The sequence below is a fragment of the Pelobates fuscus genome, chromosome 2, assembly GCF_036172605.1.
Source record: "Pelobates fuscus isolate aPelFus1 chromosome 2, aPelFus1.pri, whole genome shotgun sequence".
Classification (NCBI taxonomy): Eukaryota; Metazoa; Chordata; class Amphibia; order Anura; family Pelobatidae; genus Pelobates; species Pelobates fuscus.
In genome coordinates this window covers 136,820,577-136,964,755 of record NC_086318.1, presented here as the reverse complement: position 1 = coordinate 136,964,755, position 144,179 = coordinate 136,820,577, and the positions used below count along the sequence as shown (strand labels likewise).

At 42.3% G+C, this 144,179-nt stretch overlaps 2 protein-coding genes across 19 annotated transcripts in view; both read left to right on the top strand.

Annotated features, from left to right (window-relative positions):
- The window catches only part of DLG1 (discs large MAGUK scaffold protein 1), a 231,411-nt gene extending 200,742 nt beyond the window's left edge, over positions 1-30,669 (top strand). For 4 of the 18 annotated variants that reach the window (XM_063442744.1, XM_063442738.1, XM_063442750.1 and 1 more), the window contains 9 exons: positions 300-399; positions 6,660-6,701; positions 7,394-7,429; positions 10,895-10,945; positions 11,331-11,432; positions 12,243-12,415; positions 12,497-12,606; positions 24,646-24,737; positions 28,964-30,669. In XM_063442744.1, the coding sequence (XP_063298814.1) occupies positions 300-399; positions 6,660-6,701; positions 7,394-7,429; positions 10,895-10,945; positions 11,331-11,432; positions 12,243-12,415; positions 12,497-12,606; positions 24,646-24,737; positions 28,964-29,070 (813 nt within the window). In that variant the 3' untranslated portion in view covers positions 29,071-30,669. Of the gene's footprint in view, positions 1-299; positions 400-996; positions 1,031-6,659; positions 6,702-7,393; positions 7,430-10,894; positions 10,946-11,330; positions 11,433-12,242; positions 12,416-12,496; positions 12,607-24,645; positions 24,738-28,963 lie in introns of all 18 variants that reach the window. The other 14 variants (XM_063442748.1, XM_063442741.1, XM_063442752.1 and 11 more) reach the window with 6 other exon arrangements.
- A 25,901-nt stretch (positions 30,670-56,570) lies between these two features.
- On the top strand, positions 56,571-136,979 carry MELTF (melanotransferrin). Its single transcript, XM_063442730.1, has 16 exons — positions 56,571-56,645; positions 98,604-98,758; positions 100,345-100,444; positions 100,829-101,011; positions 103,620-103,773; positions 104,798-104,865; positions 109,983-110,170; positions 112,759-112,936; positions 113,672-113,823; positions 113,927-114,023; positions 117,849-118,043; positions 118,656-118,791; positions 119,849-119,916; positions 121,924-122,111; positions 132,230-132,419; positions 136,531-136,979. Exons 1-16 carry the CDS (start codon positions 56,600-56,602, stop codon positions 136,596-136,598), a joined length of 2,166 nt encoding a protein of 721 aa, XP_063298800.1. The 5' UTR covers positions 56,571-56,599; the 3' UTR covers positions 136,599-136,979.
- The last annotated feature ends 7,200 nt before the right edge of the window (positions 136,980-144,179 follow it).

The following is a 144,179-nucleotide window of genomic DNA, read 5'->3' as shown; positions in this document are numbered from 1 at the left end:
AGTCTTGAGTTTTTAGTTTGTATATCTGACAAATGCTAGATATGTTATGAGAAAGAATAAAGTTGATTTAGAATGTGAACCTATCGGGAGCTTGTCATAATTTTAGTCATGCATTAGATTTTAAAGACGTGTTAATGGAACCAGCATTACAGATTGTTCACGTTAATGTTTCTTCAGTAGGATATAAACTGCATGGTGTGGAATAATTTTGCTCAGCAAACACACATCTGCTAGCCTGGGGCTTATGTATACACAGGCATTAGACTTCCTTTGTTTTGCCCCTTCCTTTTCTTCTTCAGCAGTCATTCAATGACAAGCGTAAAAAGAACCTCTTTTCCCGAAAATTCCCATTCTACAAGAACAAGGACCAGAGTGAAATGGAAACCAGTGATATTGACCGTAAGTATGTAGGCAAGATCTTGAAAGGCCTGCTGGATTTCAGTAAGGATTTCAGTAAGGTGTTACAATGGAGGTATTTTCAATATTAAGGAGCAGGTAAAGAAAAGAGCTTTAAGATTAATACAACTGAGTACTATTACCAGTGTTTTACAGTGCATCCTTGATCACGGAGCATGATGCTTAAGAATAATGGTGCAGGTATATAGTTTTCTAAAGGTTGTGAGGGTTTAATTTTTCTGTTAAGGATGTACTGCAATGTACACGGTAATAAGCTACTATTTGTATCTAATCTTTCTATTCTACACAGATTTTGTCACATTACACAGGCCATTCCATGAGTGTGTTGGTACTGAACAGATGAATAACATTAAAAAGATGTCAGTTTGATTAAACATTACTTACAGGTCAGCAGAACCCCGTATTGAAACCTTGATTGCACAGTTTAATTGATTGGATTGGTGTGTACCCATGGTAACATTGACCTGTTCCTTCACTTGGAAATGCCTCTTCCCGTAGCTCCGTTTCTGTATATGTTACTGACAACTGTTTTTTTTCTGTGATTATCTTTCTATTTGTGCTTGCTCTCTGGGACCACAGGAGATCCCTGACGACATGGGATCAAAAAGTCTGAGTAAGTGACCCAAAACAACAACAATTTAATCACCTCCAGCTATAGAAAATGTTTCCTTAATTGTCAGTAGTTTGATTGACTGTTTTACTAGGGCTGTAAGCCATAAATAGCATTACGTTTAAAAAAAAAAAAAAAAATCAGGAACACAAACTAAATATATTATTGTATGGGTTCTGGTGTCCATAGCATATCCTTGTACGTGTACAGCACCTGTTTTCAGCGTCTCCACGCTCAATGCATCTCTGTAAGGAGATACTGATTGGCACAGCATGGTGTTTTGCCGCACATGTGCAATAGCCTTCTAATGATTTCCTTTAGGAAAGCATTGGATTTACTGAGATCATCAAGATTGGTGATTGGTGAGAGTCCAGCTAGAGCTCTTGGGTCTACATCAGTTAAAGGGACACAGTAGGCACCCAGACAATTTCAGCTAACTGAAGTGGTTTGGGCACATTGTCCGTTTTGCACTTAGTGCTGCAATGTTAAACATTGCAGTCCCAGAGAAACTGCAATGTTTACATTGCAGCACTAAGTCTGGGACAGTCAGGGGAACTTCTTGGATCGAAATGGATCTTTGGTGCGGTATCTGATGCTGGACACCCTCACGCTCTGCATAAGGACATCCAGTGTCAGATTTTTCCCCCACAGAAAAGCATTGATTCAATGCTTTCCTATGGGGAGGTCTAATGCGCATGTGCATTAGTGCCCGCTCGTCGCGGGATGTCAGAAGGGGAAGAGATTCAACTGAGGGACATCGGACAGGGGGAGCGATAGGCACCAGAGTATCCCTTTTTAATGCAATACCTATGTAAAATTATTTGTCAGTGTTCTCCTTAAATTGAGGAGGTATAAGTCTTTATTTTGTTTTCTTGAATGGTGGAAGCCCCATGAGTCATAGCATAAAGTCCCTTCCAACAAGAGGAGGGGACAACAACGAGAACATAAAGTTTCAGCACACTCCTCCCTCCCAAGCCCCTCTGTTCTATTTTTGTCTTCCATGAAGAAAGAATTATTTGGAGCTTTGATTGAAGCAAGATATTTATTATATACTTTTGCTGTTAACCTGCATACTGATATTCTGGTACAGGCTTCTTCTTATAACTTGGCAGTTTGTAATACCCTCCTGCAAGTTCCTTTGGTTGAGCACAGTGGTGTAATAACCTCACCAAGAGTTCGCTGATGCTTTGCACACAAGGTTTGTTCCTGGGGTCAGTTCTAAACTCCCTGTCAATTAAGCTATTTATTCTGTGCGTTCAGCTGGAGAAGCTTCTCTCTGCATACTCATGGCTTCAGACACTGCCTACACCTTTGGCGGGAGACTGCATGGAGCTTCTAAGCCTCATGGTTGTTTCCTCAGGTGAGCTTCTATTTGCAAGGTTCTATTTGTGTCCCTTTTAGGGGTCTTTTTTTCAGCTCATGGGATAGTATCGGTTGTAAGTAATTAAGATTCCCTCAATTGAATAAATTCAGTAAATTTCCAACCCTTCGGTGACCCAGAGGAGTTTCTTCAGGAACACCATGTGGTCTGTTGTTATGGCAGATGCCAGCCTGAACAGTTTGGAGTTGTGTAGGCACAGGACGCGCAAGGCTTTCATGGAATATTCTCGAATTATTGACATTTACATAGTGCCAATTTATTATGCAGCACTTTACAGTATTATAAAGGGGAACATTTTACAATAAATGAGACTATTACAAAATGTTACAGGAACAGTCGGTTGATGAGGACCCTGCTTGCAAGAGATTACAATCTAGAGAATTAAGAACAATTTACCTGACTCTCCTGCATTGGCTGGAACTCTGTCAGGAGCCAGATGGACAATATTACAGCAAATGTCAACCACCAAGAAGGGATATAGAGTGCTGCTGCCATGTGGGAGGTCTATAAGATTACTCAAGTTTGAGCAATCTTGGAATATGATGCTGTTGGCAATTCACATTCCCTGTGAAGACTGATAAGTGAACTACCTCAGTCACCTGGCCTTACATCTGGGGTAGTGGTGGAGTATCCATCCAGATATACTCTCCCAGCTTCAACACAAGGTTCTCGCCACAATAGCCAATAAAATACAACAGACAAGTTGTGCCTAATAAGACTTATTAGGCTCAACCTGTCTATTGTATTTTAGTTGATATCCGTTAAGAGGGGCCCTATGTCTCAGTGTTTGTTGCCTGGGCAAAGGCTGATTCCTTGTGCTGATCAACTTTGTAGACCTGTTTTGGTTAAATGCTGTGCTCCCAGTGTATTTCATCAGGAGCAGGGACCCGAATGGGGCCCTTGTAGATGCTGATGGTCCATTGGAACTCCTGTTAGATCTTGTTACCTCCAATCCCTTTGTTAGCTTGTTTGCTAGCCAGGATAACTCAGGCATCTGCCCCAGTGGCTCCTGCTTGATTGTGCAGGTCCTGGTATGGCAAAGAAAGGTAAGTCAGGGAGAGTTTACCAGGTTGCTGAGATAAATTGGCGGCAAACCCCTATAAATTAACACATTTGCAAAGAAAAACACTAGAGTAAAGGGGAAATAAACCTACAGACCAGAACAGCCTCTTAGTATTACTTTACTTAGAAAATCTCATAAAAGAATAACACTCAAAGATGAAATATAAAAGCAACCACTAGTTAAATATAGGTATCAGATTGTCGGCTGTGGATAAAAATAAATAAAAAAATAGAGCAAATTGGTGCTATTTACAGGATATCACAGAGGTAAACAAAGCAATTTGTAAAGCTCACTGGTAATTACAGCATCCCCACAATGCAGAACTTTGAATGTAAAAAGAAGCAATATAACTTAGCTTAGTGCTATGAAAGTGGGTACAGTTACTGAGTAGAAAAGATCTCACTAAAAGTACTTAGCTAGCTAAAAGGTTTGTAACTCCTAAACAAGCAACTTAGGTGAGCAATTAAGGTTCTGGTATGCACCTCTGGTAGAGATGTTTATGAATAAGCAGTGTATGTTGCCTCTGGGGCAGAATATTCTTCTCCAAGGTTCTTATCATGCAAACTATCAGACTCATGGAACTTAACATGACCATTTTCGGCCATGGTTCAGACTTGCATTATTATGAAGTGCTTTAGAAGTAAGGACTAAGATTTTGAATGAAATCTTAGATCGTGGGGGAAGCCAGTGTAAAGACTGACAAAAGATGTGTGAGGTTAATGGGATACATTGCATCAGAACCAATATGTTAAGCTCCTCGTGGTTCTGGTGCTTAAAGGATCACTATAGGGTCAGGAACACAAACATGTATTCCTGACCCTATAGTGTTAACACCACCATCTAGCCCCCCTGGGCCCCTCATGCCTCCATTAATATAGTAAAAATCTTACTGTATTCAAGCCAGAAGCTGTAGATCTGCATGCTGTTTGCCTAAAATAAAACAAGCAGTCTTCTGACATCAGAACTGGTAGCCTGATCCAATCACAGTGCTTCCCCATTGGATTGACTGAGACTGACAAAGAGGCAGATCAGGGGCAGAGTCAGCACAATTTGAACACTGCCCTGGCCAATCAGCATCTCCTCATAGAGATGGATGGAATCAGTCAATCTCTATGAGGAAAGTTCAGTGTCTTCATGCAGAGGGAGGAGATACTGAATGTTTGGATGCATTTTAGGCAGCCATAACCCAGGAAGGATCTCTATCCGCTATCTGAGGAGTGGCCAGTGAAGTTATTACTAGGCTGTAATGTAAACACTGCATTTTCTCTGAAAATACAGTGTTTACAGCAAAAAAAAAAAGCTTGAAGGCAATGATTCTACTCCCCAGAACAAATTCAATTAGCTGTAGTTGTTCTGGTGACTATAGTGTCCCTTTAAGAGACTGTTCCTGCAGCCTCAGCAATACAAACCCTGCACCTCTAGTGGCTGTCATTCAACCTGCCAATCTCTGCAAGATGGCAGTTTGTCTTCACTTCACACTCTGTATGAAGACACTGAATTCTCTATATCATGATTTATTGAGTCAGTGCAATTCTAAAGAGATGCCGGTTGGCACTGTGAATGTTAATGTACAGTAGCTCTCCAAAATTTCCCTCAGGGAAAGCACGTTTGGTAGAACTAATCTGTGTTGATGATCTGAGGCAGGGGATGAATAGCGGCCGCTGCAGGACTGGTGTGCCATGGGTGGAGTCCGAACAAATAAATAGCTGGTAAAATACTGTTACGTTTTTTAAATACATGATGATATTCCTAACACTAGTATTCCTTTAAATACAGTAAGTAAGCAGACAGTTCATGGTTTTTGCCACAAACTACCTACATTCACACATTTGATTGCTTAAAGTGTTCTAGAAAAAAAGGCAAACAAAAACTATGCAGTTTGAATTGGATATTATATCCATTTTGCTGGTTCCATATGTGCATATACTTGTGGGAAAACAGGGAGAAATGCTTCCATTTGAAACACATACAACCAGTACTCTTTCTATGATATTAATAGGCAGTGAAGGGGTATTGGGGTATACATTACTTATTGTATAAAGAATGCTCTGCTGTCCCTTATCCACACTGCACTAGTTTGTCTTGTGCTCAAGGAGAGTCATTTAGTGTCTGCTCTGTTTAAATCATATTATTGTAATATACAAGTGAACTACATTGCACAAAACAATGATCATATTGTGATCTGATGAAGCTGGGCCATGTTTTCTTATGTAACAAGTAATCACTCAGACCCCAATAAAAATTTAAAGCAGCTCTGTCAAAAAAAATATATGGTTTGCTTACTCTGGTAGTTTAATGAATAGACGCCCTCTCTTGCCACTGTTTATATTTGTCTTTTCTTCCTTGTACTGGAATTCAATACCTGGGTGCAGTCATCTTGTCTGCTGTATGCCATTCTCTGGGATTGATTTTACTGATGAACTTGAGCAGTGAAAAAAAAAAAAGAAAAGGATTAGAACATAGCAAGTTATATAGAAGTAGTTTAGATGAAGTTCATTATTGGAGACAGAGCTACTTTGTTTTGGCAGGAGTGTCCGGGCACTTTCTTATCTTCAAGGTTAAACCATGGTTTAGAACCAAAGTTTGGGCTCCCAGCCCCTCCGCTTCTGTTCTCCTCTGCAATGTAGTATGAAGAAGGGTTTTGCTGGGTGTCAGCGGTTTCTCTCAGCCTAACAGTGGGCACCCATTGAAAAACAGTACGTACTATTTTTCTCATTGGGCACCCATTAGTAGAATGAGCGCTTCATCTGAAGCTTTTAGTCTGTGAGCAGCTGCCCAGCTAACACTGCCTCGTATTGCATGGTAGAAGGGTAGCCAGGATTCAAAAGTGGCAGGTGCCGTACTCCAACAACATGTTTCAACCATTGCCAAGTTTGCCCCTCAAGGTAAAAATTCATGTAGACACTTAATAGAGTTTAATATTGGACACTCGTGTCAACAGTCCATTCAGTGGCTAAAACAAACTAATTGCTGTTTAATTCCATTCATTACCCACTAGATTAAATAAACCTGCTAGAAATCCATTTCAATACCACACCTGCTTCTTTTAAATCCTCATCCATCTATTTATTTTGCACCATGAACTGTTAACAATGTAATATCTTTTTGTTGCAATAATGTCTCATTATTTTTATTTTGTGTTCATGTAATGTTTTCCCCTCATATTTTTTCCATATGTTGCATTTCAGAACATGTAACTTCTAATGCCAGCGATAGTGAAAGTAGTTACCGTAAGTGTTTTTAAGTTTCTTGTTTATCAAAGCATTAGTTTTTCTTTGAGATTCCATTGTAATTCCTGTAATGCTGTGCTTCTTTCCTAACACGGTCACTTGCAACTTGTGCCATTAAAAGCAGTATTAGACAAAACATCTTGTTATTACTCCCTTTTTGCTGAACTCTCCCCCTCTGCTTCACTATACATCTCCCACACACCATGTATTGAAATAAAAAAAAAAAAGCAGATGATAAATTTAAACCTGGTGCCCTAGGCATGTTTCATGAGATAAATTGGTGATCTTGCTGTATTTTGATCCATGTAATGTTGTAGGTATTTAATCTCAAACTGCAGCATTCTGCAAATGAAAGGATATTGTAAATTCAAAGTTAACACCATCACAAATTCACTTTTTATTTTGCACACAATTGTTTAAAATAAGTACTATCTCCCTTTTCCTTGGATATTTGTGTATTTGTTTATTGTGCCATGTGCAAAGTTCTGTAGTGCCTCCAATTTAAAGGTGTTAAAATGCCCTGTAACATAAACCCATCACAACTATCAAGTATGGCAAGTAAAGATAAATTAAAACAACCTAACATGTGGAAATGTGTATCCTTTTGGATTTTTGTGTGTTTGAAAAGGTTTTACATATTGAAATAGTCCCGTTTTTTCAATGTCTTTTTTTTTTCTCTGCTAACATGAAAGTAATCTTGATTACGGATGAGTATGGATGTTCTCAAGGTCTATTAAAAAAAACTTTGTTTTTTTATTTTAATGGCAGTGTTTTTAACCTCACTTATTCAAAAGAATATGCTTGCACTGGGAATTTGTTATATTCAGTGACATAATTTGTCACAAAATTATTAGCAAAAAAAAAAAAAATCTCTATCAATGGAATTATTTCCTGTATTTAAGTGGTAAGCATAGTTTCCAATCTAACTTGCACCAAACTGCAAAGTATTCTTTTCAGTGGGGTTATTTGCATGTTTACAAATTCATTGTAACAATACTCAGTTGCATGTTTTGTTCTCGTTGTTTCAGTGTCTAAATTTGAGTTTACATACCAAGCAGGAAGCTCCACTAATGCACTTGAAGGTTTCCAAATCATTAACCTGGTCTTTGATGTCATTTGTCACAGCACAACCATCTAATAATTATACAGGCTTAAATGATCAAAAAAGTTGAAATATGTTATAGCATGTTCTTTTTGCCACATATAGGTAAAAAGAACAGTTAGTTACCTAACGTATAAGATCAGAGTCCGTTAAAAATAAATAAATAAAAATAGGTGGTTGTGGCTGCCATTTTTGCCTTGTGAATTATTTTGTTTCTTTCTATGTAATTATTTATCCCGTATTGTAGATTTCAGTTCTTTTATATGTAATAGGAAATTAAGTTTCCTTTCCAATATGCTTGATGAAGCTGCATCAGCAATTGAACTAAAACCCATGATAAAAATTCAGTTTAAGCAGAGTAATCAACCGTCAAAGTTTGGCAGGTCCCTAGCATATAACTTACTGTGATGTGTAAAACAGCAGTCTTTATTGTAAAATACCTGAACTGCTTTATAGTCCCTGATTGAGCAGAACATTTTAATGCTATCCATGGGATACAAAAAACTATTTCATGTCCTTCCTTTCTCCACTTATTAAAACTTCTCATAGTAGGGATGCACCGAAAATTCAGGATGCCCTTGGCCAAAAAAACGAAACCGAAAATGACTTTTTTTCCCCCCAAATGAGTTGTAAAAAAATTTTTTCCCCTATCATTTTATTAATTTTAGACTTTTAATGAATTTAATTAATCTAATATAAAAAAACTTCCCTTCTCTTTTAGTGGTCCCCACCCTCTTAATGTTCCTCTCTCCCCCTCTAGTGTTCCCTTCTCCCCAGTCCCATAGTGTTCTTTCCCCCCTCCTCAGTCCCATAGTGTTCTTTCCCCTCTCCTCCCCTGTCCCATAGTGTTCTCCCCCCTCACCTGTCCCATAGTGTTCTCCCCCCCTTCACCTGTCCCATAGTGTTCTCCCCCCCTTCACCTGCCCCATAGTGTTCTCCCCCCTTCACCTGCCCCATAGTGTTCTCCCCCCTCACCTGCCCCATAGTGTTCTTCCCCCCTCCTCCCCTGTCCCGTAGTGTTCTTCCCCCTCCTCCCCTGTCCCGTAGTGTTCTTCCCCCCTCCTCCCCTGACCCGTAGTGTTCTTCCCCCCTCCTCCCCTGTCCCGTAGTGTTCTTCCTCCCCTGTCCCGTAGTGTTTTTCCCCCCTCCTCCCCGTCCCGTAGTGTTTTTCCCCCCTCCTCCCCTGTCCCGTAGTGTTCTTCCCCCCTCCTCCCCTGTCCCGTAGTGTTCTTCCCCCCCCTCCTCCCCTGTCCCGTAGTGTTCTTCCCCCCTCCTCCCCTGTCCCGTAGTGTTCTTCCCCCCTCCTCCCCTGTCCCGTAGTGTTCTTCCCCCCTCCTCCCCTGTCCCGTAGTGTTCTTCCCCCCTCCTCCCCTGTCCCGTAGTGTTCTTCCCCCCTCCTCCCCTGTCCCGTAGTGTTCTTCCCCCCTCCTCCCCTGTCCCGTAGTGTTCTTCCCCCCTCCTCCCCTGTCCCGTAGTGTTCTTCCCCCCTCCTCCCCTGTCCCGTAGTGTTCTTCCCCCCTCCTCCCCTGTCCCGTAGTGTTCTTCCCCCCCTCCTCCCCTGTCCCGTAGTGTTCTTCCCCCCCCTCCTCCCCTGTCCCATAGTGTTCTTCCCCCCCCTCCTCCCCTGTCCCATAGTGTTCTTCCCCCCCCTCCTCCCCTGTCCCATAGTGTTCTTCCCCCCTCCTCCTTCCCATAGTGTTCTTCCTCCTCCCCCTGTTCTATAGTGTTCTTCCCCCCTTCTCCCCCTGTTCTATAGTGTTCTCCCCCCCCCCCTCCCCTGTTCCATAGTTTTCTTTCCCCCTCTCCCCTGTCCCATAGTGTTCTCCCCCCGTCCCATAGTGTTCTTCCCCATAGGGTCCCATAGTGTTCTTCCCTGTCCCATAGTGTTCTTCCCCACCCTCCCCTGTCCCATAGTGTTCTCCCCCCCTCCCCTGTTCTATAGTGTTCTCCCCCCCTCCCCTGTTCAATAGTGCTCTTCCCCCCTCCTCCCCTGTCCCATAGTGTTCTTCCTCCCTCCTCCCCTGTCCCATAGTGTTCTTCCCCCCCCTCCCCTGTCCCATAGTGTTCTCCCCCCCTCCCCTGTCCCATAGTGTTCTTCCCCACCCTCCCCTGTCCCATAGTGTTCTTCCCCACCCTCCCCTGTCCCATAGTGTTCTTCCCCACCCTCCCCTGTCCCATAGTGTTCTTCCCCACCCTCCCCTGTCCCATAGTGTTCTTCCCACCCTCCCCTGTCCCATAGTGTTCTTCCCACCCTCCCCTGTCCCATAGTGTTCTCCCCCATCCCAACTGCAGTACTCTTGACTTTTCATGTTATCATTACCAAATGTGTTAAAAGTTTAGAGGTTTACTTCTAGGATTTCCCAGTCTTGATACAAATATAAAAACAAACCTATAGAGATACTGCTAACCTTCAAAGGTAGGGATTGAATAGCAGGTTTAACACCCTAACAAATGTTTACAAGTGTAGAGATAAGTAAATTGCCATATCATTTGGCTAATTGTTTAATGTTGTTCTGCTTATATCTAGTTACAAAGTAAATAAAACAAAATACAGCATATTGAGTAGCCAGTTAAACTTCCACTGGGGAAAAAAAAATTGCTGTGTTTTTAGTATACATTTTTTTTTTAAAAATGTGAACAGTACTCCTCTGCTATGACTTTCACATGGATTTTTTTTTTTTGTATAACCAATGCACACAGTGTTCAGTTTTAATTTCATGCATTCCACTTTTTTAAAATGTATTTATTTCAAAGAAGAAATCTGACTAACATAATTTAAGTATTTATAGTAAAATAAATAAATATATATATATATATTATATATATATTATATATATATTATATATATATTATATATATATTATAAATATATTATATATATATTATAAATATATTATATATATATTATAATATATTTGCACTGAATGCCTGATGGATAGTTGTAGTGTTCATGCTCTGAGTATGCATTGTGTAATCATTTCACTAGATGTTGTTCATTTGTGCAATTGCTTGAAAATATGCATGCCCTATGTACCAATAAGTGTGTTTAGAATGATTTAATTCTCATGTTTAATTTTTTTATTATCATCAGGAGGACAAGAAGAGTATGTTTTATCTTATGAACCAGTTAATCAACAAGAAGGTTTGTGAATCTAGCATACAAATATCTACATTATGGTATTCGGCAAGTGTATATATCACAGATCTATTGCCATTGCATTAGTTTGTAACAAGTTATGGTATGTTTACTACATTTTGATGAGACAAATTAATTATTCTGATTTCTTTCAAAAAGAATTTGAAGGGTTAAAAATGAATGGGCTACCTAGAAATCAAACACTTTCTTTGATGTCCATAGAATCTGTGTTTCTTTTTAAAACGAAGTTTTCCACAGTAATGGGCGATTTGGTGAAAATTGATTTTTCCTTTTTTTTTTTTTTTTTTTTTTTTTCTTTCATAAATACGCACTTTTACATTATACAAGTGTTAATGCATTTGTATAATTTTTTTCTCAATTTTTATTATAGTAAACTACTCCAGGCCGGTAATTATTTTAGGGCCCATGAAAGACCGGATAAATGATGACCTGATCTCAGAATTTCCAGAAAAGTTTGGCTCTTGTGTTCCACGTGAGTAAAAGGCACTTTTTGCCTCCCTGTTTTATGTGAATCTATAAGCAAAATGAACAGTGAAGTCTTACTGATCATTACTTTTGACATGGAAAGTGTCCATGTTCTAGTACTTTAAAATCCACCTGTAATATTTGTTGATATATTTGCATTGTTCTTAGTGTTTCACACAGATTGAATTAAACGTGTAGCTCACTTGGTTTTCTATTGTGGTTGGCATTTTCCCATTCCTGAAACTGTAACTAGTACCCGTGCAAGGAGATCCTTTCTCCCCCCACCCCGGACCTAAAGTAGGTCTAAGTGAATACAGTCAAACAGAGCTGTTTAGGTTTAGGAGAAGTAGTCGGAACATTATGTTGTACTGGCATTATGACAACCTCCGCAAAGAAAAATTGCCATATCTCCAGCTGGAATTGTTATAGCTAGGCTAGATGACATTAGTCTGAAATGAACATTGTGTTAAACTAATTTTATATGAAGGGATTTTCAGGTGGTTCTCACTTTAAATTTTAACATGGTATATAAATATTCAAACCATTACTAAAGAAAATCACGTTATATAATATTAGTCCATTTGTAAATGAATGTTAGATCACCATAATTTGTATGAGCAGTTCGATGCTCTGTAGTTTTTCAGTGGTTTGTGATTTTCTTTCAAAAACATATTAATGGAGTTTAATTTGAAAAATACATTGGATGGCAAACTTGTGACTCTTAGCGTATGTTCAGCTCTGTGTATGACATCCGCAGAGTACCATTACACTAATGAATAAGTATATTTATCACTTGTAAACTTAACTTGTTTGGCAGATACTACACGACCAAAAAGAGACTATGAAGTAGACAGGAGAGATTATCACTTTGTGACTTCTCGTGAGCAAATGGAAAAAGATATTCAAGATCACAAGTTTATTGAAGCTGGCCAGTACAATAACCATCTCTATGGAACTAGTGTACAGTCCGTACGGGAGGTGGCTGAGAGGGTATGAATTTACCTCTCCTTGGTGGTAAACTTATCTTTAAGTTTTTATTTATTTTTTAACTTTATCATCTCCTTTCTATAGGGGAAACATTGCATTCTTGATGTCTCTGGCAATGCAATCAAAAGACTACAGATAGCCCAGCTCTACCCAATCGCCATCTTCATCAAGCCTAAGTCAGTGGAAAATATAATGTAAGTATTAACCTTAAAAAAAAAAAAAAAAAAAGTAATCAAGCAGTTGGCATTGAAATCGAAAGTACACCCCAAAAAAAAAACTACAGTGCAGTATTGATATTGCAAAAATGTAGGGGTGTCTCAAGTGGTGACCATCAACAGGCATGATTGTCATGAGCTTATCGGCCCCTGGCTCATGTCGCGTGGCCTAAAAGGGAATACCTTATACCAGGCATAGGCAACCTTCGGCACTCCAGATGTTTTGGACTACACCTTCCATGTTGCTTTGCTAGCATTTTGTGTGTGAGAGCATTATGGGGGATGTAGTCCACAACATCTGGAGTGCCGAAGGTTGCCTATTCCTGCCTTATACTTATCATGTGGCTCGGCTGAAATCCTCTTAGGTATTTTTTGTCCATGTAGAATCTTAGACACTGCCTGCTTTTATGTATTTAAAATATGTGACTTCACATCCGCCCTTAAAGTGATCACGTCATCTATGCATATTCAATCACTTAGAATCGGGGAGATGATTTGCACAGATCAGAAAGTGTGTTAGCCAATATAATGTTTATTTTGATCCTTGTTCATTACCCTATTGTGGTTTCTGGCTTAATACACGTTAGTGCTTATAGTAAGTCTCTTGATGTTTTGATATTGACCCGGCTTGTATTTGTTCATGTATTTCTGGTGTCCTCATCCGGCTTGTTATTCTCTTTATCTGTAATTATATTTTACAAACCTTGGCTATTCCTAACTCTGTCTTTATTAACATTAAGTCCGGCCACTCTAAGGCCCAGTAATACATCTATCTAGTACCTCTGTTTGTGGGATTCTCCATTCCTGTAAGTTGGGGTACTACCCTATGATATTGCTCACATTTTAAAATCAATCTTCAATTATTTTCTACTGTAGTATAACAGGGTTTCTTGAAATTTAATAACCAACAGAACACCTGTAATGTTCTATGCATGTATTCTAGTGAGAGCTCTGTTTATTTTGTCATTTCACCCATTTCTCATCAGCTGAAAAGTGCAGTTACCATATTTGTTTAGATCTACTACGTGTGCTAGATAGTTACTGTTATATGTCTTTGTTTTATTACTTTGCGCATGCTATGGTTAACAACGTAAAAGTTAAAGAAACACACGGGGACCATGACAACTTGAAGTTGTTATGATGCCTGGAGGTCCATGGTGCTGACTCAACTTTAAGGGTTAAACTTTTCACAAATACTTTATTCCAGTGCCATATCTTTCTGCCCCCTGACCTTCCATTTGGTGAAATGCTTCAAATTGGAAGATTATGACTGCAGCAGTCAAGTTCCCAAACTGGTCCTTTATTTTTAACACTAAAAAATATTGGTTATTTTCATTATAAAAACTGGCTAATCACTGGTTAAATATAATATATGTGATCTTTGCTAGATTTTATTATGAGGAAATTATTGGTAAGTTTTGCTGTATATAATTTATGTGTGTGTGTGTGTGTGTGTATTGAACGCCCTTGATGTAACAAGTCTCGCAAATCTTTGTATCTCCAGTTTACTGCACTGCTTGTTTGTTCTGACTTGTATGCCTCTGCGCAGGCACCCTTATGTTACTTTTACCGATTCATAAAATGCCTGCCCACGCTTTATTGCGACTCTAATAAACATATTCAAAACAAAAGTCCTTAGAGTGCGGTCATTTCTATAGAATATGAATATTTCCTGGCCATATCCATGGCAGCACAACATTGGGTAGCTCCTCCCTATCCCCATTGGACAGGAATAATAATTAAGCCGTATAAGTACCACCTCCTACCCCTCCTTCCCCAGTCTTTTTTTCCTGTCCTATCCCTAGGACATGTTGGTCTTTAGGACTGTAAATTTTTATTTTATGGCTTACCTGAGGATTAGTTCCTCCAGCCCCTGGGGAGTTCACCCTCTCTCCCCCGGGAAGTCTCCAGTATACGGCCCTGCGCAAAGGTGTCCCCCTGGAGAAAACCCCTTTAGTGACCGGGGATTTTTCCTTTCTATTATCTTGCAATGACCCCAGGGGTAGCAAGTAAAGGACCATTGACATTGCTAATCAAACTGGTTATATGATTGGAATCTTCCCACCAGAAACAAGGTAAGAGGCTGATGTGGATTCAAACTTACCGCCAGGATCATTTAGCCGGTAAGTTGTCTGCTTCTCCCATACTAGGGAGCTTTTCTGGTGCGAACGCGAACAAGCGCATTCGCGCACTAAAACCATTTTAAGCCGTTCACGCATTTTTTCGGTTATTTGCGCATGCGCGGTGACGTCAGACGCACTTTTAAAGCACCAAACCTCATTTAGTGCAAAATATGTATACAGATTAACAGGGCGCCACAGTCACTAAAGAGGTATATGTGGGGGAAAAGAACCATATAATGAATATACTGGTTAAAATAGTAATTTATTGATACAGAAGTAGATAAAAAATATATATATTAATAGCACAATAACAAGTGCTCAAATTATATAAGACAGGAACCCATAGGTATAGCAGCTCACTAATACATAATGCTGAACTGGGCAAATAAGGTGCAGATAGTAAAAGTGCAAAGTGCAGTGCAAGTATAAGGTACAAAATACTAGTACCAAAAATGCACCAAGTCCATAATGTACAGCCCAAGAAAAAAAGGAAAATAATCAGCATATATAAACAATAAAACCGCTGATACCACGATGCAGGGTCCCAAAGGGTCGTCAATGTTTCAATGCTCAACGCGTTTCGTCGTCAGACTTCCTCAGGAGCTTGAATTTTCAACCTACAGGAGAAGCATTCTTGTACCATAAAGCTTCTACGGGACTGTCGGTTCTTCACCTTTTCCAGGTTCCTTTCTTTTTTGGGACAAAAAGTGAGTTTATTCCTTATTGGTTTTTTTTCTTATCCTTTCTCTTCTTGGTTTAAGTTTATCTTTTCCATCAATTATTTCCAGATGGATTCTCGTTCAAGATCCAGGGAATCGGATTCATCTCACCACAATCTAAGCCATCTTTTCATAAATAAAAAAAAAAAAAGAGTGGGATTGTACTCAAAAGCACGTTTTGTGTATTGTAGTGCTAAAAGTACAAAGACTTCAGGATCGTCCAAAGGGAAGTCGCCCAAAAGGACGCTATGCATATCCTGTGACAACAGAGCCATAGAAGGGAAACGTCTCTGTTCAGATTGTCTCTCCGCAAGCTGCAGGACCTTCTCATCCAACACCGGCCATTATGCAACTTATAAAGCATGCAGCTGCCCAGGGCATTAGGGAGGTTGGAAAGACCCACAAGCGACCTAGATATTCTGAGCCCTCAGATTTTTCTCCAGGAAACTCAGAAGATGAGTTTATGGATTCAGATTCACTGAGAGACCTAGCTTTTTCCTCAGAGGAGGATGCTATGCCAGATCCTGACTTCCTGGTACCAGCGGAAGTGGATCATTTAATTGTCCGGGTTAGAGAAACCCTCACTTTAAAGGAACCCTCGGAAGAGGAACCCTCTACATCTAATCACTATTTCTCTGATCTTTGGAGAAAAAGAGCGGCTTTCCTGGTGCATGGCACAATCAGTGATCTTATTAACCCCTTAAGGACACATGACATGTGTGACATGTCATGATTCCCTTTTATTCCAGAAGTTTGGTCCTTAAGGGGTTAAGGAAGAATGGTCCAGATCTGATAGATCATCTGCCAAAGGGAAATTCTCCAGGTTATATCAGTTTGATCTCAAAGATGCAGAAGCATGGGATCTTGCACCCAAGGTTGATGCTGCAGTTGTCAGATTAGCCAAACACACCTGTGGACGATGCAGGTTCCTTCAGGAATCCAATGGATCATATGTTCCATACCATTCCACGGGAATATGTTGTTTGGTAAGAACTTAGACGAATGCATAAAGAGGACGGCTGAAGGTAAAAAGGCCTTTCTACCACATGAGAGGAAATATAAAGGATCCTTTCGTGCCCGAAAAGAGTACCATTCCTTTCGAGATAGTAGATCATACAAGCCTGGTAGAGAATATTCCAGATTTCAACCTGGGAGTAGAGGAGGCAAGTCACGAGGTGCTTCTTCCTCCAAAAACCCTAGGAATTTCTGACTATATAATTCCCAAATCCGATGGGGTCGGGGCTTGTCTTCTTCAATATTTACCCGTATGGGACGAATCCACAAGCGACAGTTGGGTGCTGGATATTATTCGGAGAGGATACCTTCTAGAATTCTTCAAGCATCCTCCCAACAGGTCCTTTCATCTCACAAGGTGGCCAGGGGACAAAGAGAAGCGCATGGCCCTATTAAACTTCATTCTATCCTTGCAGGCGCAGAAGGTCATCATAAAAGTGCCAGCAGATGAAAGAACTCTGGTTTTACTCTCACTTTTTCTTAACAAAGAAATCCTCAGGAGGATGGAGACCCATTCTGGATCTGCACAGATTAAACAAGCATCTACACATTTGCAGATTCAAGATGGAATCCCTGCAGTCTATAATAAAAGTAGTGTCACCCAACCAATGGATGTTGTCTATAGATCTGTTAGACGCCTACTTTCACATACCCATTGCCCAATTCCATCAAAGGTTCCTGAGGTTTGCTGTGGAAGAAGGTCATTTCCAGTTCAGAGCCCTCCCGTTTGGTCTAAGCACAGCCCCGAGGACGTTCATGAAAGTATTGGTAGTTCTGATTGCAGAACTGAGAAAACAGAATATCGCTATTGTGGCGAAACCGACCTCGCCACGTGTCCTTGGAGGGGGCTGATTGCCCGCCTCTTGCCTTTGGACTATGGACCAGACTTTATGGGAATGTGATACCCCAGATAGCCATACCATGGAGCCTATCCATATAATGAAAGACTATGGGAAAGACTTTAGCTCCATGGCAATTGTACTGTGTGAGTAGGATCTGCGCGCTATTCGGTAGTTTTGTGCGTGCAGATCCCAGCTATCTGGGGATAGGTGAAATGTCTGTGTGTTATGTGTAAATGTGACTTTATGTATTTTAAAGTGTTTTATGTCGTTTTGCAACCATGTGGTTAATGGAGTCTGCCTTTAGTCCTGGGTAATTGGATTACTTCTCCAATTAACTCCAGGGCAGAAGGGAGGAAACCAGGGTGCATTGTGGGGATGTTTTTCTGCCAGCCAGAAAGGAACAAAAGATACTTTTAGTAACTTTTGAACCCCTGGTTGGATTCATGCCATTTTTTAATATGTTGTTCCCCTGAATGGATTGATTGTGGATATGTATTTTTATGTGAATGTGATGTATGGTTTTAAAATTATGAAAGTTGTGTAAAAGTATATTTTACACTGTATGCATAATGGGATTATGTGTCACACTAAGGGGAGGGGATGTGTGGGAGGTAACATCTATGTCATTGGTTCTTTTATGCCTCCCCCTGGGTGTGAGTTGGAAATAAAAGCCAGGCTGGATGAGCCAGTCCAGAGTTCCTGTTTTACCCTCAAAGTGATGTGTCGTCTCATTATTGGGGGGAAGGATTTATTGCATGCTGTTCCAGTTGACTGCTAGGAGTACAAGTCTATTCGTATGGTTCCTATTCAATGGTCTACAGCATTCATATGCTTGGGAGAATTTAAAAGGTTTCTCGGATTCGGTGATTGTGGTGTCTGCCAGAGTGCTTGGAGTCCTCAGGAAGCACTAGGAGCATCCTTTAACGGAGGTACCAAGTTGGGGTGCCAGGTGATCCGTTACAGCTATCTACCATTATTTGGACGACATCCTGATCCTAGAAAACAACGACGATTCACTGACATCCCAAGCTATTACCAGCATTCAGTTTCTGCAAGCCCATGGCTGGAAGATCAACACCAAGAAGAGCCACCTCCACCCAACTCAATCTATGATTTATTTAGGTGCTCACTTCGACACTCTGATGGGTACTGTCCAACTTTCATTGGCAAGAATATTGAAACTCAGGAAACAATTAAGAAAGATGTTGAAGTCCAGTATTGCTCCTGCAAAGGCGGTAATGAGCCTCCTCGGATCTATGTCCTCCACAATAGGACTGACCAGATGGGCACAGTGGAGGATGTGACCATTTCAAGCCAATTTCCTGATGCAATTCTCCTCCAAGAATCTGCTCCAACCCATCAAGTTATCCCTGGCTGTACGCAATTCTCTGATCTGGTGGCTGAACAAAGAACACCTATCCAGGGGTTTTCCGCTAGGAGACATCACATGGATAGCAGTGACAACAGATGCCAGCCAATGGGGATGGGGCGCCCATTGTCTCCACGACTTTGCACAGGAAGAATGGAGTTTCATGGTAAACAATGTGCATTCCAATCTGCTAGAACTTCTGTCAGTCCTCAAAGCATTGAAACACTTTTCGGTACATCTCAAGGGTCAATGGGTAAAGCTAAGAACAGACAACACCACCGTGGTATCCTATGTCAATCACCAAGGAGGTACCAGGAGCGGCAAGATGATGGAGACTATGAAACAACTGATGTGGTGGGTTCAGAGGAACCTGGCAGGCCTTACAACCATCCATCTACCAGGGAAATGGAATCAACTAGCAGATTTCCTCAGCAGATCCAGGATAGATCCAGGGGAATGGTGCCTATCGGACAGAGTATTCCGCACGATTGTAGACAAGTGGGCCCACAAGTGGACCTACTAGCTACTCGGGTCAACAGGAAAGTGGAGAACTTCTTCACGAAAGAAGACCATCTGGCACTGTGAAGAGACGCTTTATCAAGTCCCTGGAGATTCGAAATAGGGTATGCGTTTCCCCCTTTTTCACTGATCTTCCCAATCCTGAGGAGGATGAGAACAGAGCAGGTATCTCTCATCCTGATAGCGCCTTATTGGACTCGAAGACCTTGGTTTCCTCTGCTTCAAAGTCTTTCGGTGGAACCTCCTCTCCCACTCCCAGAGCTCCGGAACTACTGTTCCAGGGTCCAGTGTTGCATCCAAATCCTGTTTCACTCAATCTCATGGCATGGAGACTGAAAGGAACAGGCTTGTGAACAAAGGATTCTCCCAGGCCGTAATAGACACTATGCTGAAGGCACGTAAGCATTCCCTTTCAGCCACCTATTATAGAGTGTGGGAAGTTTTTTCCGCCTGGGCTCTTCCTAAAAACATTGATCATATATATATATGGAGAGGACTACCGCTTGGCGCACTTCTCAAGGTCTCTTGGTCCTTCATAGCGGTTGTAAAAAAGGTTCACAAGCCCCTAAATCTACCATTAGCAGGTGGATAGTGGCAGCTATTATACTGGCTTATCAATCTTCTGGATATCCGGTCCCTGTGGGTCTTAAAGCCCATTCCACTAGGGCCCTCTCATCTTCCTGGGCAGCCGCAGTCTCTCCTGAACTCATTTGTAAGGCGGCCACATGGTCTTCCACCAATACTTTCATTATGAGCTACCAAATTGATGTCAGAGCTGGTCTATCAGATCAATTTGCTAAATCAGTTCTATCTGTATCCGATGCATGATTTCTTTGTTTGTCAATTGTTAATGGTGTGAATACATTTTGCATTCAAAATTTTCGAGTCTGTGTCTTCTTCCCTCCCTGGTTTATTGCTTGGGTATTACCCAATGTGGTGCTGCCATGGATATGGCCAGGAAAATGGAAAATGTATTCATACTTACCGTAATTTTCTTTTCCATGTCATATGCCATGGCAGCACAAGGGTCCCACCCGGGGCTATTGCTGAAAATCCTGACTGGGGTAGGAGGTGGTACTTATACGGCTTAATTATTATTCCTGTCCAATGGGGATAGGGAGGAGCTACCCAATGTTGTGCTGCCATGGCATATGACCAGGTAAAGAAACTTACGGTAAGTATGAATACATTTTCCATTATATGTTTGCTATAATATCTCTTATAACAAAACACTTCTACCTGTATGCATTGATCAACATATTTATTTCTCCCAAACTCTATTCTTTCACATCTGAACTGTTCTAAAGATGACAATTTTGGCCAGAATCCACTAGGTTTGTTTGTTTCTAGATTTGTTTTTAAACCCCTTAATGATGAATGACAGACCAGGTTCGTCATGCTGGGGAAGCACTTAACGTCGGATGACGGACCCATTTGCTAAAGTTAACCCGTGATCGCGTAGTTAACGCTCCTCCGGTTTTCCTCGGTATTTGAGGCAGACGGGGAGCACCCAATTGCGCTGTCCCTGCAGCTGTGATCGCTCTGACAGGGTGTTAGAGCAAGCACATGTGCTGCGGGGACTTCTGATCCGCCTCCCTGCTCTTCCGCGTTTAGTGTGAAGTGCAGGGAGATGGATCACTGCTGATCTTCTCCCTGTGTTAAAAAAAAATAAAAAAAATAGTTTCAAATCCCATCCCCTTTAACCCATTTTAAATAAAAAAAAAATAACCCCTTCCCTGCCAATTGATCAGCGACTACATTTTACTGTGATCTTATTTATTTATTTTAGTTAGTGCTCCTTACTGCTAGTTAGGGGTTAAAGTTTATAAAAATGTTAAATGTGTAAAAAAAAAAAACATTTTAAAATGCTCATTACCACTACACCTGGAACAAACTTATCCCACGCTAAGGTTCAAAATATGCCTTTTGAATTACCCAGGGGTGTATTTAATAAATAATATGTGTTTGTGGGGAAGTTTGAATAACCAACCAGCTAAACTACTCCAAAATGGAACATGGACACAGCGTAAAACTTCAAAGTTAGAAAAAAACTGAATGGCTGCGTCTCAAATGTGCCCCTTCAACATCCACATATACCTGGCAGAGGTATATACGGGGGTATATACAGACGACATAGCTGAGCAACATATGTAGTATTATACAGTCATAGCCCACATAAGGTGTGCAAACTCACTTTGTGGGTGCAAAAGGCAGAAAAAAAAACGCTTATTACCACAACATTTGGTACAAGTTAGCTGAAAAATTATCCCACACTAAGGTTCAAAATATCCCTTTTGAAATACCCTGGGATGTCTTCTTTAAGAAATGGTATGCTTTTATGGTGTAGCTGGAATATGTAGCCTGCTCAAGTGCATTCAAAGTGGGACACGAATGCATAAAAACCCTCTATGAAAATTCACACTTAAAAACCTGAAAGTCTTTTACAGCACTGTAACTTTACAAAATAGTGTCTAGGTCATACATTGGGTATATTGTTTTACTCAGAAGATGTAACTTAGCATAATTTGGGGGGTTTTATGACAGTGGTATATATCAAGTGTAAGAAATACACATTAGTGTAACATATATGTAAAAATTAAAAAAAAAAAAAAATTTCCCCTCACCACAAACAGTGACATAAATTGGTGACAAGTTAAGGCACAATATACACCATATAAGATACCCTGGAGTGTCTGCTTTATCAAATAAAAGCCCTATGTGGTTTTTTTTTTTTTGAATATACACACTGCTATAATACCTTAAAATGAGACATAGGCCCATCAAATCCATCTACGAAACATTCTAACTATAGAAACTGAAATAGCCTTGTCTCTTATATGGCATTGTAGCTTTATAGAAAAGTGCCAAAAGCATACAATCAGGGTATCGTTATACTCAGCAGATGTAGCCGTACACAATATGGGTTTCTGCGCAGGAATAGCACACACCAGCTTTAACAAAATACACATTACAAAAAAAGTTGTGTATATGCCAAAATAAAGAAAAAACACAATAATACTCAAAAATTCTGCATAGATTGGTGACGAAAAAGTGCCAAACTAACCTTAGGTAAATAGCCCGTGATGTCTGCTTTATATAAATGTATACTTTTGTGTGGAAATTTTTTTTTTTTTCTGTGATGGCTACTAAACCTACAAGACAGACATACCAACTTCTAACATTTTTGAAAATTGAAATTTTATTTTATTTCTTGTATTTTGTGACCTGTAACTTTCAAAATAAGCTGAAATCCTATACATATGATGTACGCTATAAATAAAGACACACAAATTAATTTATTTTAAATTGATTTTTCTAAGCTGGGCATATGCACACACTATTATTGCCAAAACTGTGAAAACATTTATTTTTTTGCTTTTTGCATTTTTTTTGCATTTTTTTATAATTAATGAGAATGTATCTATGTATATGTGACATCAAATTAAAGCCCTGTTTGCCCTCTAAAAAAAGTATATAATATGTGTTGGTGCAATAAATGACAGAGATGCAAATTGCGTTTGAACACAAACAGCAAAAAATGCAAAAATGGCTTGTGTCCTTAAGGGTAAGGCAAGCTTCTGAAGCCGTGACCGTAAGGAGTTATAGGGACTCTATAGGCACCCAGACCACTTCATCTCATTGTCCTGCAATGTTTACATTACACTACTAAGACTGCAGCACACAGAGATCTGTGCTGGGTAGCTCACAAAGCCCATTACTGACCATGCTGGCGGGGGGCAAGCAGGGTATTTTAAGACACTGGGGGTCTACCACAGCAGTTAAAGGGATTTAAAAAGCCATGATCACTGCTCATAGCTCTCCTGTCAGTCTGGGGCCACTAGTATAGACAGTCACATTGTCCTTAAGTGGTTAATATCAGCTATTCAATTTCTTCTACAATGATCAGCCACAACATTAAAACCACTAACAGGTGAAGTGAATATTAATATTGATTGTATCGTTACAATGGCACCTGTCAAGGGATGGGATGTATTGGGCAGCAAGTGAACATGAATTTCATGTGCTGGAAACCGAAAAAATGGGCAAGCAAAAAGGATCTGAGTGACTTTGATGACCAAATAGTGATGGCTAGACAACTGCGTCAGAGCATCTCCAACTGCAATTCTTGTGGTTGTTCAAGGTTTCAGTGTTTAGTACCTACCAAAAGTGGTGCAAAGAAGGACAGCCACTGAACAGGCGTCAGGGCAACGTGCATCCAAGGCTCATCGATGTATGTGGGGAGCGAAGGTTAGCCCGTCTGGTCCAATCAAACTGAAACCTACTTGAGCTTAAGTTGCTGTAAAACTTAGTGCTTGCCATGATGGTAAGATGTCAGAACACAGAGTGCATTACAATTTGCTACACATGAGACCGCTTAGTCGCACACCAGTCAGAGTGCCCATGATGACTGCTGTCCACTGCTTAAAGCGCCTTCAATGGGGAAGTGGGCATCGGAACTAGAAAATGGAGCTATGGAAGAAGGTTGCCTGGTCTAATGAATCACATTTTCTTTTAGATCAGGTGGATGGCCTTGTGCATGTGCTTCATTTACCTGGGGAAGAGATAGCGGCAGAGGCAGTGTTGGGCCCTGGCATTCATGTGCATTTATTTTGGCATGTACCAACAACCTAGAGATTGTTGAGGTCCACATACAACCCTTCATGGCAATGGTGTTACCTGATGGCAGTGGCCTCTTTCAGTGGGTATAATGCACCTTCCTACACTGCAAAAATTGTTCAGGAATGGTTTGAGGAACATGACAAAAAGTTCAAGTTGTTGCCTTGGCCTCCAAATTCCCCAGATCTCAATCAGATTAAGCATCTGTGGGATGTGCTGAAACAAAAAGTCCAATCCATGGAAGCCCCACCTCGCAACTTGCAGGACATAAAGGATCTGCTGTTAATGTCTTGGTGCCAGATACCACAGGACACGTTCAGAATGCATGCCGCAACGCAGCAGAGCTGTTTTGGCAGCACGGAAGGGACCTACATGATATTAGGCAGGTCGTTTTAATGTTGTGACTGATCACTGTATATATCAACAATTGTTTTCTGACATAAATGTCTTTTTGACACAAATGCACAAATCCGTATAGAATTTTTTTAAGTTTGATTCTTTTTACCTACTATTTTATTTTTGTCACAAATGACTGGCCAGAGACGTTGTGCCTTGATAGGATAAAGTAATATTTTGGCAAATATGGGTGGGAAAGTGCAAGTTTTCATACTGTAAAATTTTGTTTTGGCTCCCTAATAAAAAAAAGTGTATTGTGAACAAGAAACAGTTGAGTAAACATGGCAAATAGAAACTATATTCAGTCCATAAAAGTATGTGTATTTAAACAGCAACTTTTAAAATATTGCATTCATGGTATACTTGTTCCAAAATTCTGTTTTGGTGTAAATAAACTGAATTTTCTTGAACCAAAATAGGGAAATGAATAAACGGCTAACTGAGGAACAAGCCCGCAAAACATTTGAGAGAGCCATGAAACTAGAACAAGAATTCACCGAACATTTTACAGGTCTGTATTTTTTATGTTAATTAAATAAATTCAAAAGAAAAAACGATTATAAATAGGATGGCGCAAATGGGAGAAGGATCTTAGTACATGCAGCAACCAACAAAAACAAATACTGGTAAAACGATTTGAACTTAAAATAACTTACAGTAGTGATGGTGCGCAACAACAAAAATCATATTCACTATGGACCTCTTACAGAGAGTAAAAGTAACCCTGTGTACATGAAATGAGGTGTATACAGAGTGGAAATATTATAAGTAATTGAAACACAAACAGTGGTTGTGGTAAAACAAAGCACAATCTGTAGGTATACTTGCAAACATGGAAATCACTCTGACACCTATTAAGGAGACAAAAACAGAAAGAGATCCTAGTGCAGCATAGTAATTCACTTATAGATATATAAAATAAAGCAAACGGAGGTGCCCTTAGGGTATTACACTTACAAGATTGGAGTGGTAAAAGCACCACTTGTTGCTATAGAACTCAGGGAGGATCAGCCCCTAGAGTGCGTGGGATCCGTGGAAAAGAAGCTTGCAATCCGGATCTCAGGTAAGTATACTTTATTAATAGCAATTTAAAAACACCAAAACTTGTTGTGGAGGTAGTTGGTCCGCTCACCAGCCTCAGGAAACCGCAAAGAAAGTTCCATAGACTCATGCAATTTAAAAAATCTTCCGGCTGCTGACCTGGCGGCTGTTGCCGACGGTCTCCAAATCACTTCCTGGTTATGGGTCTGTAATGCATTTCGCCCCACCCACAGGGCTTTGTCAAACGGCTGATGCTTCCTCACACTGTCCTGTGTCTTATATACACCAGTCCATGTTACCAACCATTTTGCTGTTTTTAAATTGCTATTAATAAAGTATACTTACCTGAGATCCGGATTGCAAGCTTCTTTTCCACGGATCCCACGCACTCTAGGGGCTGATCCTCCCTGAGTGCTGTAGCAACGAGTGGTGCTTTTACCACTCCAATCTTGTGAGTGTAATAACTTAAGGGCACCTCTGTTTGCTTTATTTTATAAATCTATAAGTGAATTACTATGCTGCACTAGGAGCTCTCTTTCTGTTTTTGTCTCCTTAATAGGTGTCAGAGTGATTTCCATGTTTGCAAGTATACCTACAGATTGTGCTTTGTTTTACCACAACCACTGTTTGTGTTTCAATTACTTATAATATTTCCACTCTGTATACACCTCATTTCATGTACACAGGGTTACTTTCACTCTCTATAAGAGGTGAATACGATTTTTGTTGTTGTGAACCATCACTACTGTAAGCTTAATTAATAAATTCAGACATCTGAATAGATGCAAAAAAATAAAATCTAGTGCACACCGTGTAGTTATAAGAGCATATAAAAAATGTACTCCCTTTTTTGAGAGCAAAAAAAGTTTTGCTCAATCCAAAACGCTTGGGCGGTATATTCCACACCAAGGAAAATGATGTATTATTGTCAGGAAAATCAGAAATGTCCAGGAGTGTAATATAGATTACACTTTGTTATTACTCACATAAAAGCAAATATGGGAACAAGTATGCGAAGCACAACTCCTAATGGGTAGGCTTGTTAAGGTTGAAAAAGCCTACCCATTAGGTGGAATGTGTTGTGCTTTGCATACTTTATCATTATCATATATGTTGACAGACTTGCAGATACGTGCAAGATATAGTGAGAGGTAAAGTTGCTGCCAAACATCCTCAATCATCTCCAGCTCAGAACCTGCCAACCTGCAGAGAATCCTGCACTGCTTCCCTGCTGTGTTATTGCTCACCCTTACCCTATAGAATATACAATCTCCTGTAAAAATGAAATAACAGATCCGAATTTCCTAACGGAGTTTGTACCGGTTACCTTTAATCCTAGAGTTCCATTTACACATTTTTGGTGACCCTGGCATTGCTAATCTATGAGGAGAACTATTTGTACTGGCTAGAGACTGTTGTGCACATGGCAGCAGCATCTGCACGCCTCTCCCTGTTTTTGTCTCTTTCTTCCACCAGAACCCATCTGTCTTTCTTCCCTCAGAGCCTCTGTCTCCCTCTCCCCCCACCAGTGCTCCTCTGTCTCTTTTTCCCACCAAAGCTTATCTGTCAATCCCCCTGTCTCTTCCCCACAAGCCCCTCTCTCTTTCTCCCCCCCAAGCCCCTCTGTCTCTTTCTCCCCCCCAAGCCCCTCTGTCTCTTTCTTCCCCCCCAAGCCCCTCTGTCTCTTTCTTCCCCCCCCAAGCCCCTCTGTCTCTTTCTTCCCCCCCAAGCCCCTCTGTCTCTTTCTTCCCCCCCCCAAGCCCCTCTGTCTCTTTCTTCCCCCCCCAAGCCCCTCTCTCTTTCTTCCCCCCCAAGCCCCTCTCTCTTTCTTCCCCCCACGCCCCTCTCTCTTTCTTCCCCCCACGCCCCTCTCTCTTTCTTCCCCCCACGCCCCTCTCTCTTTCTTCCCCCCACGCCCCTCTCTCTTTCTTCCCCCCACGCCCCTCTCTCTTTCTTCCCCCCACGCCCCTCTCTCTTTCTTCCCCCCACGCCCCTCTCTCTTTCTTCCCCCCACGCCCCTCTCTCTTTCTTCCCCCCACGCCCCTCTCTCTTTCTTCCCCCCACGCCCCTCTCTCTTTCTTCCCCCCACGCCCCTCTCTCTTTCTATCTTACCCCCCCAAGCCCCTCTGTCTCTATCTTACCCCCCAAGCCCCTCTGTCTCTCTTACCCCCCAAGCCCCTCTGTCTCTATCTTACTCCCCCAAGCCCCTCTGTCTCTATCTCCCCCCCCCATCTTCCCCCAAGCCCCTCTGCTCCTCTCTCTTTTTTCCACCAGAGCTTCTCTCTCTCCCCCTCCAATCCCCCTGTCTCTTCCCCCCCAAGCCCATCTGTCTCTTTCTTCCCCCCAAGATCCTGTTTCTTTCTCCCCCCCCAAGCCCCTCTGTTTCTTTCTTCCCCCACAAGCCCCTCTGTTTTTCCCCCAAGCCCATCTGTTTCTTCCCCCCGACCCTTTCTCATTCTTCCCCCCAGACCCTTTCTCATTCTTCCCCCCCAAGACCCTCTCTCATTCTTCCCCCCAGACCCTCTCTCATTCTTCCCCCCCCCCAGACCCTCTCTCATTCTTCCCCCCCAGACCCTCTCTCATTCTTCCCCCCCAGACCCTCTCTCATTCTTCCCCCCCAGACCCTCTCATTCTTCCCCCCCAGACCCTCTCTCATTCTTCCCCCCCAGACCCTCTCTCATTCTTCCCCAGACCCTCTCTCATTCTTCCCCCCCAGACCCTCTCTCATTCTTCCCCCCAGACCCTCTCTCATTCTTCCCCCAGACCCTCTCTCATTCTTCCCCCCAGACCCTCTCTCATTCTTCCCCCCCAGACCCTCTCTCATTCTTCCCCCCCAGACCCTCTCTCATTCTTCCCCCCAGACCCTCTCTCATTCTTCCCCCCCAGACCCTCTCTCATTCTTCCCCCCCAGACCCTCTCTCATTCTTCCCCCCCAGACCCTCTCTCATTCTTCCCCCCCAGACCCTCTCTCATTCTTCCCCCCCAGACCCTCTCTCATTCTTCCCCCCCAGACCCTCTCTCATTCTTCCCCCCCAGACCCTCTCTCATTCTTCCCCCCCAGACCCTCTCTCATTCTTCCCCCCCAGACCCTCTCTCATTCTTCCCCCCCAGACCCTCTCTCATTCTTCCCCCCCAGACCCTCTCTCATTCTTCCCCCCCAGACCCTCTCTCATTCTTCCCCCCCAGACCCTCTCTCATTCTTCCCCCCCAGACCCTCTCTCATTCTTCCCCCCAGACCCTCTCTCATTCTTCCCCCCCAGACCCTCTCTCATTCTTCCCCCCCAGACCCTCTCATATTCTTCCCCCCCAGACCCTCTCTCATTCTTCCCCCCCAGACCCTCTCTCATTCTTCCCCCCCAGACCCTCTCTCATTCTTCCCCCCAGACCCTCTCTCATTCTTCCCCCCAGACCCTCTCTCATTCTTCCCCCCAGACCCTCTCTCATTCTTCCCCCCCAGACCCTCTCTCTTTCTGTCTCTTCCCCCCCCCCCCAGAGCCCCTCTGCCTCTTTCTTCCCCCCCCCCCAGAGCCCCTCTGCCTCTTTCTTCCCCCCCCCCCCAGAGCCCCTCTGCCTCTTTCTTCCCCCCCCCTCAGAGCCCCTCTGCCTCTCCCCCCCCCCCCCTGCTGCACTTGCTTCATTTAGTATGTATGGATTCAAATTAAGGCCACACAAGTCATGCTTTTCATTTATTTTCAGCAATTGTACAAGGAGACACATTAGAAGAAATCTACAATCAAGTCAAACAGATTATAGAAGAACAGTCCAGCACATACATCTGGGTTCAGGCAAAAGAGAAGTTATGAAACATGAATCTAGCTCCATATAGAATCCCCACCACTGCCCATTGCATATGATATCCTCTCCCATAGGAGCAGGCCTTTTTTAAGGATCTGCACGCTCCACTTATTTGCTGCCGTTCCTTCCACCTTTTACATTGTCACTTTTTTACCTAGATAATTTTTAACAATGTCATGTTTTGAGTTAATATTATTATTTGTAAAGAAGGTGGAATGGCCGGACCTGTTATTAAAAGGTTTAGGGAAATAAGTGGTTAAAAATTCCTTAATGTTTAAGGGAAAGTGACATGTTTTCAACAAAAAAAGCTTTATAGACAATTTAAAATAAAAATAAAACAAGTGGTCTTAACTTACAATATTGTGAGCAATTTTGCACAATTCGCTTTTAATAGCATGGTTTGGCCTATGCATTTCGTTCTCAGCAAACGGTTATTACACAAAATGGTTCTCTTTAGGCAGTTAATCTCTTTACTTTCCAAATTCCATTTTAAAATAAATTCCTGGGTGTGGATTTAATGTGTGCCATCCCTTGGCACGGCAAACTGCTTTTCCAGGAACACAAGGGTTATTTTTGTTTTTCTTCATTGAAGGTTATATTTTTATTACTTTGTTTTTAAATCAAACAGTCCTGTTAGGAATAATGTTTTAACGTTGATAGTCATTTTCATATAACACTATTTACAGTGTCTGACAATGTTTTTGATACTGATTTTACTTTCTGAAACAAGAGAAAAACTTCAGGTAATTAACACAGCCTCGTTAAGGTCCAGCGATGTATATAGCACTACAAGGAGACATGATGTCTCCATCGCATTTGCAGATTGGATTCTTAGACTGTAAGTGTATACTTAGAAGACAGATTTTAAGATTTTACCCACAGTAACTGCCTATTTTGTTATAATAAAATATATATATTAAACTTTCTTTAATCTCTAACTATGGGAGTACTTTTCTTTACATATTGATATTGCACACGCGCATATATAAATATAAAATTCTATATATTTTTTGTTCTTCTACCACCTCCAATATTTTTTCCTTTTTTTGTTTTTTTGGAAGAGATATTGATGTACATTGCATCTTCCTTCCATATGAAATATGAACAAGACACCAGTGGCTGCGTTAATTGATGTTGGGTCAAAGAAAGATTAGCTGCTTAATTAAGTCTAGGCGTGTTCTCCTCTCTTCTGAAGAGTCCTTGGTGTTTTCTTTTTATGTACTGTGCATGTTTACCCTGCGTGAGATTTCAACTAATATGGTCTTGAGTTACAATGTACATTTTCACTTCAAGCTGCATGTATCATATCCATAGCAACCCTTATTTGGGTACACACTATTGTCCAATATTACCCCAACTCTTTGGGTGGCAGAGTTGTGTGCGGCGCCTTTTTCCATTCAAAGAGTTATGTGGGGGTCTCAAAACTAAGACATTGTTTGGTTCTGTCCCATTGCTTGTTTTTTGGAATTGTTTATACAAAAAAATATATATATGCTACTCATTAAAATTCTCTACCAAATAAGCATTAGTTTGTAATGAACAAAGCAGCATTATTCATTCCATTGTCAGAAAGAGGAGAACAGCTAATAAACTTTTATTGAACAATATACTTGTGTGTATGTGTCATAATTTAGCCTTTACATGAATTGCAAGAAATTAAGGTAGTGTTTTTTTTGGGGGGGTGGGGGGGTGGGGGAGGTTGTTTTAAATGTTTTATTTTTTTATTAATGCAGATGATTTACAGTGCAAACTAATGTGATGGGTGATAAAAGAAGAAATATGTTTATGACTGAAAAAATGCTTCTGGTTAGAGTAAAATAAAAAAGGAAAAAATAGTTTGAGGTAAAGTTTGCATTTCAAAAAAAAAAAAAAAACACAATTTAGACATTGATGGCCACTTATTTATATTAGCCAACACATTCCTGTTGTCAATGCCCAGAATAAAGACAAACTGGCAATTAGCCACGCTGCTCCCACATTCTGAAACTCTTTTTAACTTGCTCAATCAGAGGGGCACCACCTTTCCAGATTTAAAAAAGGAAAAAAAACTGAAGATCCACATCTTTTCTCAGGCATTCAGTCAGCTTATCTGACTATCAGAAACTCTTAACTTTTTTTCTGTTTTATATATTTGTAAAGTGCTTTGAGTCTCACAGGAAGAAAAGAGCTATAAAAATTTGCTAATTATTAGTTGTATTTGAATATTGTATCCTCTGTCCACTTCTTCCTATGTTTTTATTCACTGCAGTGGTGTGGTTGTACATGACATCATTACATACAGCTGTACTATAGTTGGAGCCTGTATCTAACATTTGCACAAACTGCTTCAAAGCAAATTCATCTCTCAGAAATTGTCAATGAGAAAGCTGACAATTGAACTACAAATAGTTTATGCTCCTGTTATGTAGGCATTCCCTTGGAATGCTATGGAGGCACCATGATTGTCAAAGTTTTCAGAAACTCCAAAATAATCGAAGAGCTCATTTTAGAAGCTCTATTCCCATTCCTCAAATCCCCAAGAAAGAAAGAAAGCAGGAAAGTTCAAAGATCATATTTATTCTTTTGTTTTTAATGTATATTTTTTTTTTTGTACATTACATGCAGTGCATTAGCATCAACTCGAGTGTGGAGTGTGCCTTTAATGTATTTATCCTTAAAGGACCACTCTAGTGCCAGGAAAACACTAGTTTTCCTGGCACTAGAGTGCCCTGAGGGTGCCCCCACCCTCAGGGACCCACTCCCGCCGGGCTCTGGGGTGAGGAAGGGGTTAAACTTACCTCTTTCTCCAGCGCCGGGCGGGGAGCTTTCCTCCTTCTTCCTTGTGACGTCATCGGCTGCATGCGCGGCAGGAGCCGCGCTCGCATTCAGCCGGTCGCATAGGAAAGCATTTACAATGCTTTCCTATGGACGCTTGCGTGCTCTCACTGTGATTTTCACAGTGAGAAGCACGCAAGCGCCTCTAGCGGCTGTCAGTGAGACAGCCACTAGAGGTTTAGGAGGCTGGATTAACCCTCAGTATAAACATAGCAGTTTCTCTGAAACTGCTATGTTTATAAAAAAAAGGGTTAATCCTAGAGGGACCTGGCACCCAGACCACTTCATTAAGCTGAAGTGGTCTGGGTGCCTAGAGTGGTCCTTTAATACCTTTGTATGATGCATGCTATGGTGGTTTTCAGTGCAACACCATTCCAGTATCATAAGATGATTATTAGAATCCTATGAGGGGCATTGAGATACACAAGAGAGAGTTTAGCTGGTACATATTCACATTAGCAGGAAACATTCACAGAAATTGGTGGTAAAATGCTTACACCAAAGGAGCCAATAACCTTGGTTGTCTACATTTAAAAAATTTATAATTTTATGATGGTTATTTCAGATGGTGGATTGCCAAACTGCCTCTACTGAGCTCACTAAAAACGTAAGGTGTCAATCTCCTTTGTGAAAACTAAAATGGGTTCATTCCGAATAACATTTGCAAACTGGTTTTACTAGACAGAAATATTTTTTTCCTGCATATCATACATAAAAGTATGTGAGTCTCTGCAGGAAAGTGAAAACTTTACTAGGTCAGATGCTTCCTTTGATGTATGAAAACTAGAAAAAGTGTTGGTTTTTGTTGTTTTGGAATATGCTTTTCGATGCGATTGGGCCTTTAAGCCCAGAAGTTTTGCAACCAGTCTATCTATAGTTCTGTAACAATATTGTGAATTGTTACGAAAAATATTTCAAAAGTAAAGATTATTTAAATATATATATATATATATATATATATTAAATAGTCAATATTTTATTTTGTATGATGTAGCATTAAGATGACCCTTTATTGGAATTAAAGGACCTAGCCCAAGCCATGAAAAACCGTCTATTATGCCTCCTCTTCCAAACTCAACAGTAGGCACTACTCGTTTCAGCAGGTAGTGCTCCTACGGCATCCACCAAACCCACATTATTTCATTAAATTGAATCCGTGGACATGTGTAGTGATGAATTACCATTCGATATCTGGCAAAGTCCAGTGGCCGCATGTTTTACACCACTCCAGACAAGCTAACACTTGGCATTGCACATGTTGAAGAAGGAAGAGGTTCTTTTTTAACTGTCAAAAGTAAAGACACATCAATGGGACCTGATGGAATACACAGTTATTAAAAGAGCTTAGTGGTGTACTAGCAAAACCATTAACAGATTTATTTAACCAATCATTGTTAACAGGAGTAGTCCCAGAAGATTGGAAGTTAGCGAATGTTGTGCCCATTCACAAGAAAGTTAGTAGGGAGGAGTCGGGCAACTATAGGCCAGTAAGCCTTACTTCAGTAGTGGGGAAAGTAATGGAAACCGTGTTAAAGGATAGGATTGTTGAACATCTAAAAACACATGGATTTCAAGATCAGAGACAACATGGGTTTACTTCAGGGAGATCATGCCAAACTAATCTTATTGATTTTTTTGGTTGGGTAACTAAAATAATAGATCAGGAGGGGGCGGAGCTTAGCCACGGAACCAAGCGGTCGCACACGCGGGGAGCTCCGGCCAAAACGAGACAAAAATGACAGGAAAATAAAACTAAAAGAGCCCACATACCTCTGAAACCCTGCAGGCAGACCGGGAGAGCAAAGCAGACACCCGCCTGATGCCCTTTACATTCCAGCAGACGAGTCGGAAAGTCCGCCACAAAGCCAAGACCTACCCAGATTATAGGGCCCTTGAAACGGCACTATACAGCGCAGCACTCTCCATAATCTCACAGCCAGCAGAGAATAAACATACCGATCCGGACACCATGGGAAGAAAATCCCAGTGGACGGCAGCAGGTGCGTGCAAAAACACCCATGACATTAGCGCCATGCTCCAGTGCCCGGCGGGCCCAAAGATGGTGGCCACGCCTGACCCAGAGACTAACTCCACATGCTCGGATCATGCTGAGGGGGATACACTGGACCAGCGGCCACCCCATGACACACAAGCTGACCCAGATGCGCTAACTCCAGCCACCAAACTGGACATTAAACTCTTACTGGAACTAAAACGAATGGCCGCGGCAGACATGGCCATAATAAAAACAGAGGTTCAAGCGGTTACGGACCGCGTGAAAGCCTCAGAGGAAGATGTAAACGACATACAACAAGAAATAAAAGGCCTTAAAGACACAGTATCACAATTAAAATCCTCTCACTCAACTCTGCTCAGCAAAGTAGAGGCAACAGAAGAGAGGAGCCGCAAATGCAATGTAAAAATCAGGGGAATCCCCGACGACGTCAGCCAGTCAGTTGCCGCATTACCTCAGGCGACTGGTAGCCACCATATTGCCACATGCATCCGCAAATCACCACAGACACCCCCCCAAGCAACCAGGGATATAATCGTTAGGTGCCACACACAGGCGGACAGAAACGCCATATTTGCATCGCTAAAGGGCAAGACGCCACTGGACTTTGAATCTGCAAGTCTTGCCTTTTACCAAGACTTAACACGATCCACACTTCAATGGAGATGAAACCTACGCCCAGTGACCCGTCGCCTTTAAGACGCCAAGGTAATCTACTGTTGGACAACACCCAAAACCTTGTCTGTGGGTCACAATGGCACTACTCTGCATCTCACCTCCACCCAGGAGGCGGACTCTTTCCTCAAGGCGTTGAAGCTCCCACAGAGACCAGAGCCAACTGACAAGCCCACCAGCTCCCACACATGGGACCCCACCAGAACTGTCCCCTTTGTACCGAGGAGAAGGGGAATTAATTGATTGCCGCTCAGCCAGCTGACAAAAAATTGCCAGAGTTAATGTTTTTCTTCTACTAGTTCTACGATTACTTGTATACCAAGGGGTTAACACCAATTAGGGTACCTAGCAGGGCACACACCCATATAACACTTCCTAAAGTTACAGGGCCAACTCGCAGGCGACGACCCACATACCAATAACACAATTACCGGACACCGCAACACCCACAAAAGCAACCATCAAGCTGGAGCCTGCTCATATACCAATAGTATCTCTCCACCCCCCCCCCCCTTGAGGTTAGGGGTCAAAGACCACACACACATCGTACAATTATCCACGAGGCACACAGGACAACTTAATGATCGAGAGACCCAAGTCCACGCACAATACACCCAGCCACAATGCCCTGGATGAGGGATACATTGGCGAGTAGTGTGGTACGAACCTGTGTCGCCAGAGCATCCACTAGGACCCACTCACACAAAATAAGCGACCATAGTACACCAATCAGAGTTGAACATGCTAAGATACACCAAGATAACTACACATAACTTATCATCTTAGGGGGACCTATGGCGACACAATGATAGATCAAGCAGGATTGTTGTAACGTGTAAAATTCACCCTATAAAAACCTGTACACTTAGTTACAGGTCACGCAGCACTACAGGCTACACGTACCATTAATATTCATTTACTATTTTTGCAACTTGCTTTTTCAATACCATGCTATAAACTTAAATGTAGATAACGTAGTCATATAGCTATCCAGTCTAGCACGTTTATTGCAAACTGTTGAGGTCTCGTAACCGGTCTTTATTCAGGGTCTGAACAAAAATGTTACTGTTTAAACTGCCAAACTTTGCAATAAAAATCTTGGTACTACTTATTGTCTTATATAAACGGAATCTATGCTGTTTTTTGAACCTAAACAACGTAAGCCTATACTGTCTATTTCCTTACCAAAAATGTGCAAGATCTACTGTTTACCCTTATGTTTTAACTGTGTATACTGCGCTAGATGAATGCCTTTGGAGTACCTCTTAAGCATTTGTTACAATCGTACGCACTACAAAAATAAAGAATTTAAAAAAATAATAATGATAATAGATCAGGGTAGTGCAGTAGACATTGCTTACCTAGATTTCAGTAAGGCTTTTGACACTGTTGCACATGGAAGGCTTATCAATAAACTGCAATCTTTAAGTTTGGATTCCAATATTGTTTAATGGGTTAATGACCGGCAACAGAGGGTTGTAGTAAGTGGAGTATATTCGAAGCTTGGGCTTGTCACCAGTGGGGTACCTCAGGGATCTGTACTTGGACCCATTCTCTTTAATGTTTTTATTAGTGATATTGCAGAAGGTCTTGATGGTTAGGAATGCCTTTTTGCTGATGATACTAAGATATGTAACAGGGTTGATGTTCCAGGAGGGATAAGCCAAATGGCAAATGATTTAGGTAAACTAGAAAAATGGTCAGAGTTGTGGCAACTGACATTTAATGGGGATAAGTGCAAGATAATGCATCTTGGATGTAAAAACCCAAGGGCAGAGTACAGAATATTTGATAGAGTCTTAACCTCAACATCTGAGGAAAGGGATTTAGGGGTGATTATTTCTGATGACTTAAACGTAGGCAGACAATGTAATAGAGCAGCAGGAAATGCTAGCAGAATGCTTGGATGTATAGGGAGAGGTATTAGCAGTAGAGGGAAGTGCTCATGCCATTGTACAGAACACTGGTGAGACCGTATCTCCAGAAATATATTGATAGGCATAAGGCATAAGGCTATCCTAACTATAGGATAAGGCCAGGGGCTAATGAAAGTATTTTTTTTAAAATTGGCCAGACTAGATGGGCCGAATGGTTCTTATCTGCCGTCACATTCTATGTTTCTATGTTGATGTGAAGCTTATGTACAGATGCTCGACCATGAAATTCCTTTTCATAAAGCTCACAACTCAATTGTTGTATTGATGTTGCTTCCAGAGGCGGATTGGAACTCTGTGCTGAGAGATGCTACCAACAGATAGGGAACTTTTACAACTAATTTAGAGGTGTGCGCATGCATTTGTCAATATAGTGTACTTTAAGTCTAGTACAAAATGCAATGCTGTATGTATACGAAAGAAATATGTGTGTGTGTGTGTGTATATATATATATATGTATATTTTCTTTATTTTTACTCACACATACAGTTTAAGAAAATTATTATTATTGTCAAAATGTACAGACTTTCATCTGCAATGACAAATCAAATAAAAGCAGGTGAAATAGCTCAACACAATGATTCAGGTGGTTTCCCCAAATTCAACTAAAACATACAACTTGTAATGACTTCTCCTGTCTCAAAATAATGGATCTTATTTATTTTATTAAAAAATTAACCTTTATTAGATCTTCGAACATCAAAGAGGCTGAATGTCCAGGTTTCCTCAACAACCCACAAGACCGAATTATTTTGAAAAGCCTGCTCACACTCCTGGATGAGCATGAAGAAGGAGAAAGGGAATGTAGATGCCTTAGAGGTAATTAACGCCAATATTCCTACTGGTTTATTTAGGTTCTCAAACATTTTTTTTTATTCTCAGGTCCTCTACTTCCACCTTCACAGGCAGAAGCCATCATTGAAGGTGTATATTTCATTTTAACACATTATTTTAGCTTTGACAAAGTATTTTATCTTCACACAAAGGGGATAGCTATGGGGGCGAGTATGCTAACCTTTTTATGGGTTTCTGGAAACAATCATTTATTTTAGATAACCCTGAGTGAATGGAGCATTTTTTTTTTTTTTATCGTCGCTTTATAGACGACATCCTAATTTTATGTAATGGTGATTTGCATGAGATTGACGATTTTTAACATTTCTTAATTCCAATTACTGGGGTCTCTCATTCACTTCCAATAAACAGAAATCACAGATTGAGTTTTTAGACCTTTTACTCTGGGGAGAAGATAACAAAGTCTATACCAGAACATACCACAAAAAATTATATGTCAACGGCTTTCTGCATGCCTCTAGTGGACATCACCCCACATGGATAGCCTATGTACTTCTGGGGAAATTTACAAGACTCCGTCGTAATTACTCCAAATTGGAACATTACGAAGAAGAGGCCCTAGAATGATGTCAACTTTTTTTAGATAAAGACTATCCCCCTATAATAAGGCAAGAAATACAGAGAGAACTCACCTACTCAATCAAAGAAGCCCAGAGGAACTAATACCATTACCTAGCCCCAATTTTCCTCTTCTGACACACATAAGAGGAAAAGAATCCTTAATGTAGCAGAGACTAAATGGATATTCAAATTTAAATACACTTAGACCGTACGGTTTAAATGAGGAGATTGAGCATATCACCTAATCTTAGAAATTTGAATATTAATTGATAATTATTCTTAATGTAATTTATCAGTCTGCACTATCTATATAGAATAACTCCCTAGCACTATATTATTTATTTTCCACACATTGTTAGTTATGCCAACCTACAGTTGGTATGCTTATATTTATATATTCTGGTCATATATATATATATATATATAACAGTGGATTCTTGCTTGATTTATATTCTCTACATTGAATGCTCTATGGAGATAGCCTTACAGATTTTCTAATTTTATACTTAAGGTTTATGGCAGATGAAATATTCTATCTTCATTCTACATACTGATTTTGACATAACATATATGTTTAAGATTTTGAACTGTTTAAAGTTTTTATTTGGGAACATTTACTTATTTAGGTGTATTATTCATTATATAGTTCCAACCAGAATCTGTTTAGCTCCATTTCTGGTTTTATGGAAATCTTACTCAACCACTTTTTTCCCCTCTCTTTTTGGAGGTATTTAAGACATGTAGCACTGAATAGGGATATCAGTCTTGATAAAGTCTTCAATAGACTTAACGCGTAGACTTTTTTAGTCCCTATTATCATCTTTTATATTGTGACTACTGCTCCTTTAAGGCGGCCGCTGCCTTTTTCGAAGACAGCTGTTTGTGCTTTATCACAGCTGTTTGTGCTACCCCGTCCTGGTCCAAAGAAGAAGCACAGTGAGTGCCTCCGAGAGTGGACCGGTCATCACCTTGTGTACATCATGTGCCACATCACAGGCAAGGACCGAGGGGTTGAGCTCCCTGTATGTCAGATTTATTTGACATATCTGGACATATTTACGGACAGAGGTTGGGGCATCACTCTGGACTTGTGGGAGGCCCCCCACGGATAAGTACTCTGTTTGCTGCTACAATATCTATTACCTATATTTGCTAGTTTATTTTACTTTATTATTATCATATTTTTAGACTGTGGTATAGCTCTCATTTTTTGTCGGCTTCTGCACACTGTTTATCTCCCCGTTTAGGTGAGATTCCCCTTCTTGCTACTATTCCTTGTGAAGGATTTTTGTTATAGTGTTTTGATACTTTTTGATACATACTTAGAGCTCATCAAGTTACAGTTGTTTATTCTGCGGCATTGTAACCAGGGATGTCTCTGAGTTTTTTTATTATGAGTTTTATTCATCTTTTTGAGCCCTCATCCATCTGAGTGATCCTTTTAGAGCTGAATTAGTCTTTTATACATGTGTTTCTTGTATACACATATTATTCCGACTTTGACAAACTTTTTAGGATCGCTCACACCCTTATATATTTACAATAGCATAACCTTCAGGTAGTGTAACCACTGTTCCTTTAACACATTAACTTGCGAACTATGCTTCCAATGGTGTCTCTAGGAACATTCAGTTTCTTCTTTATCTTTTTGTACCCTGTTCTTTGTGTTTGAACCTGATCTCTTCTCTTTACTTTGTGGGCTATTCTTTTGACTTAGCCACTTTTCTAACATGCAATCTAACGTGAAACTCAACAAATCCCTAGCCAGTTCAGATATTTCAAGTGTTCCAGTTCAAGCACACCTGGTACATAAATTGTACAGTTTAACAATAAATCTGATTTTCATTGGGCGCTGAATAAGTTTGATTACAACTGTGTGTGTGTTTCTCTCTCTCTCTCTCTCTCTCTCTCTCTCTATCTATATATATATATATATATATATATATAAAATCAGGACAGTATTGTATTTGTGTAGAAATTGTTGTAGACAAAAGTTAAATATTGCTTAATGAAAAATGTAAATTTTATTCTTTATTTATGTGAGCAAGTTAAAAAACTGATGTTATACATTATAGGCATAAGCAAAAAGCATTAATTATGCAATACATATAAATTGCTTTATAACATTTTAAAAATTGGATTTCCCGCAATTTTTTTCTAGTATAAATTAAAAATACCTGATTTCAAATAGAGAGAAGAGACAAAGTATCAAACAAACAAGCAAAACAACACATAAAAATCGAAATCAAAATGTAATAATATTCACGCCTGTTCGTGTGATTCCCGTAAAAATACAGTTTTCTTATCTATTCTTGTTGGTAATAAACTCTCGCCATGGATCCCAAACTTTAATAAAGGCTGGGATTGGGGTGGCGTGTCCTGGATCTGATTGAGAGCAGTCACATGTGCTGCTACCTTCGCACTAAATAGACCCTTATTTTGAGCAAAAAGACAGTTTACACAAACGTCTGCTACCAGCTTTGATATTTCTCACCAGAAAGGGGAAAAAAATGCTGAAAAAGCAGAGAAAGCCAACTTCTTTGGTATCAAATCAGAACTATCCAAAGTGTCCCTGCTCCAGGATTATAGCCAAGATGGCACTGAGATTGACTCGGACCAGGCCCGAGAACCTCCGTCGCCGAGACACTACTCACCCGAGAGCTTCTGCAAACCATGTTCGATTAAATGCCTAGCAAGCTCCAGGGGACACTAAAAAAGTCCCTCTGCGACCTACGGAACGACATTCAAGAGCTGGGCATGCATACCGCAGCGATGGAAACCAAAATGGCGGACCACGCAGAGGCCCACAACGGCCTACACGTCATAGTGGAGGAACTCAAGGCCAAGGTGGAGGGATACGAGACCAAGTTAGCCGTCATGAAGGACCGCACTCTCCAGAGCAATCTCCGTATATGAGGTGTCCCTGAGGTGGTTAACACACCAGACCTCCAGGCTTATGTTACTACCCTACTCCACACGTTAGCCCCAGATCTTCCTGTGATGATGCTGATATTGGATTGGTCGCCAAGCCCCAATTCTTGCTGCAAGAGATGTACTCCTTAAGATGCACTACTTCCATGCCAAAGAGCTAGCAGAACGAAGAAAGACCTACCAACTATGTACCAGAGCATCAAGATCTTTGCCGATATTTCAGCAACTACCCTCCTCAAGAGAAAGTTATTTGCAACCATTACAGAAGTTTTACGTGAGCATCATATATTGCATAGATGGGGATACCCCACGAAGCTCATTGTCCAATGCAATGGCAAGACAACAGTGATCAACACAGAAGCAGAAGGCCTACGCACCGTTTGAAGCTGGGGTTTGATGATCCCTGAATCACGAAAAGATTGCAACTCTACCGCATGCTTAAATGTGGAATGGAGAAGACAGAAGCACTGAAGACTATAGTGGATGACCTGGTTACCTCCAAAATTGTGACTTTCACTACCGCAAGTAAAAGCTGCCCTTAGCGCTTTTACCAATCCCTTCACTCGCCCACACATAAGGATCCCATAGTATAGTACTATTAGCCCGGGTAGTTTCCAGGAGATCTGTTTGTTTCCCCCTTAAGATGTTACTGCTGTTCGGAGGTCGCAGAGCATCTCCCATATTATTGTGGAAAAGAACCCACAGCCTGGCATACTTCTAACTTAAACATAGCAATGTGACCCAGATGCTTTACAATAGATAGCACGGCTGCCTTGATGCCTTCACGATGTAGGCAACAGTCAGGCCCGTACCAGTACAGCTATACCATTTTCCACCCAGCTAGGTAGTGCGTCTTACTCTAATACTCCCAGATTCATCAGGAGGGACCTTGACGTTTTATAATATATTACTACCTAGAGTTTTAGGACATAATTACTGTATATAAACAAAACAAACAAAATATTTTTTATTTACACCGTATCATTCACAGGTAAAATAGTTATACGACCAATGTAATCCAAAAGGGTCGATTTACCGGTAGCTCACACAGGACAGGAACTACTTGCTTCACCCCCCAATAGTACCTTAGTTTGCTACCCAGCCAATTGATGGCTTCCATTGTTTTGTTACCGGTTTTGTTATTTTGTTCTGTTTTATATGCCTACAAATGTTTATGTATTAATGCACACAGACTTTCCCACACCAAAAACTGTAGGGGACAGTTTATCCTTTACTAGTGTTGAATTTTTGGATCTTCCACCTATACAACCGACTCAAACACTCTCCACACACACTTAGGGGATTGGGGACTGGCCCACAGGGAGGGGTCGCTTGGTTTGGAACTGCTGGGGACAGTGACAACTCCATTGAATACTACATCTCAATTGATACCTCAACAGCCTGTACCCTTTAACCCCCCCATGAAAATATATAGCCACAACGTGCGAGGATTAAACATCCCGGTACAAAGGCATCACTTGGGAAGAGACCTCAAAACACATGCAGCCGACATGGTCTGCCTGCATGAGACACATTTTAAAACCAATGCGCATCCACAAATCCATATACCCACACCTATTTCACTCCACCTAACAACCAAATCCAAAGGAGTCTTGATATTAAATGGTCGACATATAGCATTTAAAATGAATTGCACAAGAAACAGATAAAGCTGGTAGGTTTATAACACTAATACGAACATTTAACAATATTACTTACACCATAGTGAATATCTATGCACCAAACGCAGAACAAAGAAACTTCATTCACAAAATCTTGCAGAAACTCAATGTCATCCAAAAGGGCATCCTGATGATCTTTGGGGATTGCAATCACACCCTAGACCCTCTTCTTGACACCACCCTCCCACTTAACAGCCCGAGACTTCGACCATTGGGTAGATAGTGCAATGCTCTTTTAAAACTTCTCTCCACACTCCATCTATATGACATTTGGTGAACAATTCATGCAGAGGTCAGAGACTACACATACTTATTCCCATGTCCACAACACAGACTCAATCATTGATCACTTTCTGATGACATGCACTGACCTCAACCAAGTAAGTAAATGCAAGATATATAATATGGGCATAACACGCCCCAACTACCCTTACGCTAAAGGACCTGTATGATTTTAAAAATCGCAGCCCATGGAAACTCAATTAATCACTTTTACATGACCTCAAATTCACAGAATCATTGGCCACTGACATCTCCACATACTTTACCACTAACACAGCACATACCCTACCCAGTCACAAAGCTGTAATCAGAGGCATACTCATTAGATGTGCCGCATTGCTGCACAAAAAAAAACCTAGAGGCTCAAACACTTCTTTGGCAAAATAAGCTATACAACCTCAGCATGCAACAACAACTCACTCCAACACCAGATCTGCAGACACTAATTAAACAACTTAAACAACAGATCCAACAACAGGCACTCACCAAATGGGCCAATACCTTAGGAAAATGAAAGCCACACACTACTCCCAAGGTAATAAGGCTGGAAAACTTCTTGATAGCAGACTGAAAAAGAAACAGGCTAATCAAAAGATCCAATACTTAATAACTAAAGATGGACACAAACTCATGTCACCAACAAATATCAGCAATGAGTTCTCTCAATACTACTCAGGACTCTATAACCTAAAATTTGACAGGACCACACACCAACCTACATGGGAGGCCATAACTCAATACCTCACCAAATTCCAATTAGCGCAATTGACCACACAACAACAATTTCACCTTTCAGTCCCGATAATGATAGACAAAGTTCAACGCACTATAGGCACTTTACCCACTGGCAAATCACCAGGTCCAGATGGGTTTGCAAACTTTTAATATAAAAAATTCTAAAAGGTACTAGCCCTGCACTTAACTGAACTATTTAATGAAGCCGTAACTACAAAGATGATGCCACCAGAGATCTTACTTGCCCACATAGTAACATTACCCAAACCCAGCAAATCACCTACCTCTCCCCAAAATTGTAGGCCCATATCTCTACTAAATTCAGACACGAAACTGTTTGCCAAAATTTTTGCACTTAGACTTGGAGAGATATTACCCAGCTTAATTCACAAGAGGAACACAAGGTTCCGATAACATGCACAAGGTACTAGACATCTTACACAGTATTCAAAAACATAACACCAAGAGACTCTTTCTCTTGCTAGATGTGGAGAAAGCCTTTGACCGGCTGAACTGGGCATTCCTAGATGAAGGGCTCCACAAATTCTGTATTCCATAGACATTCCTTTCAGTGGTCAAGGCATTATATACACAGCACGCTGCCTGGGTACTGAATGCTTCCTTTCTGACCAATTTATGATAACAAATGGGACACTTTCCACTTTCCCCACTGTTATATGTCCTCGCACTGGAGCCTCTGGCGTTTATGATTCGAACGCACTCCTCAATACACGGGATAAAGATAGGACCTAAGGAATACAAAGCTAAATTTTTCACAAACGACATTCTACTCACACTGACACAACCCTCCCGAATCTACTGAACCAGATCATTGAATATGGCCAACAATCATATTACAAACTCAACATATCTAAAACGCAGGCCGTGTGCATAGGCATAGATAAACACACCCTAGATACCCTCAAAGCTAATTTTCCCTTTGATTGGAGGGAAGAGTTTATCACGTTCCTGGGAATCAATATAACCAAAACAGCACACAACCTCCTCAAACAGAACTATGACAAATTAATACAGGACTTTACACACACTTTCCAACTCTGGGAGGGGGAATTTCTATAGTGACATGGCCGACAAGCAGCCTTCAAAATGACATTGCTACTCTAATATCACTTTTTATTATGAACACTACAAATCCCACTCCTAAACCATTTCCTAAACAACCTTCAAAAATATTTAAATTTTATCTGTGCCGGAAAAAAGCCCAGAGTGGCCACCAGAATCCTTAAAAAACCAATTCCTCTAGGAGGTTTGAATCTCCCTGATATTAGGCTAAACTACAAAGTGGCCATATTATCATCTATAATACCGGCACACTCTACTATTGAAATGCAGCAATGGGTAGAGTTGGAATCACACTGGTCTTGCAAGCTTCGGCTACTATATATATTCTGGACTCCTGAAAAGCTCCTGACCTTCATGGCCAGATATGTTAGACAGCACTAAACTACTTCTCCATATTTGGGATAGGACCCGCACAATACCAATTACCACACAGAGCCATCTTCTCCTACTTACAACTTAAATCCCACTTACAATCAATGACACTCACACTAGCTTCTCCATCTTAACTAAATTTATTTATTTTATTTATTATTGCCATTTATATAGCGCCAACAGATTCCGTAGCGCTTTACAATATTATGAGAGGGGGATTTAACTATAAATAGGACAATTACAAATAAACTTACAGGAACAATAGGTTGAAGAGGACCCTGCTCAAACGAGCTTACATTCTATAGGATTTGAATCTCTTTGCCTTGATCTGAAACACTGAAAGAAAATACTGTTGATCATGTACCACATACTCCTTACACACAATATGAGGCAAGAGGAAACATTCATGTTAGCATGGCACAAAGAACTCAACAAAACCTTCACGTCAGAACAATGGCAAGAGGCATACACTGCACTGTGGGGATATTTATGGGGTGAAAATATAAAATAATATTTTCATTAAAATTATGAAAAATTAGTTTAATAATTTTTATTAGATCAAAATTTATATTGAGAACTACCCACTATTTAATTCTCTTAGATCATAGAGAAAGCCATCAGAGGATTTTACTTCACACAGCAATAACAATTTCATTATAAAAATATAATTTATTGTGACAATAATAAAAAAATAATAATATGTAACATGCGTGATAATAATCTGTGAATATTTAGTATAACATAGGTGTACAAAATGACAATGGTTTAAACACAATATAGTGGCTACAGCAACCAACTGTCAAGACTTAACAAAGTGTATGATAGTTTAACATTCTTCACAGGCACAGAAAGCAGAACTTCACTTAGAAACTAACTTCACACAGAACACAGAACTCACAGCGCAGCGAGAAGCAATAAACCTTGGCTAACAGTTAGATCAACTGATTACCTCTTTTACTGCTGGCTACAATCCTCCTAGGCATATTATATCATATTCTGTTGCAATTTTTCAAGTAAAGCAATGTTCATACCAGATCATAAACCATTCCTGGAACCATCCAATAAGAATAATCTACCAGATTTTACATTAGCCGAATTTTAACTTCCCTAAATAAGATTCTCTATCTTATTTTAGAGCAATCCAATACATCTGGATAAATGTGGCATGCTAACATCTGTTGGTAAATATTACCGTTGATATATTGTTAATTTTATTCCACCTGCAGGAATGGAATTTTTATAACCATATATTCTTTAGTTAAAGGGACACTATAGTCATCTGAACAACTTTAGCTTAATGAAGCAGTTTTGGTGTATAGAACATGCCCCTGCAGCCTCACTGCTCAATCCTCTGCCATTTAGGAGTTAAATCCCTTAGTTTATGAACCCTAGTCACACCTCCCTGCATGTGACTTGCACAGCCTTCCATAAATACTTCCTGTAAAGAGAGCCCTATTTAGGCATTATTTATTGCAAGTTCTGTTTAATTAAGATTTTATTATCCCCTGCTATGTTAATAGCTTGCTAGACCCTGCAAGAGCCCCCTGTATGTGATTAAAGTTCAATTTAGAGATTGAGATACAATTATTTAAGGTAAATTACATCTGTTTGAAAGTGAAACCAGTTTTTTATTTCATGCAGGCTCTGTCAATCATAATCAGGGGAGGTGTGGCTAAGGCTGCATAAACAGAAACAAAGTGATTTATCTCCTAAATGACGGTGAATTGAGCAGTGAAATTGCAGGGGAATGATCTATACACTAAAACTGCTTTATTTAGCTAAAGTAATTTAGGTGACTATAGTGTTCCTTTAAGTAAGATTTCTAATTCGGCTAAGTACACTAGTATAAAGATAAGCAAATACTAAAAATAGGAATACAAAAATTTTTTTGTACCAGCGCTATAATATTGGATATAGGTTCTTAGTATCACAATGTGAGAGAAATATTAAATAAAAGCTGCTAGATCACCTGTTCTTATCTTATAGTATGGAAGTATCAAAGAAAATCTAACGGTGAAGCGCTTAGTGTCAATATAGTGCAAGTTCTATCTATTAGGCTTGTGCAGTGAACTCAGCAATAAACATGCATATATACCTTTTATAGGTGTCTTATAGTAGAATCTAGGTAAAATGTATCGTACCTTTAAAACATAAAATGGAAACACATCATAGTATAGACTGTATAAAAAATGAAATATCAAAGATAAAGACAAGTCACCACCGGGAGCTCCTGTACCGCGGACTGGAAAGGAGCTTGGCCACGCTACAGGGAAGGGGAAGTGAGAAGAACACGGGAGGGGGAAGAACACAGGGGGAGAAGAAGAGGAGAACACAGGGAGGGGGGGGAAATCACAGGGGGAGAAGAAAAGGAGAACACAGGGAGGGTGGGGAGAAGAAGAGGAGAACACACAGGGAGGGGGGAGAAGAAGAAGAGGAGGATAACATGGGGGGAGAAGAAGAGAACACAGGGAGGGGTGTGGTGAAGAAGAAGATTAGAACACAGGGGGAGGAGAAGAGAACATGGGGAGGGGAGGAGAAGAGAAGAACAAAAGGAGGGGAGGGGAAGAAGAGAAGAACACGGGGGGAGAAGAAGAGGAGGAGAACACGGGGGGAGAAGAAGAGGAGGAGAACACGGGGGAGTAGAGGAGGAGAACACGGGGGAGTAGAAGAGGAGAACACGGGGGAGGAGAAGAGGAGAACATAGGTGGGGAAGAGGAGGAGAACACAGGGGGGGAGAAGAGGAGAACACAGGAAGGGGAGGGAAAAGAGGAGGAGAACACAGGAAGGGGAGGGAAAAGAGGAGGAGAACACAAGGAGGGGGGCGAAGAGGAGAACACAGGGGGGTTGAGGAGAACATGGGGGAGGGAGAGACAACTAAAGGAGGGAGGGGGTGGTGGAGAGACCACTAGGGGAGGAGGGTGAGAAGAGACCACTAAGGGAGGGAGGGGGGTGGGAGACCACTAATGGAAAGGGGGGGCAGAGGAACGCAGAGACCACTAAGGGGGAGAGGAGAGACCACTAATGGAAAGTCGGGGAGAAAAGGAGACCACTAAGGGAGGTGGGGGTGGGGGAGAGTAGAGTAGAGACCACTAAGGGACAGGGGAGGAGAGACCACTAAGGGGAAGGGGAGATCTCGAAGGGACAGAAGGGAGAGCTCTATAGGACACACACACACACCATCCCTATACATACTCAATGCACCCCTTACTGACACACACACACACTGCATCCCTTACATACACAGAAAAACACCTTACATCCCTTATGCATACAAACACAGATTCACACAATGCATCCCTTACACACAACCAGAAATACACAATACATCCCTTGTACACAAACACACACTGCTTTCTATCCCTTACACAAAAAGACACTGCTTCCACTACACACACACACTGCATCACGTACACAAACTGGTATGCCTATACACTACATTCCATAAGCACACACATTAGATCCTTTCCAATAACATATAACACATTCCCTAAACACTCCACTCTCTGTGAGCGAACTCATGGGTGGAACATGTAGGTGGACTTATCTGTGGGCCGCATGGGCATACTCACCGTCAGGCCATGGGGCCCAGACCTTGAGCTGTGTAAGGGGCCCCAAAAAATGGAGCTGCTTCCCGTTCTCCCAGAACATTGAATTTTGTGCCCACAGTTACAAACAGCCTCCAGAGATCCTGTTCTACACCAGACCAGTGGAGCCAAACTGCAGCCAGAGCCCATCACCATCCTCATCTGGTTGTAAGTAGGCAATCTATTATATTATTAGTGACACTAATCTCTAATTTACCTCATATTAAATGGACACTATAGTCCCCTGAACCACTGCAGCTTAATTAAGTGGTTCTGGTGTCTATAGCCTGTTTCTGCAGGCTTTTTAATGTAAACACACATTATGTGCAGCACTGGCGTTAGTTCATATGGCAGATCATATGGGTGGGGCATTGTGATGTCACTGGGGGGGGGGGGGGGAAGCTGCAAATCTTTATTTTGCCTAAGGCAGCAAAAATCCTTGCACCAGCCCTGAGCCTACCTATAGTCAAACGCAAACTGCTATTCCAGATTAAAATTACGGCCAATATACTGATAGCTAGGTGATGGAAAACACTCATGGTACCCTCAAGAGACGAATTGATACAACAAATATCCACTAACTGGACGTAGGAAATGATGGGCAATACACAAATCATATGCACAAAAACTACCAAAATAGCAGGGGACATTTGGAGACACAAATGGGCAACGTAAGGGACCATCAACCATGTTAAAAATGGAATGCAGGTCTCAACCCTAAACCTACACCCTATAGCTTCATCAAAATAAAGGCCAGCCCACCACTCGCCACACCGCAATATACCCCGCTTCTGCACAAAATTCCTAACCAATAGTGATAGATCCATTCTTCTCAGAGACACAATGTACACAATGTCACCCCCTACCAGTGAACCAAGGCAGACACCTGACTACTTATACATATGTTGAACAGTGTCCGTTCACTGCTGCGCAAAACCTCTCCCTGGGGATCTATGGGGGGCCAGACGTTTGTCCCACCACTCCTTGCCTCTCACATCACTTCTCAATTATATAGATACTTTTACCATTTTTGAGCAAAATGCTCAGCACATTGACTAATGTAATGCAGTGGCGTACTAAGGGGGGTGGGGGGCGGCCTGCCCCGGGTGCCACTGACTAGGGGGGTGCCATGACTTTCAGTGTCATGTGTCACCCCCCATCATTACGCTGCGCACAGCCGCAGCATCTGTGGCCAGCCCGGCGGGACTTATTTCTTCTATGAGGAGGAGGAGGAGGAGTGTCGCGAAACGTGATGATGACGTACGCAGCGCCATCAGTCCGTCTTCACGGATCTTCAGCGGAAGGATCCATTTCCGGGCGCTGAGGCACCCAGTGGTCGGACTCGGAGGCAAGGAAGGCATCATCAAATTGAAGGGGTGTGGATTAATTAAAGAGGGGGTGTGGATTAATTAAAGAGGGGGTGTGGATTAATTAAAGAGGGGGTGGAATAATTAATGGGGGTGTGGATTACTTAAGGTGGGTGGATTAATTAAAGAGGGGGGTGGATTAATTAATGGGGGTGTGGATTAATTAAGGGGGGTGGATTAATTAAAGGGGTGTTGATTAAAGGGGGTGTGGATTAATTAAAGGGGGTTGCAGCGCGGGAGAGGTTTATTTAGGGGGGTAGGTTTAATTAAAGGGGGGGTGCAGGTTTTTTTTAATTAAGGGGGTTGCAGTATTTTATTTATTAAGAGAGGATGTGCACTGCAGATTTTTGTTTTTTATTAAGGGGGTGTGCACTGTGCAGGGTTTTTATTAAGGGGGTGTGCATGTTTTTTGTTAGGGGGGTTGTGCACGTTTTTGTTTTTTATTAAGGGGGTGTGCAGGGTTTTTATTTTAATTAAGGGGTGTGCAGGGTTTTTTCTATTAAGGGGGTTGAGCATGTTTTTTTTATTAAAGGGCAGGTTTTGTTTTTTTTAATTAAGGGGTGTGTGCAGGGTTTTTATGTGTAGGGAGTGTATGAAATGTATGTGATCAAGGTGCAGGGTTTTTATATAAAGGGCGAAGGGCAGGGGTTTTCTAGAAGGGGCAAGACCAGGGGCTTTGTAGAAAGGGGCAGGGGAGGAGTTTTCTAGAAGTTTCTCACCAGCCCCTTTCTACAAAAGCACTGGTCTTCCCCCTTCTACAAAACTGGCGCATTTATACAAAACCCCTGCCCTGGCCCCCTTCTACAAAACCTCTGCCCTAGCCACTACATCTTTTGAATCCAAATCCCTTTCCTATGCTATTTCTAAGGATCAGCTCAATGAAGTGGTCTGGGTGCCAGGTCCCTCTAGTTTTAACCCTGCAGCTGAAAACATATTTTTCACTGAGGGTTAATCCAGCCTCTAGTGGCTGTCTCACTGACAGCCGCTAGAGGCGTTTCCGCAATTCTCACTGTAAAACTCACCGTGAGAAGACGCTGGACGTCTATTGGAAAGCATTGAGTAAAGCTTTCCTATGGGCAGTTTGAATGCGCACGCGGCTCTTGCCACATATGCGCATTCGGATCTGACGTCGGCAGTGGGAGGAGAGGTCACCAGCACCGAGGGAGCCAGACGCTGGAGAAAGGTAAGTGGCTGAATGGGTTTCACTTACCTTAATCCAGCGCCGGGCTCCCTCGGCGCTGGTGACCTCTCCTCCCCCGCCGACGTCAGCTCCCGAGTGGAGCCGAATGCACATGTGCCGCAAGAGCTGCGAGCACATTCAAACAGTCAATAGGAAAGCAAAAAATTGTGGGTGTTTTCTTACACTTTTATTATGGGGGGGAGGGGGGTGCCACACTCAGGGTTCGCCCCGGGTGCCAAATGCTCTAGGTACGCCCCTGATGTAATGTAATGTTAGGCTATGCCAACACGGGAGAATACGTTTCCATTTACAGTGGTGGACGCCACCGCACAACTCTCTCCCCTCTTGAGATAAATGTATATAGACTGCTCTGGCAGTCCTGGGCCCCACTTTCCCTCTCTGCACACCTAGATAAGGAATATCGCTATCTATGTGTGCAGCAGCGGGCCCCCAGCTCCCTGTTACCGCAGAGGGGGCCCAGGCAGCACACAGCTTCTCCTCTTCTCTTCTCTCTTCTAATAACTCTCGCGAGATCCGGTTACCATGGCAACGCTCCGCGGGTCTCGCGAGAGTTATTAGAAGAGAGAAGAGAGGAGAAGCTTGTGCTGCCTGGGCCCCCTCTGCGGTAACAGGGAGCCAGGGGCCCCCATGCCACCGGACCACCAGGGATGGAATCTCCCCCCTCCCTGGACACAGGTAAGCAGGGAGGGGGGAATAACATTTAATTTAATTTAATAAAAAATTTAAAAATTTATGGGAAAATGCCCCTCCCCCCCCCAGATTGCACATTTACACACACACAGTGCATACACTAACACAACACACACACTGCATACACGAACACCACACACACACTGCATACACTAATACAACACATACTCTGCATACACTAACACCCCACACACACTGCATACACTAATACAACACACACTCTGCATACACTAACACCACACACACTGCATACACTAACACAACACACACACTGCATACACTAACACAACACACACACTGCATACACTAACACACCACACACACACTGCATATACTAACACCACACACACACTGCATATACTAACACCACACACACACTGCATACACTAACACAACACACACTGCATACACTAACACTACACACACTCTGCATACACTAACACCACACACACACTGCATACACTAACACAACACACACTCGGCATACACTAACACAACACACACACTGCATACACTAACACAACACACTGCATATACTAACACAACACATACTCTGCATACACTAACACAACACACGCATTGCATACACTAACACAACACACACTGCATACACTGACACAACACACACTCTGCATACACTAACACAACACACACACTGCATACACTGACACAACACACACTCTGCATACACTAACACAACTCACACGCTACATACACTAACACAACACACACTCTGCATACACTAACACAACACACACACTGCATACACTGACACAACACACACTCTGCATACACTAACACAACACACACACTGCATACACTAACACAACACACACACTGCATACACTGACACAACACACACACTGCATACACTGACACAACACACATTCTGCATACACTAACACAACACACACTCTGCATACACTAACACAACACACACACACTACATACACTAATACAACACACACTCTGCATACACTAATACAACACACACTCTGCATACACTAACACACACACTGCATACACTAATACACTAATACAATACACACACTGCATACACTAATACAACATACACTCTGCATACACTACACACTAACACACTCACTGCATTCGCTACACATTAACACACTCTGCATTCGCTACACTAACACACACTCTGCATCCGCTACACACTTACACACTCTCTGCATTCACTACACTAACACACTCTGCATCTGCTACACACTAACACACACTCTGCATTCACTACAAATTTACACACACTCTGCATTCACTGCACTAACACACACACTACATTCATTACACTGACACACTCTGCATTCACTACACACTAACACACACTCTGCATTCATTACAAACTAACACACTCTGCATTCACTAAACTATGCACACACTCTGGATTCACTATACTGACACACACTCTGCATTCACTACACTAACATACACTCTGCATTAACTGTACACACAGCATCCACTACACAAACATCCTGTATTCACAGTACACACACTACATCCACCACAAATTGAAACACTCTGCATTCACTATACACAGACACTGCGTCTAATACACACACTACATCCACTACAGACACGACATCCACTAAACACATTTCATCTAGTACATAAAAACACTACATCCACTACACAAACACACACTACATCACTGTACACACACTACATCCTTTACTCAAACACAATCTGCGTTCACTATACACACTGCATCCGCTACACAAACACACACTCTGCACAAAGAGTATCTAATACACACAAACACTATATCCATTACACACATTCTAATTCACTTCCACTATACACACCACATTCAGTCCTGCATCATTGTCTAGGTAGGGCGTGGGTGGGCCCGAGAGGGAGGAACGGAGGGGGAGGGGGGGGGGGGGAGGAACCAGACCTTGTGCTTTGTCAGGGGCCCCAAAATTTCTGATGGCAGCCCTGTAGGGCTTACATGTTTATGACGGTACTACTTGTTAATGAACGATATGTTAGAATACAAACTGCATGCCGTAATTTTGCAGGCTACCTAAGTATGAGGCGTGTATCCAAATATGATGAATGTGACAAAGGATGTTAAAGGACCACTATCGTGCCAGGAAAACAAACTCATTTTCCTGGCACTATAGTATTAATAGGTCCCCCCCTCCCGCCGGGCTGAAGGGAGAGGAAGGGGTTAAACGCTTACCTTTCTCCAGCGCTGGGCTCCCTCAGTGTTGGGGACTCTCCTCCTCCTTTGGACGTCATTGGCTGAATGCGCATGCGCGTCAAGAGCCACTCGCGCATTCAGCCAGTCTCATAGGAAAGCATTCTCAATGCTTTCCTATGGACACTGGAGTCTTCTCACTGTGAAAATCACAGTGAGAAGCGCAGAAGTGCCTCTAGCGGCTGTCAATGGATTAACCCATATGTAAACATAGCAGTTTCTATGAAACTGCTATGTTTACAGCTGGCAGGGTTAACCCTAGATGGACCTGGCACCCACACCACTTCATTGAGCTGAAGTGGTCCGGATGCCTATAGTGGTCCTTTAACCATGCAACACATGTTTTAAGTTTTATGTCCTATGTTCTCCCCACTCCCTTTCTTTTTTCTGCACCCCATATATCGTATGATCAAAAAAAAAAAAAAATGTCGAATAAAAAAATAAAGGATGGGATTGAATGTCTGATTTTTGAAGTCAGTTTATCTATGAGTAAATTATCTTTAATTTTTGAAATGACTTTACTTATTGGGGGAATATCAGTTTTCAACTATCCAGCTGCAATAACTCTACGAGCTGCTAATGTTATAGAGTGCAATAGGTTCTGTGAATGTTTGGGCATCCCCTCTATAGGTATAGAGATTAAGAATATTCAAGGCGAGAATTCAATTAATCTTTGAAGGATGGCCTATGCTTAATGATCAGCTAAAGTGGTACTGTCATGGCCGCATCCTTTGTTTGTTTTTTTAACCCCCCTCCCAAGTCCACTACATCTAATTGCCCCGCTAGGCATCCCCAAATGCCCCTAAGCCCCCCATATTAACTATTTTTTATCTTTATTTTGTGCCCGGACCTAGGTCCTGGGCGTCACCAACTTTGTGTGGGCAGATGAAGACCCTGTGGGACAAGTCATCTGCCCACACTAGATAGCGCTGTAAAATTCCTACGCATGCCCAGTTAAACACTTAGGTATTCGCTATTGTCCGAAATTCGGACGGGAATTTCGTCAATTTATTCATCAGAAAGACGAATGAATGAATAGAAATTTCAGATGAACAAATGTCTGTGTTTATTTGTTCATTTGGTTTATTACAAGGAGGGAGCTACTGGCTCGCAGCTCCCTCCTTGTAATATGTAAAGATAGAAGCGGCAGGGAGCTGTGCTCCCTGCCACTTCCTAAGTCCCCTATGTCCTCCCTCACTCGATGGGGGTCAATATTGAAATCTACCGAATGCCCCTACTCTCTATACCACAAGTAGGGGCATGTCTCCTAAATAGTGAGCTGCTGCTCACTGTTGTAAAAAAAAAAAAAAAAAAAGAGTTGCACCTGTTCTCTAATAAATGGCCCCATGAAAGCGGCATCTATTAACTAGGGGGTGGGACATAGTGTCCTCCCTGAACACCCACTTGTGTCCTGCGAGTGGGGGCTATTCAACTAAATTGTGGTCATAGGGTCCCCGTTGGCCCCCACCTATGAGCGGTGGGTGAGGTCCCTTAAAGATAATGGGTTGGAGAACTTTTCGCCCCCCCCCCCCCCCCCCCCGATAATTGGGGTGGAGGATACTATGTCCCCCCGCTAGTTAATAGATGCCACACATTATTGCATATACTTTGTTCCCTTTTAAATTATAATTTGCTTGTGATGCAAGTTTCAAGTAAAGATACACACAATATCTTTCACACTAGCATAGAGAAAGTTTTACATTTGAAAGAGTGAATTTTATTCCTTTAAAAGTTGATTTATATTCTGTGTTAAGCCCTACCTTTAGCAGTGCTAGTGCTTGGTAGGCCTGCAATTTTCTGATACATAGACCTTTGTGCCCTAGTATCAGTGTTTCAGTGCCCTAATTATCAGTAATTACAGCCTTTAGAATACACAAGTTTTTGGCAACTTTAAGTAAACGGGTACACTGAGTTTCTTTGTATACATCTCCTCTACAATTACTTTGTAATATAAAGTTGCCCAGCTGTGCTACCACATAGAAACCTGTTCTCTAAAAACTAATATCACTTTATGTTTTCTGCCCCCCCCCCCCCCCCTGTATATCTATGATAACTAGCAATTTAACATTGCTTAAATTTGGATAGGAAAACAAATGTGGGCCCTAAGTGACCACAAAACATAATACCTCATGCCTAAACATAGTAATTCACTGTGTTTTTCACCATACAATTGGTATTTTTGTTGTCTGCTTTATTTTAATTGTTCTTATGATGTAGTAATGTTGATTTCACTTATTGTATATACAAAATGAATTGGAATACCCTTTACGCACCTTTTGGGTGAGATATTTTTTCAATCTCGGTTTTTAGTAAAATGTAGCTTATCATGTTCTTTTCTTAAGGTATACTATATTTGTACACATTTTTGTCCGATTGCTAGTTCTTAGTTGTTCCTCAAGCCGAGTGCTCCTTCATGGAAAACCTGACCAGCAGAGAGCAGAAGTAAACAGGGAACACCTTTTATAAGACGTACCGTTCAAAGTTTAACAGTCTTTCATTTGAAGAAGTTGGGAGAGGAGGCAGCAGGCAACTCCAGCTGACATGATCTGGTGGACAAGTTTGGTTTTTATTTTCTATTTTCAAACCAGTAAGTGTTTACACTTCTTATATGAATTTTATTTTTCACCCCCTCTTTAAAGCAAAGTATGATTCATGTCCACAAGACTTGTTTTATTCCTCTCCGACAATTGTAATCTGTATTTTCCTGAACACATCATTACCCCATGTATTCATGCTCACAGAGTTATTTTTAGTAGAACTTCCCAGGCTTAACGTTGTATTCTTTAATAGTTCTTGTAATTATATTGCAGTGCCAAAAGTGTTTATAATTTAATTTGATGTAATTTTCCCCAGATTTTTACAATACTTTTTAACATGTGTGGTAGCATCAAATGCAACTGATTTAGTAAATGAAATTCTAGATTTACTTATCATAAAATGTAATTGTCAGGAATTCAAAGTGAATTTTAAAATTTAGTTTTAGCTGAACTGAAATAACAGTGTTGATTTGGAGATGTATTCCAAATTAAAATTTTGGCTCAAAATAGTAAAATTCACCAATGTCAATTCCTAACAAGTCCCATTTTAGTTGATACCTCATACTTATTGTTTGACGTAAGAATATTTTATTATGGCAAATCTGGCCTTGACGATCGTTTGATTTCATGAACAGAAACATCAAAAAAGTAACATATTCAATTTACAATCCTTGTAGTCTATGATATTGCACAGGACTTTTTATTTTTAAAATGTCGCCTTTTCTGGATTTTGATGTAGAGCCCATCTAATATCATATTGTAGCAAGGTGAGGTGTAACTGGTCTGACAGTTTGTTCGCTCTTTGTGCAGGTGTACAACTTGGAATTGCCTCACAATTGTCAAACTCTCAGTAATGGTTATTGATTTAAAAAAGACAGCAGATTACATGTTATCTTAAAAGCCCATAAGAATCTGAGAATTCCTGAGATCCTTTTTTTTTTCTTTTTTTTTTATAGGTTTGTTTTTTTGTTTGTGCACAGTTTTTAGATATTTAGCATGAAACAAAAGCATGAAATTATAAAGATGCAGGTCATACATATCCGGAATAGTGCAACATTTTTAAAAACAAAATCTTCATGAGACCATGGACAATAGTGTGAAATAAAACAGAGACACTTAAACTGTTATAAGCAAGACAATTGAGCTGCCAGTTGTCCCTAGATGTAAAAACAGATATATGCTCCAGATGTTAATACATCTAAAGTCTGGTAAACAAGATACAAAGCAGCATATATTATTAAGAGAACATGCTGAAATCAAGCATAAGAGTAAGATGCATTAAGTGCAAATAAAATATGAGTATGGAGCCTAGAAAACCTGTAAAAGGCGCAAGCCTCGTATAAGAATACCCCAAGAGGGAGGTTAGAATAAAAAGTTATGCATCTCGGATGGAAGCCCCTAACCAAGGGGGCAGCAGGGGGGAAAGAAAAAAGTATGCCCATTCATTGGAATCCAGACATTTGCTGTCTGTAAATACATACACATAATTAGGGCAGGTATGCCTTGAAATAGTGCTAGGTAAAGCTCATCCTGAGCATTAGCGAAGTAATATGCAAAAACATAAAGCAAAACAGATACAAATAACGAAAATTAACTTAATTAAAATGACTGAACTGAAACACATTCAACGTTAATATTTAGACTATTTGAAGGTTTTGAATAGGGTGTATCAGAGGTACCTTCACCTTCAGTCACGGAACTGTAGGGTGCGAACATAATGCCCTCAGGACAAAAGGGGTGACCATGGGGAGGTCTCAAGATTCCTCCGGGGAACTTTTATTTTGGGTCGCGTTTGGGATAGACAGGTTTCCTAGAAAGGTCGAAGCCTACCACAATGAGGTTAGAACGTGAGAAGTCCCAATGTGGGCTACCACCAATGAGCCGTTCACTCGCCACCTGTAGGCCATTCCTGCAGACCGTAATTGGGCAGTGGCAGCCTGAGCTACTTTTATCTTTCCTCTATGCAGGGAAGAGGTTCTTTAAATTGCCTGATGTATCCAATTAAAAGAGCATTTCATATCTGGTAAATAAATATATAGAAGCGCTTAAATATCTTTTGATGTAAAATATAAATCAATAAAATTATATTAGCTGCTCTTCACTACTAAGTGTTTCCCTAACACCAAATTAGCAATATAAAATACAATGGAGTGTAGCGCTAAAAACCACACCACAACATGAAAATAGACCACAATCCTAATCAGAACCGATGATCTCAGCCAAAGAGTCAAGACGGGGTTGGAGTCAAACGTCACCATAGCTAATCAGCATCTCCTTATAGTGATGCATTGAATCAATGCATCTCTATGAGGAAAGTTCAGTGTCTCCATGCAGGAAGCACCTCTAGTAGCCAGCTGAGGAGAGCTTTGTTTACATGAACTTGTTTTAGTTGCTGCAGCACCTTGTCTTGAGTCATACAATCACAATTTTTCTGAAAGATATTTTGCAGCAATCATTTCCCACTATATAGTATATAGTGAGGAAAAATGGTTATTTGAAATTTCCGCCTTTTCCTGGTCTTCATTATGTAGCACACCCATCTCTATGTCCAGATAATTGAAATCTCCAATAATGAATGTATTACCAGATGTGCAGCTTTCCCAAATTGCTCAAACAGCTGTTCTTCCTAATTAATATTAACATTAGGTGGTCTATAATATGTCGGAATTATTAATTGATGTTTCTTTTTTACCCCAATCGGATTTCTAACCATAAAGATTCCACATTTTCTTTATCACATTCCACTTCCTTATTATTTGGCTTTAAGTCATGCTAGACATACAAGCATAACCCACCACCTTTCTTGGTTTTTTTCTATGCTTCCTAAATAATGTGTAAGCATTTAGGATAACTTTCCAGTCATGTGTCTCATCCCACCGTGTTTGTTATGTCTATTATATCATATTGCTTAGTGTAAGCTATTGCCTCTAGTTCCCCCATGTTGTTATTTAAGCTCCTTGCATTAGTAAGCATACATATAATATTATCATGTGTCACGTGTATTTTATGTGACTTTTTATTACTATTACATACCAACTCTGTTCTGATCTTGCCCCCCATCTCTAACCGCTCTTTTGCTGCGCTCCCCCTTTCTGTCCTATCTCCATTTTGTAGATTTCTGTATCCCTCTCTCCCTCCACTAGTTTAAAGTCATCTCCAACCTTAGAGCTATCCTGTCCTCCAGCGCAGCAGACCCCTTTCTGTTTAGGTGTAATCCCTCACAGCTATAAAGAATGTACACAGGCGCAAAATTGGCCCAGTGATCTAAAAAGCCAAAACTCTCTTTTGTACACCAAGACGTTAGCCACGCATTAACCTCCCTAATCTCCCGTTGCCTTTCTACTGTGGCACACCGCTCAGGTAATATTTCTGAAAATAGCACCTTGGAGGTCCTTTTCTTTAGTTTACTTCCTAATTCACATTCTTTAGGACCTTCCATTTTCCACTGACTTTGTAATAGGTGTCAATATAGATCATGATACTTAGGTCCATTACCAGCCCAATAATCCATCCAGTATGTGACAGATGTCTCTGTGTGCCACATCGTAGTCCTCTCACATTTTATCTAGTGTTGCAGAGATTAAATGTATAATATATATGACAATCACTCACGTGCAGTGAGTGTGTTCTTGGATCTCCAGCAGCTACTTAAGTGCTCGATACAAAATGAATCATCAGGGTTCAATTACTAAACCAGTATACAGTCCAATGAGCTGCTGATTGTTAGTTATGTTCCTCCTGGGCCTTATGTGTCTTCAGATTCACTGAAGCCTAAATGGCCCCATAGCAAATGACTACAAGGCCATCAATTTTAATTTGGCCGTTTTGCAGGCTAAATAATTAGGAGAAAGGAGAATCTAATATTTATTTACGGTTGTGGCCTGGGGATAGGGGGGCATGCTATAAATGTTTATTGGGGGTGACAATGGCATGTCCCCCCCCCCCCCTTTTATTATTAATGTTATGCCGTCCAGGGTTATTTTAGCCTTAAGTTTGCACTTCTGCTCTCTGTTAACTACAATTCTCAAAAGAAATGATGTCTAAGGCATTCTACAAATTCAACACTGCCGGTAGGGGAGGGTACATTCTGTTTAAAATCATATTCACTGTTGATCCTTCTTTTCATCAGTTTTTTTGTTTTGGAAATTTTGTTAATTTTATTTATTGATATTTTAAAACAAAGTGGCTCAATAAATGTACCATTCTGGATCTATAGATTGTTTTAAATGCCCTACACTGTTATTTAGAAATTATTTAGGGGACAAACTGAATTTTTAAAATGAGTTTTGTTCCAGTCAGAAGTTTTATGGTTTGGCACTAAAATGTTGTCTACTGGTACTGTCTTACCGCAGTGATGAGTAATGAGATACTAATGCTAGGCATTAAGCTAACCATAATGCAAAGGATTATAGCTGAAAATTCTATAAGACAACATCTCTCTGTCTGAAAACCCATATCTACACTGCTGGAAGTTTTAGGCTGCAATGTTATTTTTCTTTGCATAAATAATTAATTTGACTTACAACATTGTCAATAGCACATTAACTCCTTAAGGCTGTCAGGGAGTTCCATGCTGTCCTAAAGATAATGTAATTTAATGCCGTTAGGACGGCATGGAATGTACTCACAATAGGGAGAGTCAGGTATAAATCGATACCTGGGGCTCCTATCTGTCAGATGGAACCATATTTAGTGTCCCCTGACTGACAGATGAGCAGTAGGCGGCTCTCAAACTGAGTGCCGCATACAGCCCTTTAGATCGTTCAGCCACAGTAATAAGCAGCTTGCACCTAGACTGAAGGAGAACCCCAGGGCCTGAAAAGTCCTTGATAGACTCCCTGCTTGCCTGCCTGCCAACAGTGATCAGTGCTGGACTGTTTTAGCTGCCCAACACCAATCACGTAGGGTTGACATAGACTGTGAGAGGGCGACTTGATTTTCTATGCAGCATTAATATTTTCCATTAATTATTTCTGTATCTGTCTGCTGTTTTTGTTATTTTATTTGACTTGTTTTCTTTGATGTATTGTATGTGCCATTAGTCCCTTACATTAGTAGTTTTTTTGTCTTGTCTAAATGAACAAGTGAATGCACTCTTCAAAATTGTTGCCCACAATCAGGGTTATTGACTAGAGCAGGGGTTCTCAACCCAGTCCTCAGGACCCCCTACCAGTCCAGGATTTGGGAATTACCTAGGTGTGTCTAAGGTGTTTAGAAAAAGGGGAAAAAAACACCTTAGACTCTAAGGTGTTTTTTTTTCCCTTTTCTAAACACCTTAGACACACCCAGGTAATCCCTAAACCCTGGACTGGTAGGGGGTCCTTGAGGACAAGGTTGAGAACCCCTGGACTAGAGTGAGAATTTCAAATTTATTGGAAGCATAGTTACAACGTAGTCTAGGTTGGAAAAGGTCCATCAAGTTTAACTTTGAATCCAATTATTTATGTTGATCCAAAAGAAGGCAAACAAAAAACAACAATTGTAGCCATTTCCAATTAGGCAACAAAAAGGAAAAATTATTGACTACATTATGGCAATCCTATTTCTCTTTGGATCAGCAACTAGTTCACATACATATCAATTATATCCTTGAATATTCTGTTCATGCAAAAGGCATTCAGGCCTTTTTTTTCTTTTCTTTAAATGTTAAAAAAAATCTAAAAAATCTATTAACACAGCCTCTTTAGCTAGAGCATTCCGCATCTTTATTGTTCTTACAGTAGAGAACCCTTTCCTCTGCTGTAAGCAAAACAACTTTCTTACAATCTCAATTGGTGACCCTTTTGTCTGCTGTATATTCCTGCTAATGAACAGGTTAGCACATAGTGGTTTGTACTGACCCTATATCTAGTTGTCTAGTGCAACCATCTCCTTTTTCTAAAGATATTTTTCTCCCATTCTTCATAACTAATGTTTTCCATTCCCCTTATTAGTTTTGTAGCTCGCCTCTGCACTTCTGCAAGAAGAATTTCTGCAATATCTTTCTTTAAAACTGTTGCCCAAAATTGCTCTGTATATTCAAGGTGGGGATGAACAATTCATTTATAAAGAGGAAAAATTACATTTTGATCATGTGAATCAATACCCCTGCTTATGCATGAAAGCACAGTACTAGCTTTTGCAATAGCAGACTGGCATTGCGCATTAAGTAGTTTATCTGTAATTCCCAGGTCCTTCTCATTTAATGTTATTCCTAATTCAACCACATTTAGTGACTTGTGGGTTCCGTTTTCCAAAATACATGCCTTTGCATTTATCTGTATTAAATTTCATCTGCTGCTTGCCTGCCAAGTCCCCTAATTTATCCAAACCCCTCTATAGAGAAATTATATCATGTTCAGACTGTATTATTTTACCTAGTTTTGTGTCCTCTGCAAACACAGACACATGACTTCCAATGCTGAGTTTGGAACGTTTCTTACAATTTAGCTACTTTGACCTTAAATTTTAATTTAACTTTGAATCCCCGTAATAATAAATTTAGCCAATAACCCTGACAGTATAAAAAAAGTTTACAATGTTAATACATTTTTTGTAAACTGCTATAAATCATCATAGTGGCATCATTATAATTGGTTTTGTTGATTATTACAGAGACACATTTTTTTTTTTAAATGATTAGCATTTGGAATTGACAATAAGGCCCCTAATTTAAAGAGTTAGATACTGAAGTTTGCCTCAAAATTGTCATTTTTTTTCCTTACTTTTATTTCTTTACAATTAACATCAAATATGCATTGGTTACCAGCCTCAGAAGCTCATGAGATAAAATTCCTTATTACTGTGTATCTAACAGGACAAATTTAAAGGGTGAGTGATGCAATACTTGTCAAAGTAGTGCAATCTTGTTTTGGTTCATTTATAGAGATATGTGTTCTGTTTCATAGAGGACAGGCACATTTGGGTGGAACTGTGAATTTCATCTGGGAAAAAAAAATGGCTTTCCTCCATCTCTATTATCAAGCTGTTTGAGAAAAGTTGCCCTTGCATCTGATAAGCTATACCAGTGATAACAAACCTTAAAGGAGCGCTATAGCGTCAGGAATACAAACATGTATTAAATGGAATAACTCATTAAGTCTCCGGCCCCCTCTCTGTTGAGATTAAAGGTAATTTTTCCCACGTCACTGATTTTTTTTAAATCTGTTTGTTTTGGCCTTAAATTCTGCAATTCCAAACAAATCATTGTTTAGTGAGGGAGCCTGCAGGAGGTTTATTCAAGGAACATGTCACTGTATTGAATTGAAAACGGAGTTAGAGAATTTAATCTACAATAACCAAGCTGTGAGTAGAGTTAGGGGATTTTTATAAAGCAGTCATTTTGGCCTGGATATTCAATAAAAAAAAAATTCAATGCACCATAATTCCCAGTTTAGTAAAAAAAATCTCTGTTATGTCTGTAGTGTAGAGCTAGGAAGCCTGCTGTATCTATTCCAATAATTTTGGGAATATCTGTATACCAGAGCAAATAATTACAGTAAAAAAAGAACCTGTATTAGTCTTCTGACAATTTTATTTGTTTTGCCAGCAGCCTTTATATTGAAATTATAGCTTTTAATAGTCTGTAACGTTTATTTATGAATTGTTGTTCAATACTTGCAATATGATTGCCACGTGGTAATTAATTTCATAGTTATCATGTCTGTATTTGCATGTATTTGTCGTTTGTCTCATGAAATGTTCAACATGCTTTTGAATGATTGAAGAGCCCTGTTTCCTATCAACATCAGGGTCTTGTGAGTGCCTGGACTGAGTTTGGTACATCGTGTGTGCGTTGTGTTTGTGATGACGTGATGGTTTATGCTGTAATTTTTCTTCCACCATTTCATACCAACCAATGAAATAGGAGTTTTCTGTTTAAGGATCACTGTTCTTGCACTGTTTGCTACAAGATGTCTTTATACCCGCAAACATAATAAACAGTCGACTCCTCCCGTAGCTATAAAACAAGCTCTGTTGCAGTAAGGCTCTTTGCCAATGGTGGTAGAAATACTACCTTTATAGCAGTGTTAGAAGTCCACGTCAAGTTCACAGCATTAAATCTGATGTCTGTTTGGAAAAATTTTTGCTATCTGGAAAAAATTAGCAATTTTAAATTGTAAGCCTTTCAGTGCCTTGGGTGATCATCTCATTGCAACGCACTTAAAGGTTCAGAATTATTTTATTTATTTAACTATGGAATGGAAGTATTTTTACACACTTTCCAGTTTGAAGCAAGTTATGTAACAATGTTGATTAAGAGAGAGTAGTAATTATTTAAAGGAACACTATAGTGTCAGAAATTAAAATGTGATTAAAAGGCTGGTTTATCTTAACCCATGAACGTCTTTTTTCTGACCAGGCCCTTAGATGGCTTGTTGAATAGGCACCAAATACTCATGAATAGGATTACCCTAGCAGTTATGTGGCGATAGCAGCAAAATGGTTAGAACCCAATACACCTAGTATGACAAAGTTAGTACAGAGGATCAAAGAAAACTACTTAATGGATACATTAACAGCAATCCTACATAACACCACACATTCCTTTGAGAAAACAAGGGCTCCCTGGACAGACCTGGGGGACTAGGGTACTACCAGGAAGGGGAGGGTTGGCAGTCTTGCGGTGGAACACAGACACAAGGAACTCAAGTTCCTCAGTTAACTCTCAAGCACTGAGCACTGCGCACCTCATGTCACGACTGATGCTGTTCAAGGATTATATTGATTCATTTTGGTGTTAATTTGATTCACATTGTTTCTTGTTATTTTAAAGTTAAATAAACATAAAAAAATACAGCCTCAAAGCTCATTCCTCACAGAAAGCAAACTATTGTGCGGTAGTTGAATGCTAAAATTATCACTGATACCAGCTTTACCTTCAACATTCACATCACCACTACCTACTGTAAAATTAACAATATTCCTGATGCCATGTTACTAGTGTGGCTGTATAGGTGACTGACCCTACTCCGATCATGCTGAAAAGGTGTTTTTACTCAGCTTTTATCCCACTGTGCGCTGGTCTTGCCACAGTTTGCTCAGCCTCCATGGCTGGAATCATCAATCTTGATGATCTCAGCTAATCCAATGCTTTCCCACAGGAAAGCACTAGGAGGCTACTGCGCATGTGCAGTGCCAATCAGCATCTCCTCGTAGAGATGCAGTGAATCAGTGCATCTCTATGAACATTTAGCCATGCATTGAAACAATGCATCTCTCTGGGAAATGTTCAGTTCCTCCATGTAGAGCGTGGAAATTCTGAACAGTAGTGCTGCAAAGAGTAAGTTAGCCTGAGTGACTGCCAATAGAGGTGTTACTAGGCACCAATTTAAACACTGTCTTTTCTCTGAAAAGGCAGTGTTTACATTGAAAAGCCTGCAGGGACAGGCTACCTACACCAGATCACTACATTAAGCTGCAGTGGTTCTGGTGACTATAGTGTTCCTTTATTTATTGTAGCGGAGTAGTAGCATTAACTTCAATATCTCCGCTAGTAGACTTAATCAATATCCAAGAGAAGCGTAGAGCGGCAATCCCATCCCAATTCCCTAACAACTGGACGATACACAGCTTTGGGAGTCAACTGTTTTTTATTGAGCCACAGCTGGCTTTTACACAATTCCCCATGCAAGGGGTTTCCTTAATTACATTCCAGGGGTTTTCCCTTGGTGGACCTTGGTGGGGACAGGGAACAAAGACACATTTCCCAGACTCCTTTTCTATACTTGGAAGATAATTACGTAAGGACAATTCTTAATTCGATTATCTCCCAAGTACAAAAAATTAAACAATATTTGAAACCATCATAACTCATCTAATATTAGTCAGAACTCCATGAAAGACAATTCACTGAATAGCAATGATCTGAGTGCCCACTCTGTCAAAATACCGCTCAGATCCATTTGGTAGAACAGGAACGCCATTCAAGTGAAGTTTAGACCGGTCAAGCACCAGGCGAAGCCCCAAAACAGTTCCATGTGGTTGTATGCTTTGACCAGTCTTCTTTCAGGAGTTTTCACCATTAAACTAACAAATGAAAATGTTCATTAATTGGGTAGTTGTGTGCCTAGTGTTCATTCGTTCCATTCAATCGAATGTCGCTCTTTATAGATGAAAGGAAATGAACGTACGAACAGGTTGGAAGTTCAGCAGTGTTTGTGTGGTTGCGTGTCCGATTATACACCACACCACTGTGCGTTCGTGAGCAAAGACGGCCACCTATCCGACCACTTAGAACCTTGCGGTTTTCTGGTGTGAAAATAGTCAATTGGAGGCACACTCCCCGTTCGGTGGTTGGTTCGACTGACGAACAATATATCTATATTCTGTTCGTGAACCTCAACCAACTCAGTCTTTCATGCAAATAAGTGGATAGTTTTGCCACATTTATTTTAATTATAATACAACCAGGGCTCGAGTCCTGCAGGAATGCGTGGGAACAGCGTTCCTGCACTTTTTTCACAGCAGGAACGCTGTTCCTGTTGTTCCTGCAGGCACTCAGGAGGCAGTAAACAAATGCTGCCCCCAAATGTCCCCCATGTTCCCCCTGTCATGGGGGGACCACCTGATGGACCCCCCGGCAGGCGCCTGTCTCCCTGTCAGACCCGGTGAGGGAGCTGTGCTCTCTCTGCTCTGCTCCCTGGCATGCCGTTTGCTGATGCCAGGAGCCGGAATATGATTTATTGGGGTGAAGGGCGGTTAGGGGCTTAGTGATGCCTATCTACCCTGGGGTGGAACTTGAGTGCAATTTAGAGGGGAGAACAATATCATTTACGCCCACCCTTGTATATTTAATGAGAGCCCACTGCCCAAGGGTGGGAGCTTGTGGGGACATTATGCCCCCAACATTTAATTAATTAATATTAATCTAATAGCCCCATCAAGTTCCTCCGTTAACTCTCAAGCACTGAGCCTGTGAGTGAGGGACAAAAGCTCTCCCCACTTTATTATTAATATTATAGCACCACACTTTTGTGGGGGCCAAGGGAATGCTTAGTCCCACCCATCCATTATCATTAGAGATCTCATCCTCTGACCATGAGTTAGGACATGGGAGAACACCAAGTCACCCCTGTATATTTTCTTTAATTACATAGTCACCACCCTCTGGTCATGGGAGAGGAAAGCTGCTAGAATTTAACTTGCATTAAATCCAGTTGAAAATAAATTAAAAAAAATAAAAAAATTGGTTAAATACAATAGAAAATTATTGACTGAGTTTTGCCAATAATATTGAATCGAGGCCTATATAAGATAACTTTGGACAAGCATTTTCAAAGAATTATCCACTATGGACTTGATTTAATTCATTTGGATAAACTTTTCAAATTATCACAATCTGTTGGCATTTCTTTTTCCAATTGATTTATCTACAGAAGACACCATTAAAGTCTACGGGGTTTTTTGTAGATAATTCATTTGAAATGTTTTTCTAACAAATTATGATCGTTTTAAAATCTTTCCCAAATTAATTCAGTTGAGGCCCATATCCTTATGCGGGGATTGTATTACTGCTGTATGCATTCTTTATTGAGCCCTGACTTGCTGAACGAAATGCCTGGGTATAATATATTCATAAAACTTTATAGCACTAATTTGGGATTTCATTATGTGGTCAGTCTATTCTGTGTAGAAACATCTACAAGCAATCCGTATTATTGTATTTGCTCCGCATTATGTATTATATATACACGCATGACTGCTTTTACAGTTTTATGGGTTAATGCAACTTTAACTCAGTATTGTAGATTACCACATCATGAGAGTGAGAAATGTTAACTAATCCAACAATCATTAACAGAAGCAATTAGCACGAACAAAGTGTTTATAGATTGTTTAAAATTGCTATCAAATGATTGCTTTATCATTAAGCATTTTTTTTATATCAGCAAATCCGTTAACTCCCTGTAGCTACCTGAATGTTATGAAGATTTCTACTTTTGAGAAGATTTCTAAACTATGTAACTTTTTACTTACAACGCTTTATAATTATCATTGGCTGTGATCTAGACTTTGTCTTTGTTTGACTTTTGAACTTCTCTAATATTGCAAACTGTAGAGTTATGACATTCGTTTTGCTTAGAGCTGTGAATTCCAGGGAAAAGTTGAGAACATTATACCATGTGGTATAGGTTGTAAAACTGGTGAAATTAAATAGTGCTCATGCCAGTTTTTTTCTGAGCTTACACTCATTTAAGACGCTTGGTGTATGTAGCCGTCCATCTACATTGTATGATTTATTACACCGTTTTCCATTAGTTTGAAATGAAATAGTTCTTGATTCCCTGACAGTGGTTACTTTTAGTAGTGAGCCTCAGGATTGGAGTTAAGACCAGTCATATAATAATAAGGGTGAAATTAATTGTATTTATTATTTTGAAAAATGATCTAAGACAGGGGTAGGCAACCTTTTAGCAGCACTGTGCCGATATAGGATTGTGATGTCCCGTAGCAGCCGATCCTATTTTTTAAATTGAGGTGTGTATGCTGCCGTATTCTGCTTGTGTTATTTTTACTGTAATTGCTTTGTATCGTTGTATTTGTGCGTATATGAGCTATTAATTGTATATGTTCATTAGTAGTTAATGGTATCGTGTATGATACATATGAATGTCGGCTGTGTATGAGGGCTGCTTGTGGAATTGTGTGTGGATGGATAAGTCACATTGTGTGTTTAGTAGTGTGTGGTGGCTGTTTGGGGTAATGCATGTAGGGTTGTGTGCATGTATGTGGATTGTTAGTGGTGTTGCATTTGTGGGGATTGTGTGTATGTTTGTGTGTAGGCTGTTCGTATTATTTGTATGAGGGAAGGGTTATTCTGCATTTCTGTGTATATCTAGCAGTGTGGGTGGCTTCCCTAGGTTCCAGTGGGGACCAGGCCGGCCAGGTATAGCTCAAGTATAGGAGCTGCAACAGCAGCGGCAGGCTGCTCTGCTACAGTGTGGATTCCCATTCACAAGTGCTGGGAGGAAGTGATCTGAGATTACTTCCTCTATGTGCTGCAATGCTTAAATTGAGGATTGTCCTTCACCATCTCTTCGTATTAGCAGATATCTGAAGTTTTACTGGGACTCCTGATAGGACAGAGCCTGTTTAGCTCTAGCAGCCTTGAGTGCCGTGCAAAGACACCTCGAGTTTCGTGCATGGCACTAGTGCCGTAGGTTGCCTACCCCTGATCTAAGATGTTGTTATTCCATTAGAACACGGGGTAGTAGTGCATTGATGACTGAAACCACAAGTAACAGTAATTTCTAAAATGTTCGCATTCTCCACAGAAAATAATGACATTTTGCCCCAGAAATTCTTTCTGTGTGAAAATAGTCGTCAATTATTTTTATAAACCTAAGAATATCATAAAATACCCAAAATCTATTTCTTGAGAAGATGTAAAATATAAAAAAATTACAAAACGTTAATAAGATCTTGTGGAACGTCCTTATTGCTTAACACTAGTCCTAAATGAACCAAGTAGTTTGTGTCTAAATTCACATAGCATAGAGTACAGTAGCATTTCAGACCTCTGTTAGTCCAAGGAGAAATCAAGACTGATTTTTGTTTCCTTATTTTTTGGATACAACTAGGCAGAATTTAAGCCGTTTTCTATGCCTTGACAGTACCTAGTCTCTCGACCTTACATATTTTATATAGGCTTAAATCAAGTCTAACTATGTATTTAATTAAATTAACACATTGTGTAAAATGTACACAAATTAAATCTTTAGTACAACGTAGAAGTATGTGTTGGGGGATAAATGGCATGTTTTCTCATGTGTCAGGATTTGCATCTCTGTGTTACCATTCAAGGCGATTACCATTCCAAGAATTGTCACATCACCTTTACAAACTAGATAATGATTGACTGTAGATGTCAGTGTGATAGTGTAGGTAGGGGGAAGGGTTTTCAGAGTCTCTCTTCTCCCTTCTTATTGTAATCCAAAGACAAAGTACACAATTCATTTTTTTTTACATTACTAACATTAGTAGTTTTTAAAGGGAGAATGATAACCATTACAGCTCTTTATAGTGGTTACAGTTTTTAGACGTTGTCCTGATAATAGAAACATAGAATGTGACAGCTAGAGATGTCGCGAACATAACATTTTCCGTTCGCGAATGGCGAACGCGAATTTCCGCAAATGTTCGCGAACAGGCGAACCGCCATAGTCTTCAATGGGCAGGCAAATTTTAAAACCCACAGGGACTCTTTCTGGCCACAACAGTGATGGAAAAGTTTTTCAAGGGGACTAACACCTGGACTGTGGCATGCCGGAGGGGGATCCATGGCAAAACTCCCATGGAAAATTACATAGTTGATGCAGAGTCTGGTTTTAATCCATAAAGGGCATAAATCACCTAACATTCCTAAATTGTTTGGAATAACGTGCTTTAAAACATCAGGTATGATGTTGTATCGATCAGGTAGTGTAAGGGTTACGCCCGCTTCACAGTGACAGACCAAACTCCCCGTTTAACGCACCGCAAACTGTTGTCAGAGGCAGACACACCAAAAAAATGCCACACTGCTGAGCTCTGCAATGACGGCATTCTGGTGGTGGCAACATGCGTTGATTGGCGTGCTGTCTGGCTGACCCCGGGTGCCGATGCATGCTGTCTGACTGTGCCACTAGCTCCTTGCGTCGACCTCCCACTGCTTCCAACTCGTCTCCTCCTCCTCTCTGTCTCCCCATCTGAACTTTCCCCCTGTTCTTCTTCTCTTCTAGCGGGCACCCACGTGACATCCACGGACGCATAGTCATCATCAACCGCTTCACTTGTATCTGACAACTCAGCAAAGGAAGCAGCAGCGGGTACAACATCATCATCATCACACCGTACGTCCATGTGTGTAATGCTGCCTGACTGAGACATATCCCTGTTATCTACATCCTCTGGCAATAATGGTTGCGCATCACTCATTTCTTCCAACTGATGTGTAAATAACTCCTCTGACAGATCAAGTGAAGCGGCTGTGGAGCTAGTGTTGGTGGTGGCGGCAGGCAGGCGAGTGGTAACTTGAGAGGTGCCCGAAGCTAAGCTGGAGGAGGATGGTGCGTCAAGGTTCCGAGCAGGGCCGGTGCAAGGATTTTTGCCGCCCTAGGCAAAAGAAAGATTTGCCGCCCCCCCCTCCCACCTCCCACCCCCCCAGTGACATCTCAATGCCCCATCCATATGATCTGCCATATGAACTAACGCCAGTGCTGCACACAGTGTGTGTTTACATTAAAAAGCCTGCAGGGACAAACTATAGACACCAGAACAACTTCATTAAGCTGCAATGGTTCTGGGGACTATAGTGTCCCTTTAATGTGAGGTAAATTAGAGATTAGTATCACTAATAATATACTAGATTGCCTACTTACAATCAGATGAGGATGGTGATGGGCTCTGGCTGCAGTCTGGCTCCACTGGTCTAGTGTAGAACAGGATCTCTGGAGGCTTTGTAACTGTGGTCACAAAATTCAATGTTCTGGGAGAACGGGAAGCAGCTCCATTTTTGGGGCCCCTTACATAGCTCAAGGTCTGGGCCCCAGGGCCTGACGGTGAGTATGCCCATAAGGCCCACCCATAAGTCCACCTACATGTTCCACCCATGAGTTCGCTCACAGGGAGTGGAGTGTGTAGGGGATGTGTTATGTGTTACTGTAGAGAATCTAATGTGTGTGCTTATGGAATGTAGTGTATAGGGATACCAGTTTGTGTAGGTGATGCAGTGTGTTTGTGTGTAGTGGAAGCAGTGTGTTTTTTTTGTAAGGGATAGAAAGCAGTGTGTGTTTGTGTATAAGGGATGTATTGTGTGCTTCTTGTTGTGTGTAAGGGATGCATTGTGTGAATCTGTGTTTGTATGCATAAGGGATGCAAAGTGTGTTTCTGTGTATGTAAGGGATGCAGTGTGTGTGTCTTTAAGGGGTTCGTTAAGTGTGTGTAAGAGATGCATTGTGTTTCTGTGTCTGTGTAAGAGAAGCAGTGTGTGTTTGCATGTGTGTGTAAGGGATGCATTGTGTGTTTCTGTGTATATGTGCAAAGGATGCATTGTCTTTATGTGTAAGGGTTGCATTGTGTGTGTGTGTGTGTGTGTGTAATGGATGCATTGTGTGTTTCTCTGTGTGCAAGGGAAGCATGTTGTGTTTCTGTGTGTAAAGGGATGCATTGTGTGTGTGTGTGCGTAGTGTGAAAGAGCTCCCTGTCCTGCCCCCTGTCCTATAGAGCTCTCCCTTCCATCCCTTAGAGATCTCCCCTGCCCCTTAGTGGTTTCTCCTCTCCCCCCCACCTCCCTTAGTGGTCTCCTTTTCTCCCCGACTTTCCATTAGTGATCTCTCGTCTCCCCTTTAGTGGTCTCTGCTCTCCTCTGCCTCCCCATTTCCATTAGTGGTCTCTCCTCTCCCCCCACCCTCCCCTAGTGGTATATCCTCCATCCCCCCTCCCTTAGCGGTCTCTCCTCACCCACCTCCCCTAGTGGTCTCTCCACCACCCCCTCCCTTCTTTAGTGGTCTCTCCCTCCCCCACGTTCTCCTCAACCCCCCTCCCTGTGTTCTCATCTCCCCCCGTGTTCTCCTCTTCTTCTCCCCCGTGTTCTCCTCTTATTCCCCCTTCCCTATGTTCTCCACTTCTCCCCCCCTCCCAGTGTTCTCCTCTTCTTCTCCCCACCTCCCGGTAATCTTCTCTTCTTCTCCCCCCCTGTAATCTTCTCTTCTTCTCCCCCCCCAATCTTCTCCACTCCCCCCTCATTCCCTGTAATCTTCTCTTCTTCTCCCTCCAATCTTCTCCACTCCCCCTCCCTCCCTGTAATTTTCTCCACTCCCGCCTCCCTCCCTGTAATCTTCTCCCCCCCGCCCTCCCTGTAATTTTCTTCACTCCCCCCTCCCTCCCTGTAATCTTCTCCCTCCCTCCCTCCCTCCCTCCCTCCCTGCAATATTCTCCCCCTCCCTGTAATACCCCCCCTCCCTGTAATATTCTCCCCCCTCCCTGTAATATTCTCCCCCCTCCCTCCCTGCAATATTCTCCCCCCTCCCTGTAATCCCCCCTCCCTGCAATCTCACCCCCCCCCCAATCTTCTCCTCACCTTCCCTGTAGCGTGGCCGAGCGCCTGTCCGGTCCGCGGTACATGAGTTTCTGTTTCCTGTACCAGGCCGGACTGACAGGAAATGCACACTGAGTGTGCACTTCCTGTCAGTCCGGCCGGGACCGCGGACCGGAGAGGAGCTCGGCCACGCTACAGGGAAGGGGAGGTGAGGCAGGGCGGCAGCCGCCTGAGCGCTCTCTATAGAGTGCTCAGGCGGCTGTAGAATTTAAAGGGCCAGCGATGGGGGCGCATGGCGCCCCCTCCTATATGGCGCCCTAGGCGGCTGCCTAGTTCGCCTTATAGGAAGCGCCGGCCCTGGTTCCGAGCGGAAGCTGTAGAAGATTGGGTGTCCTGTGTTAGCCAGTCAACTATGCCCTCAGAACTTTTCGAGTTCAGGGTACGTGGCCTCTGAACACTGGGCATTATTCTAGGGCCAAAGGGAATCACAGCACCACGACCACGACGGCCCCTGCGGGGTTGCCTGCCTCTGCCTGTCATTTTTTTTTTTGATTAGTGGTACTATGCGTGCAAGCTACTGTGACAACAGATATGAGTGGCACTGTGCACTGGCAGAAGTTGGCAGAGTAGACGCTGTAGGCCTGACACACACGCTTGCAGATAACTAACTGCTATTCTATCTATTATAGTCAAAAAAAAATAATTTTTTTAAATGTACACTTCTGTTACACCAGATATAAGTTGCACTGGTGTGACACTGTGCCCTGGCAGGCCCTGAAACGCACACGTGTGAAGGAAACTGACTGCTATTATTTTACAGTCAAATTTCTAGTTTTTTTTTTAATGTACACTACTGTTACACCAGATATGAGTTGCACTGGTGTGACACTGTGCCCTGGCAGGCCCTGAAACACACACGTGTGAAGGAAACTGACTGCTATTAAATTACAGTCAAAAAAGTTTTTTGTTTTTTTTAAATGCAAGCTATTGTGACACCAGATATGAGTGGTGGCACTGGGCAAGAGGGCACAGTATACGCTGTGAGCCTGACACACACGCTGGCAGGCAGGCAACTGCAATTACATTACACAGGAAAAAAAAGCAGACTGATGTTCTAGCCCTAAAAAGGGCTTTTTGGGGTGCTGTCCTTACAGCAGAGATCAGATGAGTCCTTCAGGACTGTAGTGGACACTGAATACACTAGACTAGCTATCGATTTCCCTATTAAATCAGCAGCAGCTACACTGTCCCTCCTCTCACTAAGAATGCAGCTTCCGGGGGCGGGGCCTAGCTGTCATGGAGGAAAGACGCACTTTGTGTGAGCTCCCTCAATATCTCACTTTAAGCAGCTATCAACAAGCAAATTTCACCCCAAAAGGGGATGACCCAGCAATGTTGCTCCTACCTAACCGACCCGACATGCTTAGTAGCGGTCAGCAACTCGACAGAGTCTGACTTATCTCCGCGTGGCAAGTGTGGCCTGGTGCTCACCGGGCGGGAGAGGCGGCCGATCTCCCGATCATGGGATGCCCAGGAGCAGCTACTTCCCGGCAGGAGCTCCGTTACCCCCCCCCCTCGGACCGGTGGGGGTTATCCCGGTCCACCCCTGAGAGGCTGTCTGGAGCTAATGGGCGCACAGAGCACAGCCACCCAGGCTGACATACTCATCTGCGACTCTCCCAATATGGCGGCAGCCGCGTGTCCTCCTGGTATCAGCAAAGCATGGCAGGATATTGAGTCTAAGCTGGACAGACTCTTTAATCAATTTTGGAAGCAAATAACAAGCAGGAAGTCCCAACAAGCTCCACCACAGCCCCAACAAGCTCCACCACAGCTAAGCGAAGCAGTCCCCATTAAAATCCACCAACACAAAAGGCGTCGAAGACGGGACCGGATGCACAAACAGAAATGCAGAGCCTGCCCCACGTCAAACACTCGCCTCCACCTTAAGCCACCACAATCCCGCACCGGACGTGAAGCACCACCGGGACAGATCCGAACACCCGACAAAACAAGCTTCCACCACCTCAAGCCGCGAACCCGGCACTCAGCCAGAGACTTGCCTTTGTTGTTCCAGGTATCAGGGACTCCCAGGGTCTGCACCTGGCGCCCAGAAGGGATCGGATGAGCACAAGCAGTAAACAGCAGCCTTCCAAGCATGTCCCACTATAGCCGATCCTCCACACCATGCCTTTGATCACACGAACTGCTCTCTGCACATTAACTAATCGTAAAGTAGCAAGCGTTTAAACATGTCATTATTTCACCTCCTAAAGAGTTTATTGTCGTAGTTCCTTACATGCCTTTACCTTAACTGTTCATGTATTATGTTATTCACTAGTCTCATCTCATGGGGCGACTCACACTTGATTTATTACTAGTGGTGGAGCTGCTGATATAGCTTACTAGCGCCAAGTACACCTTATCAGTTCACCCCACAGTTTTCAGGGTCAAGTGAGGGGACTGGGATGGCCATAGCAAAACCTTGATTGTGTGGTCAGTAAACCATTTTTGTATTGATTTTGATGTATGTTTTGGATCATTGTCCTGCTGGAAGATCCAACCATGGCCTATTTAAGCTTTCTGGAAGAGGCAGTCAGGTGTTCATTTAATATCTGTAGATATTTAATAGAGTCCATAATGTCATGTATCTTAACATCTGTAGAGGTCGTCTGGCAGAAAAACAACCCCCAAAACGAGTTACCACCATATTTAGCCATGGTAATGCATGGTGACACATAGGCCAAATGGCTACATCTCTGTGTGTGCCAAAGCCACTTCTGGTGTTTATTGCCATAAAGCTCTATTTTGGTTTTATCTGACCATAGAACTCAATCCCATTTAAAGTTCCAATATGTCACGTCCTGCTCTGTTCTGTGGAGATGTCTGGCAGGGCCGGCCTTAGGGGTGTGCGAGCTGTGCGGCCGCACAGGGCGCCATGGTGCAGGGGGCGCCCTGCGGCCGCATAGCTCACACGGCATGTCTGTTAGCCGCAATGCTAACAAGGCATTTGCCTTGGGCGGCATTTTCCAGGGGGCGGCAAAAAAAGCCGCCCCCAAATGCCCAAGGCAAATGTCTTGTTAGCCTTGCGGCTAACAGACATGCCGGGCTGCTGGGCGGTGGGGCGGCGCTGGCGGGCGGCTGGCGAGGGAGCACTTCCTTTGAGCTGTTTGCTCAGCTCCCTCGCGCGCCGCAGAGTGAGGCTGGGAGGCGGAGCCGGAATATGACGTCATATTCCGGCTCCCAGCCTCACTCTGCGGCGCGCGAGGGAGCTGAGCAAACAGCTCAGAGGAAGTGCTCCCTCGCCAGCCGCCCGCCAGCGCCGCCCGCCCAGCCCAGCAGCCACTGGACCACCAGGGAGGAAGAGATCCCCCCCAGCATTCCCAAAGGTAAGGAGGCTGGGGGGGGGGTGTCTAAATAAATTTAAAAAAATGTGTTAATGTGGGTGAGTGTGTGTGTCTGTTAGTGTGTCTGTGTGTGTGTGTATGTTAGTGTGTGTCTGTTAGTGTGTGTGTGTGTATGTTAGTGTGTGTCTGTGTATGTTAGTGTGTGTCTGTGTCTGTTAGTGTGTGTGTATGTTAGTGTGTGTCTGTGTCTGTTAGTGTGTGTGTGTGTGTGTGTGTATGTTAGTGTGTGTCTGTGTATGTTAGTGTGTGTCTGTGTATGTTAGTGTGTGTCTGTGAGTGTGTTTGTCTGTTAGTGAGTGTGTGTCTACCTGTGTGTGTGTGACTGTTTGCCTATGTTTGTGTGTGTGTGTGAGACTGTCTGCGCGTGTGTGTGTGACTGTCTGCGCGTGTGTGTGTGTGAGTGACTGTCTGCGCGCGTGTGTGTGTGACTGTCTGCGCGTGTGTGTGTTTGACTGTCTGCGTGTGTGTGTGACTGTCTGCCAGTGTGTGTGTGTGGCTGTCTGTCTGTGTGTGACTGTCTGCGCGTGTGTGTGTTTGACTGTCTGCGTGTGTGTGTGACTGTCTGCCAGTGTGTGTGTGTGGCTGTCTGTCTGTGTGTGACTGTGTGTGTGTGGCTGTCTGACAGTGTGTGTTTGACTGTTTGTCTGTGTGTGTTTGACTGTCTGTTTGTGTGTGACTGTGTGTGTGTGTGTGGCTGTTTGCCTCTGTGTGTTTGGCTGTCTGCCTGTGTGTTTGTGTGTGGCTGTGTGTGTGGCTGTCTGCCTGTGTGTGTGTGTGTTTGTGTGTGACTGCCTATGTGTGATTATCTGGGCAGACTAGATGGGCCGAATGGTTCTTATTTGCCGTCACATTCTATGTCTGTGTGTGTGTTTGTGTGTGGCTGTCTGTGTATGACTGCCTGAGTGTGTTTGTGTGTGTGTATGGCTGTCTGCCTGTGTGTGTGTGTGACAGGGTGTGTGGGAAGGGGTAAGGAGTGGGGGAGGGGGGGGCGCTGTGAAGATTTTTTGCACAGGGCGCCCAAATGCCTTAGGCCGGCCCTGATGTCTGGTCTTGGCTTCTAGTATCCAGTACTCTTGTTACAATTCTTGTTTAGTTTTTCTAGGTTTTTCGGTTTTCTATTCTATGTCTGGTTTTCTTTATGCTGGGATTTCTGGGTTCATTCCTGTAATCCATCCCTGGGATTCCCAGTCTCCAGGTTTCATTTAAATGTTTGTTTTATGTTGCCACACCCGTTTGTTTTCCATCATTCACTCTGTTTCAGTGTTCCTGCAGGCAGCTCCTCAAGGCTTCTGCCCTTTCTTGCAGGTAAGTGCTATATATGTCTTTTGGTTGTTTTAGCATACATTAGGCAGTGTAGGACCTGCCAGATATGGGGTACATTGGCGTTGTTGGCAGGCTTATGCAATCTATGATCATATAGTGTGACTAAACCCCCATAATTTCCATATGTAGTACTTAGTTATTTCTCCTCTTGTTTTGCCTATGTTATCTTGTCTTGTTTTAGTTTGTATACCCAGTCCATGTCCAGTACTGTCCAGTCATGCCCATGTTATGTTCATGTTTTCCTCATGTCTTGTGTATATGTTCTGGGTTTAGCTTACTATCCTTCTCTGGTTCTGGGTTCTCCTAGTTTTGTCTTATTTCCTTGTTTGGTGCCTATCTCTAGTCTGCCTTGTTTCTAGTACTGGATACAATCTTGCTGCAGAGCCTCCCTATTCAGCTCCTGGGAGGTCTGCTTAATTTCCAAGCTCCTAGTTCCTGGTATCCGCTTAAGCTGATTCAGGGTCTTGGTATATGGCTGCACAAACGCTGGTGCTCAACACCAGGGGGCGTGCGGTTACCCTGCACCAGACCCTGCTAATCCATCTCCACGCTGTAACTCCTACTTTGACCATCAGGCATACAGGGTCCCGGTCCTGCACCGCCGCCCGGACAGTGTCTGGGTCCCGGGCATCGGACCACCACCCTGACACAATAGGCTCTGGCAAACAGAAAAGTTTTTTCGTGAAACCCTTCCAAGCAACATTTGGTGATGTAGGGATGTCGCATTGTAGCTTTGGAGACTTTCTAACTTCTCCAAGTCTCCAGCTAACTTCTTCAAGTCTCCAACTGTTCTCCTTGGAGATTTTTTTTCGCTACTCTTTACAGTGCGTTGAGACAATATAGACACACGTCCTCTTCCAGGTTGATTCATGACATTTTCCTGGTAGAAATTGACATTTTCAAAGCTTTTGCTATTTTCTTATAGCCACTTCCCATTTTGTGAAGCCCAACAACCTTTTGTAACACATCACAGCTATATTCCTTGGTCATACCCAGTGATGTATGACTAACGGAATTTGGCCTTCGTGTTACTTCATATTTTTACCCCTTGGAAACAGTAAGTCATGGTTCAACAATTTTCTGCTCCTAGTTACCAAACTAAAATGTAAAATATCAGTGGGAATGTACTTCCAATATATTTTTCTCATATGAATTAATATAGATTCATATGGCTGCCAATAATTGTGCAACACATATATAAAACAATTTGTAAACCATCTTTTATAAACCTGTTTTGTGTTTGCAATTGTTTGATATCAATAAGAGCAGAGTATTTTTGTGTATTTTTGAACAACAGGTTAAACAATAAAGACAAATTTGCACAGCCTTCTTTGCTCAAATTTACTAAGGGTGTCAATATTAGTGTCTGTGTATCTGTATGTGTGTCAGTGTATATAATAGAGAATGTATAATATAGTATATATATCAGAGTGTGTCTGTTTATCTGTATGTGTATCACTGTGTATGTCGCAATGTAGGTGTATATGTGCATACATCTCAGCAATCAAATGTCAGCAAATATACCATTGCAATTTAACATCACCATTACATACAAATGCACCTCTGTATTAAAACACCAACATTATATATAAACTCCTACATTCAAAAGCCCACACTACACAAAAATACATACATGCATTCAAACGCCAACACTACATACAAGCACACCCCTACACCCACTCATGAATACTCCATACAAAAACATGCTTACATTCAAACACACAAACACTCTTCAGTGCTAAATACAGCCCTGCAAGGTTGGAATATGGTAGATACCCAGCTTGGGAAGCATTGTAAGAGTTTTATGACACATGAGGATCTTCCTTTTGGCCACCCTTGTGATAGGGGGGTCCCAGAAAAGTTTTTGCACCAGGGCCCTATCTACATTAGCTATCTACTGCTGGCAAGTCTGAGATCATTAGAAACAAAAATAAATATTGAAAAGGGAGTGGCCATTAATAAAGTACAGTAGATCCTAAACGTATTCTCTTGATAACTTCACAATTTCGATAGTTCTACGGTAAGAATAGATTACACACGAAACTTACTGAAACAATTTGCTTCTGTCCTACAAAGATTACAAAGATTTTGGTGTTTGAGGTTTAAACATGAACTGGCCATTGTTCAATGTCAGATGCAGAGTTGATATATGAACTATTTAGATACAATAGCAGCATGATTTCCACTAAACCAATACTTAAATTAAATTTCTGGAAAGCTAATAACCTGATTGTAGAACATGGAAACATTTCAACAGACTTGACAGGTATACAGAAAAGGACGGTATAAAGACCAAACACAGAGAGTGTTCACTACTTACAGTGCATTGATACACATCTTATTTGGATCAAATATAGGTCCTGCAAGCTCACTTTGAACAGGAACAATGAGTGGACCTGATATCTAGCTAAAGGAGCCCAGGTCTTCTGCACATTTATATTTGACTTTCACAAACGTCCTTTTTTGTTTTTAGCATGCCCAGAAATTCTGAAATATTTTAGAATCTGGAATAAGTTTCAGTTTAAATATGACCTGTCCTCAAATCACAGGGGAGGAATAGGGGCATTCCCACCTAGTTCATAATGTCAGGATTTACTGAGATTTGAAGAAGATGGAATACAGAGATACATCAACCTATTTTAAGAAGAGCACCCCTAAAATCTTCTTTAATAACTGCTAGAGTACATCTGACCCCAACAAACTGTTATCTAGATTTCTTCAAATTCGGATTTTCCTTACGTACCATAAAGCCATTAGTATGACTTTTCTTCTCCTTCTCAAAAGGAATTATATGTGGAGAGAACCAAATGCCTCCTGTGTGTCCAATCTGTATTCTTGGCTCTCACCTCCGAGACCCTAGGGCCACATTACTAAAAGGAAACAAAAATGTAGTGGAGTTTTGGAGAGGGCAGACAGGACACGTGGGAGGTGTAAAATAAGCCCTTGGAGAGCTAGATTGAGCAGGTGCCAATAACAAACTTGAAAGGGGTTTAAATGAGGAAGTCCCAATATGGATCATGGTAGGCTACATGAAACGTTGTGGTAGAGGGTATCGGCACTTACTGATGACATACAAGTCCATTTTGTACCCCATGATTGTGTTGCTATACAGGGAGTCAATATTTAGTGCCACCTTTCTATTTTATAATATCCTCTGTTATTTCCCCTGTCCCATGTCTCTGTAAGCAGCACTCACATCATGTACAACATTAATGTCACGTCCAAAGCCATAACACCATACTAAATACAGCATATCTTATCCGTACTTTATGCAGCACGTATACACACTGTCCGTATCATATGCAGTAAATATACTCAACATTCATGCCATCCATAACACACTGTGTTAGACATGTTTTGTGTCTTCTTGCCAGTTAGTAGAAAGTGGGTATTTTCATATTAATTCCTACTGCATTTCTGCCAACACTCCTACTTTTCTAAATGGAGTCCATAGATTGGGAACAGTTCCACTTTTTTTTCAAAACAAATTATAATCTGGAAAACAAAGTGAAGCAGTAAATATAATGGGCCATGATGATTGAAAAACATACCACCGAAAGGGACACTCCATCCTGAAACCTACCCATGCTCTAGCAACAGTTCTGAAACAGACCATTTTATGCCAAACTAGCTTAGTACAAAATGGCTGAGCTGCTCCTATCTAGCTATTTTCCTTAAAAAAATCTGCGATTTTCTGGTTAATTTTCCACAGTTCCTTTATTTAATTTAAAAAAATCTTCTGTTCACAGAGAAAAGGAAATCTGTTCGGCAGGAGACAATAATAGTTTGTCTGTCTGTGGACATATAATCCTCAGGTGCAACCCATCTTTCATCAGTGAATCATTAGCATTTTATACTGACTCTGCCATGCCATGCATATTTCCCATCAGCTCTCTGTGAAATCTCTCTTATTAAAAAGCACTTTAACCCTAGGAGTTAGTTGCCGTCGGTGGGTCAAAGCACTATTCTTCCAGTGAGTAACCCATCGCTGATGCTCAAATTGTTAAATTGACAGCAACTATCATATTTTAAGTTTGTAAGCTTGCCAGCTACAACTTAACATGAACCCTCATTCCGGTGAATAGGATATGGAAAATCACTGGATTTTTAGTGAACCTGTAAGGAACCTGCAACTGTTGAGTTTATTTCAAAGTCCGAACAAATGCTGAATACTGTTTAAAGGACTACTATAATGCCAGGAAAACAAACTCATTTTCCTGGCACTCTGGGGTCTTTAGGTCCCCCCCCCCCCACCCTCATGGCCACCCTCCTGCTGGGTTGAAGGGGGCTGAAGGGGTTAAACACTTACCTTTCCAAAGAATTCTCCTCCCTCAGCCGACGTCAGCGCCGTATGTGCATGCGCGGCAAGAGCCAGGCGTGCATTCAAACAGTCCGTAGGAAAGCATTTCTCAATAGCTTTCCTATGGACATCCAGCGCCTTCTCACTTCGATTTTCAAAGTGAGAAGCGCGGAAGTGCCTCTAGCGGCTGTCAGTGAGACAGCCAATAGAGGCTGGATTAACCCTAGTGTAAACATAGCAGTTTCATTGAAACTGCTATGTTTATAGCTGCAGGGTTAACACTAGATGGACCTGGCACCCAGACCACTTCATTGAGCTGAAGTGGTCTAGGTGCCTGTAGTGGTCCTTTAACATTAATGGAATCAATACTCAAAATAACTCTTCACTGTGTCCATGCAATTCAGTGTATATTGCTAGGTGGTTAATGCTCAATTTGGAACTATTATTTATGTATTTAATCTTTTTGTTTTGTTGTTCTGTTAAAAAAATAAAATAGTTGAACTAGTGTAGGAGCTTACTCCTAAAATATCTACACCGGCATTTTCGGCAGATCAGCCATAGTAAGCAAGGAGACAGTTCATCCCGGGCAGGCAGATACTGCCATAGTACTTTCGGCAGATCAGCCATAGTATGCAAGATACTTTTCCCCTCCAGCTCAGTCAATAGACAACTCACCTCCATTTTGTAGGCTTTGGGCCTTTGCAAATTAAGTGTTGCAACACCCACCAGGCCTCTGAGGGTGGGCGTAGAGTGTCAGATCTCATGGATTAGAGTCAGGGCTAAGGGTAAATTCCCCCAATCCAAAAGGGGGATCATGGGATGTTTAAAGGAACACACTAACTAACCTCCAAAACACATCATCTTTATTAAGTGGTTTTGGTGCTTTGGATTTCTAATTTGTAGATTTGTCCAATACCACGCTGTTTGTGGCTGTCAGGTTCTTCCTCATGAAGCACATTAGAAATTATAGGCTTTCATTTTTGGTATCATGATATTTTTCATATAGGTTCTGTATATTTATTTTTAACATAAGAGTGTTCCTCTAATTGTATCACCACACGTGTTCTCCTCAAACACATATGACTGTAAGTGTGGCTATAAATTACTAACATAGTCTGTAGTTCATTGGCTAAATCTGTCTACCTTAGAACAGGGAAGTAAGCAACAAGGTTTTATTGAAACACAGGACTTTTTGACAATGGGTACAATTTGTGGAAGTGTTTTAATCAGGAAAGTTGTAAAAGTGTACCTGCTGATTCTCCTGGTTTCCATAGTAACTGCTCCACTTTTAGAAATTTGCAACATTTTTTAAAGTGATTTTTCTTAATTTCATTAGTTTCTGAGATAGGTACTGTGCACAGTTTAACGTACAGTGTTTGTACTACGTTAATGTGAAAATAACAGCATAACTTTCAGGGGAAAGTCCCATGATGACATTTATTTCTGCAACTATTATTAGTCCTTGGAAATTTACCCTGAGACACGCCGAAGGTTAGATGGACAATAATGTGTGTGTTTCATGCTGGGAGGAATGGGCGCATGGCTTGAGGCTGCATGTTTTCCAAACATTTTCAGATTAATCAACTATACTTTTGAAATAAAACTGTTTAGTTGTCATTGCAACTCAAAGAAATCTTGGCGATATATGACTCTTTTCCCCTACAGTACAGATTGAATACTAAGTTTTGTCTGAGTGTTACTAAAGTTGATGTTTTTTTTTTTTTAAATGTATTTAATATTTTTGCATTGCATATGATTGTAACATACTGGCCTGAGGTACCCCAACAGTAATCCCCTGGCATGGCAAAATGCAGTACATGTGGGTTAATTGAGATGGCATGCACAATTTTAAAATAATAACATGTTGATAACGAAGAAGTTTAACAGAGAAACATCAGACATATTTTTAAATAACGATTAGCAGAAGAGGTTATAAATGAGGCAGTCACCTTTGTATTGAGGAGTTAGTTTTACCAAGCTTGATATGTCTGAGTAGATTAATATAAAGCACGATGTGTCAGGCTAGGTGTACAAACACATACTACTGTAACTCGTTTACGCGAGATACCCGAGTGGCGCCTGTGGCGTCGGATCCTCTGCGTCTGTGGCCGATGCTCTGTGAGTTCTTCCCGTGTGGTCTTCAGCCCGGGTAGGCCCATCGTGTGAGGCCGTAGCAGTGCCGTGGAAGGGTTGTCCAGGGGGGCCCGCTCCTCTCCCGTCCCTCAGTTCTCTGCTTATTCTTTGCTGCGTGTGTTTTAGGCTTATCGAGGAGGTCAGGTACTGTGCTGCAGGTGCTGTTGTTCATTTCGCTTGCTTGTTGGAACACGAGCACACGTGCACTGCATGGTTTTGGCATAGTGCTGCGCACGAGGTTGTGGATTGTCAGCCATCTTGGGGTGCAACGCGCGATTTGTAGCTGCAGTGGGACTGGTGTTTGGGCGCAGTTGTAGGCAGTGGTGGTCGTCTGTGGGGTCCGGGGGGAGGGGGGACAGTAAGAAACCGGTCGGAGAATTGGGAGAGCGGCTGTCTCACCCCAGCTCAGGCTCAGGTAGGCCTAAGGCGTCAAACAGGGTATTTCGGCGCTGTATGTTGTCAGGTAAGGTCCCCGAGTTCACCATCGGCTTGTGAATAACAGGATCGCCGATTCTGGTCAGTATTAGCTGGTGGCACAAAATTATCTCCTGTTTTCTGGCTCAGATGCGGGAGCCCAGACAAAGCACGTCTTATCCAATCAGCGGTCAGGCTCTGCCCCCCCCCCCACCCCCCCGGTTTGGTTGGTTTTTTAAGTAAAAATTTTTTTTTGCAATGAAATTGTGTGTGTATATATATATATATATATATATATATATATATATAAATTCATTTTCTCACCCCTCCTGTGTGGTGTGGTATGTTCATTCCTCATTCTCGGGTCCTCTACAATAGGTCTGGAAGTTTGAGGGTTCTGCGCAGTATCTTAGCTGTTCCTAGAACTGCACTCTTCTGGACAGCAATCTCAGATGTCCCACCTGGAATCTGTTGAAGCTACTCCCACAACTTGGGAGTCACAGCCCTGAGTGGTCCTATCACAACTGGGACTACTACTACCTTCACTTTCCATATTCTTTCAGTTCTTCTTTCAGTCCTTGGTATTTCTCCACCTTCATGTTCCTTCTTCCTGATCTTATAGTCACTGGGTATTGCCACATCCACCACTGCAGTCTTCCGTTCCCTGTCTACCACCACAATGTCAGGTTGGTTGGCCAGCACTTGCTTGTCTGTCTGGATCTTGAAATCCCACAGGATCATAAATAGCGAGAATATATATATATATATATATATATATATATATTCTCGCTATTTATATATATGACAAAATAATACAGTATTGCAGTATTTAATGATACTTTTTTTATTGGACTAGCATAATATTTAGAAAGACAAACTTTCTAGAGTTTTCTTCTCTTCCTCAGGTCTGAAGCAATACTGATCAATCTGATAGAGTTTAACACTATCAGATTGATCAGCATTGCTTCAGGCCTGAGGAAGAGAGGAAAACTCTCGAAAGCTTGTCTTTGCAACATTATGTTAGTCCAATAAAAAAGGTATCATTGCATACTGCAATACTCTGGTATTTTGGCATCTTGTCTACTTGACTAATACGGCTAATCCAATCTGCACTATATGTATATACTACTACTACTTGCATAAGCTAAATTTTCAGAGGACAACGTTTCACTTTTTTACTTTTATTAATGGTCAACATTTCAGTTTAAAAATAATGATAAAGGAGCGGTTATAATCAAATTCAACAGAAAACAACAGGAGAATAATATATACTTAATACATTACGAAAAGCAGCAGTTAACCTGATTCTATACTATACAAACATAAACTAAGGTAGCACCATAAAACAAACTTTAATGTATATTGAATAGAATACAATATGAAAAATGATGGTCAACATTTCAGTTTAAAAGTAAGATAAAGATTTCAAAGTTGTTGTTGGAGTCCTTCCTGGCGGAGCCGGACTTACTGCCAGCTCTCCTGCACGGGCTGCATCACCTCCTCCCAAATAAAATCCTCACAAACCCACTTATATACACCACAATCAGGGCCTGGAAACAAGCTCAATCTAAGAAGGGAGCTCACCCTTTAAAATCACTGCATTTGCCTCTCACTTGCAACACTGACTTTGCCCAAGGTACCGACTATCCCTTCCCGTTGTGGGCGGGCTGGGGTATCATGGCTCTCCGTCCTTTAGCAGACCACGCAGGTTTTTAACGCTGGCAGAGATTAGGGAGCGATTCATAAGCCTTTCAACCCCATGGTTCGCATATCTCCAGGTGCGGCACTACTACCACTCTGTTACTCAAACTCCTCAATGGACTGGTCTTCAAACAGGCATGGAAAAATGGAAAACCCACTTCCATGACATAACTCCTACAGACATCCTGAGGGCGCACCAAGCCCAATGCCAAATCCTTCCTATCATCTCTTACAGAGACATGTTTCTAAAGACCCTACACTATGCCTATTATTCCCTACACAGACTACATCTAATGGCTAGGAAGGACTCAGCGACCTGTTTTGAATGCGCATGCACAAGAGCCGACTTATATCACGGTCTGTGGGAGTGCACACTAATACAAACATTTTGGACTGAGGTGAAAACGTGTCTCATGACCGGAAACATGCCCACACTACCATTGATCCCAGAGTTCTTGCTCTTGGGACCGATCCCGGGTCCACCCCAAACTAATAAATGATTCCTCCTCATAATAGCAGCTATTGGACGCAAGGCCATTCTGCAGATCTGGAACCAGCTGAACGCTCCTACGCTACAATTATTTTTATCTAAACTCAAATTTATTTTCAAAATGGATTGGTTGGCGACACTAACCAACAAAGAAATCCTTGTATATCCTTACTTTGGATGACTCCTTTAAAGCCAAAGTGAGGAATGCCTTGGAATAGTGGTGGCCGGTCGAGACCCTTTACAAATAACATCTCGTTAAGCAACACAGGTAGCTAAAAATAGAAGCATACAAGGTTGAATTGGGAGGTTGAGGGGTGGGGGGACCGAACCGGCACACAGTTCAGTTATTTCGGTTCTTATTTTTATTTTTGTTAAGATACATGTCCAATCCACCACATCTCAAAGTTGAAACGGCCGACACACAAAGTAAATACTTTACCATATTGACGTCCACTCCATCTAACTTATTCACACACCACTAATCAACAACCCCTAACCAGGCATAACTACTTATTATACTGATGTGACAAATTGTTGCAGACAGTGATGGGGCAACAGTACCTACATCAACTGAACATTAACTAACCAAGGGAACTGGACGCAACTGTTGCCATCGCTTAGTTGTATGGTGTTTTTTTTTTATTTTTATTACTTACGCAAACAGAAAAAGGGAAAAGATAGCGGAGGTACAGTTTAGCACACCTAATGTTAAGTGTGTAACTTCACTGAAAGTTCTATTAAAAACAACTTCTTTTGGTATTTAAGTGGCACAAATTCTAAGTCAAGAATCTGATTCCTAGCTAATCACATATAACCCGGTATTCCCACTTCCTACTCAACTGCTACCACCAAGTTAGTCAGGACTTCTTCACTTGCATCTTATTTTATTTGAACTCATTTTGTTACTAACACGCAAAAATGTGCTGATGTTCTAAATGCCATGGTGTATTACCTGTTTATACTATGCCTGATATCGGGGTTGTGGTGTACTTAGCATATCTGTAATTAATTCAAAAATTGTGTAGTTTCTCTAAAAGTCATGACCATATTTGATACCATTTGTTATTGTTGTGCTAGTTACTGCTGTTGTGGCTACACAAGCTCTCGTTGCCATCATTTGCACAGCTAAAATGTAAAATATAGAAGAAAAAAGGGAGAAAAAACATAGAAAGAAAAAGGCCTGTGCCACCCCTGTAGAAATAGCTCTTAAAGGGACTCTCCAGGCAGAGTCTTTTACTCACCTGGTTCCAGCGCCGGGAGCCTCGTGAAGCCGCGCCCCCTATTTCGTCAAAATGACGAAATAGGCGGGTGCGAGCAGGGAGCAATCAGACGCTTCCATTTGGAAGCGTCATTGCTCCCTTTTGCGCATGCGTGGCCTCGCCACCCATGCGCACATACTTCAGAGGGCGGCATTCATGCTGCCCTCTGAAGTCCTGAGCGCACTACCGCGCATGCGCACAGTGTGCGCGGCCACAAGCTGACTGACAGCTCAGCTCGCAGTCTTTGCCCGCCCCCCTCCTCTGCTGACAGGCTGGAGAGAGAAGGCACGCACACAGTGCCTTCTCTCTCCTGCACACGTCAGACGTATTTTCAAACGTCTGACGTGTAGAGGGCCTTTTTAGGGCGCTGCATGATAGGAAGTCCCTCTGGTGGCCGTCTGAGTGACGGCCACTGGAGGTATTCCTATCAATCAATGTAAACACTGTATTTTCTCTGAAAATACAGTGTTTACATTAGATTGCCTGCAGGGAGCCAGGGGCGGACTGAGAACCCTCAGGGCCCCCGGGCAAAATAAATCAAGGGCCCCCTTACAGGCCCCACCCATACTCCGCAGCAAGCGCCACACATGTCCCGCCTCCATGCACCGCCTCCAGCCACACCCTACACAATCTTTAGACACAAGGAACAAAAGTGCAATAATCCCTTCGAGGCCCCAGTAGAGACTACAATTGAGGGCTAATGGGCCATGGAGGGGGGTCTTTCTAGTAGAGGCCATCTCAGTGTCCTTTAGAGAGTGTGTTAGAAAGAATCCCCTCCAGGCCCTATTAGAGACTACAATGGAGTCTAATAGGCTTGGAAGGTGGTCTTTCTAACAGAGGCCATCTCAGTGTCCCTGCTGGAAACAGTCGCCTCCAGGCCCCAGTAGAGACTACAATTGAGGGCTAATGGGCCATGGAGAGGGGGAGCATTCTTTCAGAGGCTATCTCAGTGTCCTTTAGAGAGTGTGTTAGAAAGAATTTCCTCCAGGTCCCATTAGAGACTACAATGGAGTCTAATGGGGCCTGGAGGGGGGTCTCTCCAACACTCTGGTTCCTATTCACAATATAGCAACACAACATAGCTCGCTGATACCTAGGCCAAGTTGGCTCCTCTTACCTTAATTACTGTTGCTGGGTGGCAGTCTGTGGGCTTGCTGGAAGGCTGTGGGCTTACTGGCTGCGGCTGGCAGGCTGTGGGCTTGCTGGCAGGCTGTGGGCTTGCTGGCTACTGACGGCAGGCTGTGGGCTTGCTGGCTGTGGCTGGCAGGCTGTGGGCTTGCTGGCTGCGGCTGGCAGGCTGTTGGCTTGCTGGCTGCGGCTGGCAGGCTGTGGCTTGCTGGCTTGCTGGCAGGCTGTGGCTTGCTGGCTGCGGTTGGCAGGCTGTGGGCTTGCTGGCTGTAAGCCTAACTGGTGGCCTGTGGGCTGGCTGGCTACTGGCCAGCCGGTTGGCTGGCTGGCCGGCCTGTGGGCTGGCTGGCTTGCTGGCTACTGGGGCACTTGTAGATTATTTAAAGAAATAATCCATGCACAATAACCACTACTGCTCTGTGTAGTCGTTATGGTGCCAGGAGGGCCGGGCCCCCTTTTCAGAGTAAGTAGTCAAACCGTTTAAGAACAGTTTGACAACTTACCTGGGGTCTGCTGGGATATGAGGCTGTAGTAGGGTATAGGAGCAGTGGTGCAATGTATAAGGGGTGCAGTGTGTGTGAAAGGTTCAGTGTGTGTGAGGGGGTGTAGTGTGTGAATGTGTAGGGTGTGTGGGGCAATGTGTGTATGAGGGGGCTGTGTATGTGTGTGGCAATGTTAGTATGGGGTGCTGTGTGTGTATGGGTGGGCAGTGTGTGTGTGTGAGGCAATATGTGTAAATGTGTATGGTGTGTATGGGGGGCAGTGTGTGAATGTGTATGGTGTGTGGGGGCAGTGTGTTTATGGGGCTAGAGTTCACTCTCACCACTGCGACCACCAGGAATCCCTGGTGGTCACAGTGTTGAGAGTGAACTCTAGCCCGTAGCTCCAGGGCTAGAGTTTACTCTCGCAAGAGCCGTAACGTTGCCGTGGTAACCACGGCAACGATCTGTGCTCACGCAAGAAGGACCCAGAGGAGCTGAAGGCTGAGCTCCCGGGTCCTCTCTTCCTCCCTCCCCTGCCGGCTGCCCGCACGGTGCCTGCAGACAGGGGAGGGGGCAATTGCCCTCCTCTTACTCCCATCTCCCCCTCTTCTTACCCCCCTCCCCCTCTTCTTACCCCCTTCTTACTCTCCCCCTCTTCTTACTCCCCCTTCTTCTTACTCCCCCCTCCCCCTCTTCTTACTCCCACCTCTTCTTACTCCTCCCTCTTCTTACTCCCCTCCCCCTCTTCTTACTCCCCCCCTCTTCTTACCCCCTCCCCCTCTTCTTACTCCCCCCTCTTCTTACTCCCCTCCCCCCTCTTCTTACACCCCCCTCTTCTTACCCCCCTCCCCCTCTTCTTACTCTCCCCTCTTCTTATCCCCCCTCCCCCCTCTTCTCCCTCCCCCTTCCCCCTCTTCTTACTCCCCCTTCCTCTTCTTACTCCCCCTTCCTCTTTTTACTCCCCCTCCCTTCTTACTCCCCCCTCCCCCTCTTCTTACCCCCTTCTTACTCCCCCTTCTCTTCTTACTCCCCCCTCCTCTCTTCTTACCCCCTCCTCTCTTCTTACTCCCCCTCCCTCTCTCTTCTTACCCCCTCCCTCTCTCTTCTTACCACCCCTCCCTCTCTCTTCTTACCCCCCCTCCCTCTCTCTTCTTACCCCCCCTCCCTCTCTCTTCTTACCCCCCCTCCCTCTCTCTTCTTACCCCCCCTCCCTCTCTCTTCTTACCCCCTCCCTTTCTCTTCTTACCCCTCCCTTTCTCTTCTTACCCCCTCCCTTTCTCTTCTTACCCCCTCCCTTTCTCTTCTTACCCCCTCCCTTTCTCTTCTTACCCCCCTCCCTTTCTCTTCTTACCCTTTCTCTTCTTACCCCCCCCTCTTTCTTCTTACCCCCCCTCTTTCTTCTTACCCCTCCCTCTTTCTTCTTACCCCCCCTCCCCACTTTCTTCTTACCCCCTCCCCTCTTTCTTCTTACCCCCTCCCTCCTTGTTCTTACCCCCCGTCCTCTTTGTTTTTACCCCCCTCCCTCTTTGTTCTTACCCCCCTCCCTCTTTGTTCTTACCCCCCTCCCTCTTTGTTCTTACCCCCCCTCCCTCTTTGTTCTTACCCCACCCCTCCCTCTTTGTTCTTACCCCCCTCTTTGTTCTTCCCCCCCCTCCCCCCTCCCTCCCTCTTTGTTCTTACCCCCTCCCCCCTCCCTCCCTCTTTGTTCTTACCCCCTCCCCTGTAGCGTGGCCGAGCTGCTCTCCGGTCCGCGGTGCCCGGCCGGAGTGCTAGGAAGGTGCACACTGAGTGTGCACCTTCCTGTCAGTCCGGCCGGGTACAGGAAACAGAAACTCCTGTTCCGCGCGGAACAGGAGTTTCTGTTTCCTGTACCCGGCCGGACTGACAGGAAGGTGCACACTCAGGGTGCACCTTCCTATCACTCCAGACGGGCACCGCGGACCGGAGAGCAGCTCGGCCACGCTACAGGGGAGGGGAGGTGAGAAGCTGCAGCCGCCTGAGGCTCTTAAGAGAGCGCTAAGGCGGCTGCAGCATTTAACCCCTTAAGGACCAAACTTCTGGAATAAAAGGGAATCATGACATGTCACACATGTCATGTGTCCTTAAGGGGTTAAAGGGGCGGGCGGGCCCCCCTCCCGGCCGGGCCCTCGGACCATGTCCGAAGTGCCCGACCTGTCAGTCCGCCCATGCAGGGAGCTATAGATCATACCTGAACAACTACATTAAGCTTTAGTTGTTCAGGTGACTATAGTGTCCCTTTAATACAAAGTAATGCCCAGCAATATAGACTTTGTGGGATAATGACCAAGTGACCAGACAACATATAAAATTAATTAATCAAGCCATTGAAGTCTTGCTTTATTTCAAGAGTCTCAGGTTAAACCCACATTGATGTTGTAACATAGCTAAGCTGGGTCTGTCCACAGTCTATGGGCTGCACCTCAATACTAAGTACCCAACACAAGGATATGTAACTTACCCTTTGGACGGCACTGTACCTAGTCATGATATTTCCAATGTACTCCTTCTAATCACAATGTCTGGCAAACAGTCGCCTCCAGGCCCCAGTAGAGACTACAATTGAGGGCTAATGGGCCATGGAGAGGGGGAGCATTCTTTCAGAGGCTATCTCAGTGTCCTTTAGAGAGTGTGTTAGAAAGAATTTCCTCCAGGTCCCATTAGAGACTACAATGGAGTCTAATGGGGCCTGGAGGGGGGTCTCTCCAACACTCTGGTTCCTATTCACAATATAGCAACACAACATAGCTCGCTGATACCTAGGCCAAGTTGGCTCCTCTTACCTTAATTACTGTTGCTGGGTGGCAGTCTGTGGGCTTGCTGGAAGGCTGTGGGCTTACTGGCTGCGGCTGGCAGGCTGTGGGCTTGCTGGCAGGCTGTGGGCTTGCTGGCTACTGACGGCAGGCTGTGGGCTTGCTGGCTGTGGCTGGCAGGCTGTGGGCTTGCTGGCTGCGGCTGGCAGGCTGTTGGCTTGCTGGCTGCGGCTGGCAGGCTGTGGCTTGCTGGCTGGCAGGCTGTGGCTTGCTGGCTGCGGTTGGCAGGCTGTGGGCTTGCTGGCTGTAAGCCTAACTGGTGGCCTGTGGGCTGGCTGGCTACTGGCCAGCCGGTTGGCTGGCTGGCCGGCCTGTGGGCTGGCTGGCTTGCTGGCTACTGGGGCACTTGTAGATTATTTAAAGAAATAATCCATGCACAATAACCACTACTGCTCTGTGTAGTCGTTATGGTGCCAGGAGGGCCGGGCCCCCTTTTCAGAGTAAGTAGTCAAACCGTTTAAGAACAGTTTGACAACTTACCTGGGGTCTGCTGGGATATGAGGCTGTAGTAGGGTATAGGAGCAGTGGTGCAATGTATAAGGGGTGCAGTGTGTGTGAAAGGTTCAGTGTGTGTGAGGGGGTGTAGTGTGTGAATGTGTAGGGTGTGTGGGGCAATGTGTGTATGAGGGGGCTGTGTATGTGTGTGGCAATGTTAGTATGGGGTGCTGTGTGTGTATGGGTGGGCAGTGTGTGTGTGTGAGGCAATATGTGTAAATGTGTATGGTGTGTATGGGGGGCAGTGTGTGAATGTGTATGGTGTGTGGGGGCAGTGTGTTTATGGGGCTAGAGTTCACTCTCACCACTGCGACCACCAGGAATCCCTGGTGGTCACAGTGTTGAGAGTGAACTCTAGCCCGTAGCTCCAGGGCTAGAGTTTACTCTCGCAAGAGCCGTAACGTTGCCGTGGTAACCACGGCAACGATCTGTGCTCACGCAAGAAGGACCCAGAGGAGCTGAAGGCTGAGCTCCCGGGTCCTCTCTTCCTCCCTCCCCTGCCGGCTGCCCGCACGGTGCCTGCAGACAGGGGAGGGGGCAATTGCCCTCCTCTTACTCCCATCTCCCCCTCTTCTTACCCCCCTCCCCCTCTTCTTACCCCCCTTCTTACTCTCCCCCTCTTCTTACTCCCCCTTCTTCTTACTCCCCCCTCCCCCTCTTCTTACTCCCACCTCTTCTTACTCCTCCCTCTTCTTACTCCCCTCCCCCTCTTCTTACTCCCCCCCTCTTCTTACCCCCTCCCCCTCTTCTTACTCCCCCCTCTTCTTACTCCCCTCCCCCCTCTTCTTACACCCCCCTCTTCTTACCCCCCTCCCCCTCTTCTTACTCTCCCCTCTTCTTATCCCCCCTCCCCCCTCTTCTCACTCCCCCTTCCCTCTCTTCTTACTCCCCCTTCCTCTTCTTACTCCCCCTTCCTCTTTTTACTCCCCCTCCTTTCTTACTCCCCCCTCCCCCTCTTCTTACCCCCTTCTTACTCCCCCTTCTCTTCTTACTCCCCCCTCCTCTCTTCTTACCCCCTCCTCTCTTCTTACTCCCCCTCCCTCTCTCTTCTTACCCCCCTCCCTCTCTCTTCTTACCACCCCTCCCTCTCTCTTCTTACTCTTCTTACCCCCCCTCCCTCTCTCTTCTTACCCCCCCTCCCTCTCTCTTCTTACCCCCCCTCCCTCTCTCTTCTTACCCCCTCCCTTTCTCTTCTTACCCCCTCCCTTTCTCTTCTTACCCCCTCCCTTTCTCTTCTTACCCCCTCCCTTTCTCTTCTTACCCCCCTCCCTTTCTCTTCTTACCCTTTCTCTTCTTACCCCCCCTCTTTCTTCTTACCCCCCCTCTTTCTTCTTACCCCTCCCTCTTTCTTCTTACCCCCCCTCCCCACTTTCTTCTTACCCCCCTCCCCTCTTTCTTCTTACCCCCTCCCTCTTTGTTCTTACCCCCTCCCTCTTTGTTCTTACCCCCCTCCCTCTTTGTTCTTACCCCCCTCCCTCTTTGTTCTTACCCCCCTCCCTCTTTGTTCTTACCCCCCCTCCCTCTTTGTTCTTACCCCACCCCTCCCTCCCTCTTTGTTCTTACCCCCTCCCCCCTCCCTCCCTCTTTGTTCTTACCCCCTCCCCTGTAGCGTGGCCGAGCTGCTCTCCGGTCCGCGGTGCCCGGCCGGAGTGCTAGGAAGGTGCACACTGAGTGTGCACCTTCCTGTCAGTCCGGCCGGGTACAGGAAACAGAAACTCCTGTTCCGCGCGGAACAGGAGTTTCTGTTTCCTGTACCCGGCCGGACTGACAGGAAGGTGCACACTCAGGGTGCACCTTCCTATCACTCCAGACGGGCACCGCGGACCGGAGAGCAGCTCGGCCACGCTACAGGGGAGGGGAGGTGAGAAGCTGCAGCCGCCTGAGGCTCTTAAGAGAGCGCTAAGGCGGCTGCAGCATTTAACCCCTTAAGGACCAAACTTCTGGAATAAAAGGGAATCATGACATGTCACACATGTCATGTGTCCTTAAGGGGTTAAAGGGGCGGGCGGGCCCCCCTCCCGGCCGGGCCCTCGGACCATGTCCGAAGTGCCCGACCTGTCAGTCCGCCCATGCAGGGAGCTATAGATCATACCTGAACAACTACATTAAGCTTTAGTTGTTCAGGTGACTATAGTGTCCCTTTAATACAAAGTAATGCCCAGCAATATAGACTTTGTGGGATAATGACCAAGTGACCAGACAACATATAAAATTAATTAATCAAGCCATTGAAGTCTTGCTTTATTTCAAGAGTCTCAGGTTAAACCCACATTGATGTTGTAACATAGCTAAGCTGGGTCTGTCCACAGTCTATGGGCTGCACCTCAATACTAAGTACCCAACACAAGGATATGTAACTTACCCTTTGGACGGCACTGTACCTAGTCATGATATTTCCAATGTACTCCTTCTAATCACAATGTCTGGCACTTTAAATTCTCTGTTTAAGTGACATGGTGGTATCCATCTCCTTATTATTTTACACTGGCGACCACTTACTCCTCTACAAATAACCGAGGTTGGAGGCTGATGTTGCCTATTTTTTGCCACTGATGGAACCATGTTTTTGTTGAGATCCTACTAACCTTTGATACAACTATCCTGTTTGGAAATTACCCATAGCTATGTTATACTTGACAAACCTTTGTTTTGTTTTACTTATGCTGTATTGTTAAATGCCAAAAAGTCAATGTGAATGCTTCATATACACTCTTCACTCTGTATCTGTTCTGAAACTATGCCTGACTTATGTGTTGTATTTAACATTAATTCAGTTAGAGTGAGGGCTGAATTAAAATGATGGGTGCTGACATCTAGGAGTGTCCCACTAATTAGGTTAGGACTCTGCATGATGCTCCCGAATTGACAAAAAACTATGCTTACATATAGAAGGCACAAGGACAAAATATAGTAAGTCATGGATCTATCAGAACAACATCAAACTAAAAGTTATTTTTTTCAAGTAGTGTATCCAATAATGATTAGTCTGAATGTCAAAATACCCAGTTCTGTGCTTAAAGGGACACTATAGGCACCCTGACCACTTCAGCTTTTTGAAGTGGTCTGGGTGCAGTGTTCCTGTTGCCCTTAGTGCTGCAATGTTAAACACTACAGTTCCAGAGAAACTGCAATATTTACATTGCAGCAATAAATCTGCCCTCAGTGTCTGGAGGCGCTTCCTGCATTCAAATGGACATTTGGCCCGGTATCTGACGCTGGACGACCTCACGCTCTGCATTATGGACATCTGACGTCAGATTTTTCCCCATAGGAAAGCACTGATTCAATGCTTTCTTATGCGGAGGTCTAATGCGTGCATTAGCGTCCACTCGTCGCAGGGTGTTGGAGGAGCTGCAACCCTTTATTGACCACTGCGAAGGTGGGAGGAGGGGGGAAGAGCGGGGGCAGAGGGAGCTATAGATTTGTATTCCTGGCAATTATACAATAATTACATTTGTAGAAGTTAAATCTGTATACTTCAGCGTCTCCTAGACCCATTGCTTGTTACATATAACATATACTGATCCCGTATGTGTGTGTGTGTGTGTGTACATTCATTCAAAAAGTCACACAGTAGGGATGTGCATGGGCAAAAAATTTGTCGGTTTGGTTCGGCTCGGCACTTCTGAAATTTGGAACTTTGGCAATTCGGAACTTCGGCAATTCGGAATTTCAGCAATTTGGTTCGGTACTTCGCAAATTTGGCATTTCGGTCATTCGTAAGCATCCGAATGTCCAAATTGCCCAAAATTCGTCCGAATTTACATTCAGAACAAAAACGAATTGCACATGTCTACCACACAGAGTTTGATTAGTAAGGAGCTAGTCATGGTTTCTGAGTGTGCTAATGCCAATATTAGTTTAATTTCATCTTTCATGTAATGTAATTTTGAGCTTACATGCTATGAGATTTTACTGTCAGAATTAAAGATTATCTAGTCTTCAGAGGTATCTTGGATCATTGACTTCAAGGACACTCAATTAAAATGTTGTAATAATTACATTTACCGTTAAAATGTTTTTTTATATTTATATCAGTTATGTAAGGACATGCCATTATATCTGTTTATTCTACCTTTTAAAAATTATATTAGTTTATTAAAAAAAAAATCAAATGTCCAAACGTAATAATTACTTTTCTCTAGAACTTTGGTCAACATGTCCTCATCTTCTGCCGCATTACTGTATCAAATTGTAATCATTTATCAATAAACTCACATATGGATTATCTGTTGCTGGTTTACTCTTGCTCTGTGAAATTAAAGGAAAACTGCTACTTCCCAGGATTTTTTATATTTTGTTTACTTATATCCCCTATTTTTACAAAACATATGTCTGTGTGGTCTAAAAAAAAAAACAATAAAAGGGACACTATAGTCACCAAAACAACTTTATCTCAGAAGCAGTTTTGGTGTATAGATCATGCCCCTGCAGTCTCATCAATTTCTGATCAATTCTCTGCCATTTAAAAGTTTAATCGCTTTGTTTATACAGCTTTAGTCACTCCTCCCTGCATGTGACTTACACAGCCTTTCTAAACACTTCCTGTAAAGAGTAATCTAATGTTTGGATTTTGATATTGCATATTCTGTTTTACAGTTAATAGCTGTACAGAGCAGGAAATAAAAACTTTTAAAGTTAGTTACATTTAATTGAAAATGAAACCATTGTATTTTCATGCAGGCTGTCAGTCACAGCCAGGGGAGGTGTGCCTTGAGCTGCATAAACAGAAACAAAAGTGATTTAGCTCCTAAATGGCAGAGAATTGAGCAGTGAAACTCGGGAGCATGGTCTATACACATAAACTGCTTTATTAAGCTAAAGTTGTTTTGGTGGCTTGTGTCCCTTTAGGTGTAAAAATTCACCTCTTTTCCAGAATTGAGCGCCTCCATCTTGACTACTTGTCAACCATTGTTGTAGCGTCTGCCCTTTTCTGTCATTAAACATAGTATAAGTAGGAGGAAAAATACAAACAATGCAAAGTGTACAATTTATGAAATGCTATATAATTCATAACATGGAATGTTTTCCTCATTTTTCTTTAAGTTCACAGTATGAATGAAGTTAGATGGTGCACTATCTCTGACCAAGAGACCAAAAAATGTAACGACATGAAGTCTTCTTTCGCACAAGCACAGATCATTCCTCTGTTATCGTGTGTTAGTGGACAATCATCCTCTGACTGTATCCAAAAACTGGCGGTAAGATTAGTTTTACTATGCAACTTTTTAGTAAAAAAAATAAATACAAGTTAGAGAGAGTAAAATTCAGCCACACTTAAACAACAACAAAAAACACAAACTAAATAGAAAATAGTTTATTAACCAATCACTTTGAGATTTTTAGCATATTTTTAAATGACGTATGGCATGATTAATATAATTGTGTGTATGTAGTGTGTATGTAGTATAGAATAAGTCATGCTGGTAATTATGAATTATATAACCATAAGAAACAATATTACAACTAAACAAATACTGCACTCTATCTCAAATTCATATGTCAACTTAAATAACAGAGGTAGCACTAAAAAAATATACTTTATTAAATTTATATGTAAGAGTAAAACCTGTATTATTCCAATGAGCACATAACCTTTTAGTTTTATATTGTTTATATATTTTGGTTGATGAATACTAAGGCCAATGCCCAAAGACACACTCCAATGACACGAGTTTCTCATTTATTGTGAAAACCAGCTGGTAAGGATCGGCTCTTCTAATGAGATATATATATATATATATATATATATATATATATATATATATTTAAAAAAAAAAAATATATATATATATATTCATAACTGTTTACACTGTACAGTACATAATTAACTGTAGTTTAATCACTGGTCGCTTTTTATTCTACCAGCAAAATCAATTGTGACCTGTCACATTTTTGCTGTTCTATGAACATTTTGGCTTTCAAACAATCAGAACCTTTTGAACCCTAAATAAATATTTTCATGGTGCAGATTTTAAAAAGACCACGTGAAAAGAACACAACAAGCACCATAACCACCACATCACGCTGTAATGGATTTGGTGCCAGCAGTGCCTTGGCCAACACCCAATGTAAATCAGACTTTTTATCGCTAGCTGCTGGATGCCGCCCCCTGCCTCATCTCAGCTCTGAGCTAAGCCGGAATCCTAAAACAATATACAAGACAGCCCCCTAACAAGGGCACAGGAGAATATGATTGGAAGGCATATTAACAGAACTTAGGGTAATCGGGATTAATGCAAGATAGGAAACTAAAATAATAGGGCTAAATATAACAATGACAGACCTGTAAGAGAGAGGCAAAGATATCAAGTAAGTAAAGCTAGTATAATGTCCGGGACATGGACACAGGAGTCAAGGTGGGTGAGGAATACAGTAACACTGGATATAATACTCTCTAGTCTGAGACACGCCAAGTCAGGAAGAAAGGATCACTAAGGGTGGAGTTAGACCTGCACGGTACTTATTGCAGTTTCTCAATACTCTGCAATAATTAAGGGGACAGGGGCACTGCACCCAGACCACTTCAATGAGATAAGGTGGTCTGGGTGCCTATGGTGTCCCTTTAAGGCCACTTCGACTACTGGCATTAAATTTGAATTCACATCTTTAGTGAATGACACTGATAGTATTTTTCCAAACAGCAGAAGAGTTCATCTACCAAATTTTCTTGAAAATAATACAAAAAACGTGAATTTTTTTGTATTTATATTAAAGTGCTCTGCAATGTTTGAAATGATTTGGTTTAATATGTTTGTTGAAAATATCCAATCTCTTTCTCACGTAGAATAATCAGGCTGACGCAGTGACACTTGATGGCAGTTTAATTTATGATGCTGGAAAACAATATAATCTGAAACCAATTGTCGGAGAAGTCTATGATCAGGGTATGTACAATAATCTAAAGGTTTTTGAAGATTCAGGTCACGGTTAAGTTGGATGATAAATCCTTTTCTAAGTGCCTGTTGGTGGCCAATCGGTGAATGCCATCTTATTTGGGATTTTATTTTTCTCATAGCACTAACACCTTAAAAAATAAATTTAATAGATTTCCCCCCCCCCCCCAAATTGATGTATAATTCAGATAGCTCTATTAGCCTGGTTTGGAAACACAAAACCTATTTTAATAGATCTGTGAAAACGTTGGGGCAAGCCACAGTTCGTTCCTCAATAATAACAAACATAATGACCTACCTTTTTGTTTATTTATTTATTTTTAACTCTTGCTTAAGTTCCGGTATAGTCACCCCCGACTTTGTGTTGATTCACAGGTGTAGGAACCTCATATTATGCTGTTGCCGTGGTCCAAAAGAGCTCCAATATTACCCTAAATAGCATGAAAGGTGCCAAGTCTTGTCACACAGGAATCGAAAGGACGGCAGGATGGAAAGTGCCTCTGGGATACCTCATTGATACAGGGCGTATGTCTGTTATGGGATGCAATGTACAAAGAGGTAAAGAATAGACAGATGCATATTCTTGTTGTTATGTTACCTGGTGGTTCCAGGTGTAATTGCGGTGCTTGTTGTGATGCGTCACTCTTAACCTACGTCAATGTTGGAGCTAGACAACTTAACTCCTATTACTTTTCTTCCTTACTGCATCAATTTTGACGCAAGTCAACATGCTCATAATGTGTCAAATCAGTGCTGAAATTGCCGTGAGGCTGCCTACTGGTGTTGCCTCATGTTGGTCCAGTGATAAGATTTACCCATGACAACCCTCTTCTATAACTTTATGTTGGTTCAGCTTCAGATTGATGCAAGACAACCTGTCTCTAGTGTTAATAATAACACGGACCAAACGCAATGTCCATACCAGCTTTATTGCTGAAAATATTGCAAGCATGGGCATGTGCACACTCATACCTGTGAGTGCATCTTCAGGTATGACTGTGTCAGTATGCCTGTCGTTGTGTAAGTGGCTATTTATGGGGGAGAGTGAATAAGTGACCAGTTTGTTTACTAGTGAATCTCAGGGCCATCCCGTCTATTGGCAGTAATGGGGCCATGGCTCCAGGTGTCACTTTTACAGGGGCGGAATTTTGCCATCCTGTAAGTGCCTGCTGTGCACTGGCGTTGCCATGGTATCTAGTGATTACCGATATATATATGTAGTTCTAGGCCCTGCTACGTTTTCCGGTGGAGAGGGGGCCCAGAAGTCTAATGCTCTCCACCTTCAGCTTCATGTCTTCTGTTCTAGCAAAACCGCAAGAGCGTTGCCGTGGGTTGCCATCGCAACACTCAGACAAGCATTATGTTCTCCTCTAGCAAAACGCGAGAGTGTACGGCAACCTGCAGCAACACTCACTCGGCTTGCAAGAGGAGAAGACATGAAGCTGCAGGAGAGAAAGAGCATACTTCTGGGCTCCTTTTCCACAGGACTGGACCACCAGGGAAACAAGTGTCCCCCTCCATGACCGCAGGTAAGAGGCAGGGAGGGGGAAATACACTTAATCATACATTTTTTTTAAAAACTGATCACCCCTCCCAGCCCCACTACACACACTACGTGCACTACACATAGACACTGCATACACTACGTGCACTACACATAGACACTGCATACACTACGTGCACTACACATAGACACTGCATATACTACATGCACTACACACAGACACTGCATACATTACACACACTGCACACACTGCACACACTGCATCCACTACAAACACTCTCTGGATCCACTTCACACAGTCGCTTCATCTACTACACTTCACACAATACACAAACACCGACACTGCACACACAACACTGCATCAACTACACAAATAGACAATGCACCCACTACACAAATAGACAATGCACTGCAGCCACTATACATACACGAACACTGCACCCACAACATAACATCCACTACACAGACACTGCACCCACTACACAAATGCAGACACTGCATCCACTACACGCACACACACGCTGTATCCACTATACACATGCATACAATGCATTCACTATACACACTGCATACAATACACACACACACTGCATCTCCTGGATGTGCATGAGGTTTGGGGGCGGGGGGAGGGGGTGCAGCATTTAATCCTTGTCTTGGGCCAGTCCTGGGTTCATTGCGTTAAAACAAAATCAGAATGATACTGTCTCTACACTGAACTTGTTCAATGTAAAGATATATATGTGCATTAGAACTGGTTAGTAAGTTTCAGACCTGGTGAGTACCCTAGGATATGCCATTTTGTAGCCCTGCCTACTATATGTGAATGTGTATATGTATGATTGAATGTTTATCTGTGAGTGTTTCTGTATGTTTCTGTGAGTGTGTATTTATATGCATCTGTGAGAATGTCTGCATGTATATATATATTTATATATGTATATGTTTCTGAGTGTGTGTATTTGTGTGTGTCTTCATGTAGATATCCATGAATGTGTAATAAATGTTGTCTGTGTTTATGTATATGTAAATTTTGGATTAAGAAGCAATTTGGAAGTATTTGGCATTCATATGTTCATAAAAGCCTTGGTACATAAGATAAATAATGGCAAAAAATGTTCAGCACGGGAAAAGTAATTTGCAGAGAGATGGATGTGCAAAATCTAATATTTCAGGTAATTTGCCTATAATCAGGCTATGCAAATAATGTTGTGTTTCACTTACAAATAATTCTGGTAATCCTGTGTTTTTTTTTTTCTTTTCAATGCAAAGAAATCCATCCCAATTGAATAGTAACTTTCATTGTTAGGCCATGGTTATATAAAAATAGCCGAGATTCCCCTGTCCAGTCTAGTTAATTTCTGCTACGTATGCGTGACATTTTTCTACTACACATATTGTGCTATCTTGCTGTTTGACTATGGCTATTTGGTTATATTGTTTTTGCTGAGACTTTCAATCAGTCAATGACCGGTTTACAGTTGGGAGTCCAGACTGTCGAACTGCATCGTTACTTAGATGTCCTCTAACTGCACCTTGTAAATTTAATACACCCTTATTTGGGACTCAATCAGGTTGACATGCATTAAATCAATGTATTAACAGTCTGTCAATGTAACCTAGTAACTAAATGTTGACTGATGCATATACTTTCTTTGTCTTTAGCTGTGAGCAATTTTTTCTCCAAAAGCTGTGTTCCTGGTGTTGTCAATGCAAGCTTCCCATCTCTATGTGAACTCTGTATAGGAGATGGCAATGGACATAATGTGTGCCAACTGGACAGCCGAGAGCAGTACTATGATTACAGTGGGGCTTTCAGGTATCCAATGGTAACATGGATCCCTGCATTATCTGCAATGAAAGGCCTAATATGATGTCTGCCCTGAGTGGGCCTGGTCGGGGAGGATGAGCATTCTTACCAGGCTGACACACTCCCTATCCAAGCAGGATTGCCCATTTTAGCATGACCTGTACACATGTTGAGGCTACCTCACTCCCGGCTCTGGCTGTGAGGTGGCCAGATCACAAGATCTTCCAGCCAGTGTTAATTCCGTCGACTAACAATTTCCGCCAGATTTTAGTCAACTAAAATGTTTGAGATTTAGTCGACTAAAAATATTCAATTCAGATGACTAAAATATGACTAAAACGAAAATGGCTTTTTAGTCAAAAGACTATGACAAAAACTAAATTGAAATTTGCCATCAAAATTAACACTGGCAGGTAAGACACATGGGGGAAAGAGAATAGTAAATGAGACACATGGGAGCCTTAGGGAATGAGACACATGGGGGACTGAGGAGATTGAGACACATGGGGGCTGGTGGATTGAGACACATAGGAGTGTCACAATGCCCTCTCACCAGGGACCTTGTTCACCAACTCACTCTCCACCATACCACCAGGAATTCAGTTGAGATTGCCCTTCATAGGATTACCGGGGAGATCAGCCCCCATCTGCCAAAAAGTAAGCAGGGTGGGGGGGGCAACTTCTTTGCACAGACTTACACACAACACTCGACCAGCACACACAGGCACACTCAGCCTCTCCCCTCCATATACAGCCTCCAGTCTTCTCTGCACACACACAACCCTCAGTATCCCCCCACACACATACTACACTCAACGACCACATACACAACATTTACAGATCAGAGCCCAGGGCTCAAGGAAGGGACCTTAATCTGGCATTCTAGCTAGGACTCTGAGCAACCTTAATCCGCTTCTGCCACCCCCATTATTGGGAGGTAGGTATTAGTATGTTACTGTGGGTATGACATTTTGCATTTACTGTTAAAACAGAAACACTATTCATCCTCTACAAATAGTCTCTCTCTTTCTAGGTGTCTGGCAGAATCGAAGGGAGATGTAGCTTTTGTGAAGCACAGTACAGTATTCGACAATTCTGATGGTAAGTAATAATTCCCTTTGCCGCAATGGATGACAAAGGTGGGCAAATAATATTAAAGATAGCTGTAAAAAAAACTATGCCTCATAATTAACTTTTCAATTTAAGGCCTCAAATGCATCCTCTCAGCAAATCCCAGTCAAAAATTATTGTTTTCTTTTAATTTTAAATTTAAAAATTTCAGTTGGACTTAATGCCCTCTGAAATTCTAGAAGTCAAACCTGATAAATGAGTTAGCTGTTCGAGAAAAATAATATATATGCTAATATATATTACCGTATGTATGTATACAGAAACACATTTATAACCTGTTTTCACCCTGTTAGTCATTTAAAAAGATATAAAATTAAAGCCTGTGGGGATCAATATGAACCCCACATTAGAATAAGGAAGGTTTTACATTTCCCCCATTCCTCACTCACAATATAGTGAAGGCATGTCTGCTAAACAGTGAGCTGCCCGTGGCTGCTCACTGTGTTAATACACAAGCGACTTGGCACCTTTTCTTGCCCAGTTGCTTTTAACTTACAAGGGGATCTGATTTGGGCATTGAGTGGGGGCTTTAGATTAGAGAATGGATGTACTTGTCCATCTAGGGACAAATGACTTGGCATGCAATGAGGTTTCAGATGTAAAGAAAGTTTTTTGTGTTTTTGCCAATGATATACGGCAGGTTTCTTCCACGCTGTCATTCTCTGAAGTTCTGTCTGTGCATAACACTCAGAATGACAGGCGGATGCGAATTAGGGACTTTAACTTGTGGCTTGGTGAATGGTATCAGAAGCAAGGATTTGGCTTTATTTCTCACGGTAGCTCTGTTTGTAATGGAAATAAACTGTACAAAAAAGATGGTTTGCATCTTTCTCAAAAGGGAACAAATTTTCTCAGTGAGCAGTTCAGAGATTTTGCTAGGATGTATTTAAACTAGGAGGGGGGTAGGGGAGGGGGGGCAAAAGGGTGATAAAACATCAATCCAATTGCCACCCAAAACAAGTACAGAAGGTGCCTGTAGCAAGTGTGTTAAAAATGATAAGCTTAGAGTCATGTCTACAAATGCTCGCAGTTTAGGGAATAAGATCCATGAACTTGTGGCAATAATGGCAACTGATAATGTAGATTTAGTCGCTGTTACTGAGACATGGTATAATGAGAAAAATGACTGGGACATAGCAATACCAGGGTACTCTTTATATAGAAAAGACAGGGAAGGCAAGAAAGGGGGAGGAGTGGCCCTGTATGTGGAGGATAGCATAAAATCTAGCCTAATAAAAGTTAGTGAGGCAAACATATAGTCCGTTTGGGTTACGTTAGAATTTGGTAATCACACAGCAACTCGTGTAGGTGTGATTTATAGGCCCCCAGGACAAACAGAAGAGTTAGATAATCTACTAGTTGAGGAAATAGCTAATGAAGGAGGAAGTTATCATCATGGGTGACTTTTATCTTCCTGATGTGAATTGGAAAACAAAAATAGCTGCTTGTGCCAGGAGCACACATATTCTAAACTCCCTACTGGGATTGTCTCTAAAACAAATCGTTGAGGAGCCAACTCGTAAAGAGGCCATACTAGATTTAGTGTTAACAAATGGAGATTTGGTATCAGATATTACTGTAGGTTAAAGTTTAGGATCCAGTGATCATCAGTCAGTGTGGTTTAATACAAGAACAGTGACTGAGTCACACCACACAAAAAAAAGTTTTAGACTTTAAAATAACAGACTTTTCTAAAATTAGAATATGTGTAAAGGAGTCATTATCAGACTGGAGCAATTTAAATGGAGTCCAAGAGAAATGGGATTATTAAAAGTTGAACTGCTGAAGGCAACAGAAAATTGCATTAGGCTTGTCAGTATAAGCAAAAAATTCAAAAAAACACTGTGGTACTCCTCAAATGTGGCCAAAATAGTAAAAAACTAAAAGTTAGCATTTAGTAATTATAAAAAAAACTAGAGTGAGGAAGACAGAATGATCTATAAGATTAGGCAGAAAGAGACTAAGCAAGTTATAAAAGCTCCCAAATCACACACAGAAGAGAAAATAGCACAGTCAGTAAAAAAAAGGGGACAAAACATTTTTTAGATACATAAATGAGAAAAGGAAAGTAAACAAGGGTTAGTTAGATTAAAAACAAAAGAAGGAAGGTATGTAGAAGAGGATAAAGGTCTAGCTGACCTATTTGTGTACACTATTTACAGATGAAAATGAAGGAAAGGGACCTCAGTTAGTAAAAAGGACAAATGATTTATTTATTACATGTGAGTTTACAGAGGAAGAGGTTCTATTTCAACTGTCAAAAGTAAAGACAAATAAGTCAATGGCACCTGATGGAATACGCCCAAAGTTATTAAAATAGCACATGGATTTCAAGCTCAGAGACAACATGGGTTTACTTCATTGAGATCATGCCAAACTAATCTTATTGATTTTTTTGATTGAGTAACTAAAATAATAGATCGGGGTGGTGCAGTAGACATTGCTTACCTAGATTTCAGTAAGGCTTTTGAAACTGTTGCACATAGAAATCTTATCAATAAACTGCAATCTTTGAGTTTGGATTCCAATATTGTTGAATGGGTAAGGCAGTGGCTGAGTGACAGGCAACAGAGGGTTGTAGTCAATGGAGTATATTCAAAGCATGGTCTGGTTACCAGTGGGGTACCTCAGGGATCTGTACTTGGACCCATTCTCTTTAATATTTTTATTAGTGATATTGCAGAAGGTCTTGATGGTAAGGTATGTCTTTTTGCTGATGATACGAAGATATGTAACAGGGTTGATGTTCCAGGAGGGATAAGCCAAATGGCAAATTATTTAGGTAAACTAGAAAAATGGTCAGAACTGTGGCAGCTGACATTTAATGTGGATAAGTGCAAGATAATGCATCTTGGACATAAAAACCCAAGGGCAGAGTATAGAATATTTGATAGAGTCCTAACCTCAACATTTAAGGAAAGGGATTTAGAGGTAAACCTGCTGTCTTTGACATTGTTGATCATGGCCTCCTTCTCTTAACCCTTCAATATCTTGGTCTCTGTGACACAGCCCTCTCATGTTTCTCCTCCTATCTCTCCCAACACTCCTTTAGTGTCTCTTTTTCCAACAGCACCTCCTCTCCTCATCCTCTCTCAGTCAGAGTCCCTCAAGATTCAGTTCTTGGTCCCCTTTTGTTCTCTCTCTATACTGTCTCTTTTGGCAAACTCATTCATTAATTTGGATTCCACTACCACATGTACGCTGACGACACCCAGGTATATCTCTCCACCCTGACCTCTCCCCTGCTGTCCTATAACGTGTCACCAATTGCCTTTCTTCTATCTTTGATTGGATGTCCTCCCGCTTTCTGAAACTCAATCTCTCTAAAACGGAGTTTCTTTTTTTTCCTCCTCATAACACTGATTCTCCTCCTTCACTCGCCCTGCAGGTTGATGGTACCTGCCTCACCCCATCATTTCAAGCTCGCTGTTTTGGTGTCACTTTATCCTGGCCTTACTTTTGCGCGTCATGTTCAGTCTGTTGCTAAAACCTGTCAATTCCAACTTAAAAATATTGCCTGCATATGCCCCTTTCTTACACAAGATGCTGCCAAGGAGCTTTTTCATGCTCTAGTAATCTCTTGCATCAGACACCAAGCTATAGGGATATCTTACGACTCATGATCATCAGGGTTATGAAAGACCCCAGCATTTGAACAGGGGTATCTGACCTCATCTCTGTGACTGTTCCTAGGGACCCCAGAGGGCCTGACAACAACTCCACCTGCCTAGATGACTCTCCTCATCACCCTGGGTAGAAACATGGCTAAATAATATCAGGCTCCACAGCCTACCAGAGACCAAAGACTCTCCGTCTCAACTCCGAACCCACCTACAGAACAAAATTCAACAACATGGTGGGCCAAGAACACCAGAGCCTAATTGTAAGGGCACCCCTCACCCTCAGGCCCCAAAACCACCCTGAAGCTCCCTATCGGGACGTTATTTGTTGTCTTGTCCACTACAAAGGCACCATCCATCAAATTTGAGGAACCACTATCCAGCTTTACCAGGATTTATCCCTTAGTCTACCAACGTGTCATGATACCCCTAACAATGGCACTGCTTAGTCAACGCAATAAATACCGGTGATCCATTCACATGCAGACGTTGCGGTATCTTCAATTAGGTGCATGACAAACTTACTGTGGAAATTTTTGTTGAAATTGTATTATATACACCCAAAAAAGAACTGCAGTTTGAGTTCCATACAAAATAATGGATTGTACGTTATTATAACCTTTGTTCTTTAAACTTGTCAGTCAGCATAAAAAAACATAAAGATAGAAGAAAAACAAAAGAAAAAGAAAAACATACAAACAAACAAACATATTTGACATGTATTTTTACAAGCCTTTTGAACTATAAATAGACTTGTGTTAATGTTAAAGGAATGTTCACAGCACAATGACCACTAAAGCATACTGCAGATTTTGGTCATGGTGACAGGAATCTCCTAGTGTCACACCATTGTAAGTAGTCTAATTGTTTGTTTCCGGGTGTGCCGAATGCTGCTTTCTGCCTCCACAACATCCTATGAAAGTTCTCTATCCGGTGCAGGCTGACACTCTCAGCCAATGAGCTGGGCTTAGCTCAGGAGATCTCAGGGAAGCTTCTGTTTAAGCACTTCTAGCTCTCCACAGAAAGTAGGAGGAGAGCAGCACTCTCTGTGGATCCCAGGTAAGAAGCCAAACTGTTCTAAAACGGTTTGACTACTTACAATGTGTGTATGTGTGTGCATCAATAAGTGTATGAGCATGGCAGTGTATGTCTGGGAATGTGAGTGTATAGTATTGTAAATCTATGGGTGAATTTTTGTGTCTGGCTATGCGGATTTGTGTCTGAAAATGTACGTCTCTGTGTTTGAGATTGAGAATTTGTAACTCTCAAAGTGTGTTTGGCAGAGTGCATTTTTGTATGCATATGTCTGGAATAAACATGGGTATTTGGGGTAGAATTGCCACATCACATTGATTTGTAAATACAGCATCATTTGAATTAGTACAATTAAAGAAAGCAGAACAACCCACATGGTATAACGGTATAATATTAATGCACTATATATATATCTAAACATTTCTGTGTTAGGCAAAAATCCAGCTGGATGGGCAAAAGACATAGTATCTGCTGACTACCAGCTCTTGTGTCGAGATGGGACACGAGCAGAAGTCAGTGAGTGGAGACGATGTAACCTAGCTAAGGTTCCTGCTCGTGCTGTTGTGACACGACCTGATGTGGATAGCTCTGTTATATACAATATTCTCCATGAAGGACAGGTGAGTGTTGATTTCTTGGTTACCTTTTAAAACATACATATACACACACACGAACATACACTGCGCAGCCACAACATTAAAACCCTACCGTTGGTTATTACCACTGTGCTAACCAGTTCCGATGGACCACCTCACCAGTGCCCCTCAAGTGTCTTTGGTCCTTGGGCACCTCAATAATATGAGAATAACATGAACCAAGACAGTCATGCTGGCTCGGATGTTGTCTGGATTAACAAGATCCCCCTCAGATACAAGGGCAATCTGATAGCAAAAATCAAAGACAGTATGACAGCTGCAAATAATGAGGCACCAGCATCACAGAGACCAATAGGTTCAAATATGTCACTGCATCAGTGGTCCTCCAAATGCATGACTACAAAATCAGGCTGAAAGAGAAACAAGGTCCACCATGGAGACTAAGACTGGAAACAAGATATAAAGAAGTTGTAAGCAGGATTAACTTCACAGATCAAGCATGTGTCCATACTAGAGGTACTGGATTTAGCTAGGCAAAGCACTGGCTACCAGACGGAGTAGATACAGATACTGAGCAGATATACCAGAGAAGTAGAGCTAAGAATAAATACCCTCTTGACCTGTGTGTATGCACAGCTGCAAGGTAACCACATGTCCACCCAAGACCATCCCAGAGAAGAAACTAAATATGAAACATCACATAACACCAAGACCCAGTTGCTACTAGACATGAAAACAGACCATTGCATGCTCCCAGAACAGGAACCAGTCACCATCACTGTTTGATCATAGCCCACATGAAGAGTTGGTCAGCTTCAGTACCAGAAATAATAAAGAAATTAACAATGCTGCATGAACAGCACAAATGAACAAACTACTAGGAATAGGCTCCCATCCTGACTGGCTAACACAGCAGAACAATCCTGGTCATCAAGAACCCTCACAAAGTGAACAACACTATCTAACTACCAACCAATTACCTGTCACCCCCGCAACATGGAAGGTCCTGTCATGTATCACAGCCTCCAATGGGAATACTCAAAAGGGGATTGGAAACAACATGAGAGGATCAAAACACCAAGTACTGGTAGACCAAGCAGTCACACAGGATTCTAAGACCAAGCTACAAGAATGACATGGGTAATGGAATGCCTGGCTCTATCCAAGGTCAACAAGACATTAAGAACCTTCATCAAGAACTTATGGGCAAATTAAAACAACTCTAGAAGCCAATTGTGGTACCTGGGGGTATAAAAAATCCATAAGGAAGAGGCAAGGAGGATAGCAACATCCAAGTACCTCCAGATAGTCAGACAGATCCTAAAGTCCCAGCTATGCTTTACCAGTTATAAGGTAGCCAGGTGGAATAATAACCGGGCCAAGAGAAGAGTTAGTCACCATGGATGTCAAGACCTAGAAACTTTTCACTCATGAATGGAAAATTCCACCCAAAATACAGCACCCATAAACGCTACACCATCTAGAAGGGAGGAGGTTGGGGCTTGATGAGTGTCAAATCCACAGTCCTGGATGTAACACAGAGCATCCACAAGTACATCACAAAGATAGATGATGCAGAAAAAGATAAGACGAACATCTCCATGGTGTGTACCACCAGCAGATAGTGGATGTGGCGGCTCACATGCTAAAACCCTACCAGTGGTTGGAAAATGCAGGACTGAAAGACAACACTGAGGCACTAATCATAGCAGCACATTTGTGGTTGGTATTTAATTCAGATTGTTTTAAAAGTGCCTATATAGGCCAATGTGTAAATTCAGCATCACATGCACACAGTCAGACACGCAATCAGATGCACACAGTTATACACATATACTGTCAAATACAGGCACATGCACACAGTCCCAGACACATAGTCACACATCGTTACAGAAAGAAAGTACACACACAGTAACAGGAAAACAGTAACACGCACAGGTATACATTCACACACAATCACAGGCAAATAGTCACTTACACATTCTCATATACACACACACACTTACAGACAAACAGTCACACATTCACAGTTCACACTTACAAACAGTCACAGACAGACAGTCACATTCACAGTAACAGGCAGACAGTCACACAGCTTCCAATTCAAGATCTAAATGTTCATAGCAGTTCACACATACAGTTACAGACAGACAGTCTTTTCACAGGGTTTCACTTGGAAGTTGCAATATGGATAATGCAATAAAATTTATCAATTCAAAATAAATGTGGTCAAAGTTAAAACTCGATTCTTTATTTTTGCATAATCGAAAGCAGCGATAACACACAGTGACGGTAAGCATCATCGACCACCACATGTGTAGGGTGAACAGGTTAATAAACCAGCATGCCTTAATTTACATATTTTTGATTAACTCTCAGTGACATAAAGGTGACCAGTGGTTAACTAAGTCTGCTGCCTCCTGAGACCTTAAACTTGAGAAAGTTCCACCAAATCACAAATAGCATTTTTGATTGAACCTTGCTGTAATGCCAATTATTTCGCCATCGGGCTTTCATAAATCCTTTATGTAGTATATTTTATTTTTTTATGGTATCACCTAGCATAAGTTTAATATGATATAATTGCATCTAATCTCCACTTGGTATTGCAGCAAAGATTTAAAGATGGCTCCACCTTCAAGATGTTTGACTCATCAACCTATGGTGGATCAAACCTGCTTTTCAAGGACTCCACATTAGAACTCAGGCCCATCTTCAGTCAGACATATCAGGCATGGCTTGGTGATGAGTTTCTGCAGGCAATGTGGGGAATCAACTGTAACCCAGACAGTAAGGCAGTCAAGTGTCACTCTAAAAATGTTATTTTTTTATGAAGTACTTACCGTCCTGTTATTTATGATTTGACAATATTGTATCTTTATAACTTGAAATGTATATATTATTTCTGTACAATTGTTTGTACAATATCTCCTGTGTCCTTTCTCTATTATACGCAATCATTTGACACCACGTGGGAACGTTTTTAAACCAAGTAACTACATGATTTATCACTAAACAACAAAATGTTATGAGTTGAAAATAGAGTTATAAGTTTCAGGCCGCCAAATTAAATATAAATATTTATACCTCAATTTATCTTGAGATTATTTTTTTCAGGTGGTTGAATCTGGCCAATGTTTTGTAACTCAGCTGCCTACTTATCTCACTCTATGTTAAGTGAAAAATCCCATATTCCAGTTAATAGACTATATATCTCTTTCCGCCAATGGTTTATTTTGAAGTTGTCTAAATAACGAACATCCTGGATATATCAAGTGGAGCCTTTTGTTTTATGATAAATAATAAATATAGCATTGTGCTTTTTTTCCCAATAAAAAACCTTCTATGTAACAGATTCACTATAATATAATGAAAATGTGCCTTGATAATTTTCATATATCTTTTCAACTTGAAGGGGCTTTATTTGATTAAAACTTTGATTAAATATTGCATTTTTTTTTTTTAGTAATCTGACATATTTATATATTGTATATTTTTTCTCTTTTATTATGCTTAATAATTTAGAACTTCCCAAAATGCTGCGTTGGTGCACCATATCCACCTCAGAAATATGGAAGTGTGCCGATATGGGCAGTGCCTTTTTGAACATGACTTTGTCTCCATACATCCAATGTGTTTCTGCTGAAAGTCCAGAAGACTGTATGAAAATGATACAGGTATGATACAGGTCAGAATTCAGTAATTCAAATCACTAACCCCTTATTAGACCTGGCACACTGATAAAACCATGTTTTGTTTCTTTGTGTGTTTTCCTTTTAGAAAAAAGAAATAGATGCTGTAACACTGGATGGAGGAGACATTTACAAGGCTGGAAAGACGTATAATTTGGTACCAGCTGCCGGGGAAAGTTATCTTGGTAAAAATGTCTCTATCTGTCCCTGTTTGGCCACTAGTAATATTGAATTATAGGATGTGGGATGATGTCGATAAAATTACAAGAATGAAGAAAAAGCAAACTGGCTAGGTTCAAATGAGGGCAGAGAACCTTTCCATGGATAGTAAAAGGTGAAGATTGATACGTTCAGTGGACATAGCTAGCACAGTTGCAATTCATCCCTCTAAAGCTTAAGCTCTGACTTGGAGATTTGTTTCATTTAGGCTATTGTGGTTTAAAATTTGAAATTCACTTTGAATTTATGGCAATTTCCATTTAATGAATAAACCTGTGAAAGTTGAATACTCCCAGCAATAACTGTATGTAGAATGGTTACTATTAGTCAGTTATGACATTGTCTTCCAATGTTGTATATATATATACCTTGAAAATGTTTAAGCTGAAAATATTTATGTTGAAAAAAAATGGGTATTGGGGGCACACCCAGAACATGCATTCAGTTCCACCAGATTGCAATATTGTGTTAAGCCCACCACTACAGAGCAATACCCCAAAGTGGTAAATATTTATGTTGACCATTTGACAATGCTGTTGTGTACACAAATCATGTTCATTCTGGATTTTCGGTCTGTTTCTTTTGGCTTACAATGAGCTACTAGAGTTCTCTAGACAATGAGAGCCATTCATATGTTTTATGGTACGTCTGGAATGTGAGAATCTCTCCTTCTTTGGTTCACTGAACTTATCAATCTTCACCTTTTCCTATCCATGAAAAGGAATGAACCTCACATTTTTCTGGGATAATACCTCACATGATCCTGAATCCACACTTTACCACAAGTCTTTCCCATGCAAAACGTATGACAATAGAGAGAGGAGAAGGGTTGCTATGGAATCTTCTGCATTGTTTTTTTTTTTTTTTTTTTTTTTTTTTTTTTTATTTAATTCTTTATTTTTGTAGTGCATATGACGGTAACATACAAGCACATGGTACCCCAAAGGCAATCCACGTGTATATTGCAAAACAAAGATTACATAGTATAGAGAGCATTGGGGTGTAGTAGTACTGTGCACTATTTTTTATATATATGTGATCACGCTTAAATCATGCTGAGTAGGTATTGTATAGATTGCGATTCTATGAGATATCAAGAAAATATACAGGAAGATAGCTTTGCGTTAGATTTATACGGTTACGTGCAGGTAATAAGCTTATTTTAGGTAAGTACATGCTTAGGTATGAACGATTTATTTTCACCCCTTACTCCCCTTAGCCACACATGGATGCAGTAGGTAACGCTCGAGAGATATACTGTCAAGCCCTAGCCGCTGATAGCTATACATGAATACAGAAAATACTTAAAATACAGTAAGGCAGGTAGCATTTCGTTATATTTACACTAGGGAGGGTAAGGACTATTCAGATCATGCTTAGAAGGTCCCTTTGTGTCTGGAAAGTCCTGCCTTCTGTGGAGTCAATTTGGTCTCCCTGTTGTCTGGTTTTCAGCTCGCGTTGCGGCTGCTGTGGGCTGGCTAGCCGGTGCTGCATGGGGTGCTTTGCGACATCGGATTTTCTGGGCTTGGACCCCGGAGTGTCCAAGTGGTGATGTGGTGCAGAGTGAGGGCTGATATGCTCTGCTGGACTGGTGGTTGCAGGCTTGGTGCGTTGTGCCCTTTTTCCCGCCACTGGTTGCTGATCCCTCTCCTTACCGGAGCTGAGAGCCTGAGGAGGGATCCACGAGGTAAGTGTCCCAGTATGGTGCCTTTTTGCAGGTACACGGCTGGAGTCTATGGGTGTTTGATCCTGCAGCGCTATGGAGCCGCGTTGGATGCGGCGGTCGTGGGGTAGTTCTCTCCTGCCGAGATCTTGAGGTTAAGTGTGTTCCCCGCCATTTTAAGATCTGGCAGTACTGCAAGGCCTCCGTCCCATTCGTGGCGGTCAGGGTGCCAGGGTTTCAGGGTGAGGACCGGGATCACCCCCCCGGTCCAGGGGGGGGGGGGAACAGGGCCGGTTCCTCGAGGGCCCAGGCCCCCGGCTGGGTACCATTCGGCGGGATAGCGGGGCAGCGGCCGTCCGCTCCGCTCACCGCTCGAGTAGGCCTCAATTTCAGCCTCGAAGATTACCCTCCCAGGGGACTAAAACTCAGCGAGCTAGCCTCTCCCTGGGTCCCGGGCACTATGCCCATCGAGGGCCGCCACTGCCGGTCGGAATATGTGGCCAAAACTGCAGATTAATCGCTGAAAAGCTCATGTTTTGCTGGAGCTGGTCTGTCTTGCGACCGTCCAGCTCGGCGTCCGGCCCCGCCCCTCTTCTGCATTGTTTTTAATGCCTCATTGTGATGATATGACTCTTTTTTGGCATACCTAGTATATTCTCTTTTTCCTACATTTCTTCCTTTCCTGCGTTTATTCTTTTTGTTTAGAGCCACATTGTGTTGTTTTTGTGTTCTTCTCATGCAGATGGTTTTACTGGGATTCTCTTAAGTATGGGGATATCACTGGGTGGACAAAAGTATTTATTTTATTCCAAATAGTCTTTCCCATCTCAGGTAGCAGCTTCTATTTATGCACGCATTGCCAGGGTTAAAAAACACCTGGGGCCTCGAGCCCAAAAATAATTTGGTGACCCATTGCTAAAGCCTCACACCTGGTCCCTCTCCAAAAACCCACTCCTGGCTCCTCCCCAATTCTACCACTTAACACGCCTCTTGGCATACTCTGTGCTACTTACAGACAGACTCCTGACTCTAATATTAAATCTTCCAGGAATGCTAGCTCTGCTTATGGCTTTAGTGGAAAGACTTGGTAGCGATGAGTCCTGGGAGCAAACGTATGTGTTCTGATTTTTGGGACACAGACTTTAAAAGAGAGTCTCGGTTTACATTAAGCAGCAATGGGTGGGGAGATATGTAGATATTGAGGTGAGAAAGAACAATTAAGAAAAATAGCAGAGAAGAAAACAATTGAGTTGTTTTGATATGAGGCAATGGTAGAGATCAGATAGGTGAGAGTTATAAAGGGTGGACATAAATTAACAAGATTATGAGTGCAATAATTCTAACACTAACAAAAACAAACGTTTCTAAAGTACTACCTATGTTTATTTTTAAAAAAAAATAATGAAATGATAACTTTTATCTTGTTCTTTGCTCTATTACTCAATTAAATAAAACTTACAATGTTCAGATTTTATCCTGTAAAATTTTTCAGTATTTACTAGCCAACTCATCCCCTTTTAAGGAACTGCTTTGGTTATGATTCATTTTATCTGTTCACATTGTGTTAACTTTCTGTCCGTTACATTGTTTGAGGTACCACATTGCGTTACCTCCAAAGAGTAGTTTCTCCCTCACAACATTCTGGATCTATTGTTTGATTACCCTCTTTGATTATATACAATCAGTTTTGGAAGATCTCTCTTGACCTTCACTAATTTCAACTGTGAGACAGATTTGTACTTTTTATCTGGTATATTGACTTGTCTATATTTATATTTTCTTTTGGAATTTCTGTCATCCTAGCTTTTCAGATTGTAAACCAACAAGTATTCATGCACCTGAGAGTTACAACTGGGTGGGAGGGGACGTGATTGAATTATTTCATCTATTGTATTGCCTTAGGGGACACAAAATATATATCCCATCAGTCGAGTGCCCACTACTGGCTTACAGGGAAGTAAATGCATACAATACATTGGTAAATGGAATACGTAACATATTCCTTGTGTTTGTTTCTTACACCAATGGCTTTATGATCTATATGTAGACCTCCCTCCTAAACATGTCAACCATGATAAATTAAAACATTTAATATAAATGAAACAAACCTTTTGTTTTCTTTTATTAGACAGCAGCATTGCTGACAGTTACTATGCAGTAGCTGTGGTCCATAAAAACCCATCTGATGCCTTTACCATCAATGAATTGAAAGGCAGGAAATCCTGCCATACAGGCTATGAACGCACAGCTGGGTGGAATGTACCTGTAGGGACCCTGGTAAAAAATGGGTTCATCAGGCCAGAAGGCTGTAATATTGCTAAAGGTGGGTATTTGTTCCATGAGCATCAAGTACATTTTACATCAATGGAGACGTGCATATGTGGAAATAGGCAGCAAGCTATATGCAAATAGGTCATAACAACAATAATATATAACACAAAATTATATATATAACAAATATGAATAACTCTTATATGGGATCTCTAAATACGCAGTCCCGCATAAGGAAACCAAATTAGGGAGCTATCAAGCAGCTAAAATATCTAAACTGTTTAAAAAAAAAAAAAAAAGGCCAAATTGCGCATGCATGAATTTTGTCCATGTTTGTTCATATTGTTAGTGTTGTACAATTAATTATTTTACTTATTTAATCATGTTGTGTATATGTTTGGAGATTAGGGAGTTTACTATGGTAATGGGCCACAAACCAACCATATTTAGTATTTAGCAGATCAGGTCAAATAAATCATGTGCACTTTTAAATCCAGTACCATTTCAGAGTCACTCACACAACAACATATCTTGAACATTTCCTTTTGAGAGCATTATTTTGAATGCCTACCAACACTGCCGTCAATGACATTTGACTCTGAAAGGCTATCTGACCTATATACAAAATGTATTATGAATGTTTTTTTTCCCTTTTACTTCACAGCTGTTGCTGATTTTTTCTCTTCAAGCTGTGTGCCTGGCATTGACCAGAAAAGTTTCCCTAAGCTCTGTCAACTGTGCAAAAATAAATGTGAAAGCAGTGAAAGTGAGCCATATTTTGGATATTCTGGGGCCTTTAGGTAGGTCAGACACATTGGTGTACAATGGCTTCATCTCATAATATATTTCTTTGCTCACTATCATAGCATTAGAAGCAAATTTACACAGTGTGATTATAAACAAACTTAGAGAGGTACTCATGGTCTAAAAACATTACAATTAAATAGACTTAGACAGCCTTAGTTTAAGTAGTGTAGCTCTATGTTTCCTGCTGGTATATGCAAGTAAGTTTTGAGCCCTTCTGAGACTGTAGATTAAGGCAGTTTGATCTTAATATAAACACATTTATTAATTGAATTAATTTATTGGTGTTCATGTATGTGCATTCTTTATTTATTATCCCAGAATCCTGAAAATTAAAACGTGATTGAAAAAAAATTCAATAAATATTATACCATAAATTTATTTAATATTGAATGTAATATTACTAAGACCTGAGCTTAATGTGATCCTTTAGTCACCAGAACCACTACAGCTTAATGTAGCAGTCCTGGAGTCTATAGCTTGTTCCTGGCTTTTTAATGTAAACACTTCACATTAATGCCTAGCAACACCTCTAGTGACAGTTGGAAAAAAAGTGAGTTTAATCACCTTTTAAAATTGATTCAAGGGGACCAGGGACCTAAATAGCGTGTTTATAGTGTTCCTTTAAGGAATAAACCACAGATATAACCTTGGAACACGACAGAGGTCGAGGAATTGAGCGTAAACTTCTCTTTTTCTTATGAGCGTGTCTAAGGTTGACAAAAGTTGGAACTTCCACCATCAAATTTTTTTCAACTCCCACAGTCGTCACTAGTTGTCTAACAGACCTCTGTGTTTTACTTTCTCAGCCTCTGTCAGATGAATTGGCAGGAGTTGAACATAGAAAACACAAGGCAAGTGGTTGCAGCTGCAAGGGAGAGCTTCAATTAAGGGAATCTTACCTTCTCCCCAGGCTGCTGCACACCTAGCGGGCATATGATGTGACAGAGCCACTTCAATACTCAGTGTATTACTACGTACTCAGCATTAACCCTGGAACATTAGGGATATCTGTTAATCTAATAACCTTTGTTACTGTGTGATGTATTTCAGGTGTTTGGCTGAGAGAGCAGGAGAAGTGGCATTCGTTAAACATTCAACTGTTTTTGAAAACACAGATGGTATTTCTGTTAATTTTTCACGTATTTGTCATATAATGGGAATCCATAACATATATGTAAAGGATAGAGGTCAATAATTGTATTACTATATATTAAACATCTACTGAACATTTACTGTAACTCATTGGAACTGTCCCATTTAATCACCAAATGGAGCAGAGATCATAATTATTGCAACTTTTTAGCATCAGAAGTTAATGTAGCCAAAATATGTTTTATGTCTGGAAGAACCAGACATTACCTTACAAATTACCTTCGATAGCTCAGCTGGTAGAGCGGAGGACTGTAGTTGGTATACGGTAAAAATTCCTTAGGTCGCTGGTTCAATTCTGTCTCGAAGGACATGTGCTTTTTTTTTTTTTTAAGCGCTACGGAATCTGTTGGCGCTATATAAATTGCAATAATAATAATAACCATTTTGTGCTCTATTTCTATACTTTTTGTCACTGTTATTTGATGCTTGTTCTGGTACATTTTGACTGCAAGTAAACAACTCATCTGTTTAAAATTAAAAAGCAAAAAGTTCTAACATTGCACAAGAAGCATTAGAGAAGCATTGGGACACATGGTGTATGTACCATTAGTGCTTATCTGTGAGAAGTACTTACTTCCCCTTTGCACTTCAGTTCAATATGAATGAGACAGAAAACCCTCCCAGCTGTGAAGCAAAGGGGATTTATACCAGTGCCTATTTATCTTAATTTTTTTTATAATATAAGCCAAAGGTGAGAAATGATTTAAATTTAGAATTTGAATATGCATTGTGCTTGATAAACCCTGTACATTTCCAGTACTTGTTATATTCTTTGTAAATAAAACTTATTTTACTAATAAATTAGGTTTGGCACTCTTCACTCCCTCTTCTAGTTGAGGAGTGACTCTGAATTATCATGAATGACTTTCTAGTATCCTGCTTTCAGAGTGCACTCATCTTTCTTAGACTTGCATGAACACGGCTATTTTCCACTGTTCTCTTGCTAAAGTGGATGTCACTAATGTTAACAAGCATAAATAACAGATCCCATAGAGATAGCTAGTTACTTAGCAATATTAAAGACGGGTGCAACATTTTATTGCTAGCAACTTTGTCTCCAAATTTAGAAATCTTCAACAACGGGGGAACAGACCAAGTAAACAAGTAGATACTCCTTATACATGATTTAGAAAACGCTTGATTGACTCCTTCACACAAAGCCAAATGTCTTCCTCTATTAACACATATAAAAAGTGAGATCCCCAGTACCCAAGTAATACTGGGTAGTGACCTAACAAGTGGTCCCTACCCCTTTCTAATCCATGGGTTGCTGGATGAAGAGAATCAATTATAACGGGGTCCAGGAGATGACCAGTCTCTTGGAACCATTTGTAGCCCTGAAAAAAAAGTTTTTCGTTGCCATGGGACATGGAGATGCCAAGTATCCAGGTTCCAAAATTAATCCATAGCTTCAGGCTCCTAGCAGTGGTTCAGGCCTGGCTGCCTGGCGCAGAAAAGTCTCGATATCTCGAGATCCAAGGCTTGGATTGGCGCGCTGTTTTTTTTGTTTTCCTCCCCATTGGCAATGGGGTATTCGGAGTTGTAAGCCTGGCTTGTGGGACAAGTAAGGGTGGCTGGTTTCCTGCTTGTTTGTGCAGAGCTTCAGCTTTGTACGTCTGACTCGGAAGGTCACTTGCTCTGCCCCACAGTTGTCAGTATTTTGTAGCTGCAAATATCTATTGGCTGTTGGTAGAAACATTAGTTTATTACCAGATATTTAAAACATTACCTGCCTTTATTAGTTTAATAGGCAGATATTTAGCAAATTAGCTGTATAAGGTTTAGTGAATATTAACTTAGCTACATGTAATCATACGTGGACTTTGACTGTTCTCTAAGTAAAATAATTCATTTGATGGACTTTGATTCATTGCAGAATTCTTCAATTTAAAACATTTGTTCAATGCCAAATTATCAATAAATCTGTTTCATAGAACATTTCAATATTTTAAAATATAATTTTATCCTTTAAGGAAAAAACACAGAGGATTGGGCAAAAAATTTAGAATCCAGTAAATTCCAGTTACTGTGTCCCAATGGAGCCCGCGCAGAAGTGACTCAATTTGCAGACTGCAATTGGGCCCAAGTTCCAGCTCACGCTGTGATGGTACATGCAGACACCAATATTCATGCCGTTTTTGGCTTACTGGACCATGCACAGGTGAGACTTCTTAACACTAATCATTGGGAGGGTTGCAAGAATCATCAGGATGGAGGGATGATAGCCATAATTTACCTGTATTATTTAATAACTGACAAGATCGTTGAGATATGCATCTCTCCCTATACTGACGACATGGTTGGCATTTTATTTGTAAACCAATGGAGATTGCACACACTTAACTTGTTTGGATTTAGAATGCACAGGAGTTTATTTTGGGATATTTTGCATAGGTAGTATTTTGATAATTAGCCTAATTTTGATCATTAGCCTAATTTTGCTGACTGCCTAGAACCAGGCATATTTTTATGTCAATCATGATTTATTAACATTTGTATTATCTTATGGAAAGTGTATGGTCTGAAAAGGTGGAAAGTTTTAATGGAAACCAATGGAATCACTAGATACTTTGGGAGATATTTGTCATAATTACATGATCTAAAAATTGGGGCAAACTTTCTTAAATGTCTCCAATTTCCTTGGTGATTTTTATCTGTATAATTTTGCACCAATTTTCAGAATACAACACTTTGATAAATCTCTTCTATAGTCTCTAAAAATTTTGGACATATGTAATCTAAAAATAAAAAAAAATAATAATTAACAAAAGTAACACCCTTTTAATTTAGCATTGCTTGTTCTAAACAATGAGGAATCACCATGGAAATTGAATGTCTTTCATGATTTAGCTTTTTGCACTCAGAATATCACCTATTTGTTTAGGCAGTTGCAGTTGTCTGTACTATGAATTAATTCAGTATTCCATTTTGGCAGGTTTCATTGTAATTACCAACCTTAACCACTTAAGGACCACATGGTGGTTTATCCTGTCATGCAGTGAAGTGCTTTAATGCCCATTTATGTGCATAGAGCATCATGCAATAAAAGTACCAGCAGGGTTAAAACTAGTGATGTCGCGAACACAAAATTTTCGGTTCGCGAACCGGCGAACCGGGCGAACCGCCATTGACTTCAATGGGCAGGCGAATTTTAAAACCCACAGGGACTCTTTCTGGCCACAAAAGTGATGGAAAAGTTGTTTCAAGGGGACTAACACCTGGACGGTGGCATGCTGGAGGGGGATCCATGGCAAAACTCCCATGGAAAATTACACAGTTGATGCAGAGTCTGGTTTTAATCCATAAAGGGCATAAATCACCTAACATTCCTAAATCACAATGGATATGGATTGACACCTGACATATGACATATTGACACCTTGACATATGGATTGACACCTGTCCTCAGAGACCCTGATACACACTGACACAGAGCAGAATAGGGACTGTTCACCCTACATAGGGTCACTTGGTAGGTATGGATTGACACCTGTCCTCAGAGACCATGATACACACTGACACAGAGCAGAATAGAGACTGTTCCCCCTACATAGGGTCACTTGGCAGATATGGATTGACACCTGTCCTCAGAGCCCCTGATACACACTGACACAGAGCAGAATAGAGACTGTTCCCCCTACATAGGGTCACTTGGCAGATATGGATTGACACCTGTCCTCAGAGACCATGCAACACACTGACACAGAGCAGAATAGAGACTGTTCCCCCTACATAGGGTCACTTGGCAGATATGGATTGACACCTGTCCTCAGAGACCATGATACACACTGACACAGAGCAGAATAGAGACTGTTCCCCCTACATAGGGTCACTTGGCAGATATGGATTGACACCTGTCCTCAGAGACCATGATACACACTGACACAGAGCAGAATAGAGACTGTTCCCCCTACATAGGGTCACTTGGCAGATATGGTTTGACACCTGTCCTCAGAGACCATGATACACACTGACACAGAGCAGAATAGAGACTGTTCCCCCTACATAGGGTCACTTGGCAGATATGGATTGACACCTGTCCTAAGGATCCCTGATACACACTGACACAGAGCAGAATAGGGACTGTTCCCCCTACATAGGGTCACTTGGCAGATATGGATTGACACCAGTCCTCAGAGCCCCTGATACACACTGACACAGAGCAGAATAGAGACTGTTCCCCCTACATAGGGTCACTTGGCAGATATGGATTGACACCTGTCCTCAGAGACCTAATTGTGTAATAATGGTAATACTATTACCAATTATATAATATTGGCAGGGGCAAGGAAATTCCCTCTAAATAGATGGGTATAGGCAGAGAGTATGGAGACCGGAGTGATAAAGTGTCAATAAGGTGATATAACGTTAAATGTATCACAGACACACAGCCACCCTTTCTCTTAGCTAGTTTCCAGAAATGCTGGATAGGTAGAAGGGCTATAAAGACTCAGAGAGGTCTAAGAAGAATCATCTAAACCATGATACACACTGACACAGAGCAGAATAGAGACTGTTCCCCCTACATAGGGTCACTTGGCAGATATGGATTGACACCTGTCCTCAGAGACCATGATACACACTGACACAGAGCAGAATAGAGACTGTTCCCCCTACATAGGGTCACTTGGCAGATATGGTTTGACACCTGTCCTCAGAGACCATGATACACACTGACACAGAGCAGAATAGAGACTGTTCCCCCTACATAGGGTCACTTGGCAGATATGGATTGACACCTGTCCTAAGGATCCCTGATACACACTGACACAGAGCAGAATAGGGACTGTTCCCCCTACATAGGGTCACTTGGCAGATATGGATTGACACCTGTCCTCAGAGACCTAATTGTGTAATAATGGTAATACTATTACCAATTATATAATATTGGCAGGGGCAAGGAAATTCCCTCTAAATAGATGGGTATAGGCAGAGAGTATGGAGACCGGAGTGATAAAGTGTCAATAAGGTGATATAACGTTAAATGTATCACAGACACACAGCCACCCTTTCTCTTAGCTAGTTTCCAGAAATGCTGGATAGGTAGAAGGGCTATAAAGACTCAGAGAGGTCTAAGAAGAATCATCTAAACTAGCCCTAATCTCCTTAAACACCTTCAAGAGTGTTCTAAGCTAAAGCTCAATCTAAACGTTTGGATGACTGCCTGATTTCCCATCACAGATGCTGGCTAGGAATAACAGTGTGCAAGACAAAGAGTGGGTCTAAGTGCCCATAGTGCAGTAAAGTGTCCCTAGTGAAGTGAAAAAGAGAATAACGAGCTGGCGCCCAAGAGAATAATGAGCTGGCGCCCTATCAGGGGACGTGTATATGGCATCGATTTTAGGAACCGGGAGATGAAAAAAGTTGCTTGGTCGGTCCTCCTACTTCAAATTTGGGGCACTGCACGTGCAATCTAATGTGCCACCAGATAGGAGTGGTGTGTTAAGTAGTACTATTCCTATCAGTTTAATCCCTGTCATGTGCCTTTTTTTTGGTTTGGTTTTTGAAGCCACAGTGCAGCACCAGAGGGCCAAAAAATTAGGCATGTACACATGCCTGAAAAATTACGTATTGTTGCAGCGGCCATAAAAATTGATGTTTGTTTCCCAGGCAGAAAGTGCCCTAAAACATTGCGGCTTTAACCGTAGTTGGTGGTGGATAAGTCACGCAAGTCAACCGGCATTCAGAGCTAAAATACAGCAGCGTGTGGACCATTTTTAGCCCAAGGCAGCTCATCTCATCAGGCCTTTTTTAGTCGAATGTATCGCCCACTGTCAGTCCCTTCGGGATCCATCCCTCATTCATCTTAATCAAGGTGAGGTAATCTAGACTTTTTTGACCTAGGCGACTTCTCTTCTCAGTGACAATACCTCCTGCTGCACTGAAGGTCCTTTCTGACAGGACACTTGAAGCGGGGCAGGCCAGAAGTTCTATCGCAAATTGGGATAGCTCAGGCCACAGGTCAAGCCTGCACACCCTGTAGTCAAGGGGTTCATGGCTTCTCAGAGTGTCGATATCTGCAGTTAAGGCGAGGTAGTCTGCCACCTGTCGGTCGAGTCGTTCTCTGAGGGTGGATCCCGAAGGGCTGTGGCAATGCGAAGGACTTAAAAAGCTCCGCATGTCCTCCATCAACAACACGTCTTTAAAGCGTCCTGTCCTTGCCGGCGTGGTCATGGGAGGAGGAGGATGACTTTCACCTCTTCCCCTGTTAGATTCCCGTTGTGCTGTGACATCACCCTTATACGCTGTGTAAAGGATACTTTTTAATTTATTTTGCCAATGCTGCATCCTTTCCGACTTGTTGTAATTCGGTAACATTTCCGCCACTTTCTGCTTATACCAGGGGTCTAGTAGCGTGGACACCCAGTACAGGTCGTTCTCCTTCAGCCTTTTTATACGAGGGTCCCTCAACAGGCACGACAGCATGAAAGACCCCATTTGCACAAGGTTGGATGCCGAGCTACTCATTTCCCGTTCCTCCTCCTCAGTGATATCAATGAAGGTATGTTCTTCCCCCCAGCCACGTACAACACCACGGGTACCAGATAGGTGACAACGAGCACCCTGGGATGCCTGTTGTGGTTGGTCTTCCTCCTCCTCCTCAAAGCCACATTCCTCCTCTGACTCCTCTTCCTCACAATCCTCTTCCAGCGTTGCCGCAGGTCCAGCAAGCGATGCTGATAAGGCTGGTTCTGGTGGTGATGGTGACCACAACTCTTCCTCTTCACGCTCATCTACGGCCTGATCCAGCACTCTTCACAGGGCACGCTCCAGGAAGAAAACAAATGATATGATGTCGCTGATGGTGCCTTCGGTGCGACTGACTAGGTTTGTCACCTCCTCAAAAGGACGCATGAGCCTACAGGCATTGCGCATGAGCGTCCAGTAACGTGGCAAAAAATTCCCAGCTCCCCAGAGGCTGTCCTAGCACCCCGGTCATACAAATATTCATTAACGGCTTTTTCTTGTTGGAGCAGGCGGTCGAACATTAGGAGTGTTGAATTCCAACGTGTCGGGCTGTCGCAAATCAAGCGTTGTACGATCAGATTACACACATGTGCCATGCACGGCACATGTGTCAACTTGCCCAACTTCAATGCCGCCAACAAATTTGTTCCGTTGTCACAAACCACTTTGCCGATATCCAGTTGCTGCGGAGTCAGCCACATTTCCACCTGTGCATTCAGGGCGGACAGGAGTGCTTGTCTGGTGTGACTCTCTGCTTTCAAGCAAGTCAAACCCAAGACGGCGTGACACTGCCGTATCCGGGATGTGGAATAGTACCTGGGGAGCTGGGGGTGTGCCGTTGATGTGGAGCAAGACGAAGCAGCAGAAGAGGACTTAGCCGAGGAGGTTATGGAAGAGGATGGAGTAGAGGAGGTGGCAGCAGGCCTGCCTGCAAGTCGTGGCGGTGTCACCAACTCCTCTGCAGAGCCACGCTTGGCAGCCGTCAGCAGGTTTACCCAATGCGCAGTGTAGGTGATATACCTGCCCTGACCATGCTTTGCAGACCAGGTATCAGTGGTCAAATGGACCCTTGCCCCAACACTGTGTGCCAGACATGCCATTACTTCCTTTTGCACAATCGAGTACAGGCTGGGAATTGCCTTTCGTGCAAAGAAATTTCGTCCGGGTACCTTCCACTGCGGTATCCCAATAGCCACAAATTTTTTGAACGCCTCAGACTCCACCAGCTTGTATGGTAAAAGCTGTCAGGCTAATAGTTCAGACAAGCCAGCTGTCAGACACTGGGCAAGGGGGTGACTTTCTGACATTGGCTTCTTACGCTCAAACATGTCCTTGACAGACACCTGACTGTGGGCAGATGAGCGGGAACTGCTCAAGGCAAGAGACGGAGTGGCGGATGGTTGAGAGGGGGCAAGGAGGACAGCAGTGGTTGACGTGGCTGAAGATGCTGTACCAGGAGGAGGATGGCGGCTTTGAGTTTGTGTGCTGCTTGTACTCATGTGTTGATCCCATAGGCGTTTGTGATGTGCGATCATGTGCCTACGCAAAGCAGTTGTACCTAGGTGGGTGTTGGACTTCCCACGACTCAGCTTCTTTTGGCACAGGTGGCAAATGGCATCGCTGTTGTCAGAGGCAGACACACAAAAAAAATGCCACACTGCTGAGCTCTGCAATGACGGCATTCTGGTGGTGGACACAGCATGCGTTGATTGGCGTGCTGTCGGGCTGACCCCGGGTGCAGATGCATGCTGTCTGACTGTGCCACTAGCTCCTTGCGATGACCTCCCCCTGCTTCCAACTCGTCTCCTCCTCCTCCTCTCTGTCTCCCCATCTGAACTTTCGCCCTGTTCTTCTTCTGGCCGAGCGGGCACCCATGTGACATCCATGGACGCATCGTCATCATCAACCGCTTCACTTGTATCTGACAACTCAGCAAAGGAAGCAGCAGCGGGTACAACATCATTATCATCACACCGTACGTCCATGTGTGTAATGCTGCCTGCCTGAGACATATCCCTGTTATTTACATCCTCTGGCAATAATGGTTGCGCATCACTCATTTCTTCAAATGGATGTGTAAATAACTCCTCTGACATACCAAGTGAAGTGGCTGTGGTGCTAGTGTTGGTGGTGGCGGCAGGCGGGTGAGTGGTATCTTGAGAGGTGCTCGAAGCTAAGCTGGAGGAGGATGGTGCGTCAAGGTTCCGAGCGGAAGCTGTAGAAGATTGGGTGTCCTGTGTTAGCCAGTCAACTATGTCCTCAGAACTTTTCAAGTTCAGGGTACGTGGCCTCTGAAAACTGGGCATTATTCTAGGGCCAAAGGGAATCACAGCACCACGACCACGATGGCCCCTGCGGGGTGGCCTGCTTCTGCCTGTCATTTTTTTTTGGATTAGTGGTACTATGCATGCAAGCTACTGTGAGACCAGATATGAGTGGCAATGTGCACTGGCAGAGGTTGGCAGAGTACACGCTGTAGGCCTGACACCCGCTTGAAGACAACTAACTGCTATTCAATCTATAACAGTGAAAAACGTTTTTCTTTTTAAATGCACGCTATAGTGACACCAGATATGAGTGGCAAAGTGCACTTGCAGAGGTTGGCAGAGTACACACTGAAGGCCTGACACCCGCTTGAAGGACACCGACTGCTATTAGCTTGCAGTGAAAAACTTTTTTGCTTTTTAAAGGCACGCTATTGTGACACCAGATATGAGTGGCAAAGTGCACGCTGAAGGCCTGACACCCGCTTGAAGGACACTGACTGCTATTAGCTTACAGTGAAAAACTTTTTTGCTTTTTAAAGGCACGCTATTGTGACACCAGATATGAGTGGCAAAGTGCACTTGCAGAGGTTGGCAGAGTACACACTGAAGGCCTGACACCCAGACGCTTGCAGACAACTAACTGCTATTCAATCTATTACAGTGAAAACATTTTTTTTTTGTTTTTAAATGCAAGCTTAAGCTATTGTGACACCAGATATGAGTGGTGGCACTGGGCAAGTGGGCACAGTATCCACTGTGAGCCTGACACAGAAGCTGGCAGACAACTAACTGCTATTCAATCTATTACAGTGAAAAAAAATGTGTTTTTAAATGCAAGCTTAAGCTATTGTGAAAGCAGATATGAGTGGTGGCACTGGGCAAGTGGGCACAGTATCCACTGTGAGCCTGACACAGAAGCTGGCAGACAACTAACTGCTATTCAATCTATTACAGTGAAAAAATATGTTTTTGTTTTTAAATGCAAGCTTAAGCTATTGTGACACCAGATATGAGTGGTGGCACTGGGCAAGTGGGCACAGTATCCACTGTGAGCCTGACACAGAAGCTGGCAGACAACTAACTGCTATTCAATCTATTAAAGTGAAAAAAAATGTTTTTAAATGCAAGCTTAAGCTATTGTGACACCAGATATGAGTGATGGCACTGGGCAAGTGGGCACAGTATCCACTGTGAGCCTGACACAGAAGCTGGCAGACAACTAACTGCTATTCAATCTATAACAGTGAAAAAAACTTTGTTGTTTTTAAATGCAAGCTTAAGCTATTGTGACACCAGATTTGAGTGGTGGCACTGGGCAAGTGGGCACAGTATCCACTGTGAGCCTGACACAGAAGCTGGCAGACAACTAACTGCTATTCAATCTATTACAGTGAAAAAAATAATTTGTTTTTAAATGCAAGCTTAAGCTATTGTGACACCAGATATGAGTGGTGGCACTGGGCAAGTGGGCACAGTATCCACTGTGAGCCTGACACAGAAGCTGGCAGACAACTAACTGCTATTCAATCTATTACAGTGAAAACATATATTTTTTTTTAAATGCAAGCTTAAGCTATTGTGACACCAGATATGAGTGGTGGCACTGGGCAAGTGGGCACAGTATCCACTGTGAGCCTGACACAGAAGCTGGCAGACAACTAACTGCTATTCAATCTATTACAGTGAACACTTTTTTTGTTTTTAAATGCAAGCTTAAGCTATTGTGACACCAGATATGAGTGGTGGCACTGGGCAAGTGGGCACAGTATCCACTGTGAGCCTGACACAGAAGCTGGCAGACAACTAACTGCTATTCAATATATTACAGTGAAAATTTTTTTTTTGGTTTTAAATGCAAGCTTAAGCTATTGTGACACCAGATTTGACTGGTGGCACTGGGCAAGTGGGCACAGTATCCACTGTGAGCCTGACACAGAAGCTGGCAGACAACTAACTGCTATTCAATCTATTACAGTGAAAAAAATAATTTGTTTTTAAATGCAAGCTTAAGCTATTGTGACACCAGATATGAGTGGTGGCACTGGGCAAGTGGGCACAGTATCCACTGTGAGCCTGACACAGAAGCTGGCAGACAACTAACTGCTATTCAATCTATTACAGTGAAAACATATATTTTTTTTTAAATGCAAGCTTAAGCTATTGTGACACCAGATATGAGTGGTGGCACTGGGCAAGTGGGCACAGTATCCACTGTGAGCCTGACACAGAAGCTGGCAGACAACTAACTGCTATTCAATCTATTACAGTGAACACTTTTTTTGTTTTTAAATGCAAGCTTAAGCTATTGTGACACCAGATATGAGTGGTGGCACTGGGCAAGTGGGCACAGTATCCACTGTGAGCCTGACACAGAAGCTGGCAGACAACTAACTGCTATTCAATATATTACAGTGAAAAAAATTTTTTTGGTTTTAAATGCAAGCTTAAGCTATTGTGACACCAGATTTGACTGGTGGCACTGGGCAAGTGGGCACAGTATCCACTGTGAGCTTGACACAGAAGCTGTCAGACAACTAACTGCTATTCAATCTATTACAGTGAAAAAAAAATTTGTTTTTAAATGCAAGCTTAAGCTATTGTGCCACCAGATATGAGTGGTGGCACTGGGCAAGTGGGCACAGTATCCACTGTGAGCCTGACACAGAAGCTGGCAGGCAGGCAACTGCAATTACATTACACAAAAAAATAAAAAAATAAAAAGCAGACTGATGTTCTAGCCCTAAAAAGGGCTTTTTGGGGTGCTGTCCTTACAGCAGAGATCAGATGAGTCCTTCAGGACTGTAGTGGACACTGAATAGCCTAGCCTAGCTATCAATGTACAGGAGGTGGGAGGGTCTGGAAGGGAGGGTCTGCTGCTAATTTGCTGGAATGTGTCTGCTGACCGTGAGGCACAGGGTCAAAGTTGACTCAATGATGACGAATAAGGGGAGGATCGAACCGCGCATGTGTTCGCCCGCCGTGGCGAACGCGAACACGCTATGTTCGCCGGAACTATTCGCCAGCGAACAGTTCGGTACATCTCTAGTTAAAACTATTTTGCTTCATTTGTTTTATAACTTCTAAATATCCTAGACATATTGGGCATTTTAGCAATCAGGACTAAGTCGAGATTTTAGTTGCACTTGATGTGATGTAGAAATTATTAAATGTAAAAACTGGGGGGAAAATTTTTTTTTATTGTCATCTCTTTTCAATTTTTAAATATGTTATCACTATTTAATATTCTGTTATGTATACATATAGGGTATTAAAAGAAAGCTATATTTCTCCCTTAAAATTATAAGCAATATGTCTTGGTACATTTAAACAGAAAGGGTGAAATTGTGGTAGAATGAACGCATTGCAAAAAGTGCCAAAAAGGCCTTGGTTACAAATGTATTGCATCTCAAAAGAGCCTTAGCCATTAAGGGGTTAATATACATATTAAATAGAATATTAGGTAATTAATCATTCAACATAGTTGACCTTGGGAATTATGGTAAATGTTGAATTTCTGAAATGTTCATTTTTGTCTTCTGTTCAGGAATACTATGGAAGTGACAGTCATCTTGAATTCAAAATGTTTGACTCTTCCAAATATAATTCAAAAGACTTGATCTTCAAAGATTCCACTAATAAAATTGTTCCTGTCAAAGACAAGAAAACTGCAGAGAAATGGCTTGGAACAAATTATATTAGTTCATTGGAAGGTTTACAGTGTAGTTCTAGTACAGGTATGTATGAACTATAAGACTTGATAGAACAGCTGTTGGTCAGTAGACTTTCTCGGGTCTGTAGTGAGTCATTGCTCTTCAAAGATTCCAAATGATAGAATGCGACCTTAGAAATACTTTTAAACTGTGAAATATGTTTCCCAAGAACAAAAATATTTTACTTATAGATTTATGGACTAGATCAGGCCTGTCCAACCTGCGGCCCCCCAGATGTTGCTGAACTACAACTCCCATGATTCTTTCAATTAAACAGATAGCCAGGGAATCATGGGAGTTGTAGTTCAGCAACATCTGGGGGGACGCAGGTTGGACAGCCCTGGACTAGATGTCCATAAATATGTTTTTAATTGTTTCTGTTTTTCACCACGATTGCTCACATGGGCAGCAAAGTGTGAGTTGGCAAATTTCAGCCTTTAGCTCAAAGCTTAGTCTAATAACTTGACACCCTAAAATTACATTTTATTGACAAAGATAAACTTAAACAGGGAAGGCTCAAACCACATCACCCTAAGTGAAGTACACTTGCTGTCGCTCCATTTCTCTGTTTAACATTTTCTAGGCAAGAGTCAGATTAGTGTAATATATGGCCACAAATAGTTTATTAATTTGAGCCACCCTTTCATCCATTGATTTGTGTTAATATACATATTGACTGGATTACACAATTATGGAATTTACACACACAAAGCAAGTGATCACACTTCATGGCATTTACGGGGATGGTACATGCCAAGAGTTGTAGAATGTTTCCATGTCACTTGGATGTGGATGTTGGTAGTCTCTACTGCGGTGCCAACTAAAGAGGTAAAAACAAAAGCTATAAAGAAAAACTTTATCATTTAGACATGTTCTAACTGACAAGCTAGCACAATGCAGAGATTTCTACATATAAAAATAAGTCCATCATGCTCAATTCTACAGCTACAGCTACAGCTACGCTATGCTTTAGATTTACACCAAAAGTGTTCAATTTTTATTTATTTCCTAAATTACTTTTATCTGAAACACATTCCCTGCCAAATGCAGCTGGGATAGTGGTTAAAACTATTTAGGCACTTTTTAACACACCACATAGAGTGACCCATATCCCTGATTCAGCAGAAACGGTTCTTCTGAATTTCTTTAGTTTGGGTGAATCAAAATTCGTTCATATGGCGTTTTGGTTCAGACTAATTTCACCCATGCAATTGTTTCAGGAAAAACTATTTGGGGAGACCAGACCAATAGTGAGCGAAAATGGGCCAAACAGTGTACTGTTAAGTATATGTATCCCTACTCTGACACCTCACCCCTTTGTAAATCATGAGCCTTCAGGATCTAATTCAATTGTTAACACTAACTTACAAAGCCTTTTTTAATTCCACTCCACAATACATTTCTTTCCTAGTCAATAAATACATTATTAAGCAATTCTCCCTGCAAATGACCTTCTCCTGTCATCTACTTGTTTCCGCACTGCTAATTCTGTCATGTACAGGATTTTTGAGGGCAGCACCATTCCTATGTATTTTACTTCCTTGTACCATTAAACTCTCTTAGACTCTACCCTAGCCTCCAGTCCTTTACAAAGATACTGAAAACTCTTTTTAGGAAATAGGAAAGCATACCATATTCCTGTGTGTCACTTCTCTCATTACAACAGCCCTACATTTGCTTCCATAGTACAGTTCATTCTCATATTGCTTTGATGATTCTATGCATCACATTTACTAGCTTAAAGGGACACTATGGTCACCCAAACATCTTTAGCTTAATGAAGCAGTTTTGGTGTATAGATCTTGGCTTTGAAGTTTCACTGCTCGGTTCTCTGCCATTTAGGAGTTCATTCAATTTTGTTTCTTTCAATTTTCAGCTTTAGCCACACCTCCCCTGACACAGCCTTCATTAAAACAAAATTGTTTTATTTTTAATCAAATGTAACTTACTTTAATTTACCTGCTCTGTAAATAGAACTTTAATTACATAAAGGAGGATCCTGCAAAGCCTTGCAACCTATTGACAGAGCAAGAGATAAGAAAATCTAAATTAAACATAATTTGCAATAAAGGAAGTGTAAACATTTGATGACTCATTATAGGAAGTGTTTAGGAAGGCTCTGTAAGTCACATGCAGGGAGGTGTGACTATGGCTGCATAAACAAAGTAATTTAACTCCTAAATGGCAGAGAATTAAGCATTGAAACTACACGGACATGATTTATACTCCAAAACTGCTTCAGTAAGCTCAAGTTGTTAGGATAACTAAAGTGTCCATTTAATTTACGGTATCATATCCATCAGTCCGTCCTATGCTCTGACACGCTGTTCTTCCTCTTGTGCTTCTTTAACCCTTCTTTGTAGATTGTAAGGTTTTTTAAGCAGGGTCTTCTTCACCTTTTGTCTCTATCAATATGATTCTATACAGTTGCAATAAAAAGTATGTGAACCCTTTGGAATGATATGGATTTCTGCACAAATGGGTCATAAAATGTGATCTGATCATCATCTAAGTCACAACAATAGACAATCACAGTCTGCTTAAACTAATAACACACAAAGAATGAAATGTTGCCATGTTTTTATTGAACACACCATGTAAACAATCACAGTGCAGGTGGAAAAAGTATGTGAACCCCTAGACTAATGACATCTCCAAGAGCTAATTGGAGTGAGATGTCAGCCAACTGGAGTCCAATCAATGAGATGAGATTGGAGGTGTTGGTTACAGCTGCCCTGCCCTATAAAAAACACACACCAGTTCTGGGTTTGCTTTTCACAAGAAGCATTGCCTGATGTGAATGATGCCTCGCAGAAGACCTACGATTAAGAATTGTTGACTTGCATAAAGCTGGAAAGGGTTATAAAAGTATCTCCCAAAGCCTTGCTGTTCATCAGTCCACGCTAAGACAAATTGTCTATAAATGGAGAAAGTTCAGCACTGCTGCTACTCTCCCTAGGAGTGGCCGCCCTGTAAAGATGACTGCAAGAGCACAGCACAGACTGCTCAATGAGGTGAAGAAGAATCCTAGAGTGTCAGCTAAAGACTTACAAAAGTCACTGGCAAATGCTAAGATCCCTGTTAGCGAATCTACAATACGTAAAACACTAAACAAGAATGGATTTCATGGGAGGATTCCACAGAGGAAGCCACTGCTGTCCAAACAAAACATTGCTGCACGTTTACAGTTTGCACAAGAGCATCTGGATGTTCCACAGCAGTACTGGCAAAATATTCTGTGGACAGATGAAACCAAAGTTGAGTTGTTTGGAAGAAACACACAACACTGTGTGTGGCGAAAAAGAGGCACAGCATACCAACATCAAAACCTCATCCCAACTGTGAATTATGGTGGTGGGGGCATCATGGTTTGGGGCTGCTTTGCTGCGTCAGGGCCTGGACGGATTGATATCATCGAAGGAAAACTTAATTTTGCAGGAGAACTTAAGGCCATTTGTCTACCAGCTGAAGCTCAACAGAAGATGGGTGTTGCAACAGGACAATGACCCAAAGCATAGAAGTAAATCAACAACAGAATGGCTTAAACAGAAGAAAATACGCCTTCTGAAGTGGCCCAGTCAGAGTCCTGACCTCAACCCGATTGAGATGCTGTGGCATGACCTCAAGAAAGCGATTCACACCAGACATCCCAAGAATATTGCTGAACTGAAACAGTTCTGTAAAGAGGAATGGTCAAGAATTACTCCTGACCGTGGTGCACGTCTGATCTGCAACTACAGGAAACGTTTGGTTGAAGTTATTGCTGCCAATGGAGGTTCAACTAGTTATGAAATCCAAGGGTTCACATACTTTTTCCACCTGCACTGTGAATGTTTACATGATGTGTTCAATAAAAACATGGCAACATTTCATTCTTTGTGTGTTATTAGTTTAAGCAGACTGTGATTGTCTATTGTTGTGACTTAGATGATGATCACATCACATTTTATGACCAATTTGTGCAGATATCCATATCATTCCAAAGGGTTCACATACTTTTTCTTGCAACTGTATGTAATCTACTTGTTAGCATATAACTCCATTCTATAGTAGTAAAGTATGGTGAAGTATGTTGGTGCTATAAATTTTTTTAATAATAATAATGATTAATTATCTTTTATTTTTTTCTTCACAGTGCTAACTCCAGTCAATGCTGCTGTATTGCTATTTTTCAGTATGCTTCTATTTAAGATTTCTGTATAATTATCAGCTACCATGTTATTGGAATGTCTATGGAAATTGCATAGGTGCAAATATCAAGAGGATCGTTGCTCACCAACAAAAGACTTCAATTGTGAATGGGTAGAAAGTGGAATGTGAATATGTTCGGTGTGTACCTGCACTGTACACTCTTTGGCTCTGTATTATTTTCATGCAATGTGCTTTGTCAAGTCCATCACGAACATTAAACCATCTATTTATTAAATATGCCTATTTCTAAGACAGCTTTATAGTCAGCAGGTATATATAATATGTGTATATGTATTTCTCCACAATGCTGCAACAATACTTGATAAAGGCAATATGTGAAACTTGTGCATGACTACATATGCGTCAACATATACATTACAGCTCTACAACCAATAGCATTGGTAGAAAAAAAAATCAAGTCACAAAAATGTGATATATAACCAATAATTGATAAAAATATCATAAAATATGGAGCAATATAAATGACATCTTAGAATAAAATCAGAGAACACCAGTGTCTTGTCCCATATTAAAATACAAACAAACAGAAAAAGCAGAACAGCGTTTCTGATTCGTTTTTTGCACACTGATCTGCTTCTTCCAGTGGGTAATGGACCACAAGCTTTTATTATCTCTGATTGGCATGGACAATCTCTAAGATAAGGAAACCTTCTGGAACAAAAAGATATATGTCTCTACAGTTTACAGTTTGTTGTTGATGCAATGATAGTGCACGCTCTCTAAAGGGATACTGAAAGCATCAAAACAAGTTTATTTTGATAAAATGTTTAATTAATAAATTATACCCCTGCAGTTTCACTGATCAATTCTCTGCCATTAGAAGTTAAAACAATTTGTGAAGGCAGTCTTCCTTGGAAAAGACTCCTACTGCCTCAAGATACAGTACCTGAAAAAAAAGAGTCTAACATTTTTTTAGCTTCCCTTATGTGTTTATTTTAAAATTTCTTATCTCCCGGTTAATAGCCTGCAACACCTTTCATGTGTATGAATAAAATTCAATTAACAGACCAGGAGATAAGAATGGTTTAAAAATTTAAACCATTTTGTCACAGGCAGGGAAGGAGTCAGGGCCGGATTAACATAGGGGCTGATGGAGCTGCAGCTCCAGGCCCAGGCCCATGGAATAGGCCCATTGGTTTAAAAAAAAAAAAAAAATAATTTTTTTTTTTTTTTTTACACACTACTCTTAGGGTTGCCAGGTATTTCTCATGTATTTCTTAGGGTTGCCAGGTATTTCTCAGAAGTATTTCTCAGGTATTTGAGGCTGCCTAGCCGGTGCCGGTATTGCAGTAATACCGGCAATACAAATGTCTGTCTCAGTATAAACATAGATTATTCTGCAATACCAGCGCCGGCCAGTAGGGGTCGCTGTTTGTGTGGAGAGAGGCAGTGATAAGAAGTTACGGCATCTCCCTCCCTGCCTCTCTCTACTCACTGATCCGCGGGGGAGCAGCTCTGCACAGAGAGTCCAGACAGCAACTCCGATACATGGGGACGCTGAGACAGTGGGACACTGGGGAACATGGGGACCCTGAGCATGGAGGTCCGCAGGAATTTTTCCGTGGGGGGGGGGGGCATAATTGTAATGACATCCATGCTTGGCCCCTTTTTGACAGTGTCATGAAAGGGAAGGAGCATAGTCCTTTTCACATAAAGCAAGGATGAATAGCGTTTTCACAACTATGGTGTCAGGAATATATGTTTGTATTCCTGACACTATAGTGTTCCTTTCATCAAATTACAGGAACATTCTGGTCACCATAACAACTTTATCTAAATGAAAATGCTGTGATGCAAGGAGGCCCCTGGGTGCTCTTTCTTTGAAGGGGTGAAACCGCTCTCAAATGGTTTACCCCCAAAGGCTTCCTTCAGCTCCAGATCTCCAGGTCGCTCAGTGGTATTCGACGTCTGAAACAGAGTGTCAGGAAGTGCAGATTGACGTTGGGCATGGGTGCCGCTGATTGGCTAGAGTGGTCAGCTGACACTCTAAGCCAATCGCTAGTTCCCGATTCATAAAAATGTTTTACGTTTTTATGAGTGGGGAGCTACTGATTGGCTTAGAGTGCTAGCTGACCCATCTAGCCAATCAGTGGCACCCCTACCCAGCAGCCCTCTGTGTTTCCTGACACTCAGTAAATAAAAGTGAACACATTAACACTGATATTGTTTGTTTTTACCTGGGGAGATGAGAAGGTCCAGAATGAAGTGCTCCAATCTCATTTTCTTCTCCTTCATTTGACACAGTCTTCTTTGTCTTCTGAGGCTCCTTCTGCTCCTTTACCTTTCTGCTACTTTCTGCTTATTTTGCGCCCTTCTGCTCCTTTCTCTTTCTGATCCCTTTCTGCTCCTTGATGGCTCTTCCTGCTCCTTGATGGACCTTCCTGCTTCTTGCAGACCCTTCCTGCTTCTTACTGCCCTTCCTGCTTCTTTCTGCCCCTTCCAGCTTCTTGCAGCCCCTTGCTGATCCTTTCTGTTCCTTCTGATTCTTCCTGCCCCTTCCTGCTCCTTGCTGCCCCTTCCTGCTCCTTGCAGACCCTTCCTGCTCCTTGCAGACCCTTCCTGCTCCTTGCAGACTCTTCCTGCTTTTTGCAGACCCTTCCTACTTCTTTCTGCCCCTTCTTTCTCCTTGCTGCCCCTTCCTACTCCTAGCAGACCCTTACTACTTCTTGCTGACCCCTCCTGCCCCTTGCAGACCCTTTCTACTCCTTGCTGACCCCGCCTGCTCCTTGCTGCCCCTTCCTGCTCCTTGCAGACCCTTCCTGCTCCCTCTTCCTACTCCTTGCTGCCTCTTCCTACTTCTTGCTGCCTCTTCCTACTCCTTGCTGCCTCTTCCTGCTCCTTGCTGCCTCTTCCTGCTCCTTGCTGCCTCTTCCTACTCCTTGCTGCCTCTTCCTACTCCATGCTGCCTCTTCCTACTCCTTGCTGACCCCTCTTGCTCCTTGCAGACCCTTCCTACTCCTTGGTGACCCCTCCTGCTCCTTGCAGACCGTCCCTACCCCTTCCTGCTGCCCCTTCCTATTCCTTGCTGACCCCTCCTGCCTCTTGCTGACCCCTCCTGCTCCTTGCAGACCCCTCCTGCTCCTTGCTGACCCCTCCTGCTCCTTCTACTTTACCCTCCTGCTCCTTGAAAACCTTTCGACCCCTTCCTGCTTCTTGCTGCCCCTTTCTATTCCTTGCTGACCCCTCCTGCCCCTTGCAGAACCTTTCTGCTCCTTCTACTTTACCTTCCTCTATGCGGTCTCCCCCACCCCCCCCATCCCTCACTTACCTGCTCTGTAGGCTGTCTCTGTGCTGCTCCCCTGCGGTTTCAGTCATGAGAGAGAGGCAGGGATAAGCTGTAGCTTCCTGCCTTTCTCCATTCACAGCGCCACCTACTGGCCAGCGCTGGTATTGCACTGTATTCTCACACTAAAACGAAAAATAGCAGCACAAGCTGAAAAATCTGGGGGGGGGGGGGGGGCAAGTACCCCCTTTACCCCCCCATACGGATGCCCATGACCCTGAGACACTAGGGACACAGTGGCCTCATGTCTCCCAGTGGCCCCTAGTCTGTGTCCCCATGTCTCCCAGCCACTGTCCCTAGTGGGTCAGTGGCCCCATGTCTCCCAGTGTCCCCATGTCTCTAAGTGTCCCCTAGTGTCCTAGGGACATCAGGACACTGGGAGACATGAGGGCACAGACTCTAAGGGACACTGGTTGACATGGGGATACAAACACTAGGGGACACTGGGCGACATGGGGACACTGAGAGGCATGGAGACACAGGGAGACATGGGGACACTGGGCGACTTTGAGACATAGGAGACATGGCAGTGTCCCCATGTCTCCCAGCCCGTGTCCCTAGTATCTCAGTATCCCCATGTGTCCCTGGTGTCTCTCAGTGTCTGTAGTGTGCCAGTGTCCCTAGTGTCTCAGTGTTCCCTAGACTCCCAAAGTCCCCTAGTCTCCCAATGTCTCTGTGTCCCCATGTCTCCTAGTGTCTCAGTGTCCCCTAGTATAAAAGAAAAAATCTCAGGCACTCAGTGTGATAGATTTAGGCAGGTTTATTGGACACCGCAACGTTTCGACCTGTACCCAGGTCTTTATCAAGTCTCCAATGTCCCCTATGTATCAGTGTCCCCTATGTATCAGTGTCTCAGTGCCCCATGTCTCTCTGTGCCCGTAGTGTCTCTGTGCCCATAGTGTCTCTGTGCCCGTAGTGTCTGTGTCCCCTAGTATAAAAGAAAATAATCTCAGGCACTCACTGTGATAGCTTTAAGCAGGTTTATTGGACACCGCAACATTTTGACCTGTACCCAGGTTTTTATCAAGTCTCCAGTGTCCCCTATATATCACAGTGTCTCAGTGCCCCATGTCTCACTGTGTCCCCTCGTGTCTGTCACCCAGTGTCCCCAAGAGTCTCAGATTTCCCAGGTCTCCCAGTGTTCCCTAGCATCTGTGTCCCCATGTCTCCCAGTGTCCCAATGTCTCTCAATGTCCCCTAGTGACATGGGGACACTGGGAGACATGAGGACACAAACACTAAGGGACTGGGAGACATAGGGACACAGACATTCCCCCTTTTTGTGTATGTTCGCCCTTTCGGCCGTTCTGGTTATGTGATTTATGTCAGTAGCCCACCCTTTTACCGCATCCATAGACTTCCTGCTTTACTGGACACTGCTGTTAGGGGGTATGGGTTTACTTGAAAGATGAAAGCATGAGATTAGCAAAGGGTATGTGTTTTCTCATAGTTGCATCCTATGAGTTTCCCTACAGCATCATCTCCATCAGATACATGACGCTTAGGAGGTAGGACTGTTTTAGTGTTTTTGGTCAATAAGATTTTGTAATTAGGCCCATCATAATTATCAGCACCAGGCCCACTGGGCTCTTAATCCGGCCCTGGAAGGTGTGGCTGGGGTTGTATAAACAAAGTGATTTAAAGTGGCACTGTCACTTCTGAGTATTTCATAAAAATATTATCTTTATGAAAAACTCATGCTGACTGTGTTTGAATTCCAATGCAATCAGGCCCGGACTGGCCATCGGGCACACCGGGCAAATGCCTGGTGGGCCGCGGTGGCCCTGGGCCGTGGCCGGCAGGGGAGGTCCCAGGATCTATGCAGGGCCGGCACTATCTGAGCGCCGGCCCCGCTGTGTGCCATGGCGGGCCGGTGGGGAGATATAAGCTCTCCCTCACCGGCCCACTTAAATAGACCTGCGGCTGGGGAGGGAGAGGACCCGGCGGAGCTCTATCTTGCAGCTCCGCCGGGTTCCTCTCGCGAGATCCGGTGCGTTGCCATGGCAACGACCCGATCTCGCAAGAGTGAACTCTAGCCTGCAGGCTAGAGTTCACTCACCACTGGACCACCAGGGATGGTGTCAGAGTGCCGGCCCCCTCCCACTCTCTCCAGGTACCAGCGTGCCGGTCCCCCCCCTCCCAGGCTAAAGGTAAGAAGGGAGGGGGAGGACTTAATAACTGGTTATTTTTATTTTTTACCCCCCCCCACATAACATTTATCCACAGCAATCTCACACCCATCACACACAGCACCCTCACATACAGCACTCACACACATCACACACACACAGCACCCTCACATACAGCACTCACACACATAACACACAGCAAACACACACACAGCACTCTCACACCCATCACACACAGCACCCTCACATACAGCACTCACACACATCACACACACACAGCCCTCTCACACACACAGCACTCAAACCCATCACACACAGCACCCTCACATACAGCACTCACACATCACACACAGCACTCTCACACACACAGCACTCTCACACCCATCACACACAGCACCCTCACATACAGCACCCTCACACACACATCACACACAGCACTCTCACACACACATCACACACAGCACTCACACCCATCACACACAGCACCCTCACATACAGCACTCACACACAGCACTCTCACACACAGCACTCACACACACATCACACACAGCACGCACATCACACACAGCACACACACACAGCACACACACACAGCCCTCTCACACAGCACTCTCACACACAGCACTCTCACACAGCACTATCACATACAGCCCTCTCACACATCACATAAAGCAATCTCACACACATCACACACAGCACTCTCACACACAGACACATCACACACAGCACTCACACACATCACACACAGCCCTCTCACACACAGCACTCTCACACACAACACTCACACAACCGTCACACACAGCACTCGCACACACATCACCCTCACACCCATCACACACATCACCCTCACACCCATCACACACAGCACTCACACCCATCACACACAGCACCCTTACACACAGCACAAACAGCACCATCACACACAGCACCCTTACACAGCTGCCACACACACATCACAAACAGCACCACTCAAACAAAGCATCCATCACACCCACTGCACCCCTCACACAATACTTCCGAACATATTCATATTCTATATATATATATATACACACACAGACTACAGCACCCCTCACACACATACTGCACTCCTAAACACATTACGTTCCAGACACACAATAGATCCCTTACCAAACTCTGAATCATATACACACACTAGATCCCTTTATACACTCTGAATCCTTATATACACACACTCACTAGATCTACACATTCTGGGTCCTTCAAACACACACTAGACTCCTGTATACACACACACTGCACCACCTACACACACACACTACATTTCTAAAATACACACTCTGGATCCCTTATAAACACACTAGATTCATTGTAAACAAACACATACTACACCCCTAAACACACACGCTCTACAACCCCAACAAACACTACATCACCTATATACACACACACATACTGTACACACTATAACCTGTATGCACACACTTAGAACATCCCCAATACACATATTCTCTACAGCCCATAGCCACATTTGCATTACATTACACCAAAAACACAACACGACTAAAACCGACCTTATTACACAATACCACACCACAATCAGCTCACTCTACACACACGCAACCCCACAAGCAGGCTCCAAACACATGCACAATACTCTTTCCTGGCCCTTTTGTCTCCTGGTATCCATTTATAAAGACACCAGAGACAATTTGCAAGGAACCACAGTGCAAGCATGTTATTAAATTTGCTTGCACTGTGCAGAACAAATACAGGGCTTTTTTTCTCTTGCTAGAGCTCTTTAGCAGAGCTCTGCGCATGGTCTGCCCTGGAAGAGCATTGAACCAACATGCTCACTTTGAGAGGGGGCGTGTTTGTCATTGGTGATGACGAAACACACCCTCTCTGCCCCGCCACATTCTTAGTGGGCCGCTGTGATAAAAAAATGCCCGGGCCGAATTTTTCTCCCAGTCCGGCCCTGAATGCAATCCAAAAATACATATTAGGGAGTTATGATAAAGCCTGAGGTTGGCAAATGTTAACAAAAGATGGAGCTTAGCTGTCAAGTTTTGCCCAATCCAAGCAGCCATAACTTTGAGGTATTGTTTCTCTTATGGCAAAACTTGATCTATGGAGACTCCAGTAGTCTCCTCCAATGATCTCGGTGTTGTACTCCTGCACATGTTTACTGGCAGGGGA

Coding starts and splice junctions, on each gene's coding strand:
- MELTF (XM_063442730.1), top strand. CDS start 56,600: ATGATCTGGTGGACAAGTTTGGTTTTTATTTTCTATTTTCAAACCA. Junction 113,824..113,926: donor ACTGTATGAAAATGATACAG/GTATGATACAGG, acceptor TTTTCCTTTTAG/AAAAAAGAAATAGATGCTGT. Junction 132,420..136,530: donor ACAGTGTAGTTCTAGTACAG/GTATGTATGAAC, acceptor TTTTCTTCACAG/TGCTAACTCCAGTCAATGCT.